General features: G+C 46.1%; 3 protein-coding genes across 6 annotated transcripts; all 3 read right to left on the bottom strand.

Annotated features, from left to right (window-relative positions):
* Window positions 1-22823: 22823 nt before the first annotated feature.
* On the bottom strand, window positions 22824-40217 carry LOC119394621 (acid-sensing ion channel 4-B-like). Its single transcript, XM_049415921.1, has 14 exons — window positions 40024-40217; window positions 39032-39089; window positions 37989-38125; window positions 36552-36664; window positions 34734-34894; window positions 32620-32718; window positions 31027-31141; window positions 30014-30083; window positions 28478-28523; window positions 27513-27526; window positions 26237-26309; window positions 24067-24209; window positions 23444-23497; window positions 22824-22905 (listed from the first exon to the last, which is right to left on the bottom strand). Exons 1-14 carry the CDS (start codon window positions 40203-40205, stop codon window positions 22824-22826), a joined length of 1347 nt encoding a protein of 448 aa, XP_049271878.1. The 5' UTR covers window positions 40206-40217.
* Window positions 40218-43636: 3419 nt separating this feature from the next.
* Window positions 43637-58127, bottom strand: LOC119394620 (degenerin-like protein asic-2). Its single transcript, XM_037661938.2, has 13 exons — window positions 57946-58127; window positions 56660-56717; window positions 55862-55998; window positions 54970-55082; window positions 53836-53996; window positions 52827-52925; window positions 51987-52101; window positions 51188-51260; window positions 50043-50088; window positions 49485-49507; window positions 49318-49393; window positions 48073-48215; window positions 43637-43917 (listed from the first exon to the last, which is right to left on the bottom strand). Exons 1-13 carry the CDS (start codon window positions 58125-58127, stop codon window positions 43836-43838), a joined length of 1308 nt encoding a protein of 435 aa, XP_037517866.1. The 3' UTR covers window positions 43637-43835.
* A 19635-nt stretch (window positions 58128-77762) lies between these two features.
* Window positions 77763-143901, bottom strand: LOC119393505 (guanine nucleotide-binding protein G(q) subunit alpha). Of its 4 annotated transcripts, XM_049416264.1 has the most exons (9): window positions 143813-143831; window positions 143319-143546; window positions 137923-138107; window positions 132108-132262; window positions 128776-128904; window positions 119261-119390; window positions 116069-116222; window positions 101698-101805; window positions 77763-82285 (listed from the first exon to the last, which is right to left on the bottom strand). In XM_049416264.1, exons 2-9 carry the CDS (start codon window positions 143437-143439, stop codon window positions 82203-82205), a joined length of 1065 nt encoding a protein of 354 aa, XP_049272221.1. In that variant the 5' UTR covers window positions 143440-143546; window positions 143813-143831; the 3' UTR covers window positions 77763-82202. The 4 variants fall into 4 exon arrangements, with proteins under 4 accessions (XP_049272221.1, XP_037516493.1, XP_049272222.1 ...); XM_037660565.2 differs by having other exon boundaries at window positions 143319-143901; XM_049416263.1 differs by lacking the exons at window positions 77763-82285; window positions 101698-101805 and adding exons at window positions 101147-101275; window positions 107228-107335 and having other exon boundaries at window positions 143319-143897.
* Window positions 143902-144179: the final 278 nt, after the last annotated feature.

Below are 144179 nucleotides of genomic sequence, written 5' to 3'. Positions count from 1 at the left end.
GCTTCGGTGTATACACGTTAGAAGGGAAATAAAGGCCTTTTAAAAAAATCCGGCAGATACCACGCACTCTGGGAATCAATGTAATGCGAAGCAGCCAGCAAAGAGCTGCATACATCGCATTGTTTGTCCTTGGTGCAAATGAAATCAGTAGTGTCATGGCATGTAGTCCACCATATATCGCATGTTTGTCATGTATGCATGCGGACATTTACAATACGGTATAAACCATGCTCATGAAACTTATATTCTGGTGCATATAATGCATAACCTGTCAGTTATATTCGTCACACAATTATGTCATGCCATACTAATTTTGGTATATATTGTCACGTGGTCGTGACGTCGACGAAGACAGCAGTCGGCGTTTGCAGAATGAAACTGTTTATTTGGCCGAATTTGTGGCCGGGAAAATGAGAACTAGAACGCTGTACAATGATAGCGGCGAACAGGGCGTCGGCCGTCGATCAAGTGACAAGCAGTCAAGCGCGTCGGCTTTTATACAGGCGCTATCGAACTTTCCAGCGATATCGCTGGTGGCGGCGTTATCTCTCGACAAAGCTGGAACATTCTCGTGCGGCGCGCAATCTTAACAGATTGTTCCAAAACAATCGCGAAGCTTCCTACACATCACGGCGAGGCCTGCGCAGCGCGTTGCCCACAGTCTTTGTGGGTGAAGCTTACACTCCTGAAATATAAGACTCGCGGCAATATCCAGTTGATAAAACAGCCAAAAGCGCACCAAGACAGTGTCATGTAAATCATGTCTTACATGATATGCATGCCATGACTTTTAAGTTACCACCTGTCATTTGTGTTCGTCATACAGTCACGTCACGCAATACCAGTTTTGGTGTATGTCAAGCTAGCGAACCGGCCGCGAGCGCATCACAAGTGTGGCATGTAAATCATGTCCTACATGACATGCACGTCATGATCGTCATGTTACCACCTGTCATTTATGTTCGTCATACAGTTACGTCACGCAATACCACTTTTGGTGTATGTCAAGCTAATGAACCGGCCGCGAGCACACCATGAGTCTGGAATGTAAATCATGCCGTACATGACATGCATTTCATGATTGTCATGTTACCACCTGTCATTTACGTTCGTCAGTCACGACACGTAATACCAGTTTTGGTGTCTGTCAAGCGAGCGAACCGGCCGCGAGCACACTATGTGTGGCATGTAAATCATGCCGAACATGACATGCATGTCAAGATTGTCATGCTACTGCCTGTCATTTATCTTCGCCATACAGTCACACAACGTAATACCAGCTTTGGTGTATGTCAAGCTCGCGAGCCGACCGCGAGCGCATCATGAGTGCGGAATGTAAATCTCGCCCTACATGACATACATGGCATGATTGCCATGTTACCGCCTATCATTTATGTTCGTCACACAGTCACGTTACGCTATACCAGTTTTGGTGTATGTCAAGCTAGCGAACCGGCCGCGAGCGCACCATGAGTGAGGGATGTAAATAATGTCCTACATGACATGCATATCATGATTTTCATGTTACCACCTGTCATTTATGTTCGTCATAGTCACATCACGCAATAGCCGTTTTCGTGTATTTCAAGCTAGCGAACAGGCGAGCGCATCATGAGTGTGGCATGTAAATCATGGCCTACATGACACGCATGTCATGATGGCCGTGTTGCCACCTGTCATTTATGTTCGTCATGCAGTCACGTCACGCAATACCAAACTTTGGTACATGTGAAGCTAACGAAACGACCGCAAACGAACCATGAGCATCGCAGGTTTGTCATGGCGTACATGACATGCATGTCATAATTTTTATGTTACCACCCCTCCTGTATGTTCGTCATACAAAAATCTTCTGTCATACTAGTTTTGGTATATATCTATTTAACTAACAGCAGGGAGCTCCCCGAGACAATGCTATGAAAATCATGCTGAACATGACATACATGTCACGATTTTAATGCTGTGACCAGTCATTTATGTTCACCATACAGTCACGTTGTGCCATACCAATTTTGGTATACATCCCATTAATGAAACGGCCAGGAGAGCACAAAGTCATAGATAGATAGATAGATAGATAGATAGATAGATAGATAGATAGATAGATAGATAGATAGATAGATAGATAGATAGATAGATAGATAGATAGATAGATAGATAGATAGATAGATAGATAGATAGATAGATAGATAGATAGATAGATAGATAGATAGATAGATAGATAGATAGATAGATAGATAGATAGATAGATAGATAGATAGATAGATAGATAGATAGATAGATAGATAGATAGATAGATAGATAGATAGATAGATAGATAGATAGATAGATAGATAGATAGATAGATAGATAGATAGATAGATAGATAGATAGATAGATAGATAGATAGATACTCTCAAAATCGCAGAAGTTCGCTAAGAAATGCTTCGCATTTAAGCTTAAGCATAAACATCGCAGAATCTTGGTAAGATTCCGCGATGGGGCAGTACAATTCTGACAACGATTTGGGGAAATGTTAATATACTATAAGCAGACGCGACAACGAGAACGAGATCTCTTGTGTCCTTGCGATGAGCGCGTGCTTCTGGATTCGCAGAAAAGCAGGTAAAATGTCCCTTTTCTCAGCGTAAAATCCGCGTAATGCTTTCTCAAGTACTACGTGACAAATCCTCAGATGTACATCTCACAAATCTTATCCGATTTATGTGCTCTAAAGCCCTCGTACAATTAAGACACTCAAACTTAAACTTTTTAAGTGATTTAAAGCCGCTTCGATAGAAATCAAACAAAATGCATTCGTACAAAGAGTCCAAGCTTCGTGTTTACGCAGACGAGTCGGCTATGCAGCGACCGCTTCACATATCCGTTCTATAGAACAGGACAAAGAAATTGTGGCATATAACGTAGGGTGTGAATGTGCTCACTACTTTACAAGCATGCTTTCCAAGCAGCTGAGATTTGCGTAAAGATGATCCGAACAGACTTCTCAGGTAAAACTTGGACGCGTAAACTTCTCGGCTGCCGTGATGTGGTGCTGCATGAAATACAACTATGTTCCCTGTTGCTCCTAGTATTCTGTGTACTCAGATGCCTTCTGCAAGGAGACAAACGGGCGCCTAATTTGGGGCATGTTGCTCCAAGCAGAGATCAAATGCGCAACGCTATATTGAACCTAACAAGGGTAGCGAAGGAAATGCCAGGACGTGTACTTCTTAACTATACCACAGACCACGACTAGTATAAGTTTGCACAAGTTATTTTATTGTAGCAGACAGGTGCCCAACGACAACGATAGGACGGCAGTACCCGACGCGAACGAAGGGCTGGAGTTACAACAGTCGTTTGTGTTAGACGGTACACATAGTCGTTCAAATAAACCCCTTTTATTCGCTCTCCTCTTATTCGCTCTTACCCCTCTTATTCGTCTTCACAACAAAACGATGACACTAGAAACAATTCTCCAATGTCATCCTGAAAAGTCATCGAGAATTCAAGCAACCAAGGCATTGCTCAAATGCCTAAGGACAACAGACTTGCAGGAGCGGCTGTATAGCCTACTCTTAATGATCCCGCATACCACACAACATGGAGTTAATACACTGACTCTAGAGGAAAAGCTGGGCCGCGCGACCGCTAACCACAAGACCACTGACATCTTGGAACGTTGTCATTCTCGCCATCATATATCAATCCTAAAGAAGCCTTTGCACAATTAAAAACGCGCGGATATTATTTTGTGTTTATTTTGAACACTTTTACGAAAGAATACGACGGCTATTTATGCAATTTATTGTGCGCGGAAAGGAGCGTTTGCAGGCTGGTTTACTAGATGGCGCCACCATATCAACACCAACACTCAAGAGTACGCTCGCGGCCGATCGCGCCGGTTTCTACGTCGTGTTAAAGCCCCTGAAACTTCGTTTACGTCGTGTATCTCGTAGCTGTCATAGTGTCCCATTGTGTGCGTTTTCTGTTGTGACAGCCCCTTTTACAGCGAAAGCTGTTATGAGATCATTTCACCGGCCGTTTTTGGCGCCGTAGTTGTCCGCCGCCGCCGCCGCTGCCGCCGCCGCCGCCGCCGGTGTCCGTAACCAGTATCGCTCGAAATAAGAAAAAAAAACGAAATAAGAAAAAAATTCCAGGATGGAACGAGGTTCGAACCTGGGCCCTCTGCGTGGGAGCCCAGTATTCAACCGCTGAGCCATGCCGGTGCTTGAAACTGCTTTGCAAAAAGGTCCTATACAGGCTTCATGTCGGGAAGGAACCACATTAGCATATGCAATATAGCGTGGTAGAAGAGTAAAATAAGCACCAAGTGTCGCACAACGCGAATTCTGTAACCAGGTGTCACACAATGCGAATTGCGCAACGAGTAGGTTGTTGAATGCTTCCAACCCATTACAAAGGACTCTGCCATAATTCTTCATCGTCATCAGGCACAGCATCAACAAAGTGCGCATAATGCCTTACATGGGTTTAGCAGGTGCCAACGCTCTCCGTAGAATGACGAAAAATGGCACAGTGCCTGCTGCCCTACTTCTCAAAAATTACAATGATTTATAGCGTAGTGGGTTCCTCGCAAGTACACTTGTATTGGTTGTCAAGGAAGCCCATAAGCGCATGATCCACTTCCTCGGGGTCTCAGTAAAGTTACAATGATTTATAGCGTACCCCCCCCCCCCCGTCTTATTATTCCCCCCCCCCCCGCCGTCTCTTTCCCACGTCAACGTATGTTATACAGCACGACGGGAGAGGGAAATAGCGACCGGGCGTCACCCAATGCAAATTACATAACTGGTAGGCCGTTTAAAGATTCCAACCCATTACAAAGGGCTGAGCCATAATTCTTCATCGTCATCAGTCGTCGCGTCAACAAAGTGCACATAATGCCTTACAGACGTGTAGCTGGTGCCTCGCTTCTCCGCAGAATGACGAATAATGGCTTAGTAGGTGCTTCCCAACTTCACAAAAGTTGTGATTTATGACGTAGTGGGTACCTTTCTAGTGTACTTGTATTGTAGCCCCAAGAGAGCTTAACGGGCTCTAGAAACGCCGCTTTTCCAGCTTTCGCTGTGACTGTGCTGCGGTTTCAGCGCAGGCCTGGCGTTTTTTCTTTCAAGCTGAAACTTCAATGCGAACCAGGACGGACGGCAAAGAAGAGATGAGACAAGCACTGAAAGTTATGTAACTAGGCGCAACCGAAGTTTTTTTAGCCTTTTTAACGGCGATAATATTTCGTGTGCCGTGTATCTTTAGTTTCGATTGAAGCTTTCGGGTGACGTCTCCCTCACATTCGCCGCTGCATGCTGCAATCGACATTGTTCTGCTTTATGGCACTCTGCGCTGAAGTACGGCAGCAATGAGCTAAAAAAGAACGTGGACACAGGTGTCTCGTCATTGCAAGTCGAAGCACCGCGCGACCGCGGCCTACGCACTTTTCTTCGAGCTGCGAATCTGTCCAGTGACCCTTGGGCCAGCGAACGGAGAAATTTTATTCGTTATGCATCACTGGTAGGGCGTGCCTAGTAAAATCATGCACAAACAGGTGGAAATGTTAACTGTTATCAGTCGGGCCAGCTGCACAGACAATGCTACACTAACACACAGCTTCTCGCATCAAAACACAGCTGATGTTCCCTGAACAGCGCGTAGCTGGCTTAGGTTGGTAGATTAAAACTGATTACTACCGTCAAACATAGCGAGCGTCTCAGGGTCTGGCAACATTCGTTTTGTTCCATCATGGCGGAACCCATGCGGTTATGGGTTTTAATGCATGGGCCCTATGGGGAGCTTTTCCTCTAGAGTCAGTATATTAACTCTACGCCGCACAAGACTGCCGCTCTGCGCTGTGGTTATGTGCGTGCGTGTGTGTTCCCCTCTCTTTCGCTCTTTCTTTACTCTTCTTTCAATCTCCCCCATCCCTTCCCCCACTGCAGGGTAGCATACCGGTTATGCCAAACTGGTTAACATCTCTGTCTTTCTTCTCTCGTTATTTTTTTCCTGGAAGTTCCTATCGTCATCTGTTTGCGCTGCTAACACAGACCCTTTACCGTGTTTGGTCTAGCTGCTCTTTAGAGGTTAAAGTTTCGTCCCTAGAAATAAGCTTTGATACTTTGTTCCATATAGTAATTCCTGACCTGTTATAGTGGCAGTCAGCGAATGTTCAGTGCTTACAACCACCAGCATATGTTGAGCCATATGCCGCCCTACCAGCATGGTTGACCGCATTCAAGAAGGGCACAAAGTAAAAGACAGAGAGAGAAACATGAACAACATTCGCACTATATATGCCATAAGAGAGAGAGAAAGCTCTTTAATGAAAAACAGAGAATTCTGCCGGCGTACCTGAAGGCGCCTACATGCTACTCTGCATAGGAAAGGGGAGTGAGGATATAAGGCTAACGATATTCGTAATGTTTGCACTAAAGAGTAAACACTTCAAACGATTATAGCGCGCATAAACACGTAACATATACAGCTTATTGCGAATTCCACAGCTCCATCCTCTCAATAAGAATTTACTAGTTGTGCGCTTCCTTGAAAAACAATTCGAGTATTTTCTTACAAGGTCCGTATAATTTTTGCCCGTAATTTCTTACAAAGTTTGAGCTTTGCACGACGCTGCTGATACGGTCAAGAACTTTCTTCGTTCAAGCAAGCGTGTTGAGACGCTTACCGCACTTTGCCTTACGCTGAAGGAGTGTCGTCAAGTTGCCGTTTTCTATTCGTATAGTAGCTGTACTTATAACTGCAGGTAATATTATACTCGTGATATTGGCACACGCACAACCTCCCAGGATTCGAGCGAGCTTAGTTTATCACAAATTTCTAAAAATGTGACATCTTTCTCCAGTAAAAAAGCTGCAGAGAAGGTACCGCTACTGCTTCGCTCTCATATGTTACAGATGCTACTTCGCGCTCTTTATGTAGGTCGTTAAGCAAAAGAACGTTGGTGATTCCTTCGCAGAGTGGACAAATGGCATTATTACCGCGTAAGATCTCACCGGAATCAATGATGCCTACCTGATTACGTCATTACCGATGCATGTTGAGTAGTAATTCCCAATATTAGCCATTAACGGGTGCTAAAATATGCAGAAAAGAATACACGCACTGTTAGGCGTCAGGGCTTTTGCAACATCATGCCCGGGTTTCCCTTTCTTTTTTTTTTTGCATCCCGTAACCACTGCCTTGCTTTTTTCTTTTGGTTACTGTCACCGATGTAATGATCCTACCCTTTACGACGTATATCTGCCTACGAAAACATTACAGCTACCGCATATCCTATCGCTTCACAAAATGATGTTCCATTTTGTCGGCTGCTTGTGTCCCGCGTTTTGTCCATTTCCTTCTACTATCATCCGCCCGTCCCTCACTCACCGGCGTCTCGCGTATTATCACGTACCATAGATCGCGTTAGCTCGTTCACTTAATAACATTAGGGTGTGTGCGCTGTTCAGACTGAACCGTTAAGGGCAAAGCAGAACAAGAAATGAACCAAAAGAAATTAAGAAACCACACATATGCGCAGACAAAGGAAGCACGGCTTTTGTTTTGTTTTTGTTTTGCAGTTTGCTTTTTCTTCGTGCTGCAGTCAGGATCTAGACAAAATGTGCGACTTTCCAGGTGCTCTCCATAAAGGAATTCGAACTAACGTTCAGGTAACTGATGACGCTGACGCAATATTACCGTACCCCAGAGATTTTCATGTACCATTATCAGGAGCCCTACAACAGCACTAGGTGGATGTTCGCGCAGAGCCCGTTTCTTTTTTACGGCTATTTTTCTTCATCTCTCGGGTTATGGGAGGTATTTTCTACAAAACTAAACACGCGTGAGTTATAAATTCGCTTTTGTAAAAAGAATATTAAAAAATATTTCTAGAGGCATGTTCTAGTCGCCGCGTTTCGTATAATAACCAGGAGAGCCTCCATGCGATAATTTAAATTGGCGGATGAAGCAATAAGGGACATGGTAATCCACGTATTCCCTCAAACGCTATCCCAACCGAGGCACCACTAACCGCTACCTTACGGCGGTAGTTGGGCAACAAAGATGTTTTATTTTTAAATAAATGATCCGAGAAGTTAGGAAAATAGCGCTTACGTGTAAGAGAAGCAACCCCGTGTGTATATATGTGCAGCTATTTACCACGTGATCATCTTAGACTTCAATTAAATTGTACTCTTATACAAGGTAATGTATACAAGCAAACTGCAATGCACTAAGCGAGCTATGCCAGGCCGATCATTCGCCTGACGATAAACGAACGCTAAATCTCTTCGTGTTCCGCGCAAACCTCGCGCTCTCAGAAGCGAAACGGGGAGCTGAGATGGGCAAGGAATGACCAGTGAAGGTTAGGGAAGTACATCAACGCCATAGATCGATATGATGACAAGGCACGCAAAGTACAGTTCATTTGCGCTGAAGGCTTTTAGGTCACCGGCAACACCAATAGGTACTTTTGATGACTGACATGCGAACGACACGCATAGGCATGGGTTTTGGCACATTGGCATAGCCAAGCAGAAATTTCGGGTGGGGCACGTGCACTGTGTATGAACCCCTGCATGCGCCCCTGGATCGGCAGCAGAATGGTCGTTTCTGATTTGTTGTTAGCTTATTAAAGCTTTTGAGGGAATATTTGACGGAATATTTGCTATGCTTCTAAAGACCTGATTGGACGAGACTGCTCTACCTTTGGCAGTGCTTCCAACAGCTTGTGGGACTGAGTATATAGGCTAAAGCACAATGCAGGCACTTCAAAGTCATACGAGTTAGCTTAGCGGTGTCTGAAAGAAACAAAAAGAAAACAAGTACAATTTTACCAGCAGCAATTTGTACGCATGAAGATCAAAGAAGCTTGATGGCTGATGAAAATGTGATGGTATGGAAAATGATAGGCTTAACATTAAGATTAACGTGTGCATTAGGAAGGGAACGAGTACAACTCGTCGATGGCTTATTAATGCGATAGCCTTATATGCCTCACCAGGCGACAAAAATTCGGCGTATATATATATATATATATATATATATATATATATATATATATATATATATATATATATATATATATATATATAAGCGGCGTTCGCTTCTTTAGGCCTACAGGCAGCTATGGAGTAACGCATTAGGAGGACCTGTACAGAAATGGCCACGAATGCAGGCTTAGACGTTGTCCGAGACGTCAACTTGGCACAGACAAAAGTGCTCTGTCTTAATGAGACGTAGGTGAGCCCTACATATGTAACTCAACAGCGCAACAAGTGCTTTCTGTGTCCGTCTTTAGGAATACTTTCTAAGCACGTCTTTAAAAGGCCATACTCGCTGGCGTCTTCAAGTCTTCTTATGCGCTTAGGGGATCCCTGTAATTTTTTTTCCTTTTGCTCCAATTATATTTTTTTTTCATTAAAAGACAGCACGAATTACACAAAGGAGTGCTTAATTTCACGTGAGAGTAGACAGTAAAAAACAATATATTAATAAAAAAACATCATAAAAAAGGTATGTGGCAGTTAGAATTCTAATATCGATGCCATAACATGCTCTGGACTCGTGCTTTAGTTCCGTTGAGATAAAGGTGAATAAATGAAGTTTAGCAGGTCATGCAGCGCATAAAGATAACCTGTTGTCTATAAACACACACACAAAACGAAAGATCGTCTTGATGGTTGGGAAACGCCGTGGTAGTGGTCAGGCGCCGTGAGATAAGAATATTTGTAGGCACACTTTGCGATGGCCTGACGCAACACACGGGAAATTGGAGACGGTTAGGCGAGAACATCACGCTGCACTAGAAATAAGATAACCCTACAATAAGACTAATCACCAAAGCGAGCGCCGACGAAGTTGCGCAAGCACGTCAGAGATGGAGCAACGCAATTTAGCAATAAGTACCTTGGAATGTGCCATCACTGTAGGTGTACGCAGAGGCTTCGCAGAGGTGACCAATGTGGGCTTGTGGTTGACAGACCAGCGACCCTAACGAGCGAAGCTTCACAAAAAAGATGTTGCTGCGAATAATTAATCACCCGGCTACCGCAAGGTTTCTTAGGGCTCTTGAGTGTGGATTCAATGCATACTTAATTTTTCTAATGAACTGTGTCGTCAAGTACGCATTACGCGATGCATATTTCAAACTCGAGCCTTAATGTCTAGAGCGAATTCGTCTTCGTTTCTGAGTGCACATGTCGTCAGTGTACTCTTCTTCATTAGCCGCTGACCTGTTCATTTCCATTGCCCTCCCTCTTTCTGCGGCCGACTTCCTAAGCTTTGCCTTGGAGCCCCTTTGAAATCTTTGATGCCATATGTATGCGTTGTAAAGCGTGCGTTGTTTACAGCTCCGACGTAAGTCGTCGAAGTTTCATACATAAGACAGAAAACTGTGACTTATTAATCGGAGCGCAGTAATCCGCCACGCACAGCTCACCGCACCAGTCATCCAATTGAGGTTGCCCGCCCATCATAGCGCACCACTACTTCTACTGCCTCGCATTTTTTTCGAGCAGAAACAGCCTGCCCCGGGACCGTCGCTTCATCATCTGCTCTTCGAAACCGTGTTGTTCATCACTTCAATACTAAAACAATATTCACTGCTTATTGTTAAGCGATATAAAACCGCGCCTCTTACGTAATGCCCCCGAAGAAGCCTTTAAGGTAATAAACTGAGCTGAACGCAAGTGCAGTTTCTCCCCGCATGGAAAAAAAAATGTGGAAGTAACAAAAGTCACAGAATTCTCGTAGCAGAAAAATTGCCATTTGCCAGTCTCTCTGACACTACTTTCTTTTTACCTTCATGTTACCTTTTAATTCATTGTTGAGCAAGTCCGCGTCCCTGGTGCCATCCGTTACGTTCCTTTCCATATTTTAAAGGGACTGTCTACCGTCCTTGATCGCTTCTCTGTTTTGTACCGCAATAGAAAGCGTACCGTCTGAAGTGTCCAATCTTGCAACGGTTTCTCTGGAAAGTGAGTAGAAATTTTTAAAACAGAATTTTTCGATCTGTGTTCGGTCTTCCATTGGCGTGCAGCATGCCCACAACACTGGTTGGTGGACGCGATAACGATCGTAGTGACGGTAAAAATTGAAACCGAAAGCACATGTGATTTCTGTAGGATTACTTTATTTTCGCTGAACACTAATGTAATGAATATAGCAGTCGTTTTCAGCGCGCTAGCGGTTAAATGAAGCCTTATTATACGATTGCAGAACACTTGTTTCGCTGTAATCGCAGTCTATCCGCTTATTTTTGCACTGCTGCCGCAATCCAAGCCAAGTTGATTCATTAAAAAGAGACGATAAATGCACGTCTTCCCAGCGCAGCACATGTGAGACATCCTAACAAGAATACAGCGGCACAGTACAACCAGCGTGGAGGGCTGCATGGCATAGCGCATGAGTTGAAGCAGATGAAATCGAAGACGGCGCCGCAAGCAGTATCACCGGGCTCCTTTTTGGATGCGTGAGAAAAAAACAAGCAACAGATTGCTATCTGACGCAACCGAAAGCTGCCTCAAATGCGTAAAATAAAAAATCACGCCCTATCCACGGAATGAATGATGATAAGTGGGCGAAGCTCGAGAGGGGGAGATCATCGGTAAAACCGTAACCCTCCCGTGAAAGTTCGCCCATTATATCATTAAGAAAGACGTGAGACTGTGTGCGTATATACAAATCAACTTTTATTTTGTTCTTTTATTTTGTTCGTCTACTGTCTACAGCCACCTTCTCCATCCGGTGACTCGCTGCGAAAGAGGAAGCGCGTCAAGAGCGATTGCCTTTCATTGCGTCAGTCACGTGCGAGTGACGTCATCATGTGACGTCACTCACATTAGCGCCACCTGCTGAGTGAGTCACTACAACTAGGTGGTTACGAACCGGTCAAAGAGGAAGGACAGACCCACGACGTAGTAAAGAAGAAAGAACACCACACAGGCGAACACGCACGAGAGTGTCACTCGTCAACGTCGTCTTCTTCTTCTACTGCATACTAGAACGCGCGCAGTAAAGAAGAAAGAATGCCACACAGGCGAACACGCACGAGAGTCACTCGTGAACGTCGTCTTCTTCTGCTACTGCATACCAGAACTGCATACTAGCTCGTGAGAAGCGCGCGTTCTGGTATGCAGTAGAAAAAGATGACGTTGACGAGTGGTTACAAACCGGTCACAGAGGTAGGACATACCCACGGCTTAAGGGGCTTCGCCCCTAAAATTTCAAGTTCTACATGTGTGTTTTTAAGCAAAATAAGTCTACCTTCGAGGATTTCTTGTCCTACTAGTAGATTGACCACATCGCTGTTGGGTGACGCTAGCGGTCATTCTTTCACGATTTTCAACATCAAATTAAAAATGTAATTCCTTTTTTTTTTTTTTTATGGGGCAAAAGCATGCTCGTTGCCGCCGACGTTACGAACGACCTTCTCATTTTCACCACAATCAGAAATTTTTTTTTCCGAGCGGTAGACAGTCCATTTAAACTTTGTATTAGACATCTATACTTAATTGCACCCTCAAACATGCTTTAAATGAAGCACTATTATTTCTTTGACCTGACTGCGGAGTGGAAATGGGGGTTACATTCATTATGTCCGAAACGAGAGGTTCCGCTTGCAATCACAGAATTTCGAAACGTCGATACCGACGAATAAAGTTGGGAAAGAAAGGGCAATTTATTTTTGGTTCCGAACGCAGAAACGAAGAAATGGTGCTTCGTTTCGCCAGAAGCTTTCGTTAAAACGTGATGTTATATTTTTTTTTCCTTTTATTTTGATAACATTGTTAAATACTGACTCAAACAAAATTAAATTTGAAAGTACAAACGTGAAAAAAAAAAAAAACCGAACGCATCCAGGTCCCGGAGAAGACAAAGCCTGGCCATTCGAGGTTTAAAAAATTCGCATCGTCTGCGTGTGTGTGTATTTTTTTCTCTCATAGTTCCCCTTGAAAGCTGTTCACCAAAATGGTGTAAAATTGTGCCCGTGCCTCGATAAACGTTCGCTGACGCGCCAGCCGATAAAAAATCCGCAGACGTGCTGCTGGCCTGCCAGTGTATACGGGCGGACGAAGCGGCGCTGCTGAGATTTCACTACAGGACATTGCCGGGGGAAAATAGACAGACACAAAATGAAACCGAGTGAAGAGAACGGACAATGATAGAAAACTCCGTACTTCATTGATTATATGGTGAAAAAGAATAAAAAGGGCTAAAAAGGGAGAGAAAGATGCGAGTGGTGTGATGGAAACCACCATCGTGGGAATAGAAAAAAAACAAAAAAGTGAAAGAAAGCAGGGTAGGTAATCCGGAGGGGGAAACTAAAGCCGCCATCAGGCCACACGGCAGCCGGAGGGCAGTAAGCATCTTTCCCATAAACATACACACAGCTTCTTTTGTTTTTGAATCTTCGAGTCCGTTTTGCAGAGACGTCTCTTCATCGCGACAGCTCTCTTTCTTCCTGGAGTTGCCGCGTCATGCTGTTGGTCGATAGTTCACATAACTGCGGATGGGGCCTTGACAGTGTATATTACTGAAGGACCCTGGGTTAAGGTTGCCATCGGTAAAAGAAAGAAAGAAAGAAAGAAGTGTCGTTCTGTATAATTTGTCGTATAGCAACTGCGCTATTTCTTTTTTTCTTAAATTTTTCCGAGCCAGCCTCAATTAAGTACTAGGTGTGCCACTCCCGCCCTCTTTTATAATAGATATCATACAGTGCATATGCTGCTAAATGGCAAATTCCGATATGCCACGTAGCCTAGGTCCTTCCTTTGTTAGGCATATAAAAGACGAAAAACATGTTATCCTCGTTCTCCTTGCCCAATGGCCAGAACCGAAAACGTACGCAGTAAAATTTATGTGCCCTTGCAAGCAGCGTCAGATGCTGCTGATGATGATGGTGAAACATTATTCGTAATTGGCCGACCTCCTCATTACAGGAAGCCGTGAGCGTAAAACAATGCGTCAGCACGAGGGTCGAACACGGCGACAGCGCTGCTTTCTTAACTGCCATCGCTCATGACATCGCATGACTTCGATGCAGATGGGCATTATCATACGCGACAGACGACAAAAGTGCGACAACCTTTGGCGCCTGCTGTGTCAGAGAGTCTGCTGGGTGCCGTCATGCTTGTCACAGTAGATGTCAGTTGGCACACGCGTTTATGTAGTCGTCCGTAAATGGAAGTGGCTTAAATCTTATCTGCCTCTGTGTGTGTGTCTGCGTATATAGATAAGCGTAGCTCGCGCCCCTCGAGCCACGATTGCGAGGAACGCGGCGGGTATTTGTTTTAGATGCGAAAGCATCTCATGCTCGGGGCAGTGTCCGTTCTGCGGCGTCCGCACCCATACTGCGCATGCGCCAACTCTCCCCCCTCTCGGCGCGTGAGGGAGGAAGTGGGAGGAGGTGGCGTGAGCGCTGCCTCCGCTTTATTTCTCCTCTCCCGTTTCTCTCTCTCCGTCACAGCTCTGCGCTCGTATAATAATGCGGCGCGCGCGCTCCCGTTGCACTCGCCTTCGCAACGGCGCTATGGAAGCTCGCGAAATTGAACGTAAACGGCAACGCCGGCAAGCGTTGCACGCTCCTTCGCAACGGCACTATGGACGCTCGCGAAGCTGAACGTAAACGGCAACGCCGGCAAGTGAATCTCGAAGCTGCGAGGCAACGCGAAGCCGAAGCGTAACGGAAACATCGAGCTGGGGGGGGGGGGGTAACATAAGCGGTACACAACTCCATACACAAATGAAACATACACGGAAACATACAAATGGAACAACAATGGAAACACAAGTGAACACCCAGCGCTGCTTCGCATCCCCACATGGTTCACTTTAGGGGAAGGTGGTGTATTTTTTTATTTATTTTTTTTTGTCACGCGAACGCCGCAAAGACGAAGCGACAGACCGCGCGCCTCAAGCCAGGTATTTTAACGCGATAGCGTTAAAGAGCTCGTATCGCAGAAATTCCGCCGTCGGCGTCGGCACCGTTGGTTGTGAGCGAAAAATCATCATCTTGTCCGTGACCGAAAAATCGAAAAAGCTGCAAATAAAATAAATAATAAAAATGTTGGGTCCGAGTGAGAATCGAACCCAGGCCGTCTGCGTGGCAAGCAGGTGTTCTACCACACAGCCACACCTCTGCTTGGAGCTGCACTGAAAGTAACTTTCATGCTTCCCAAAAATACGCGTCCTGTGTATAGTTGTCACAGTGCGAGATGTAATATCGGAGTAATATTGCGTGGTACAAGCGTACATTGCCATCGGGCGTCACACCACGTGAATATCATAACGACTTGGCCACCCATTACAAAAGGCACACACATTACTGCGCGTGTTCCCTTAAGACCACGTAGTGGGTGCATCGCAGCTTCGAAAAAGGTTCTCGCGCATAATTGCTCCTGGTTTAAAGCATGCTACCCATTATATAAGGCACATACCTTAGTGCGCGCATTCTGTTAAACACTCGTAGTGTTCGAAGTGCGCACTAGGGGCAGGATATTGCTATCGCGTTCAACTCTTAAAGGCTAAGCTTAAGCGTCCCCCAATTTTTTTTGTGCCCTTTCTTGATCACGACACATTTTCGTCTGATGAGGTATATAAGGCTTTCGCCTTATCATAAGGATGGTCGCAATGAAACTACGCGTCCACAGGGAAGCTCAAATAAATGCTTCAAGGGCAGTAGCGACAATGCAAGCGAATAAACTGCAGGGAGGCTCGAATCACCTACGTATCCCCTACTGATGAGCTAACCCTGGCAGTAGCTCAGTGGTGACGACATTCCAGTGTGGCGCAGTGTAAAAATGCTAAGGTACATCGCATACGTTAAAAAAACCCAGGTGGTTAAAATGATACCGGTGCACCCCATCCTGAAAAACCTAATAATGAGATTGCTGTTTTGGCCCTGCTCACAAGCTCAGAAAGTGGCGTGGCGCGCGCCATGGCTCAGTGGCTGTAGCTTTCGTCTGTGTGAATGCTATAGGTCGTGGGTTCCATTACACGGCAAAGCGGACGAACAACACTGACAGTTGAACAAAAAAAATATCACAGCTTCGCCGCAAAGGCGAAACAGTGAATGTGACAGCAACAAATTGTAATGTTATGCGAAGCAAGGCTAGCAGCTAACCCTTTGGATCCGATCTCGCAAACTCTACAAAACGCTGGTGTAAGGGAATACGGCCGCTCCAGGAGGCGAACTGGTTTTCGTGCCGTCTGTCGTGCCAACGCGAAGTAAGCGGTGGGAGCACAGCATGAGCAAGGGTATACGAGCCCTCTACTGATGTCTGCCGAGAAAGCAAGCGCCAGCGATTTCGTGAGAGCGTCCTTATGGTCAAAGTTTACAATTGCTGCTCGAACAACCCAACTCACCCCCCCCCCTCCTCAAGCCAGCGCCCCCTCCTGCTCCTTCGCCCGAAAAAAGACGGACGAAGGCGCACAAGCGGTCCCTCTGCTTGAGGAGTCGCGGGCCGATGTTGCCACATGTGCCCTTAGTGCAACGGAGATGGCCGGCTCGTTTCAACTCTGCTTCAGTAGCGTTCGTTCCCAGCTCTCGCGCACTCTTGCACGCGCTGAGGACATGCGATGGGCGGACGATGTTATCGATTTGGACTTTATACGGAACATGACGGCGACGGCAAAAACCCGTCGAGGCTGTCCATATAATTGCTATCGTAATAAAAAGCAAACACTGTGATGCACCAATCAATGGGTGCATGCGAAATGACCCCATATGAGTAAAACTAATCAGGAGCTTTTGAATGGCGGCTTCCCTAATAATCGTTGTGTCGCTCTAGATGTTCATCTTTAAGGTAAATGGCGCAGAAAAAAATGGCTGTTCAGACTGCGTTCGATGAAATCACCGCTGTCACTCACGTTGCCCCTTTTATGAATCGCTGCTCCCACAGTTACGACCAAAATGCGCCTTTTCATAGAACCATGGCACGCACTCTAAGAAAATATAATTTGCGATGATGCTGGGCGCAGGATTCATAAATAAAAAACGTCGCTTTTTTACCCCCGGAAGCGCGTGGCGAAATGCCAGCCATTGGCATTTGCTGGCAGGCGTCTAGTATCCAGGCAGAAGCCAGCATTTCTTCGCATCCTTACTGGAACGCGTGTGTTACGTGAAAAGTTGCAGCATCCAATTAACACGCGTCAAATGCGTGGAATTAGGGTATACGCTATGAGTTCGGCAGGAACGCACCTTGCAGTCGTTCGCGCGGCACGACAGGTACAGCCTCCAGCATTTTTAACTATATTGGGCGAGCGTCGACCGCACGCAGTATCAGCGCCTAACGCGCGAGACAGGCGGTACGATTTTCCATTGCGATGCGACGGCGGCCGACACGGCAGCCGGAATGGTGGCTGTCCGATACTATGAAAGGTCACCATTCCGGTTTCCCCACCGCCGCGTCGGACGTCGCATCGCATGGAAAATCGTACCGTCTGTCTCGGCCTTTAAGGTACGAACACAATGGCGGCGCGGCACACCCGTGCCGCTCACCGCTCGCTCGACGTCGCTTTTCTCTCTTTCTCCAGCGGAGCGTCAAAGTTTTTCTTCCGCCAACTCAATCGCTCCAGGACCTATTTTCGCCGCTTTCGCCGGCTGCCACGCAAGCAAACCACCAATCAGCGCCTGCTTTTTCTCCTCTTTCTTCTCACACGGGCTGTCACATAACAACCAGACATTGTTCTCCTCACCTGCGTCACCCTCTCCGTCTTTCGGGTAGAAAATCGCGAGCTGGCAGCGCGCCGGCGGGCGCGCGCGGCTGGACATGTCCACTCCTGCGCCGGCAATGTGGACATCGTCCCGCTGCTTGCCGAACGGAGGTGCCGACGGGCGGGATGCCGCCGCGGCACGCTTTCCGCCAGTGTGCACGTACCTTTACGACGGCAATAATCTGCGAGACCGGCAGTAGTAGACGGCGGCGCACAAAGCAGCACTAGCTCAAGCGTCGTCTGCCACGCTGTTCCTTTCAGGACGAAACACTCCCTTTCTTTGTTGAAGGTGCCCGCACCGCGTACAATCGCAGATAGAAAGGTCACGAACATTTTGCTTCTTCTTAGATGCGAAGCATCTTATGGTGGAGTTCAATCCGGTGGTGGTGGTGTGCGGCGTGACCATCCTTACTACGCATACGCACACCCTCTCCCCACATCTCTCTCCCTTCCCCTCTCCACTCCCCTTTCCCTTCCCCTTTCCTCTCTCCTTCCCCTCTCCACTCCCCTTTCACCTCTCCACTGCCGCCTCCCCTGCCCTCTCCACTTTCTCTATCCACTCCCCTTTCCCCTTCCTTCTCTCCAATTTCCTTCTCCACTCCCCTCCCCTCTCGACTTTCCCTTTACCCTCTCCACTTTCCCTCTCCACTCCCCCCTCTGAAACGCGGGCTCGACATGCCGAAACGCTGCTTCGCATCGCCTCATGGTCCCCTTTTAGAAGGAGATGGTGTGAGTTTTTATTTCTACGTTTGCGTTCAACAGCATGCACTGCTGCGAATACAAGCAACTGCTTTAAGTGGAATAAACTCATCGTTCTTGTGTATTACTTTTTTTTATTCAAATTTCCCTGCGCATCAACTTTGAGCAGTTTCTCTGGCTGCAGTAACAGGAAAAATCAAGAGAACATGGGTCGGTAGATCGCGGTTGCAAGTCGCACGCACGGTTTTGTTGACACCGCTTTTGTTTTCCTTCTTTTTTTATCTAAGGAGACTAAAACAGGCATCATGATAAGGCGTGCATCGTCCATAAAGGAACAGCGTGGCAGACGACGCTCGCGCTAGTGCTGCTCTGTGCGCCTGCGCATACTACTGCCGGTATCGCAGATTATCGCCGTTGTAAGGCGCTGCTACTGCGTGCGGTCGACGATCGCGCGATATAATTAAAAATGTTGCAGGCTGTACTTGCAAAAAGCTTCAGTACTGCCATTCTTAAGAACTATACAGAGCTTTAACGCTACTATTCTCGAAAACAGGCAACTGTAGTCATTTTACCGCCCTCGTATATAATAACGGTCAACCGCCATCACCGCCACACTGTTCCATGACAAGTAAAATTTTGTTTTCATCTGTAATTAGCGGATCAATCAGTTGTCTGATACCCGCCGAGCTATATAGCTTACCGTTCTTAGCTGTCACACTGCTTGAGGCCGTGGGTTCGATTCCCGGCCACGACAGTCGCATTTCGAAGAGGACGAAATGTAAAAACACTCGGGTAATTAAATGTTAGGAACCCATTAAAGAATTCCAGGTGGTATAAATTGATCCAGAGTTCGCTCAATTACATCGTGATTGTGACACGTAAAAACTCAGAATCGGAATTAACACTTGCCTGGCGTAGTAGAGTGGCTGGCCGACTTCGGACTACGCGTGCGACGCTTGGGAAAAGTTGCTTGTACCTTCACCAAATGCAAAAAGCGTATTCTCCTAAAAATGCTTGTCGCTACACTTAACAAAGAGAAAGTTAAGTGAGCTGGCTCAGGTAGAAAACCGGCAAGCACGAATCGCCCGACCGTCAGCGTCTTCTTTCACAACAGGTGCCGTGAGTATGCTCGCGAAACGCACGCACTATACCTTATCGGTATACGTTGACGAAGAGTTCATTCTAACTTGGAGGCGCGCAGTTTGCTTGCACCCGCGTTTTCAGCGAGTATAGATAATCTTGGCCCCAGTTACCATCTGTCGGCGTGGCCAGCGTAGGGGCTGAGGGTCGTGCTTACGTCACAAATGACGACGAGCGAACACCGGTGACAAGCATGAGATAAGGACAGGACGGAGGCTGTCTTGCTCATTTCGCTCCACAAGTGTGAAAAGTTTCCATACATTCGGCGCAGCCGGAGCGAAGCGATAGTAACAGTTCTTTGTTGGTGATGCCCCATCACAAAAAATGAATAGGCACGCGTGGAATTATTATGAATGATGAACTAATGAGAAAAATAGCGTCCATTTTCATCACGATTTCCCTGCTTGCCTTTCATTATATGTTGGCCGTGACAGGTTGACTGATTACATGTCAAGGAACATACTCTCGGTCAAAAATTGGTCTTAGAATGGGCAACTGCCACCACCTCCCACAGCCAAACATGCTGAAAACTGCACAGTCAGGGCAACCGGCCCTGCGCGTTGCGTGCCCTCATTCATTACGAGCGAGAAGCACTGGGGCATCCGCTGGACATCGAAAACCTATATATCTGGTTTGGTTTCTGAAGCGGTGTCGTAGCGCCATCTCTCGTGATGAGGCGCAAGTATTAAGGCTGCGCGGTAAACCGCATTTGTCAAACAAGCTCGACGCTGGATAGTTTGCTTCCGTTTAGTAGTTCTCAAGAACATCGCTCTTAATTAATACAGAAAAGGCCGTCATCAAATAAGCTGTAGCATGAGTGCTGAAAAGGTAAGTCGCTGGAAACGAGGAGCTTTTATGGAGCCTATATTGTGAAGGTGAAAGACAAGCCATGCCCGAAGGGACTACGCAAGAGCGACCTACGTAGTACGTAGAATTGCGCCTTCGTCATTCATCAGTTACACCAGTGGGTACATGAAAAAAGGTTACTGGCAGGATTTTTTATTAAAACCTAATTCGCGCGAAGGAAGAACGTTTCGAAGGAACATTCGTAAGAATGTTTTGCTGTGCACAGGTTAGGCGCTATATAGACCTTATGCAAAATTGCTGCCATCTGTTCGAGGTTTGACGAAGCTACCGATTCGGCGCCATGTTGGAGGCTTGTGTCCGAATCGTATTGCTGTCGCTGCTATTACCTCTTGCATGTATCTGCTTTGATAGTGGCAGTCGGGGCATAAAAACGTCAGACGAGTGCGTAAGGGCTTGTACACGTTTCGGGCATTTTCTATTTACTACATTGACAATTATTACGTGTAAAAAACTGCCTCACAACGAGAAAAAGATACAAGTTTGTGACCGAGTCACATGTAAGCCTGTCGTCGTTGAGAATGAAGCTTAGCGCTAGGTAATAAATGTTGTTTGTTTTCAGTGTAGCGAATATAGCGTTGTTAGCTCTCTGAACATCATGCGTGTAATGTAGGATGGTCAGGAGGAGGCTTTAGCGCACGACACGGCTAGTTACAGCGATGACGGTGAGAACGTGCTGTTGGCCCATTTCAAAGCGTATTTCACGAGGGTCAGCCTACGTCGACCAGATGTATTGCGCATTTAATTTTAAATAAAATGTTTTCCGCTTTAAAAAAAACTATTTCGCTGCTGTAGTCACCGTCGTATCGTTTCATAAAATTACGCGCAATTAAAATGTAAAAGAAATTCCAACTCTCACGCACGTGAAAAGTGAACATGAAAAGTGTTAGTTGCTCCCAGAAGTAGGTGCAGATTAGCTGTTATTTTAATAAATATCTTTAAGACATGTGCTCGTAAAGAACACGATACGTCAAGAATATTCGCGTTCACGTCGTCACTTTAGGGGCCTACTGGCGCCTTACAAATTCAACCCGTTTCAGCAAGGCAATTCTGCGTCGCCGACTGAACGCTTGCGGAACCACTTCAGCGCATAACCAACCATATCGCACCCACGGTCGAATGTAATACATTTACTGGAACAGCATTTTTTCAGTTTCATATGAAAAGTGCCACACACAAGTACCTATAATCATTTCGTAGCACACGGGGGTGGATACAGAATTTTTCCGAAGGAGGATCCGGTTCTGGGAGAAGCTAATATGTGCTCTTCTTTTGGTATATATTTTTAAAAAGTAAGAAGGGGGGAGGGGGTTAGGCTATCCGGGCCGCCCATCTGAGTTTGCCAGTGATAGCACATGAAATGCTTGAAAAATACGCATAGTGAAGCAATACGCGCGCAAAGCATCTCGCCATACATTACCTTGTTAAACTCTACAATCGAAAACAAACTACAAAGAACACGCACCAGCACAATCGGTCCGTTCGCTGAGAATCTATGACGTACACGAGTTACTTGTCTAACATGTCAATTATTGCAATGTAATAAACAGACTAATGGTGTGAGCATCAGCGCAGGCATGCGCGAGTTACCTCGATGCAGCTTTGAACCTCCTACACCAGTCCGGTTTGTCTGTGCCTGCAAGCACACGACGCGAAAACTGTCGTTCGGGCATGACACGAAAGAATGTTCTCTGATGAGTGCCGCTGCTGTCACATACCGCATCTACTACGAACGGCGAACGTAAACACGGCGTTAATCGTAAGCAGTATCCGGAGGAACGGAGCGATGTGCTGCTTCTCGTAGGCCGCGAGGAAATCTAACAACATGGGAGTTAGTTTCCTACAAACCTTGTTTCAGCATCCCAATTTTAACAATCTGAGCAACACGGCACACGAAAATATGTCGGCATTGCCGTTCCTATCAGCGCCACACGTCGGTACGTACGCTCCGTGCGTGCACATGCGAAGCGCGCTTTGCCTTCAACATGCCGGAAATGCGCACGGCGGCCGCTAGATGGCAGCAGATTTTGCATAAGGTCTCTATAAATAATGTATGTAAGTATTATGCCCATGATGTTTTTCATGAGCCATTACCACATTACGCCAATAATTGCTATGTCCGACAGCTACAATCCATGATGAATTTTTCAATTGAGAATCTGCTATATTAGCCGCGGAGTGAAATTCTTGATGTAATAGAATTGATAATTTAATATTTCTGCCAATTCAGGAGTAACTAATTTGTCTGGAAACACTCCTGTAACAAAATACTCCACTCCCATCGAAGTCCTGGTGCAGAAAGGGCTGTCAGTTTCACAAACACTGTCGATGTATAGAACGGTGCAAGAAACCTGCTTAAACAGATAAGAGGTTATGTTTAGGAATATATCGTGGTTTTCTCTAACATCCTGCTAGTATGAAGGTTGTAACAAAGCCTTCGAGCTACTGGCCACATTCCTACTGCTAGCCAGGTCACCAGGGCGTGGGTTTGTCCTGCGAGAGAATTCAAAATATGCGAAAGTCAAACAAGCACCGACGCCTTTGTCTTCAAGTTCAACGAGCAGGTGCCAAGCTATTTCATGCCAATTGTATATAGCACATAAACGTAAACTACATGAAGCAGCCGCGTGCGTGGCCATCTGCCAATCCTACCTTCTATGTTAGTTGGCAATGCATAATTGTACAACAGATATCGCGAAAGTGTTTTCCCCTTTTAATACGAAACATATTCCTTCCTTTGAGTGATGCTAAGTTCAGCGCCATTCGCAACTGCAGACAGTCGCGCTTTGATGTTCAACTAGGCTACGATCTTCGTCAGTTCTTAGCTCACGGCGATCGTTCATATAGCAACTTTTGCCACATTCAAAGGTCTTGCTGTATCAATAAAAGAAATACGCATAGCGTCCGCTGCGCTTTGAATGGTTTCGAGTTTTAAGAAGACAATGTCCGAGGCGTAGATGCGAGAATTCAATGTTGGCCATGACGCCGTGACGTTTCATAGCTTGCACCTTTCCGTAAGGTGTGTACTCACCTCCAAGCAGGGTAGTCACTTGTGGTGAAAATTCGCGGCTGCTGTGCGCTGCTCCTGGAGCAAAAAGAAAAATGGAGAAGCGAAAACAAATAATTACACAAGCGTAGATAGATAGATAGATAGATAGATAGATAGATAGATAGATAGATAGATAGATAGATAGATAGATAGATAGATAGATAGATAGATAGATAGATAGATAGATAGATAGATAGATAGATAGATAGATAGATAGATAGATAGATAGATAGATAGATAGATAGATAGATAGATAGATAGATAGATAGATAGATAGATAGATAGATAGATAGATAGATAGATAGATAGATAGATAGATAGATAGATAGATAGATAGATAGATAGATAGATAGATAGATAGATAGATAGATAGATAGATAGATAGATAGGTGTGTGTGTGTGTGTGTGTGTGTGTGTGTGTGTGTGTGTGTGTGTGTGTGTGTGTGTGTGTGTGTGTGTGTGTGTGTGTGTGTGTGTGTGTGTGTGTGTGTGTGTGTGTGTGTGTGTGTGTGTGTGTGTGTGTGTGTGTGTGTGTGTGTGTGTGTGTGTGTGTGTGTGCCAGCATGACGTAAGGAAGTCTTCGTAGCAAACAAGATGCTACTAACATTTCGAAGGTCGCCTTTCTTTTCAGAGCTTTCCGCAGGAAAAAGTCTCTCAGCCATTTTTCTGCATCGGTGATGAGAGAGTACAAGGAGAGTCCCAGCCACATGCCGATGTAGCCTCCCATGTAACCAAACGCTTCAATGAGCTGCGAGACAAAGATGGCACAGTGAAAGCAAGAGTCACTAAAAGGCAATTCCTAAAGGCCTTGGAAAAACACAGTCTCATGCAATATGTACAGATGATCTCTACGGTGAAGAATCTTCACAGAAGCATGTCTGCGCCCACACCCGAAAGCAGGCTGGGTGCGTAAATAAGCCACGAAAGGCGATGACGCAATCAGCTTACCAGAAAATAATGGTGAGGAGGCTGGTTGACAAATTTAATTAACAAAATAAAACCACAATTTGTAAGTCGAGGTGGATGAAAAAATCACAGCATATCCACGGAGTGAATGATGATGAGTGGGCGAAGCTGCGGAGGTTCATCGGTAAACCGTGAATCTTCCATGAATTCTGCCCAGTACATCATCACCGACGTGAGATCGGGCGCGTTTATACTAAAGGTTCGATGAGTTATGACGACTTGCAGCTCACTTTAGTTTTACATCTACGCTGTGAATTTTCATTGTTTAGAAAACCATTGCTTTAGAAAACATCTGGCGTCTTTCATTAAGCAGCTGGCGTCTTTTCGTTTTGCTTTAGAAACATCTGGCGTTCTTTCGTTTTGCTTTTACAAAACATCTGGCGTCTTTCGTTGGTTTATTTCATCAATCAACGGCGTTTTGAACAAAATTTTTATTGTTTAATCACGCACAGGAGAAATCTCACCAGGCACTACAAAGGAGGTTAAAAAAAATTGCTGGAGTGGCAATTTTTGCGCAACAGTGAAGCCGTGCCCACCAAAAGATGGCGGCTGCGTTCGCCATCTTACTAGGGGCACGATAAACCATCGGCGTTTGGCGAAGGAAAGCGAGCGTTTTCCACGCATGCCAGAGGAGTTTAATATGGCAATTTTTATGGGTCAGATACTGCTGCAAGTGTGTCTTTGTGCTACTAGTTTTCGTAAGTAAGCCTCAAAGTCATGGCAAATTTTCTTGGACATCAATCGTCAATACTCCTCTCGGCGGGTTACTTTTGTGGGCAACAACGATCTTTTATTTTATTATTAACGTAGCATTTACACTAACAGATCAAAGCCATTTGATCTCTAAGTAGGCAACACCAGAAAAGAGCATGTTTCCGAGCTCTTTGGTGGGCAAAAGCTGGCTTCACTTTCGCTGGCAAGGCATTTCGAGAGCTTCCACTCCAGAATTTCTTTTAAACCTCCTTGAGCACTACCTTGGAGGTAAACAATGGCTGCTAATGGGAATGAGAGACAGAAGAAGTCGGCTTTTAGCTAACACTTACACTTCTACTTCTACTAACGTTTCCTACTGGAACATGCCGATGGCTGCTAATGGGGAATGAGAGACAGAAGAATTCGGCTTTTAGTTAACGCACACGCTGCGAATTTTTTATTGTTCAACAACGCACAGGAAAAATCTCCCACCGGCACCACCTTGGAGGTCAAAGCGTAAGACTGGTTACGCACTACGACTACAACTACGAGGGACGAACGGGTGCCGCCTTAAGGAGCTTCGGCCCTAAAATCATAAGTGAACCCCTAATATAACTCAACTATACGCCAACTATAATGCATGTAGCACGCAGGCAAGATAACTGCTGGTCACGCAGTGTTACAGACCGGATTCCAGGGGGACGCAATAATAATAATAATATCTGGGGTTTAACGTCCCAAAACCACGATATGATTATGAGAGACGCCGTAGTGGAGGGTTCCGGAAATTTCGACCACCTGGGGTTCTTTAACGTGCACCTAAATCTAAGTACACGGGCCTCGAACATTTTCGCCTCCATCGAAAATGCAGCCGCCGCGGCCGGGATTTGATCCCGCGACCTTCGGGTCAGCAGTCGAGCGCCGTAACCACTAGACCACCGTGGCGGGGCCCAGGGGGACGCAGAAAGTCAGGTGGGTGATTAAGTGGATTAGGTGATTAGGCAGAATGGTAACCCGCAGCTGTCTAATTAACATGCACAAGATAAAACTAGAATTTGACGTAAAAAAATGACCTAGAGAAGTGAGGATTACGTCGTTCTGTTGTCGAGATCTTACCGTCAGCTTTGGTTGGTACTCGAAAATCTTCTGAGAGTCGGAGGAAAACTTCACGTACACCGAGAACGAATTCCTGCAATACACGCCGCAAGGGCTCGTCGCATAAAGCCAAGTTAAGTACAGTACGCTAAATAAAGCCCAGTGCAGTAATCTCGCGAAGTTCATATTCTTGCGAGAACATTTTGCATACAAGAAAAGATTAGCTCGCTAAAGGAAGCGCAAGGCTTTCCGACGTCTCTCGTTTAAAGGGCCCCTAAACAACCCCTGAAAATACAAAGAAAGAGCGCGTTATTCTCTTCTGGCGTTTCCCACTTTTTCGGCGCTGTTCGTGACGATAGCAGTCTGTTCACGTGACGTCATGAGGAAAGAAGCTCTCAGTACGAGGAATATCAGTTGTGAATTTCTCCTAGCCTGCTTTGCAATGCAGTCGCAATCCCGCATTGCTTTGTGTCGCGTGAATATCGTGCGCGATCAACTCATTTCACTTCGTTTTGTGCGTTTTCGACTGCGCAAGCGGAGGTAACGATCTGTAGCCGAAAAGCGCGAAATCCCGATAGGCTCAACGATTAGTGCTGACATTGTCCACGTGTTTTATGATGAAATGAGTGGCGAGGAGAAAGCGCCAGTAGGGTGGGTGTTGAAGGCAAGAAAGAAACCACGCTCTCGTCTTTGATGTCGGAGTGATTTAGGGGCCCTTTAATTTACATTTGGCGCACAGACCTTGCGTTTCCTATAAGGCGCTGACTTGCTCGACCCCGCAGGGTCATGCGCATGCATATGCACAAGGTTAGCTTCACGTTACGTTACCAAAGCGCCTCGTAAGGAGACAAAAAGAAAAGAAAGAAAACTAGCTCGTTCACTATTCAGCGGACAGCAGGCCGGTTTGTCATCTGGAGGGCCTTGAAAAAGAAACTGTTCCCATTGCAGTTGCAGATGATCGCGGCACTGTGCCTTAACATTACGACATCAAAGGTCCTACCCACACATCTCACTCCCACTTTTCGCACTGATGAGAACCACACAGCTTCGCAAATCGATAATGTAGGCTACCTAAAATATGACTTGCGTATTAGTAGAATAAGTCCCAACGGGATTCGGCTTTCTCGACCCGATATCTGTCTAGGCTAGGCCTTTATCACTTAGTCATATCTATAGAAAAGACGTTAGCGCGTCTCGTTGAGTGAATCGGCTGACAAGAGCAACCCGGGGGAATAGAAATGGATCAAGTGTACACCAGAAAAAAGACTGCGGCGAGGATTCACAAGTGTACACGTACCTTTCTTTCTCTTTCTGAAAGAAATAGACACAGAAAGATCGTTAGCCACTGCACACAAGTTTTATCTATTTCCCTTTTTTTTCCTCATTGGAAGATCCGCGAAACAGAGACCTATATGCTCAAAAGTGTCCTTTGTTCTAAAAATAGCTCCAGCGGAGGCTACGTTATTATTTTTCTTATTAAAACATTTCGAGTGAGTGAGTCAAGCCGCAGAGGCGAATGCTGAGTGTATACTTACTTCAACATGCAGCCAGATTAGGTGTAGTTATTGTGCACTCGCTAATTCGCAAAATACACGTCCTAACACACTGTACAAGCCTTTTTATTAACAACCTGATCGCATAGTTGGTATATACTTGCATTGGAGCTGATTCATTTTTCGATATTCAGAAATATATTGTCACGTAGAGCTTTTCGCGCTTTCTATACGCCTCGTCGGTGTCTCAATTCTAAGTCCTTGTCAGTCTTATGGACTATTTCTTTAATCAACTATAGCTGCACAATAGCCTCATGAAAGCCCGCAACACTATCGTAGACGGTTTAGAGATCATTTAGTACTGCGAAACTGTATTTTATACTAAAGGTTCTGGATTATTGTGATCAAGCACAGCGCCCGATAGAGTGATTTTTCAAACAATGCTTTTGAATAAGCACGCATAATGAAACACACTTCAGCTGAGTGATACACTCAGATCAGTCGAAAACACAGCTGTCGAAACTATGGATCAAATATTATTTTACACCATTTTGTGTCAAGTGCAATTCGATGCAATAGGAGAGTAATCAGGTGTACGCGGGCTAACCGTGGAATATACATTGTGGTGCCTTATGGTGACGATGCAATTTTTTTTAACTTACTGGAAACCAGAACACGCTAACTAAAAAACTAAAAAACAACATGAACGTCAGCTTCGTGAAACCGAGTCAAAGCCTGCTAAATCGCAAAGCATGTTCGCCCGACTTACCCGATCCTCTCCCAGGCTTGTAAGACGCACATCATACGACGTTTCTCTGAAAGACATGACTTCCTCAATTCATCACGATGTGCTTAAAGTGGGTGACGAAAAAATGGAACGCATCTCCACGAAGTGAATAACGGCGAGTGGGCGAAGCTAGGTCCTAAGGTCCATAATATCTACGTTGTAGTCGCCGACTAGTATAAAGGGTTTGTGCTTGTAGGAGTTTTATATCGTTCTGTTACAATTATGATTGATATTAGTGTACTGTTCAACCCTTTTTTGTGTGTGTCTCACATATCTTACCCAGGTGTTGTCCCATATAATGCAAATTGAGTGACGTAAAGTGACATAAAGAGTCGACGACAAAGCTCAATCCTAAGGTCCATAATGTGTACGTTGAAGTCGCCGACTAATATAAAGGGTTTGTGCTTGTAGGTGTTTTATATTGTTTCGTCACAATTATTATTGTTGTTCTCCTACTGTAAACCTTTTTTTTTTTATTGACATACACACATATGTTTCGACTATAGCATCGGTTTTCTAACCACCATGACAGCGGACAGTGAGCGTCGACGACAAAGCTAGGTCCTAAGGTTCATAGTGTCTACGTTGAAATCGCCGACTAGTGTAAAGTATTTGTTCTTCTAGGTGTTTTATATTGTCCTGTCACAATTATGATTGATATTAGTCAATTGATTTTACACGGTGCTGTGCCGTGAGCACGGACACCACACAGCGGACAAGCCTAAACCCTTAAGGTGCTTCGCCCCTAAAAAATGTACCGTGATAACATTTCTAGTTTTTATTCGCAATGTCCACAACCCGGAGATGAAAGTATGCTTAAGAGGAAGGCACACTAATGCACCATCAACAAACTACAAAAATAAAAATAAAAAAAAACATCGCTATACTACCACAAAGAGGCCCTCCGGGGCAGCTTAGCGGCTGGTGCGTTATGTTGCTACGCTGACCACGTAGCTTCGAATTACGCGTAATTCGATGGTTGTGGATTCGGGCCCCATCGACGGAAAGGGCGTCTCTTTTAGATGCGAAGCATCTTATGGCGGAGTTCAATCCGGTGGTGGTGGCGTGCGGCGTGACCACCCCTACCGCGCATGCGCAAACCCTCTCCCCACACCTCCTCTTCCCTTTTCCCCTCTCCACTTCTCCACTCCCCTTTCCCCTCTCCACTCCTCCTCTCCATTTCCACTCTCCACTTTCCCCCTCCATTCCCCCTCCCCCTCTGAAACACGGGCTCGACATGCCGAAACGCTGCTTCGCATCGCCTCATGGTCCCCTTTAGCGGGAGATGGTGTGATTTTTTCGCCCACTTTAATTAATCTCAACTTGTCATAATTACTATATATACACTATAATAAAAAACAACAAATAATTTCTCCTGTGCTTTCCTCGCCTTAATTGTCCGTTAGATTCACTTGGTTGTGTCTAACGGAGAAACGAGCCCCTCGAACGATTCCACTTGCTTCGGTCCTTCATTGCAGTAACATATATGCATTACTATTAAACGAATGTTATGCTTACTCGCATGGAGCTCCACACTTCTTCATGCACTTCGTTACTGTCTTGTTCGTAATGTGCTTGTCGCAGATGGCTAGAAAAGAATAAATACAGAGTTACAGAATAAGTACTCTGCATCAAACCTTGTGCGGCTGAACAATGTATGTAGTGGCATTCTTTACTCGGTTAATATTTATCGCTTCAGCGTCTATTTTCCTTAAACCTAAGTCTCTTCGTTCTCGCAGTCGATATTGTGCCACAAGAGCCCCGTGTAACCTACAAGTGACAAAAGGTGGCTGCGCTCTGCCGACTATTGTGGCGTTCACATCGACCACATCAATACAGCTACCTGTATTGTTAAACGTAAAGCAGCTCTCGTTAAAGCTGAAAACACCTAGCTAAGCTTGAGGGATATATTTCTAGAATGGCAATTAAGTGAGGTTGGTGTGCCAGTGAGCGTGAAAAAGACAGGTGGTACGCCCATACTAGGTATTTCCCGCGCAAGCTTCCCGCGTAATTGAAGACAAACACCTACAGCGTCTAGTTGAAGCTAGTTATTCGTTAATACAAAATTGGGAACTATGAAGCTCAAAAGTAAACACTAACTAAAATTCCTTGCCTCTCTATATATAGGCAAACAGGTTATTACGTGAAGTCAAACCTGTGTTGCTACCAAGATGTCCAAGGTGCCGCCGAGAGCGCGCTTAATACTTAACAAAGGTAATAATAATAATAACCATCATCATCATCATTTATTAACCCTTAAGGGCCCTGGGTGGGCGCTATTAAACCTCTCCGCTATGTAGGTACTCTATAGCGGAGAGGTTTTCGCGCAGTAATCTACACTTTTCAATGTGATCGACTGTTACTCATTTGCGTTGCTTTAGGCTCTTGCGTAATGCGCCAAACATTGAAGCAATCATTAAATAAAGGGCTGCCAGCCAGCGTGTTCGATATGACGGCGGTACAACAAACAGGCAGAGAGAAATAGGCTGAGCTAAGTCCCACCGAGTTCCCCCGTGATGACGAAAACTCACCCGTGTTTTGGTAGCTGCATGTCGGTACATTAAAGTTGAAGCCATACTCGTGCAGAGGCCTGATGCAGTTACAAATTTTAATTTCTTGTTTTATAAGGCATTCTTGAATGCACAGCTGTCAAGGGAAAAAAAGCAAAGGAAAAACATTAAAATAAAAATTAAGCAGTCACGCCACACTTCCGAATTAACACACTTTTCATTGGCAAGAAGATAACTTTTAAGGGCTCGTTTTTCTTTGTTAGAAACAATATTAATGAAAACTAACAGACAATAATGCCAAGGAAGGTATAGGGGGTGTTATTTGTAGTAATTAGGATATAAATGTGAAGAAAGTAAAGTGGACAAAAAGATAACTTTCCGACGGCAGGGACCGAACCTGCGACCTTCGAATAACGCGTCCGATGCTCTACCACTGAGCTACGGCGGCGGTCATCCTCCCGTCCACTTTATGGGGTATATAAGTGCATTTAAACCTAGAAGTGTTAGTCAGGCGCCAATCGCAGCCATGGCGGCGAGTGCGGAGCACTCTTTTTCTGCCTGTTGGCGTCACGCAGCACGTGATCTTTTTACGAGCCGGCAGCTGACCAATAATCCCTCGCATACCACCTGAAGGCATCAAGTCTGCCAGAACGAGACCCTCGCTACGAATGAAGGAAGGAAGATAACTTTTAAGGGTTAGTTTTTCTTTGTTAGACACAATATTAATGAAAACTATAACAGACAATAATTCCAAGGAAGATATAGCGGGTGTTATTTGTAGCAATTAGGATATAAATGTGAAGAAAGTAAAGTGGACGAAAAGATAACTTGCCGCCGGCAGGGACCCATTGGCAAGATGTAAAAGCTCTCATAACTCGGCTGGCTCTTTTTTGTTTCCTTTTCTGTTTACTTCCCTTTTTTTTATTGCGTGCGTTTTCTTTATTCGATTTTCTTTCATCACTTTATGTTCATTCTGGTCGAACTGCGCAGTGGGACGAGACAAGAAGAGAAGGGCAAGACAAATAAACGAGAACTGCCACTCGTTTGTGTCGCCTTTCTCTTCGTGTCTCGTCCCACTGTGCAATTCGACCAGAATGAACTCGTACCAACTCGCCCAACTCTCCACGCTGCTTAATCACTTGATGTGTTCGGTGAATTTTTTTTCTAGCACCCACTCTCCGCTAAACTTAGCGTTAATTGCTGTCGACGCACCAGCCCACTCTGGGGGATTGGCCAAGAAGTCATCTTATGAAAAAAAAAATTTTTAAGTATCTTGAGTATTGAATGCTGATGCCAATAAAAAGAACAAATAACGTCCGAGCTTCTCTGTCTCTTCATCCTTTTATTATTTTTTTTTTTGCCGACCGAAGCTCACTGTCCACTACAACGCTATCGCATGTCCGATGCCCACTACACCTTCATTTCACTTCTCTATCGTCCCGTCCTAGGAACCGTATCACACACACCTGCATCGGGAACTTTTTTTATTATTGTTATTATATGTTGTTTAGGATATGTTAGCGCTTTTGTATAGCGCCGGCTACTCCTTTAGTCCCGGAAAAAATAAAGGCACTAAGTACGTAATAAACCCAATGACACGGGTAAATCACTTACGTCTTGAGTTAGGTAACCCAGGAACTCGTCCTTCTTTCCTGCTGCTTTGTAATCCGAACATCTCGATGCGAACGGAGGTGGTAGACGGCGAACCGTTTGCTGGAAGAATACAGAATGCGAAACAGTAGTCAAGTACGAAGACAGCCTAATGAGCGAAACGCCAAAATAGTTTCACACCACGCTGGACTAAGAATAAAGTGCAAATTACATAGAGCTAGCACATCCGTGCGACCATGCGCACTTCACGATGATTTAATTTAGTGGTCCATACTCCTAGTAATTGCGTTGCAGTGGGCCAGGAAACGAAACGGGTTGCCTTTTCTGAGTTTCGGCGAGTCGGTTACACTAGGAAGGTTCGCAAGCGGTATCGCTGACGTCAAATACAAAGCAGGAGCAAGGAATGAATCGCCAATGCAATATGGGTCGTCGTCCACTATTTAATAATCAGTCGGTCGATCGATCAATCAATCAATCAATCAATCAATCAATCAATCAATCAATGGAACTTTATTTTCATGAACAAAAAATTGCACATTTGGATCGATATCCTAAAATGGCTAGTGGCCGGTCCAATACAATATGCAACAAAAAAGAAAACAAAAAAAGAGAACATATATACATGCAAGCATACGCGTACACATTCAAGCCATACAAACTTCATTCATTCACTAGAAATGGTTCAAAATAGCTCTACGCGTTTCACTCTTTCCAACTACAACAGAACAGCAAGCATACCTTCCATGAAATCAAACCTCGGTCTGTCACCTCTTGCATCTCGGCATACAATATTTCGTACAAGCATCTTTCACGCCATATTTCATCATCCTCAGTTCCGTGACGAATTCATATTGTCACCCTCTGTATGATTCATCTCGCCTAGATCACGTGCTCCTTTTAGTACGTGTTCCTTTTTGCAGAACCGAAGACTTTATTCAGCCTTTTCTACCAAGGACATTAGAAGAGTGGAATCACCTTCCTCCGCATTGAACCTCCATCACAAATCACCAACTGTTCAAGAATGCCTCAGTTAACGTTCTATAACTAGAATTTTATGTGTTTGCTCATTTTTTGTTGTGTATATTCTGTTTTCTCCGTAAGCACTCCCCTCTCTAATGCAAATATAAAATTTACCCTTGTGATAGATACATAGCTACGCTTTAAAAAGGAAAGCAGTGAACGACAATTTCTTCCGACATATACACAAGGTTAGATGTTTTTAATTGACAGAAACAATGAATTGCACTCCACGCTGAAATTACGTCCAGTTGCAATCACAAGGGGGCTCATGATCCACATTTTAGTTAAGTTTACATAGTTCCATATCTTAACTCCCACACTCCGGTCTAGGCAGGAGCAGTCCTTCGCAAGAGGAGAAATCCTGACGAATCCAAGGCGGATCCTTCGCAACGGCTTACCCCGCGGCGAGAAAGTCGAAGCGCGCAATATTGCTTCGAGGCAACGGATGAGAGCGTCGCACGGAACAAGTAAAAGGCGATGGAGCTCGCCGCGGTGGTATAGCGGTTACGGCGCTCGGCTGCTGACACGAAGGTCGCGGGTTCGATCCCGGCCGCGGCGGTCACATTTCGATGGAGGCGAAATGGTAGAGGCCCGTGTACTTAGATTTAGGTGCACGTTAAAGAACACCAGATGGTCGAAATTTCCGGAGCCCTCCACCACGGCGTCTCTCATAATTATATCGTGGTTTTGGGACGTAAAAACCCCAGATATTAATATTATTTATCGTCAGAGGAAACGAGAGCACTGGACGGACGAGATATAGACAAAATAATTGCTGGTTCGTGGGGTGGAGGAGCAGGTGGTCTGAGCGTGGTTATAGAGCGACGAAAGCAACTGCGTTCAGCTGCTTTTCGTCGACTTTCTTCGCTCACACTTGCGCACGCAAGAGTCATCGGTGTTTTCGCCGTTTCCTAGATTTTCGCTATACTATTGTCATTTAAATCGCGAAACAGTGGTTTTGAAGGCGCGCCCTTGCCCAGTGGCACTAAAAAGAAGGGCGAACCACCGCGCCGACTATTCCACTTTGCTTTTTCGATTATTATTGTACACTCATGTCGGCAGATGAGTGAAGGCAATCTTCTTAGCGAGAAACGTACCTGTGCCACGGAGACAGTGTATGTGAGTCCTGGCTTGACTGTGATGGACGACAGCCGGTCTGGTGGACACGTCTCCGACCTGTGGATGACTAGCGGCAGCTTGTCTGTGCTCTGCAGCTGTAGAACTCTACTCGGAGACCACGCAGCACGAAGAGAGAGCTCTGCAAATGCACTGCTGCATTGTTAAACGGACGCTAAAAAGAAAAATGATCTTTCTTGTATTAGTAAAGTACTCTTTAACGATACCAAAAACAACGCGCTTGCTGCGAGAAGACGCTTAGTAAGCCAGAAAACGCGCAAAAAGAAAATGCGGGAGGCGATGCCAGTTCTCTCACCAGTCGCCGTGACGTCGTAGATTTTGACGGCGTCTACCAGAGCCTACGTAGTTCCTAATTGGTAAAAATTAAGTACATTGTCTTCTGAGGGAACCAGAGACTTAACATACCAAGTTTCAGGAAATTTCGTTGAGCCAATGTGGCCAAAATACGAAAAAGCCCTTTGAAATCCGTGACGTCACCATGGGAGATTTCGGCGAGAAATTTAAAGGTGAGATTTTTAGACTGATTTTTTAATCTATCAATGAACCTGTGGTGGTGAAATTGACGACACTAGTGCCTTCAGAGTACATTTTATCAGTCTAAACTAATTTATTGTTTAATGCTAGTATTCCCTTACCACATGATTGCACAACCAGCTACAGCATGGTCGGTCGCATTATCATGTATAATGTATCAACCGAGTATGCCACGACGTTGTGAACTTCTGATTGACAGCTTCGTCGTGATGACATTGTCGAGGTCACTATCCTTAACACTCTGCAATTCACACAATACAAGAAAATGCACTTCTTTTTACACAATAATAGCTCATCAGCGACATTTCTGACGTCAGGAAAGCCATGGTCTCTCACTGGTTGATTCTTTTGTGGTTGCAGGTAGTCAGGTTGAGAAACTGTCGGTATAATGTACGGTAAAAAAAACATGGAATTCAGTCGACATTCGTGCAAATGATGGCCCACAAAAGTCATCACTTATCTACACCGCTAGCTTCTTCTATGATGAGTCAAAATGCACATGTCCAAGGTAGCTACTATAATTTCGTATTTACAGGTTCTATATTTGTTGGTCTTGTCTAGCACTCTCATTTACACAACACTTACGAGAACGGAAATCTGGGCGAGTTTGTAAGAATTCATTAGAGAGCAGGTAGCGCAAAAAAAAACAAAGAAAACGTATACATAAGCCAGTCTCGTGTTTGTGTTCCTGGCTTGTGTCTACGTATTTTTTTTTTTTTGTGCTACCTGCTCTACGAAACACAACACTGATAATAATGAACCATAACCGACTTATCGTTTCCGTCCAGTTCTACCACAGCCTTTGCGCTAGAATTAACATGAGCAGCAAATTTTTACGCATATTGCCCTGCTGTATTTTCCTTTATGGTCTCTACACTTAGCCTGACCTTCTTTCGTTACTGTCTTTTCTACTCTCGCTATTTATGTCTATTTTATTTCTACCATCACCTGTAAAACTTGTGTACAACACTCGCAATATCTTGAATTTCACGTTCAAAAAGTCTGTAATAAACTTTCCGCGCGCTTTATTGTTCGTGACGCTTCCTGAGGCCATTGTTAATATATTATCACGTCGCTTCTCTTATTATATTACAAAAAAGGTCTTTCGCGTCTCTCTAATCATCTCTTCGCCATTGTACCACCCGCATCATCATCGGCGATAATGAAAGCAGGGAGGATGACGAGAAAAAACTTTTAAAAAATGCTACAAGGTTAGAGCGAAGTACAGAAAAGGCAGCACGAACCCCACGTCCAAGGAACCTTGCATTTATGGAATCGGTGATTCTGGTCCGCCCACTGGTTGGCGTCAACAGTGTAGCACATGGAAGCGGGAGACCGGAAATACGTCATCCTCATCCTGCAATTTAATCGATGAGAAGTTGTGTTTTCCGTGAGTGTTTCTTTGTTTCTTTATAAAATTTGCGTTTCCCGGTGTGATTCCCTTACGGAAAACCAACGTGGATATTGTATAACCAGACAATGCTTAATAATAGGCAGCCAGGTCGTCTCCCGATTAGAACATTAAAAAACTAAACATACACGTTCCCGTTACGTACTTTCTTTTCAAGCTAATTAAGTTCCTGTCTCTATAGCGACTAAAGACACCAACAATCATCACGATAGTGGCGCTAATAATGTTGACAAAATAACCACGCAAGCGAGCGAAATGCGACTCTGCCCACCTCCTGGCATGCACTGCCCTCGACTGAGAAGAAAAAAGTCACAGTTTCGCCGCAAGGTCGAAGCAATGAATGCGATAGCAAGAAACTAATGCTATATGAAGTGAGGCTCGCCAATGTATGCTCTCAGTTTGAACAGCGCTCCTGTTGCAAAGGCGGCCGAAGCAGCGAAGGAAACTATATCGTGCTTCAAGTGCCGAGCTGTGACACTTGATAGTTCGCGCTCATCTTCTGTTTGTTCGTTTAGCGGCGTCCCTTGAGCTCGAGTGACTTTCGTACGCTCCGTAACATGAGCGCGGACATCACGGTGAAAGCTCGAAACATCCCTCTTCCCCTCACCACGAGAAAACCGCGCGAGCAGATAGCGGAAGGGCAAGGTTCTCCCTGCGCAAATATGACAAGAAGCGAGCGAGCTCGCCGACGACTTTTAAATCCGCCCGTCGCGCTCCTCGCGCCATCTCGCTGGTAATGAAGAAACGCTTATAAGCGCCTGCCGTCTCTGAGTCCTGCCAGCGGTAAAGGGTGTGTAACGCTCGCCGTTAGCTACCTGAAGGGTCTGCGCTTTCTGGCGTAGTGGTTAGCGCCACGCGCTGCGGAATGAGAGGCCGCTGGTTCGAGTCCGCGCTTCCGAAGCTTTTTTCTGAATCATTTTTCTTTGGAACATTGATATATATATATATATATATATATATATATATATATATATATATATATATATATACATATATATATATATATATATATATATATATATATATATATATATATATATATATATATATATATATATATATATATATATATATATATATATACGGTGCATGACGGCGGCGACGGCAAAATCCAGCCGAGACTGTCCATATAATTGCTATCGCAATAAAAGAAGAAGATGGCGTTCGCCTAGAAATCGTCTTAGACGAATGCGAAATGGACCGTGTGACTCTTTTTTACCATTGCAGAAAGGCCTGAATGCGTTAATAGTGAAGCCATGAAGCTGCTTACACTTCTAGGCAGTTGAAGGAGAAACAAGAGCTGACAGTGGAGCGCATGCTGCAACGGAACAGGTCCCGCTGCTCCAAGGCGATGCGCTGCCGCATCTCCGGCTCGAACTGGATCTGGTAGACATCCTCGGCCAGCGTCTGTGTGCAGCAACGGGGCTGTCAACACTTAAGCCAACGTAATGAGGGAATCCGAGGCGCGGAACTTGCATACGAACAGGATTGTCGACTATCGAATCATATCCGCGTTGGCTCATTTATCTACTATATCTCCCCGAGTGCTTACATTCAGATGCACGTTAAAGAACCCCAGGCGGTCGAAATTGATCCGGAGTCCGCCACTACAGGGTTCTGAAATCATATCGCGGTTTGGCACGTACATCCCGGCATTTATTGTTAAAGTACGCCTCAATGAATGTCGATAAAAGGCACCTCCGTTTTCCAGCATTCCAAAGAATGATGAAATAGCACCACACCGCAGCATATATAACTACACTGCAGAAATTAAACTATACATATAACAACAAACATATGAGAAACCACTGAAAAATAACTGCAGCGCATTCTTACTTCAAAGAACAAGCCATATACGGCTCCGACGTACTCTCGGTGTTACGCGGAGCGATAATTTCGCCGGTCTTGTTTAGCTTATGAAGCGGTATTGGAAGTGCGCGTTTCACAGCAATGGTTGAGACTACAAGGTAAGGCTGCAGGAGCGCAGCTCAATTAGCCACGGATCATCAAGCCCACTACTCATTCCTAGGTCATCGCGCCGGTGAAGGTAAAAATGCACTACTGTTCGCATTTTAACAACCGTTAACGATAGTACGCTTCTTCGTTAACTGTCATTGCTGGCTATGGCCGATTCTGTCAGAGGACACGCCAGACACTGCTCAATTCTCATGTTATGAGTGCGCAGTAGACTACGTCTAGCCTCAGTAATTCCGTTCCCTGCCAAAGAGACACGTTTTGGTAACAAAGGAAAATTATCATCGCATAGAAGAACTTTCCGGTCACAAATAACTATATTGAGGCATCAGCACTTACCTGAGCTTCAACAGTGCACGCTTTCGGGTACAGCTCGCACAGCCGTGATGCATTGATCCTGCAGGGAAAGTCGTGAATACTGCAGTATAACTGCTAGCTGGAAAATGGGTAAATCATTGCAAGAAACGTAAACAGCGCCAATGACAAGTTACTGTGGAATAATACAAGATAGGATGGTTTCTTGTCCCTTTGGTAGCCTGTGTAACCCAGGCCCGTAGCCAGGAATTTTTTTTTTTTTCGGGGAGGGGGGGAGGGGGGGACTTGTTGAAAACCTTGACTATTTGAGAAAAACAACTATTTTCGTTATTTTTGGTAAACACACCTACACCAAAATGTCGAGGAGGGGGGGGACTTTATGACAAAGGTTACACCAGGCCCGTGGCCAGGTGGGGGGGGGGGGGTGGCCGGGACCGTAGCCCCCGCCCCCCTGGCTACGGGCCTAGTGTAACCTTTGTCATAAAGCTTTCCACTAATATTACAGATTTCTACAGAACGACGCCTGGCTACAGTTGATTAGGATTCATAACTTAGACGGAGCAGCGCAACACGACATGTATACCGAGTATAAGAAGACACACACAGTGATGACACGTGCGATCGCAAATAAACGTTTAGTTGAATGTTAGCGGCGTGTATGTGCCTTCTTATATCGGTCCCTGTCACGTGGTGCTGCCACGTGTAAGTAATGACTATTATTGAGGAATCCGCACTGTAATATATAAGACACCGCGGTATTATATACGTTCTTCCAATGTACAAGTGTTTCATTAAGAAAGCATATCGTGGCCTTTGTGCTGTTGAACCCCATCCTATTGTGTTACCTGTTACCTCGCAACGTTTATCTTGCACGGGTGACTGCTCTATTCTAGTAAAGTTGACTGCTTCACACGTCTCATGACTAAGTGAGGTTATTACGTAATTGGCAGTGCATAAATCAAAGCTTCTAGTGACGTCACGTCAAGTAACAAGTCGTTACGAGCGAGCATACTCACCAGCTTTCGACGCACACGGTCAGTCCAGGAAAAAGTATGTTCTGGCGCACTTCCTCGATGATGGTCACCGTGAACGGGTATCGCCGGTACATCTCAATGATCTCCGACGTTTGGTACAAGAAGCCGCACATGCAGAACAGCCATACCAGCACCCGCACGACGGTCGACGAATGCAAGTTCATCCTGGAGCTCAAATACAACCAAATGGTGGCTGTACGGCGCTTCGTTCGCATGACTGCATGCAACGTGATCTCCGGAAAGTTTTCTTTTAACACGAAAAGTGTTTTATGCCGGGGTCCACCAAGACTTTCTGACGCATTTCCATCACGGAAATACGTCAGCAAAATGAACGTCATCAGATGGCAAAGAAAAAAAACTATAAGAAAAAGTTCCGTTCGCAGGAGTCAAACCCGTTACCTCTCTCGGGCCGCTACGATGGTTGGCGGGCGTTTATTTCAATTTTCTGTGACTCGTCGTTGCATTTTGACACATTTACATTTACGTTACTCTGCATATTACGTTACATTTAGAAATGGAAAGTCAGCATATTGAGCTACACCCGCCGTGGTAGCTTAGCACGTATATGGTGTCGCGTTACGAAGCTCGAGGACACGGGTTCGATTCCCGGCCACGGCGGCCGCATTTTTATGGGGTCGAAATGCAAAAAACACCCGTGTGCTTATATTTAAGTGCCCGTTAAAGAACCCCAGGCGGTCGAAATCAATCCGGAGTCCCACACTACGGCGCGCCCCATAATCGTATCGTGGTTTTGGCTCGTAAAACCCGAGCAGTTATATTATTATATTGCGCTACGTAGAACACTTACACTTTAGGATGCAAATTTGGGCGTGATTTTGCACGTTTGGATACGTATGTTCTTTTTGTCTTACATTTTATTTTTATCCTAACAACCAAGTGGAAAGGGGTAGCCTTCGCCTAGAAATGGCGACAACAACCTTCACTGCATTGTTTTACTTTGCGCTTTCATTGTTGGAAAATTGTCTGTTTAAAGTTGTATTTTGCGGTTTTACAGTTGGATGCTTAGACCAGCATCGTTTAACTTACAGCATTGTTTTACTTTTTTTAACTACTGCTGTATTTTATCCAACCTCCATGCACTTATGTCGCTCAAACACATACGTAGCCAGAGTTTCGGGGAACCGCATTTTGTGCCGGTGCGTTAAGTGCGTATATCGAAAAATAACTGAAGTTGCAACCGTAAATTTTCATAAACTAACGTAACTATAAGCATGTGTACAACTAGGTGGTACATAAACGTGACCCGGAAACAAACACAGTTCAGTAACGTTGCACATAACTTAGCATAATCCAGCACAATGCACCACTGGCACGATGAGCAATGGTAGCCATTACTAATTTACCCCGACTGCAACCGTAAAGCTCTACAGCTACTAAGCATCTCCCTAAAAGGTAAGTTAGTAACTGCCTGCCAAACGTAGTAACAGCTGCCGTTACTGGCATTTCGCTTGCAGTTTCAAGCTTTTTATAAATTTTTTTAATGGTGTGGCCCGCCGCGGTGGTCGAGTGATTTATGATGCTCGAGTGCTAACCCGAAGGTCGCTGGATCAAATCTCGGTCGCAGAGGCCGCATTTCGATGGAGGCAGAATGCTAGAGGTCCGTGAGCTGAGATTTAGGTGCACATTAAAGAACCTCAGGTGGTCAAAATGTCCGGGGCCCTCTACTATACGGCGTCTCTCATAATCATATCGCAGTTTTGGGACGCAAAATACCAAAAATTCTTATTATATTATCTTAATGGTACATGCATTCGACGACCTGCCCAACTCTATCCAATCTTATTCATTTCAGCTATGATATCTGATGATACACCTGTTTTCTCTGTATTTCATACTGACCTCTGCATAACTGTTAACTTTACGTCTCCGCTATATTTTTCATTCTATCACTCGTTGCGCAACTCTTAGCTTCCTCGCAAGAGTCAGCACTTTTCTCAAAGTTTCATACCCGCCGGTCTTTATTATAATCGATGCTAATAGGAAAAGAAAGAGACACGAGGTTATCACTAAAAAGCAGTCCGACAATACTTACGTTTCTGAGCGGCTCTTCTTTGCACCTTGCTGTGTGTGTGACGATGTTCGCTTTGCAGGAGACTAACTAGCCGGCGCGCTGAGCACTTGAAGCGGCGCACCGTCCTCACAAATGTCGGCGATCGATGGCCGTCCAGTCCCTGTTTGCGCCTTGTGCTGTCGCAAAGAGGGACACGGCTCGGCGCATGTCGGACCCACAATTGAGCGCGGCACACGTTAATGGAACCCTGGCTGCGGACGCAACTCTCATATTAATGAAATGGCACGGGAACGAACTGTACTTTTCTTTCAGCGCGCATTTCGCAGCCTTCACAGTGCTGCCTCTATACAGTGCGCGACGTAAGTGCGCAGTGCGCTTTTTCTTGAACTTGTGTTTCCCAGCGGTTCTTCCCCGGAATGGGCTTTAAGCGTAGGACGGCAGAATTGTCGGCCTGTCATGTACAATGTCGCTGAGTGTACGCTGCTTGTTCACTGAAGGCCCACAAACGGCATTCGCGGGTCTTGTTTGCTTAATTTTTGGAGTGAATAAACACTTCCTGTTTTTAGTTAGTTAGTTAGTTAGTTAGTTAGTTAGTTAGTTAGTTAGTTAGTTAGTTAGTTAGTTAGTTAGTTAGTTAGTTAGTTAGTTAGTTAGTTAGTTAGTTAGTCAGTCAGTTAGTTAGTTAGTTAGTTAGTTAGTTAGTTAGTTAGTTAGTTAGTTAGTTAGTTAGTTAGTTAGTTAGTTAGTTAGTTAGTTAGTTAGTTAGTTAGTTAGTTAGTTAGTTAGTTAGTTAGTTAGTTAGTTAGTTAGTTAGTTAGTTAGTTAGTTAGTTAGTTAGTTAGTTAGTTAGTTAGTTAGTTAGTTAGTTAGTTAGTTAGTTAGTTAGTTAGTTAGTTAGTTACTTAGTTATCCCGATCCCATTAGGTGCGGTTAATCCTGTAAATCATGGTTACGCGTAACCGAGGTTAACACTATCTGTCTGTCAAAGAGTATTAGTTCGCTGGTAACCGCTGAAAGTTAGCACAGTGTGCCAGTTACAGCTTAGAATAATAACACAAGAAACACATCAATATAGCATTTATTTTTAGATACGAACAATTTTCGACAAGTACGCGCGCACAAGTCAGAATTGTTACGCTCGCATAAAGCTATATCTAAAACACAAGGCGCAGTGCAACGAAGACGCTGTTTACATGTGTGGATTTAGATGTACGCTACGAAAGCCGAATGATGGAAGTCAATCCGCAGTACCCAGTACGCCGTGCTTCGTAATCAGATCATATAACTTTGGGCTAACAGTCGGATGGACGTCAACATTTCCTATCACATACCTCCCTAGAGTGCTAAAATATCTCGCTCTATAGCTCTATAGTGTAAGCTCAGTATAGTGAAAGCCTCTTAGGAAAGGTCAGGAGGTGAAAATTGACAAAGGTTGTGTAATATCACCCGGCATATATATTATGCATGGGCTCCGGAAACTGTTTTTTAGCTCTCTCTCTCTCTCTCTCTCTCTCTCTCTCTCTCTCTCTCTCTCTCTCTCTCTCTCTCTCTCTCTCTCTCTCTCTCTCTCTCTCTCTCTCTCTCTCTCTCTCTCCTCTTTCCGACACATATATTTATTTTCCTCAACCCTGTGCAGGGTAGCAAACTGTTACTAGCACCAGGTTAAACTCCCTGCGTTTTCTTCTCATCTCACTCTCACTCTCTCTCCCACACGCTGTGTTCTTGCAAAATTGTTTGGCATATATAAGAAAAGAAAGTCATTCTAATACGGCCCCATCCCCAGCGCTCGAACACGGTGGTTAAGCAGGCGCGACGTGTGGATGGCGTCTTGTTTCGTGGCGTTCCTGCGAAAAAAGAAAGACGCTTTGTTTGTCGCTCTGTTAATTCGGGAATCAAGCTTAACTGAAGACCGCTTTTACTGGAAGCGTGCAACGTTAAAGGCACACTAAAATGAATATTTTTCTGTTATTAGAAAAATTACTATTTCCACAATTCCAAAATCACCGCGCTTGGCGCGAGAAGACGCTTGGTAAGCGAGAAAACGCGCAAAGAGGAAATGCGCGTGCACGGCGACGCACCATGAAATTCTCGCGCCAAACGCCATGACGTCACAGATTTTGGCGGCGTTTACTAGGGCCTACGTAGCTCCTGATAAATAAAAAATGAAGTGCATTGACCTCTAAGGATGGGGGGAGGGGAGGAAGGGGCATATACTTAACATACTAAGTTTCAGGAAATTTCGTTGAACCAATCAGGGTGTCGGAACGAAATGTTTTTCGTTTCGGTTTTAGTTTCGTTCCACCGCAAAAAGTTCCGTTCCGTTTCTGTTCCGGAACGAAAAAATAATGTTCCGTAACGGTTCGTAACGTTTTTTTATGGAAAAATTTGAAGCTAAAGTAATCATTAAAAAAAACATTTGATTTGTGATGTAGTTACTTGCCTTCCTCCTAAGAAAGTGGGACAAGGGTAAAACACGTTCTTCAGAGAAGCGGAAGTAACTGTACATATGAATTCCTATCAACTAGCACAAACCAGTATACCCTTCAAGGTCATTTTATTTATTTTTTCCAAATTCAATCACAATTTTAGTGGGCTCAGTGCTTTGTGTCATGGGAGTGAGCACGATCTCAGAAGCAGCACGTCACTGAGTGCACTCTGTGATGTGCGAGACCGCTGTTTTGATAAAAAGATTGCCAGGCCTGCGCGGAGTGTGCAGCACAGTCACAGCGAAAGTTGGAAGAGCGGACTTTGTAGAGCCCGTTGTAGAGTCTCTTGGGGCAGCTGATACAAGTACACATGCAGGGTACCCACTACTCCATAAATCATCGTAATTTTTCTGAAGTACCGAAGTTCCCACTATGTCATTTTTCGTGATTCTTCGGAGAATCGTGGTAGCCGCTACACATCTGTAAGGCATTATGTGCGCTTTGTGCTGTGGCTGATGACGATGAACTATGGCTGAGCACCTTGCAGTGGGTGGGAAGCATTAAACCACACACTCTTTGTGGAATTAGCATTGTGTGATGGCTGGTTGTCGTTTTACTCTTCTGCCACGCTGTATTACCTATGTTAACACGATTCCTTGCCCGACATGACGCCTGTATAGAGTATTTTTGCGAAGGAGTTATAAGCACCAGCGTGGCACTGTGGTGGAAGACTCGAATGCCACGCAGGGGACGCGGGTTAAAATCCCATCCGATCCTAGAAATTTGTTTCTCATTTTATTTTTTCTTACTTCACGCGATAGTGGTCACGGACACGGGCGGCGGCGGGCAACTATGGTGCCAAAATCAGCTGTTCTTATCTCATAAGAGCCTTCGCTGTAACAAACTTCAGCGCCGACAATGCCCTCTCCACTTTGGCCTGCGTGACAGGCCCGCAAAAGTCCACTTGCGCTAATATCAACATCTCTGGTTGCCACTATTTTCGTTTTTCGCACAATTTCAACATATCTTTGCTTTGGAATTGCTGCCTGAGGTACGCGTTAATACTGTACCCTGAGATATGCTCACATTGCATGAGCTCAGTTGTTCCGGACTGCGAAGTTTTCTCGTGAATAGAAAAACGATTGAACAAATTTCGGTTTCACTCCGGAACGAAATAATAGATAAAGTCTCGGTTACGTTTTCGTTCCGGTGAAAAATATCGTTTTTTTTTCGTTTTTCGTTTTCGGTTTTCGTTCCGTTCCGACACCCTGGAGCCAATGTTACCAAAATACGACTAATGCACTTTGAAATCCGTAACGTCACGAACGGAGATTTCGGCGAGACATTTAAAAATGGTACTTTCATGTTGATTTCCTCCTGTAATAAACTTATTATGGTGAAATTAACGAGAACACTTTATCAATCTGAACCGATTCGTTGTTTCACTTTATTGTCAATTCGACGAAAGAATCGTTCCAATCCCCGTTAGTTCCAGGCTTCGTCTCTAGCTGGCACTTATACCCATTTTTTGTTAAAGTCCCTTAATAATAGAAAGTAGCGACACTCTCCTCCATATCGTTTCCCTAGTGTCCAACCCTCCTCTCCCAAGTGTTGCGCCACTTTCCTATCAAGAATGCTATGTCACGCTGATAACGCGTGCGTTTCCCGGGCGACGGCCCGTGAAGCGGGTACGTGGAAGGCGGGAGAGGAGGGTGTTCGGCGTGGCGGCTCGGTTAAAAGAAAGACGGTACTTTCCCAAAAATATCCAGGGACTTTATTTTTTCTACGCGTGTGGTACTGCTGTATTATCACGGGGTCGTGACGTCGACGAAAGGTAGCAGTCGGCGTGTCCAAGACGAAACTTTTTATTTGGCCGAACTTGTGGCCGGGAAACGAAAAGTCAAACTACAGCAATACACACTGTATCCTGATAGCGGCGAACAAAGCGTTGGCCGTCGGTAAAACTGCTCATGGCTTGGACGGGCCGTCTTTTATACATCACGCACCGAACTTTCCAGTCTTATCACTGGTAGTCGCGCAAGCTCTGGAATAATCTAGATCGCGCATCCTGCGCGCAATCTTAACAAAGTGATCTACTACAATCGCGAAGCTTCTCGAACACTGCGGCGCGGTCGGCGTCGAGCGTTGCTAACCGTCCTTGCGGGTCAAGCCGGAATAAATCAAAATAAAACAACAAGCGGCCGTGGCAATATAACCGACCCTTCGTACACCCGATGTATCACCAGAAGTCATCAGTGGCACTACATGCTACCTAACAACAACGTTAGGAGGAGCATTTTTTCTCAACGGCCTGCTTTAATTTCGGTTTTGATGGCGTTCTTGCTCACATAAGGTTATTTCTGCGTTCTCATGCAACTTAGCTATCCTTGTGAAATAAACGAACAAAAATTCTGAGCAACCCTTCTCCCGATAAGAACCGAAAATCCTCAGAGGCACCCCTGAGACCGGCTGTTTTTGTTTCTGCCTCTTTGTAGTTGTTGTTATGCCTCAATAATCTTTTTTAACGACCGAGTGACACTCGTTTCTTTTACGATCGCTACCTGTCGAGCACTTACTTCCAGTTTTCCGAATATTCAAAAAAAAATCTTCTAAAAAAATTACAGCATATCCACGAGTGAATGTTGAAGAGCTTGGGCGCAGCTCCTGAAGCAATCATGGTCTCGGGATTCGCTTCTCGTTGAGCCCGTTTCGCAGCGGCGTCCTTGGCGCGCACCGTCAAGCGAGCGCTGCGAAACACTGCCGCCAAGCGAGCGCCCGCCGCTGCACATCGTCCATGCTCCGCCAACGATCCGACATGTACGGCGACGATCCAGGAGAATGAGAGAGGCGCTCGCTCCCCGCGCTAGCCACCCTACCCGCGCATCCCCGCACAGCCCGCGCAGCAGCCAATCGGAGAGCAGCGGCACTTCCAGCGCCATCTAGTGTCGATTCACACAAGCGCCATATTGCACACAATTCTATTGGACCAACGCCATCTAGGAAATGAGACGAGAAATGGTGATGACGACACAGATTGTGTACAGCGCCATCTAGAATATCGTCCCTGAACTGCAGTTTGTATGTACTTCTATGAGACAGCGCCATCTATTGCATCATACGGGAGATCCGTTTACGCCGGACAACGGAGACGTGACAAGGTTAGACTAAGAGGAGCTACGCCCCTAAAAGATTACACTGTTACGAAATTGATGGTAGTGGTTCGAGTGGATACATACGATATCCAAACGTAAGGTACTTAGGATAAGGGTCAATTAACTTTCAGTATAGTTAACTGAATCAGTTCATTGAAAGAGCAGACGGTTCTCTCGTGAACAGCTGGGGTCTTTGCGGCCCCTGGCGGAGCGGATCTGAACCACGCGCTCTTTTCTACGTGGCATCCGAGATCCGCTTCGGCAGCGCTACGAAAAACAGTGAACATAAGGAATATACCGGGGCACACGAACGCCGACGTGCGAGCGCAAGTGCCAGACACCTAAGTCAAGAATTAGGGTCGCCTCCCGTTTGTAAAATCTTATCATCTGCTGGTGCACTGACGTGTCCGTGCTTATATACCTTGGAATCTTTATGGACGTCACTCTGTCGCTTCCGAAGAAGAAATCCAGGATATTTTCCTCCAAACCCTTGAGAATTGAGAGCAGTGAGAATCCGAGCCACATTCCTAGGTAACCGCCCATGTAGCCGAATGCTTCCACAATCTGGCAAAGATTGAAGATTAAAATGTGACGCAAACGATGCTGCGATGTGAATGGAAAATAATTATAATAGTAACACTAAGTCGTACGAAACAGTAATTTCAGGTCATACGCCATAAGTTAACATACAAGGTCACGCGCGTCTCACCCTGTCTTTAAAATCGCAGTAATGATTTTCGAGCCCTTAAATTACCACCACGCGCATATCATAATGTTCCGTATGGTGCTCTCACGTTTATATTTTGTCTGTTGTATTCTGGCGGTGCCGCTGCCCGCATTTATGCACACGTTCAAAAACAATGTTCACGGCTTCTAGGTTGCTGCAACTTTGTGCGTGTGTGCGTGCGTGTATGTGTATATATGTGTGTGTGCGTGTGTGTGTTGTGTTGAGAGAGAGGGAGAGAGCTCCAGGATCTCCTGTGCTCTAGCAAGTCCACAACGAATGATACCTGTACGTGTTCTACGCCATTGTCCAACAAGACACACACGAATAGAGCGCAATACATTTTCAGTTTACTATAAAATAATTAGCACATCGCACGTAGGTAAATGGACATAACAATGAAGTACGTTCAAGAGACTGCAGTGATCACTTTTTGCTCTCTCGTATCACCATCGATGTAGGGCACGGGTACTGCAAATAGCCGGCGTTGTAGAGGGGTACCCGTGTCAAAGATCAACATTGCAGCAGTTCGCCCAGCGCTTTGCCATTTGCTACTGAGTACCGAGCAGCAACTGCGAAGGTGTCCCTTAAGGAATGCACTAAAGAACAGTACGGGTGATTTGGTGCATTTCCCGAAGAAGTCGCCTGCCCAAAAAGTCGCGCGTTTCGTCTATTTCTTCTACGGTGCTTCGACGTGACGTCGTAAAGTAGGTAGGCAGTGTACGTCAGGATTTAGCGATTTCCTTTGTTCCTTGCTTCGGAAGGGCTCCGCAAATCGGACTTGTTGCGGGATCACGTCTTAGCTTCCCTTGGCGCCCACTTAGGGTGCGAGAGGCACGCCGACGTAAAGCGAGAAAGTTTAATAACGAGGAAGGAGAAAAGAGAGATCAGGACGTGAGGCAGATAGCCGGCAACTCACCGTAAACGACCAAAGTCACTCACCGTAAGATTAGGCTCGTAGACGAAGATCTTCTGCGTGTCCGAGGAGAACTTTACGGTCAGACCGAAAAGCTTGGCCCTTACAATGAAAACAACAATACGGTCACTCCACTGTCGAGAAACGTGTTGTTGTTTTTTTTTTAGTGTACACAGAACTTTGTTTTCCTTACTCGTCGCTCGTTAACAACTTGAACTGGAAAATAAGAGAAGAGAAAAAAACGAGAACATCTGTCAGAAGGGCGCGAACTGCCAGACCCTAAACGTGACTCGTTTTTTTTTTTTTACTTCTTTTGTCTGTGTAAGACATACTCAAATTTCAAGGCGCAACAAAAAGAAGTCGAGAAAAACATTTTTAGATACTTCTTTTAATGGACTGTAGTCTTGAAACCAGACCAAGAATGCGAACACAAATATATATTTCCGCTAACACTGCAAATAGAGCTTTAAAACACCTAGCGCTCCAACATGAGCTATCTGGGTGCTAAGCTTAGTCGCCAACAAAAAAACTCATCAGATTCTGCAAATTCAGAAGCTTACTTTCAAGCTATACGTTTTCTGTTAGTGGATCAAGCTTTATCCAGATGGACCTATGCGGGCGAATGGGAGAGATGCTGTGCTGCTCATACGTCTCGTGCATCATTGTCCATATTTTGTGGATTTGTTGCGCTATTCAGTTTCATGAAATCCGAACTCTGCTAACATTAATTAGAACTCAGCCTTCTACTTACCGATGCGACACCCATACCCGTGAGTCGAACGTCGTACGCAGTGTCCCTATTGAAGAGGGCGAGAATCAGAACGAAGACTACGTGGTGTATACGTTCGTACAGCTGGATGTTTGGAGCAAGTTTCGCTCAAATTGCTGAATGCACCACGATGTGAGTTGCTCACGACTGCTCAGTGCGGACGCTAGTTTCTGTTCACTCATTTTTTATTTATTTATTATTAGCCCTTTGAGACGCTTTGTACACAATTGTGTACAACACATGTTTTTGCTAGTTGTGTCGACTAGTGGCGAAGAAAGCATTACATGCATCGACCTTTTGATAAATTGAACATCCGGCGTAATAAACGCGTGTCTTCATCTAACTTCATTTTGCAGCGTACTGTTGAATATAGTCACTCGGCTGAAGGCGTTACCATGTTCGACGAGCAGTTCGACGAGCCCCTACCCGCGAGCCACGACAAAAGTATAATTTTTCTTCGCTCAAAATGAGCATGACCGAAAACAAATTCGCACTGTATTTCTAGCCTGTGATTTGATTCTATTTACGCAAAAACAGAGCATGACTGACTTGAGAATAAATAGGATAAATAGCTTTAATAAGGATTAATTACTATGACACGCATAAATCAGCGTATTATGACATTATTTTTGTTAAAATAGAATATCTAGTGCCTTGAAATAATCTTGTGTCAACTTGACGCATTTGCAGACAACTCTTCATAGGTGGCGTCTGAAAGGAATAGTACCCTCAAGGTACCTGCACTACATTATCGAAGGGTGCCCGCAACGCTCACTGGTGTTGGACGAGTTAAATTATCATAGCTGGGTTGACTAGAAGTCCGGGAAGCACCTTTCAATAAGTTTTATTCAGTTGCTTTCCCTGTCCTGTTCTTCCCTGTTTTCCTGTGAAGGCAGAATTCTGACCTGGCTTCCAATTGAGCGAAGTGTCAGGATGCGTCCGTACGTCCTGGTCCGTTTTGCAGCTATACACAATCCAAACACTGGGCTTAGTTAACCCTTCACAAACGGGCCTTACACGCACCGCGGATGCTGCGACAGCACCACGAAGGCGACGGCAGAGACGCGCCTGGATTGGCCGTATAACTAACTTATACCGCAATAGAAGCAGAAATCAGCAGTACTCACATACACGGTGCGCGGCACTTCTTGTGGCACGGTTTGAAAGTGTTGTTCTTACTGAGGGACGCCACACAAACCTCTGAAGAAGAAAAACGAGCTATTAAACTGGTTCGTTATTCATCCACGCTTCTTCTTTTTTTTTTTTTTTTGGGGGGGGGGGGGGGTCTACGCTTTTCAGTGTCTATGCAAGCGAGAGATAATGCATCAGTGTGGACTTTTTCCGAAAGACGACACCATTCGCTGAGGCGAAACAAAGTATTTCTTGCAGCACACGCGTAGAAACCGTTGCAATAGCCCTGTGGTGGCGCATGTGTTCTTTGTGTGAGGTGGTCTTTCATAATTCGACTCATATGCCTGTGTGTATACATGATATGACTTGTGCACTTATTCTACATAGTCTCCCATGCAGTGCAGCAGTAGCAAGAATTCTTTAAATTTACACAAGAAAGTCTGTGTGCTGCGGGGGGGGGGGGGGGGGGGGGGGGTAGTGCCTTGCATTGTTTCAGGCCCCTGCTTCCATGTGGTTGTGTACATTTCGAGCTACTTCTCGTTGTAAGTAGGTCTTTGGTTGTAGCTTCTTGCTACAAACGGGTGGCTGTCCATTATCCCTTTCATAACAGTTCCTAACAACACTATAGTCTATGAAGGAACTGTTGCACAGCATCGAGGTTTGGCCGCGATATTTGTTCCCTAATGATCAATCTCCTACCACGAACTTGAAGAAAATAGTGTTTATAAAGAATATTTTATCAGTTTTAGCCTATTTTGTGCTTGAGATTCCTTTACAGAAAATTTTGCTCCTTACCGGCGGCGCCCGGTTCACATGCCCTAGCTCCAAAAGCACCAGCGAAAGCAAGCGCAGGGTCCACGCAGCCGCAGTGTTTTGCTTGGAGCCTCATTTCACAATCCTGAAAACAAGTCTGGAAACAACCAACAATCTCGGACTATAGACATGGCAGTGAAACAGAACTCTGTAGATGCTGAGCTGGCAGTTAATACCTCGAAGCATTCCGTTTCATGTCACCTATAGTAGAAACTGATTACGCAGCGAGAGGAGTCTAGAAATGATTTTTTAGAAAGAATAAAAAAATAAGGAAAACGAAATTAAACATTGCTTGTCACGGATTAAATGCCCTTTTTTTTTTATTGGGAGCCTGAAGTGGGAATTTGGAAAGAATGCAACTTAATTCAATTTGACGTTTCTTTTTTTGGAGAATTTTTTAAATGAATATTGCCTGAAAGCTCGTTAAATGTCTTGACTGTATCCACGATCCTTGTAGGAGGGCAGTAACGAAATGAAATATTAGAGCGCGAACAAGTATTTATTTATTTATTTATTTATTTATTTATTTATTTATTTATTTATTTATTTACCTCGAAGGCTCCAGAAGGAATATTGCGTGATGGAAGGAGACTAAGCAAATAGCAAATAAAATGAGTAAAAAGAAGTTATACAATGCTAGCTGGTAACGACGGTCGAAAAACAGATTTAGTATTTGTGTCAGTTAATGTGAAACGATGTATAAGTGACAAGAATCGGGCACAAAATTATTTTCATAATATCTGCGTATGCATCTCTCCGATAAAAAAAAAAAAAGGAAGTGAAGAAATCACATGCCGTGCGTTTACGATGTTTGACACTCACGTCTTGATTTAAGTATCCACCATACGCCCTGCTCTTTCCATGCCTTGCGTAGTCAGTGCACTTGGACGCATAAGGTGGTGGCAAGCGCTTCACCGTTTGCTGTTCGCGAGTTGAAGAATATCAATGTATTGAAGAAGGTGTCGTGTACACGGGTGAGAATTTGGCTGTTTTGACGTAATGGGTGTACAATATGACAGAGCAGCCACAAAGCTTTTTTTTTTCTTGCTGTTATTTAGGCCATGTTATTCGTCTGCCTCGTTAAAGTGGTTATTGCACAGTCGTTACACGTCAGAGCTACTAATTAACAAAACCTGCACTATATCTGCGGCTGTATATTTCGACTCATGTTTAACGGATATATATACATGACTTTAAAAAACGTTATAACAGGCATACTCTGCAGGAGTAAAAGGCAACAATATGTTTCCAGAGGTTGTGCAGGCAACTCATTAGAATATTTTCCATTGTACTCGGTAGAATAGAACTGATTAAATTTGTCAAATGTACTTATTTTTATTGAGAACGTTACATACCACTAGCATGTTTTTTATTTAGTTTAAGAAGAATCAACATGTTACAAATAAAAGTGGCCCTTCCGCATGTGTTACTCATTGTAACACATGTTGTTTTTGTTGTTGTTTAGTAATTTCACACAGAGGGGAGGACAGGCGTAGATTGTATGAGTAGACAGCTATCCCAATGTGTATTTAAGAAATTGAACACACACAGACACGCATGTGTGCGTGTGTGTGTGTGTGTGTGTGTGTGTGTGTGTGTGTGTGTGTGTGTGTGTGTGTGTGTGTGCGCGTGCGTGTGCGTGCGCGTGCGCGTGTGCGTGCGTGCGTGCGTGCGTGCGTGTGTGTGTGTGTGTGTGTGTGTGTGTGTGTGTGTGTGTGTGTGTGTGTGTTGTGTGTGTGTGTGTGTGTGTGTGTGTGTGTGTGTGTGTGTGTGTGTGTGTGTGTGTGTTCTACAGCCCACATTCCTTCAGTGACGACAAAATTGCACGCACCTGCGTCACAGAGAGAACGTATTCGACACCGGTCTCTCCCACGATAGCCGACAGCTTGTCTGGGGGGCATGTCTCAGGTCTGTGCACAATCACAGGAAACCTGTTCGAGTCTTCGATGGCCGCCGACGTTCGTGTGCTCCAGTGCGCATTCAGTTCGAGCTCTAAATGAATGAATGAATGAATGAATGAATGAATGAATGAATGAATGAATGAATGAATGAATGAATGAATGAATGAATGAATGAAGTACCTGTCGTAACTAAGCAGCAAGCATAAGAGCGTCAGCAAGCATCGAGCGTCATCGACGCAGATAGGAAATCACAGCATCTCAATTCCACGAGTCTAAAAGGCAGGCTTGAAAGTATGGACGAAAAGAGAAAACCAGGTAGCACAAACGCTGGTTTGCGTTGTCCTGCTCGATTGCTTTTTGCCTGCGTTTGTGCGCTCGTCATTGCATAACATGTATACCTTTACTAATTTGCTCGACTTTTCGGCTTGTTCCAGATCTATGTTCCGTTTTGCCTCTGGCTGATGTGTTTTACCGTACCTTTTTTTTCTGTGCTGCTCACTTCTGTTTCGTTAAATCACGACATACTCATGTCACGTTGCTTTCTTTTTTGTAGTACACTGTAGTGAAGTAATGCCGAGTGGTTAATGCCTACGTATGATTGACGGCTTTATTCCTAGAAGTCTGAGCGAGATTGGACACTATAAAAGTAGATAGGAGACTAAAGGGGCAAAATGAAAATAGAAATGTTCTCTGTAAAAAAAAGGAAAGAAAAAAACTAAAACTACACACATTGTGTTGATGCTGCCACATGAACCTCAATGTAGTACATTAAACAATGTTCCAACGTATGCATTTAACAGGCACGAAAAGCTTGATACTTCAGTCATATGTCAGCTTAGCTTCGGAAAGATTCTGTACAAGAATCACTGAAAGGCTGAATAAAAAAGAAAAGAAATCTGCCTACAACCATCGCTATAATACGTCATTCTTCTTTATGTACGACGATCGTTCGTTCGGATAAGATCATCTGATCGTCTAGTGAGAGAATTTTCCTTTTTATGTTACACACCATTCACATGACAACGCGAGCTTCGTTGTTCGAGCGTGGTACATCACCGACTCACCCCACGTCCAAGGCGCCTTGCACTGGAGAAATGTGCTCCCATGTTCTGCGTATTCTATCAGGTCCAGGGTGTAACACATGTGGTTCGGGCGGCGGAAGTACGTGCGCATTATGCTGCGTTCAGAGAGGTATACAGGTATAGTCAAGATTTAGATATACAGAGGTATACAACTTTACAGACTTGAAGTAATCAGCTGGGGCCCATCGAAGAACGTCCCCGCAGCAACAGTGCCGGAAAGGAAACTTGAACTCCTTAGGGCAAGTTCCCTTTCCTTTTAGGGCAAGCTCTATAGGGTCACAAATCGGGAAGACAAGCTTTCTTGCCAAGCATCGCCGCAAGAGACATCCCTTGTTCAACTACTTTTGATTACATGACCTGGCGCTCTTTGGTCGCCACTGTCCCTTGCGCCATAAAATACAATATATCATCATCATACTTTTGATTACTACAGAGACACAGCGCTCAGTTTCTTCGCTTTTATATTTTTTTTTCTTAAAGTCAGCAAGTTCTCATACTGAAGAAATACAAGGAGCATTTTTGACGTTGTGTCCGGTCTCAGAAGCTCAAAAGTTTATGGTCGGCTGATATTATATCCGTTCGATAGCATTGACGGTGACAGTTTCTTTTCTTGTTTTAATGAAGTGCTGGCATCAACTTTCTGCGTGTGAAAGTCCCTTTACCTTGTTTTTCTCTTTCCGTTTTCTGGCAACCACAATCGCTAACTTCACAGAGTAGGATTGTGCGAATGCTCAAAATTTAGAACACGCATCGAATAATCTTTAAAGAGGCGTGCAACACCTTTTCAAGTAATCGCCGATGAGCTCACTATCGATGCTTGTAACAAACTCATGTCTTACTCACTGTGACACCAGCATGAATGCATCTAACGTACTTCTCTTTGCAGGGGATGGCTGAGCACGTTGGATCGGTGGAGCGCAGGTAACATTCAAACATGTCGCCCGCGGACATGGACACCTTGTCCTGTGCCTCCAGGTCGTGCACCAGCACCGACAGTCGGCCGGGGCGAGGCTTGGGATTATGTCAGGAGGGAAAAAAAACCACAAGCGATATGGTACAATGCGTGCAGTCTCGCGATGCTATCGCGAAATGCCAGGCGTGCGACATTCACCAAAATCGCAGGGCTAAATAATTTAACGCTAGTAGATTTTGCCACCGGTGTCATGACATGGTCCAGCAATCGTAGGCGCGCGCTAATTTACTAGAAAATATCTCATTATTTACACGCCCGGAAAATGCTTTGAAGAGCTTCACGCGGCTCGAACAGCAATATCGCTGCTCATCTAAGAGCTTGCTCAGAAAATTTTAACAGCACAGCCGTGTAAGCCGACCGTTCGTCCGTGATGAGCGAACAGGAGCTAGACTATCATCACCATCATAAACGGACACGCGCTCTCTTCGCTCCCACAGCATCTTCGCTCCCACATCAACTCCCACACATCTTCGCTCCCACAACACGTGCGCCGAAGAGAAAGAGAAAGGGAAGAAATACACAGAGAGAGAAAGATATAGAACAAAACAGAGACATAAAAGAGATAGAAAGAGAAAGAGAGGAAGAAAGAAAGAAAGAAATGAAGAGAAACAAGGCAGGGTGCCCAGCTCCGCACTTAATTCAGGCTTGGAACCACTAGTGCGACGATGCCTTAATTTCTCTTTTTTCCTGCTTGCCTACCTGATAGTTATCGTCGCAGTTGTTCTTTAACAGGGTGCAGTAGGCAGACTTGTTAATCCTAAAAGAAAGCAACAGACTGATTGGTTAAGGTTAGCGATTGAGATTTTGACCCATGGATACCTAAAGGCCTACCTTAGAAGATTAATTACTATGCAAGAAGCCGAAAGTAAAGGTCAACAGTTTCGCAAGAGTTTATAATTCACAGCAGCCTCTCACAGCAGTGAGGAGTTTGCATACGAATAGATGGCTAACTATTACCAGCGAAAGTGAAAAAAATGCATAAGAAATATTGGCTGAATGGCATGTGGAAAGAAAGTCCCGATTCGAGAACAGCGACCTAGTGATGAGATTAAAACGAAAAGCGTATAATTAATGTAATGTATCCCAACTAACTTTCCGAGGGGTATCAAGGATAACAAAGAACTTCAAAGCAAGCTAAGGTCTCTGCTAAGGGTATTGGGATGCAAAGTAGCTGACGTAACGTTTTGATGCAGGAATGTGGCAGATAAAACGTGGCCACTTTGAACTGAGTTTAAGAGAGAGTAAATGAGAAACGAATAGATTGCGCACGTCGTCTAGAGCAGGTAGTCAGTGGGCTATTCACTTCGCTATAATAATAGTGAAGGGGAACGCGCACTAGAAGTGCGAAATAGAGGGCGAAAAAAAAAAGATTGAAGTTTCGTGATAAGAAAATCCACAAGTCGAGCGCCTGCCCTCTCTGCCCCGCATTTCTACCCCGTCTTTCGCACTTCACTTGACCAAAATTAACCAGGTAAACAGCTTCGAGAGGCATTCGTCCCGTGGAGTACCTCAGTATGAAAATAATGGAGATCATGGGAAAGAAATCATTCAGAGTAAAAACCCAACACTTCGCAAACGGTATGCCCGTACCCGACCGTATACACCTAATAAAAACGACGCCTACGCCCTTTGACAAAAGATAGAGATATTGAACCAATAATATAGTTAAACTACGTACCTCAAAATTTCATTGATATTTCGCTCGCGCGCGTTTAATGAAAGAAACCGATGCCTTTTCCGATGTATTCACTATATGACTATAGTTTGCACAGTTATGACTATTTAATGTTGCTTTGCTGCCATTTTTTGTACTTATCGACATGTGATTTTCCAACAGGCCCCTTTCAGCCATGTGCTATGGGACCTCCTGCTGTATATGTACCCCCATGTATATATATATATTACATTGCGAATAAAGATTTCATTGATTTGGATAATCCACACCTAACGACCACAAAAGGAAAGGGCTGCGTAGGTCGACTTGCCAGTTTTCCGTGCAGACGGTGAGGGCTGGGAACATGATTCCCTTCTGCAGTTCTTCGACGACTGTGACGGAGAACGGGTACTGGAAATACATCTTCAGGATGATACCCGTCTGCCAAAGGAAACCGGTGAGCGAAACGAGCCATATGGCTGCGCGCACCACGCCACGTTCTGTTACGTGCATCTGCGAAAAGACGATTAAGCGACGCTTTTAACAGTACACTGAAGAGCACGAAACTTCAAGTAGCGTGCACTTCAGATAGACCCAGTTGAAGCAAGGCCCAATCTTGATGCAATGTTTTTCATTTTGCCGTCGTTACAAAAGAAGAGTTACGCATATCTCTCGGAGTTAGCCTATCACAGATAGGCGTAACTCGACGTAGTTGTAACGACGGTGACATCGAAACTGGGACTTTCTTCCGCTTGGTCGTGAATCTAAGAGGTAGGAAGACAGCAGAGTGAATCAAGAGGACAAACAGGTATAGCCTAAATGGACCTGGGCAGGTCACGTCATTAGAAGGGCAGTTAGAACGTCGGAATGGATACCAAAAGATAGGAAGTGACGCCAAGGAGGGCAAAGGGTTAGGTGGAGCGACAAAATTAAGAAATGTGGAAGCATAAAATGGAATCAGCTCCCGCAGGATAGGGTGGGTTGGAAACCATTGGGACAGGCCCTTGTCCTGGGCAGTGGACATGAAAGACCGATGAAGACGACGATGATAACAACGTAAAGTTCTAACAAGCCAACCTTCCAAGCGCACAATGTGTAGCGGTTTCGCAACACTACAAGTCCTTTCACCGAAGGTTCACTAAGCCGTGCGGTCATCATGAAGTCATGCATCGAGTGCTCGCCGCACTCCGTCCTAAGTTAAATTTGTGTGTTCGGGTATTGACGCGCAGTCGTTTTATGCGCCCGTGCGACCCTTGCCAATGTGTGTTGGGTGTAAGTAAGGGGTTGAGACACCAGAAACCATCGGTGTGGCATCAAAAATGGTAATGAAGAACATAAAAACTTTAGCGTCGTATATACTATGTGGATGCCAGTCGCCGAGTACCGCCGATTGCAGAGACTAGCAAAGGACATCCTTCAAGAACTCATTTCGTGATATGCTGTATCTTCTAGTAAAAAAAACTGAAGCGGCAAGCACAGGTGCTTGTCTCACTGCAGCTGCAGTCAGAAAATCTTATCCCTACTTGACTTCTAGAGGTGCTCCGGCCTGCCACAAAGGTACATAGGAGAATACAAATAATCAGCGTGACACTGACGGTACGAGAACAGTCAACGCGTATAAAGCTGTGCAGTCGCAATGAAAAGATACATTAACTGTATTCCGACGTTTTAAAAGGCCTACAAAAAGCGGTGACGCAGTGCCAGCATTGGTAATCAGCTTACGTTGAGCAGACCCTGATCGGTATGGTAAGCGAGTGCGCCGAGACCAGACTTTCCAGCAAATGCCGCAGCCGCTTAACTTGCCTGCTTCTTTCAGTCCTTTAAAGCAGTTCTGAAAACTGTCAATAAATAAATTAGGCGCACTTACATAAAAATACACAAATCATGAAAGCAGCAAACACAGTTCCATCGATGCCAGGCGCGCTAGCAGGCAGAAAGGCAAATACTCTGACGAGGAGTCAAAAATCAAGATTAACATACAGAACACGCAAGGGACCATGTATACAGCCCAGAGAACACGGCAAAATCGACTTCAGTAAAAACTAAGACCTGCTAGGGGATGTTCAAATAAAAAAATGAAAGAAAAAAAGGCCACATACATGACGACGACATGCACTGCCACAAAAACAACCGCGGTGTGCGTGCTTTAGCGGTAAGGGATGCCTCTATAGTTACTCTTCAGAACACACGGTCAATCTGAGCTCGGCGACGTTCAGAAAATATTCTTGCGAAGCACAAGGAACGATAGCTTTCGAGTTTTGGTCATTAGGCCAGGGGACGATGTAGCAGAAATTGGTCAGCCCGCGAGCAAGGTGAATGGAAGGTGATGCAGGACGATCAATCCTTCGCTTCCATTCACCTTGGAAGAAAGAAAGAAAGAAAGAAAGAAAGAAAGAAAGAAAGAAAGAAAGAAAGAAAGAAAGAAAGAAAGAAAGAAAGAAAGAAAGAAAGAAAGAAAGAAAGAAAGAAAGAAAGAAAGACGGCAGCTCCCACGCCTTGTGGAAAGAAAGAAAGAAAGAAAAAAATGCCCCCACCTCCACGAAGGGAATCGTGATGAAATGCGAATGCATTTCTTGCGCCGAGAGTACACGGCGTAGTAATCACTTCACTCCATTTATATATACGTGCGAGCGAGCGGACGGGAGAGTGGGGCGCAGGGAGGAGAGAGAGGGACCGGCGAGAGAAGGAGCGGCGAAGCACTGCACCTACCCTCTCCTACGCTCTCTCCACACACGCGGGAGCTCCGCCGAGCTCCCGCGATGCGAGCGCCCTCACACGCCAGAGCGCGCTCCTCCTCTCCACTCACTCTCCGCTACTCCGCCCGCACCACCTGCTCCGGTTGCTAGGGGCGAGGATAAGCGCGCGCGCCCCCAGCTGTTGCTATGGAAGAGGGAGTGAAAGCAGAGAGATAACGTCTGCCGGCGCGCGGACACCGACAGACACCTGACATGCCCCGACTAAGAAATACATTCGCATTTTAAAAAGAAAGAAAGAAAGTCGGCAGATCCCACGCCTTGTGGGAATCGGTATCATGCGAAGCAGTCCTCGAGTAGTTCTAGGCTGCATTTTTTGGCTTTGAGGCAAGCGTTACGACATGGATCGACGTGTTTCTGTAAGTGTAGTAGTTGTGCGCACATCGTGGGCGTACCAGGCACGTCGACAACACTGCTTAAATGGTAACTTATGGTCTGACGTGACGTCAGCACTCATGTTAAAGCACATGCGTCAGTATTATCAAAACGAAGTGCATGTGTCACTAATCCCGTTAATCGGGTTGGCAATCGCCGGGCGGATTTCAAGGGCGGACGTATCGGCCTCCCGAAACGCACTACGAAAGCGCGGACAATTTAGAGTTGGCCCTTTTAGTGCGCCAGCGAACGCCGGTTGTTGTCCAAAGACCAGGGGCGTAGCCAGAAATTTTTTTCTTGGGGGGTTCAACCATACTTTATGTATGTTCGTGCGTGCGTTTGTATGTGTGCGTGCCTATATACGCAAGCAAAATTGAAAAATTTCGGGGGGGGGGTCCCCAATCCCCCCCCCCCCTTGGCTACGCCCCTGCCAAAGACCGAGTCAGAGCCGAGAGTCGATAACACGAACGAAATGCATTCTCAGTTAAGGCAGTACAAACATCACGAACACAAGCACACTCTGCTGGTATCAGTTACAACTTCGCAATATAACTCAGATGGTGTTAACACAACAGGAACTAAACAAACAGATCACGTGCTACAAATGCAATCTAATGCATTACAGCCTAGTCAAGAACAATTGAAGTCCTGAATATTCAACAGCGTATCCAGTAAACAATTCTTAGACGGAACTTGACTGCATTCTCTTCCAGGAAACACTCACGTAACTTGCCAATGCTCATACGGCGTCGTCATCCGATTCTTCCAGATCGATAATCGACTGACCGCAAACACGTCTTCTTTGGCTGGCGGGGCCACACTCAGCATACTTCACCATCTCCGGGCCGACTGAATGACTGACTGGTCGCCGGTGCACGCTCTTATCTCCTCTCCCCTGGGTTCCAGAAGCGTCGGGAGTGTTCTTCGGCGTACAGCACAGCCAAAGCTAGGGAAAGGGCGAGAATTTTCTCGTCGATTCCGCTCGCGGTGGCGTCATTCGGCGTCGCGTCATGCTTTCCTTCAATATGGTTCCAGGCTTTGCCGGGCGTTTGATCCGAGGCGGCTGGTTGTCTACGGCTGTTTCGAGTGGGCGAGGAGTAGTGTCGGCGCGCCGGCGTCTTTTGATACTCGTTTTTCGTTGCGCGCGCTTGCTGAGCGAGCGCCTGGCGCAGTGTGTTTCCTGTACCGCCTGAAAGTGGCCGCGCGCGCGTCTTTATTAACGTGCTCTTTTGTGACAGCATGTTACGGTGCGATGATGCGAATATGATGCGTAACATTTGTTAGCGTATTCCTCCGGGGTCGAGAAACGTTTGAATATAGCTTGCGGAATCATAGGAATGCGAATGCGCTGGAACCACACACATTAACTTGACATGATGCCTGTATCGTAGGAGTACATACGTAGCGTTTATTGCTTTGTTACAAAATTAGATAGCTAGCACCACAACCACAGTTGACGTTGCACCGACATTACGCTTGCATAGGATGTTTTTCCAAAGCAGTTTCCAGACCTGGCGTGGCTCTGTGCTAGAACACCTGACTGCCACGCAGAATGCTTGGGTTCTAGTGCTGTTGGGATCATAATTTTTAATCTTTGCGTTCATCGGGTTAGCGCTGCCGATGTCGGTTTTTCTTAGTGCTCTTGCAATTAAGTCACCATTGTCTGTCCTTGCTGTTCTTGGGTAGATATAAACTGTCAATCACCTGTGGCGCATACCCGTACACCACGGCCCGTGGTAATCAGGTATGTGCCACACGTGTCTGGAGGAAAGGGTTTGACGACGTACGCGACGGTATCTTCAGGTTATTCATGTCATGACCAGACAGTCATATTCGACTAATTATCTTACCCTCCCATGACAATTTTGGTTAACACGAAGTTAAGGAGGTGATCGTGAGAGCACCAAGACGTAGGTGGCTAGGTAGATAGATAGACAGATAGATAGAAATGCTCAAATTGCCTAGAGTTCGCTGAGAAACGCTTTGCAATTGAAAGAAAGAAAGAAAGAAAGAAAGAAAGAAAGAAAGAAAGAAAGAAAGAAAGAAAGAAAGAAAGAAAGAAAGAAAGAAAGAAAGAAAGAAAGAAAGAAAGAAAGAAAGAAAGAAAGAAAGAAAGAAAGAAAGAAAGAAAGAAAGAAAGAAGAAAGGAAGAAAGACGATGCCCGCGTGCCAGATTGTGAAAATACGGAGAGGGGGACCGTCCAGAAAGTAGGGCAGGCAGATGGATGGATGAATGGTTGAGCATGTGTGGTTGAACACGCCCTTTGGAATCGGGCAGTGGTTTGATCAGTCGTTTGTTGAAGCAGATTGCGTTCTAAACCTCCGAGCACATCGAAGTAAAGAAGGGCTTGAAGCCGTACTTGCCGTCATGGAGGAAAGAAAAAAAATATAGGAGGGAGCACGCCTAGCGTTCACAAGCCAACCTGCTCTGAAGCCGCGCAATCCTCCTCTGAAACCGCGCCAACCTCCTCTGAAGCCGCTTGCTGCTCGCAATCGAGGCTCATTTCCCATGATGCTCCTGTTTCATTTCCTTTTTTGGTGGGCTCATGAACAAAAACAAAAATTGACGAGCGCGCGCGTCTAGCGTCCACAAGCCAACCTCCTCGGACGCCGCTCCCCCACTCTCACCGCTTGCCTATCACGTGAGGGTGCTCATTTCCCAGCATGCCCCTGTTTTATTTGTTTTGGCTGGGCTTCAAAAATGTCACGTGACGCTCCCTCCTGTTTTTTTTTTTTTTTCCTCCATGCTTGCCGTTAACAGTTCTCCCACATTCACCACAGAAAGCCCTTGTCTGTTTAATGTTTAGTGTATTTTCACATCCGATTCAAAGTGCACCCTTACGTTGGATGTTTGCGAAACATGAGTCACTTCCACGCGTCTTGCATTAAACTGCGTTTAGTGCATAACGCGAGACTCCCTTATTGATCGACGCTTCGCGATGGCGGCGTTTCTCTTCCCTTAAGCTTTTAGTGCTTGTTCATGTTTTCCGCAGTTATTTTCTTCCTAAAGGGGTACTGACACCTTTTCTAGAAGGCGAGTTTACTCTGCCATACAAATCTTCAGTATGCAGAGACCGCTCTGAGCAAGTGTGAAGCTCAGCAAACGCTGACAAGATATTTTAATTTGATATTAAAGTCAATTTTTCCTTGGTGCACCTACTCATATCGACACTAGCTTGACGTCAGGCTACAGTACAAATTCTGGTGACTTCACGCAGCAGTCTGGCTAGTTGTGATGACGTTAGTACCAAAACTTCCAAGATGGCCGCTTGTGCGTCATCAAAACTTCCAAAATGGCCGCTTGTGCGTCACCAACAAAGCCACGGTCCGGGGCGGAAACGTCACTATATATTGTGCGAGTACATGACGAGAAGCTCATACCGTGTTGTGACGTCAGGGTATAGTAGGAACCGAAACTAGCTTTTAAAAACATACTGTAATTACTTTTTCAGGGCGCACTCGTGCTTAGCACTGCCTTTTCTAGGCTCCTGAGGGCTTGACCTTTCATTTGACGCAAAAAAAACGATAACTGAAAATATTCGTGTCAGTACCCCTTTAAAGTACCCCTGACACCAAAAGTGAAACCTCGAGATGTTTGTGTTGTTTGACTTTCCTGTATACGGGGGGGAGGGGGGGGGGGCACTTTTGACCGATTATCATTTGTGACGAACGTTGCCTTTAAGATATCTTAAGAGTTGGCTGCACCTCGCGACATCCTGGTATGACGTAGATCGAGGCCCCACGTGACGTTCCACGAGTAAAGCAAGTATTGTGGACGTCACAGAAGGTTTGCGGGGCGCCCACAATACCACGAATGGCACCCGGCGAGGCCTATTGTTCGTCACCCCTCTCGCTCTGTTGTCGGGCTGCTCTCGAGGTAGTTTTCGTGAGGGGACACGCGCTTAATTAACAGGTTTAACCCATACCGAGGCACCCACATACTTTCAATCTCTACCGCGCGCGGAGCCCCGATTTGAAAACTGCGCTTTAACGTCACCACAGCTTGTGTGCACGTGATCTTTGGCGCTCTCCCGCATGGGACGCTAGTTTCTTATGGTTTTTAGGCAGGCGTTTTGAAGTGACGCTAAAATTGTCACAAATAACTACGCTAGAATTAGTTATACGATACTTTAGAGCCAGACCCGTAGCCAGGAATTTTTAGGGGCGAAGCTCCTTAAGGCGGCACCCGTTCGTCCCTCGTAGTCGTAGTAGTGCGTAACCAGTCGTAACGCTAGTACCAGATCTTGACCTCCAAGGTGGTGCCGGTGGGAGATTTTTCCTGTGCGTTGTTGAACAATAAAAAATTCGCAGCGTGCGCGTTAACTAAAAGCCGAATTCTTCTGTCTCTCATTCCCCATTAGCAGCCATTGGCATGTTCCAGTAGGAAACGTTAGTAGAAGTAGAAGTGTAAGTGTTAGCTAAAAGCCGACTTCTTCTGTCTCTCATTCCCATTAGCAGCCATTGTTTACCTCCAAGGTAGTGCCTGGTGAGATTTCTCCTGTGCGTGATTAAACAATAAAATTTTGTTCAAAACGCCGTTGATTGATGAAATAAACCAACGAAAGACGCCAGATGTTTTCTAAAGCAATGGTTTTCTAAACAATGAAAATTCACAGCGTACATGTAAAATTGAAGTGAGCTGCAAGTCGTCATAACTCATCGAACCTTTAGTATAAACGCGCCCGATCTCACGTCGGTGATGATGTACTGGGCAGAATTCACGGAAGATTCACGGTTTACCGATGAACCTCCGCAGCTTCGCCCACTCATCATCATTCACTCCGTGGATATGCTGTGATTTTTTCGGTGGGAGCCCACTTGCTGAAAGCCTTGACTATTGGAGAAAAACGCCTATTTTCAATATTTATTTTTGGTAAAACACCATATATCATAAAAATTTCGGGGGGGGGGGGGGGGGGGGGCTGGCTACAGGCCTGCTTAGAGCATTTACGATTCAACTTGGCGATTACCGAACACAAAGCTACTAATAACAGTAAAAAAGTCACAAACAAAAATTTTGCTGTCAGAGGTCCTTTAAATCCATGCCCATATTAGCATTCTTAAACCATCATTATATCATTTTCATTTAGTGTAACCATCTGGTCACAGTCATGATTGCTTACCACTAAGGCCGAATTTCTTTATAATGAAAAGAAATCTTGGAGCAAAATGCACCATAGGCGTGCGCAAGGTGGGGTTCTTGCATTCCAAGCACTGTTTACTTCCCATCTTTTCTCCCGGAGAGACCAAAGGCAAGCCACTGTGAGAAGCACGTCATCGCTTCATTTATTTGGAACCCTGCGCACGTCTGTGAGTGAGAACATAGGTGTGCGCAGGGTTCCCGGGGGGCAAAGGTTCATCGCAGCGCCCCCACCCTACTAAGTCAATGTATGGGGCACATTTTGCGCCCCCCCCCCCCTCTTAGGTGACTAGAAGGGTCAATGTACGGGGCAGATTTTGCGCCCCCCGCCCCTCTTAGGTGATTAGGGGTGCCCCCCCCCCCTGTCCCCCCTGTGCGCACGCCGATGAGTGAGAACCACCATACTATCCGCAACATGTCAGAAATTGAATATTTTCAACAGCGGAGTTGTTTAAGATTTTTGTTGCGCCTGGTAGTGTGGATAGAAATTATCCTCATCATGAACTGGTAAGCACTCGCTTCTGCTTCGCTCCCAAAACACATGCGCCAATTTGTCCGGCGTGGAATGCAACAACTTTGATGGTCATGTCTGTTACGTGACTAAAAATCGCGCAGCATCACGAAACAACTTGTCACGTGACTGAAAATTACGTAGCTAGTCACATGATTAAACTTGCGTAACAGCGCGTAACTAGCCACGTGAATAAAAAAGTCACAGTTTCGCCGCAAGGGCGAAGCAATGAATGAGATAGCAAGGAACTAATGCTACACGAAGTGAGGCTCGCCAATGGATACTCTCAGTTTGAACAGCGCTACTGTTGCAAAGGCGGCCGAAGCAGCGAAGGAAACTAGCGTGCTTCAAGTGTCGAGCTGTGACACTTGATAGTTCGCGCTCATCTTCTGTTTGTTCGTTTAGCGGCGTCCCTTGACCTCGAGTGACTTTCTTACGCTCCGTAACATGAGCGCGGACATCACGGTGAAAACTCGAAACATCCCTCTTCCCCTCACCATAGGCGTGCGCACAGGGGGGGGCGGCCGCCCCCCTAATCACATAAGAGGGGGGGCGCAAAATCTGCCCCGTACATTGACCCTTCTAGTCACCTAAGGGGGGGGGCGCAAAATCTGCCCCATACATTGACTTACTAGGGTGGGAGGGGCGCTGCGATGAACCTTTGACCCCCCTGATGGGGAAGTCTGCGCACGCCTATGCTCCTCACCACGAGAAAACCGCGCGAGCAGAGAGCGGAAGGGCAAGGTTCTCCCTGCGCAAATAGAAAAAGAAGCCAGCGAGCTCGCCGACGACTTTTAAATGCGCCCGTCGCACTCCTAGCGCCATCTCGCTGGTAATGAAGAAACGCTTATAAGCGCCTGCCGTCTCCAAGTCCGTCCAGCGGTAAAGGGTGTGTATATAACGCTCGCCGTTAGCTACGTGGAGGATCTGCGTTTCGTGGCGTAGTGGATAGCGCCACTCGCTGCGGAGCAAGAGGTCCCTTGTTCGATTCCGCGCTTCGGAAGCATTTTTCTGGATTATTTGTCTTTGGGTCTTTTATATATATATATATATATATATATATATATATATATATATATATATATATATATATATATACATACGGTGCATGACGGCGACGGAAAAATCCAGCCGAGACTGTCCATATAATTGCTATCGCAATAAAATCACATCATCATCATCATCAGCCTGTCTACGCCCACTGCAGGGCAAAGGCCTCTCCCATGTTCCGCCAATCAACCCGGTCCTGTGCTTTCTGCTGCCACGTTATACCTGCAAACTTCTTAATCTCATCTACCCACCTAATTTTCTGTCTCCCCCTCACGCGTTTGCCATCTCTTGGAATCCAGTCAGTTACCCTTAATGACCACCGGTTATCCTGCCGACGTGCTACGTGCCCGGCCCATATCCATTTCTTCTTCTTGATTTCAACTATGATGTCCTTAACCCCCGTTTGTTCCCTGACCCACTCTGCTCTCTTCCTGTCTCTTAAGGTTACACCTATCATTTTCCTTTCCATCGCTCGCTGCGTCGTCCTCAATTTAAGTTGAACCCTCTTTGTAAGTCTCCAGGTTTCTGCTCCGTAGGTAAGTACCGGTAAGATGCAGCTGTTATATACCTTCCTCTTGAGGGATAGTGGTAGATTACCATTCATGATTTGATAATGCTTGCCGAATGAGCCCCAACCCATCCTTATTCTTCTAGTTATTTCACTCTCATGGTTCGGCTCCGCGGTTACTACCTGTCCTAAGTAGACGTACTGCTTTACAACTTCCAGTGTCTCACCACCTATCGCAAAGCGCTGTTCTCTGCCAACATCCCGTAACACTAGCCGTAATAACATCCTGTAATAACTAGCTGCGTGACTAAAGTCATGTAACAACCAGTCACGTGACTAAAAATCACGTAACAACCAGTCACGTGACTGAAATCACGTAACAACTAGTCACGTGGCATGTTCCCGACAAAAACCACGCAACAGCTAGTCCCGTGACTAAAATCACATCACGAACAGCTAGTCACGTGATATATCCCTGCCAAAACCACGCAACAGCTAGTCACGTGGCATGTTCTCGCCAAAACCACGTACCACATGCATAATTTGGGGAACCACGAACAGCTAGTCACGTGACATATCCCTGCCAAAACCACGTAACAGCTAGTCACGTGGCATGTTCCCGCCAAAATCACGTACCACATGCATAATTTGGGGAACCACGAACAGCTAGTCACGTGACATATCCCTGCCAAAACCACGCAACAGCTAGTCACGTGGCATGTTCCCGCCAAAACCACGTACCACATGCATAATTTGGGGAACCACGAACAGCTAGTCACGTGACATATCCCTGCCAAAACCACGTAACAGCTAGTCACGTGGCATGTTCCCGCCAAAACCACGTACCACATGCATAATTTGGGGAACCGACCGAAACCGAAGAAAAATAGACAAGCCTATAGCCATAGTTAGCACTACTAGCAAAAACTTTGCATCTCTAGCAAAAGCTTGGCATTATTAGCAAAAACTTAGAAGAAGCTATGTCAAACACTACCTCCACTGTTGGTTCTAGCCTTGAGCCACTAGTGCAAGCTGCGCCTATTTTTATAAATAGGTGCAAAAACAAAAAACAAACACCGGGCACATCTAGAGTTACTGTATGTGCTACCTAAAGGTAGCATATACAGGAGCTCTAGGCACACCTAAAGTCCATTTAGGCACACCTAGAGTCACTGTATATCCATAATTTAAACTTTTTTAGCGCGCACAAAAGACAAGGACAAGCAAGAGACACACGAGCGCTAACTCTCAACTGTTTATTTTTTCAAAGGAACGATACATATAAATACCCAAAAACCAGCATAGAGCATGTGCGGCGCAAGTCATGTGACACACTGTCAGAAGGGCTAAACGGAGTTTAAAAAAACCAACTCTTTATCTGTTAGAGCCACCGAAGTTTAAAAAAGTTTAAATTATGGATCCATACCAACTTGCCCAGTTATCTGTCTTACTGCATCACTGTATATGCTACCTTTAGGTAGCAGAGTAGCGCATCTGTCTTCCAAACGCCGCGAGCAACCATGCGTTGCGGAGAAGCTGACGCTCGGGCCAATTTTTGTATTTTTTGACGCCGACGCCGCAGTGAATTGGATTGACCCTTGTCATCGACAGTCAAGTTAATCACCGGTCTTCGACACGCCAAACATGTCAGTCGGCGACACGGTAGGCATGTCGCCTGCAAAAAAGAGAGTGAAGCTTCGCCGCATAGCTGCGGTTGCCAGCCAGACCTATTCGCAACTCTGCTACCTAAAGGTAGCATATACAGTGACTCTAGGCACACCTTGCGTAAAACGCCCCCGTGTGGCAGGAGACGTAGACGGGTCACTCCACGGGCTGCAGTTTAAAAGAAAAAGAAATATCTAAGAGCGTGTGATTCTTCATTGTAGACACTTACAGCGCGTTGCTCAAGAACAAAGACGTAACAACGGTGACAGTTGTTAGTTTACGCTTGTCCTGTCACCTGTGCGTCCTTTTCGGGCGTCCTTCTTTGTGCTTCAGCGGCGCGCTGCAAGTATCGAGCTGCTTCTCGTTCTTCGTGTGACATTCCAAGTTCTTGCTATCGCATTTATTGCTTCGCCCCTGCAGCGAAACTGTGACTTTTTGTCTATCAGCAAACAAAAAACGAACAGGTACACATAAGACGAGCGCGAACTAATTGTCACAGTTGTTACTTATTTCTGTTTGAACAGCGCGCTCCTTTCGCAAACGCGGTCGCTGCAGCGAGCGAAGCGAAGCACCCCACCGGCCACCCCTTCTTTCCTCGAGATAAGCGCACGAAAGCGACCACGCCCTGTAGAGCGAAGAGCAACGGCGATCGCAGGAGTGGCGCGCGCACGACGCGCCATCTATGTAGCCACTAAGAAAGCATGCTGAATTACGTGGTGTATATAAATAGCGCGCCGTTAGACGTTAGGCCACGACGGTGCTGTCGTGGCCTAACGTCTAATGCGGCGGGCTGCAAATCGAGAGGTCACCCGTTCGATTCCGCGCGTCAGAAAGAATTTCTGAATTATTTTTTTGCGATAGCAATTATATGGACAGTCTCGGCTGGAAAATGTCCGTCCCCGTCGCCGTCATTCACCGTATATGTATAAGTATGTATATATATAGAAAGGCCACAAAGAAAAATAATTAAGAAATTTTTTTCCGACGCGCGGAATCGAACGGGCGACCTCTCGCTTTGCAGCCCGCCGCGTTAGACGTTAGGCCACGACAGCACCGTCTCTCAGCCTGCTAACGGCGAGCTATTTATATACACCATGTAATTCAGCATGCTTCCTCAGTGGCCACATAGATGGCGCGACGTGCGCGCGTGTTGCGCGCTTTAAAGATCGTCGCCCCGCCTCTGCGAACGCCGTTGCTGTTCGCTCTACAGGGCGTCGTCGCTTTCGTGCGCTTATCTCAAGGAAAGAAGGGGCGGCCGGTGGGGTGCTTCGCTTCGCTTCGCTCGCTGCATTGGCCGCGTTTGCGAAAGGAGCGCGCTGTTCAAACAGAAATAAGTAACAACTGTGACAATTAGTTCTCGCTCGTCTTGTGTGTACCTGTTCGTTTGTTTCGTGCGTCCTGCTTTATGTTTGAGCAGTGCGCTTCAAGTGTCGAGCTGTGACGCATTAGTTCGCGCTCGTCCTGTGTGCGTTCCTTTCGTGCGTCCTTTGGGCTCGAGCGATGCGCTGGCAATTTCGAGCTGCTTTTTCTTTATGGCTTTTCTATATATATACATACTTATACATATACGGTGAATGACGGCGACGGGGACGGACATTTTCCAGCCGAGACTGTCCATATAATTGCTATCGCAATAATAATGTCACCTGCGTGTATACAGCGAACCCGGTCGTCGTTGTCTCACCTCCGCATGTCTAGTTTGCAAGAGGCTGTAACCCGACTTGAATGTGATCTTCCTTTCATGTGTATGATGTCCAAGGGAACAGAAGTTGAGATCTTGGCATATCAAAAATAAAAAATATATTCTACGCAGCCGTTTGTTGTGGAAATGTGTGTGTGTGTGTGTGTGTGTGTGTGTGTGTGTGTGTGTGTGTGTGTGTGTGTGTGTGTGTGTGTGTGTGTGTGTGTGTGTGTGTGTGTGTGTGGAAATGTGACGGTGTATCACAGTCAAAGAGGTGTGCGTAAGAGCGCGGCAGCCTCCCCCCCCCCCCCAATCATTTGAAAGGGGGCCCCAATTCTGCCCCATACCTTACTCAGTCAGACCTTACACGCCATTTTTTAATGCGCAGGGTTATGGCTACGCATGCGTTGTGACAATAATGACGACCGCGAGGACCACTGGTGGTGAATTAAAAGAACAGAATTACTTCCTACTTTATGCTCGGAAAGGCAGGGCCTATGGCAGGCCGTTGGGAGTGAGAAGCACGCCATCACTTCACTTTAACCTTTGCATTTATAAAGGAGCTTGTTTTTTTTTTCGGACTCGACAAACGGTGGGGGGGGGGGGGGGTGCAGCGGTAAGACTAGCCCCCCTCCCCCCCTCGCCGCCTCCCTGATGGAGAACCCTGCGCACGCCCACGATCACAGTGCTGGGAAATACAGTACACTCGGGAGATTAAAGGGGTCATGAACCACTTTTCCAAGTAATGATGTAATGACCTCAGTATCGGAGTTTACTGCCTCCCGAATCGATTGCCGCAAAAATTTCTCGAATCCGTCAAGAATCAGCGGAGTTACGGGGGTTTGGCGCACGCTCCCAGCGCTTTCTCTCTTTTCTCGTGCCGACGAGCGCACTGGAAGCTAGACAGGGAGGGATGGCATGGGGGAAAGAAGTTACGTCAGCGCGCGTCATGAAACGCGATCGCTCTCCCGCTGTGAAGCGCTCGCGCGAGTGCGGCTACCGTGTACTGAGGAGTGCGGCGCCGGAAAGTGGCGGCACCCCGCGGCAAGAAGCGCATCTGATCCGAACGCCGCTCTCGATTTACGTCGGCTATCGGCCAATAAGCATGCTATGTCTCTTGCGACGTAAACTGCCAGACGCCCCGCCCACCGACGAGAGTGAGAACCGGCTTCTGTTTGAAAAGAGGGCGCCTGGGGAAACGGCAACTTCGCGCTCCGCTTGTGGCCTTTACGCGGCGCGCACGACTGTAGTATTTGGCAGAGCAGTTCATAGCCGTGTCAGCTTTCCGCAGGATGTGTTTTTTCAACAAGCCCAAGGGGTGCTTCATGACCCCTTTAACCATTTGACGTACCTAAAGGTTGCAATAAATGCTTTCACGGCATCTCCGTTCTCCAAACTATTGCTCGCGACTGTATACATATTACACAGTCGAAGCAAGTCAAGGGCATCGCACTAGCATTTCTGAAGGTAGTGTTCCCGAATACCAGTGATGCTACCGAGGACTTCTGACTTGGAGCAATTTTTGGAGCAGCAAAATTTCCGTTTTGGAGCACTTTGGAGCAGCCAAATTTTCATCTTGGAGCACTTTGGAGCAGATAGTTTTGCATCTGGGAGCACTTTGGAGCAGCGAATTTTACATCCTGGAGTGCAATACAGAAGCATATTGCATTAACATTCAAGCACCTGAGTATTATTATGGGGCTCTTATGAAGGCTAGAAATATTTCGATTCATTGCAAATCTCATGGAAAAAATCACCTCAGGAGCATAGGCGTGCGCACAGGGGGGGGGGGCCGCCCCCCCCTAATCACCTAAAAGGGGGGGGCGCAAAATCTGCCTCGTACATTGACCCTTGCGTTAGCAATTATATGGATACTCTCGGCGGATTTTTGCCGTCGCCATTGCCGTAATTTTCCGTATAAAGTCCAAATTATTAACGTCACCACGTGCATTCTAGCCGCGGGTAAAAGCTTGCGAGCGCTGGCGACGAACGCGGCTGAAGCGGAGATTAAACTAGCCGGCCGTCTGTCTCCGCCGCACGGACAGCGCATGAGATAACATCTTCCCGCGTGCGGGCCTGCCGTCGATTGCTTATCAAACAGAGAGGAAACGCCCCGCCCGTCTTTCGTAAAGAGCATGAAGGGACGCCAGGGGAGCGGAAGGGGGGGGGGGGGCGCATCTTTCGAAGGGCGCAGTCGCTCGCTTGCGCGCGCGCTATCTCGAGGCATTAGGAGACGGCTCGCAAACTTGCTGTGCTCTCAACGCTTACTTCGCGTTTAGAGAACTCAGAGCAGGAAAACGCTTCGGTTCCTGGAGGGGCCATATTCCCTTAAAATAGCGTTTTGTTGAGTTACGCGAGATCGGATCCAAAAGAGTTAGCTGCTAGTCTTACTTCGTTTCACAATACAATTTTTTGGTATCGAATTCATTGCTTCGCTCTTAAGCGAAACTGAGTTTTTTTAACAGTTAGCTATTGACCCCCGAAAGCGAGGGGCGGACGTGTAAGATGGCGTAGCCGCTTCACTGTGGGCCGTCAGCGACGGGCCCGCTACTGACAGCTGCGCATTTGCGGCTGCTCCGACCAGGAGATATGATTTTACTAATAAGATGACATTTTTAAAAAAGCAAGCAAAAAAATTCGAATTGGAACCCTAGCACGTGAGCTCGAAAGGGCAGGGCCTTTTAGGGGGTATGTACCGCAGAGTGATTACAAACTCGGACGTGCTGGCGGAAGGAATTACGAAAAAGCTGTACGAGCCTCTGCGGAGAGCGCGTTTTGCTGTCGAGCCGACTCGCAGAACAGAAGCTGCGTCGGCACCGTGCATGGCATCGTGGCTTACTCGGAACCTACGCGCGAGCGCTATTTATTCAGCGGAATAATTCTTGGTCCATGATTGCGACTTTATTGGCAGCCCCAAGATCGAGCTGCACATGTTCTGACGCGCCGGGGGTGCGATTGCCGGTGATAGACGCCCCCAAACCCGAGACTTTGGCGCAGTTTGGCGCAAATTTCGTCGATATTATCAGGATGGCGCAGTAAATACAATTTGGCGCACTTTGGCGCAGGAGTGGAATCACTGCGAATACTATCTGTCCCGATGTCCATTCGTGGTGGAGACCAGTACCTTACAGCAGGGCTTAAAGCCAGGGGTGGGGGGGGGGGGGGGAAGGCGGCCCCCCCCTCCATTTCTTAAGGAGGGGCTCGCCCTCCCCTACCCCCATCGGCAGTCCAACTGTGGCACTGTGGCAGCCATTTGACAAGTGCTGTAGTCTATTTTTTAGGAGTAGTGTTTTGTGCGGGGAAATTATACTCTGCGATTTTCCGAATAATATGATTTAATCGCGATTATTTGGTTGATGGGGCGTCAACAAAACAGAAGAAAACAAAGAAAACAGGTATCGTTGTACTGCCGAATGCAATTAACCGAGACACTGAACACCACGGGCAACTCCCCCAGAAACCTCGGGTCACATCACCCTCTGCGACAAAGCTTCTTGGCACAGTATACGGTTTCACAAGGCACTTGATCGTGAAGCTACCTGCTCGTGAATCAGTATTGGTTCACCTTGGTCTCTTTAGTTTAGCACTCCATTTTCCTTCTTTTAGTTGTGCATTACAAGTCTGCTGTAATGCCAAAGTCGCATTTATTTTGCCTACCTTTTTTGAGCAAGTAGTACGGAAAATAAAATATAGCATAGCCGCGCCTGATGTTCTCAACCCAGTGAGTCAATTAAATTTATTTATACTTCGAGCTGACATATCTTTAAGCCTTCACATCCCTAGCTATTTCTGAAAAATCGTTCCCAAAACAACTTCATTTAATGCTTGATTGGATTGCCACGTTGAATAAATTCGGGACATACATTCGGAATAATGTATGTACTTGCATAGCATTCATAAGCATTTGCTCAGTTCTACAGACAGTTGGCTTCTCTGCACTGCGATCATTTCAAAATCCCCCCCCCCCCCCTCCACCGAAATTTCTTCGTACTGTCACGTACCGCCGACCAAAACAGCCACCTGCGCCGGAAATTATAGTATCTGGATTTTTTCTAGAATTCCTTTCCACAGTCGAAGAGACACTTCGGTGCGAACATTGCTGATTTGGGCTGGATCTCCTTGCTACGCCCATGGCGGCGCTGTAGCTGGCTGCCATGCTGGCTGCGCAGCGCATGACCGTAAAGGCCCGAACACACGTACGCATTGCAGCGCGTGACCTACGCGCTGCAACGCGTACGTGTGTTCGGGCCTTAAGAAATACCCTGCAAACAGAGGCGTAGTGCCATGTATTGCCATTCTGCGACGCAGCGACACGCTCATTAACGGGCTCCGTTTCCACACTGAGCCGTGCTACCGCGAATGAGTAACTATTGTTGACTAGCTGGACGCTCGGGAATAATATTGTGAATACACCGTTACGGCGAGGACGTCTTGAACTGAAAGGATTATATTATGCTAGCGGAGGGCCCATAAAGGGGGTGGTCATCTTTGACAGCTGTCCAGCGCGTTTTGTTCTCTTGCCCCTGTACGGAGAGCAGGAAGTCATTTTCGACAGTCTTCGTCTTTTTAACTACTTCCCCTCAAACGCGGGCGACAAGTACAGTACTTCACAGTAAGCCCATTTCGTTGCTCTGAAGGACCCTTTGCAGAAGTCTTCTACCTCTTCTTCTTCGAGCGCCTTGATGATGATATTAACGCAGGCAAAACCACAAATAGCATAGCCAACTGTAGCATGCGCACGCTCGCGCGAAAGAGAAGTCTTCTTCCTCTTGTTCTTCGAGCGCCTTGATGATGACATTAACGAAGGGAAAACCACATTTCCTCGACCACACGTTCGGCCACAGCTGCAAGGTCTGCGACCGCTTGTGGTTCGACAACCTGACCACAATCCTACTATAAAAACGTGTGACGTCTTTATATGACAGTAGAGGAATTGTATGCAGCATTCACGGTTTACCCGATTATCTCCGAGCCAGCTCCTCAATCATCATTCACTTCGTGGATATGGCGTGATTTTTTTTTAAACATGGGTTTATTGCCTACGAAATGCATGCGACGCCTTAGATGTTTTTCGTCCACAGACTCGCAAACATCAGCGTTTAAATATGTATTTTACTTCAGCATTTACAGTACCATGCTTGCCATAATCGGTGCAACGACTATGTTATAGCAATGCAACGTAAGTTAACATGGCTTTCATATTAAATTTCGTGACGTCGCTAAACCCAGAGGACCAGCTCCGGCTGGCGGGCGCGGCCAGGGCGACAGCTGCAAGCCATGGCTACCTGTAATAGGGAAGCCAACCACCTCTAGTCGAAGAGAACGCGCGCCTGGTTCTAAAATAGTGCGAGTCTCTCTCACGAGATAACCGAATAAAGCCCCGGGAAGAAAAGATACTCGTAGCTTAGACCAGAAAAGGCCCAGGTGTAATGATTTTACGATGTACACAAGAACGTGTGCCAATGTTCTACATAAATGTACAGGGTCAACCACATCTAAGGTGAACACCTCATTAGTATTGAAGCCGGTAAAACTAGAACATTAATTATACTCGAGGGAAATGTCTGTTATATGAAGTCTAATAATGGTGTCCATACAAACAATAACAATTTTTCGAATTATGTATTCAACATGTTTCTACGAGTCCTTGAATACTAAAGAGGTGTTTGCCTTACATGTGGACAAACCTGTACATCTTACATTTTCAAATTACTTTTATTATGGCTCCATCGCTTACATGTAATTTCTAACGCATCTGTATGTGTTCATCTACCCATTACGTAATACTGCTCTTCTTATTATGGAGTATTTGCAAATAAAATTTATTAAATTCATTTGAGGTTACCTGGTGGCAGTTAACAAGAGGCCATCCATTTCTCAAGCCAAAGTGACGCACTCAAGAAGTCTTAGAATTTTGAAGCAAAAACATACCTGTAAATGATTTATCATGTCAATCTTCCGACTTGAGACACTGGAACGCAAACTATACCTCTCAGATAAATTTGTGATTTACTCGATATTTAGGACAGTTGACCACAACAAAATCAAGTGTGTCAGGCACGAAGACACCAGTGTTCATCTGTGCAACGAATGGGTAACCACCAGTAATGTGCTTTTGAACGACCGTTCTTGTGCAGCAGCCTCTTCTTTGGACATGGCCACCTTCCTATGCTAAGGCCAACAAATCGGCCAAGCGAATGGCACAACCAATTGAACAAAAACACAGAGCCTCGTGAAGGCAATGTCACCACCCGCATGATGCTCTTTTAACCGCACAAATTTAGGCCACACATGTTCATTCAAACCTGTGCAGCTCATGCAACAAAAGTATGAGTTTATTCTAATATGCAACATGTAAAGAGTCCTTGCATCCACTGCACTCTTCAGCAAAACACGTGGAAGAGGCCACCCAAAGATTGAAGCTTCATCTTATGTGACAGAACAAATAAGGCAACACACCGCTCGTTTTCAAACGAGAATTTAAGAGAATTTATTCAATACTTTACCCAACGGTTGCATTAATTTGAATATTACAAATTTACACATCCATATAAAGGTAAAGTCCTCAAAGTGTGTGTGTGTCTCAGAGCTCATTCTGAGCAACCTGACAAAGCATTTTGTTTTCCTCAAGAGCTCGTATCATTTTATATATATTTATATATATGTATGTATAATATATACATGCACACACACAATACACGCACACCTTGTCCCGTACTAGGTGGGAGTCCGTTCCTGTTCTGTCTGGTGCTGCTACCTTCTGCACAATGGTCATGCGCACTGCAGTTTTCCCGGGGAGGGGGTGCAGCGCATCTCATCACTGAGGAAGCGCCATATACATTGTAATGAAAGTCCGTACAGCCACGCAGCGCGTCACAGAATCAACAAAAGAAACTCTTCATGTGTGTGCAGCACGAAAAAAAAAAGAAATAAAGAAGAGCCAACAATCAACATGACGAAAAACAAAAAAAAAGATGCATGACAAGAAACAAACAAGTCTCCTCTTCCAGCCTTCACACAACAAGCCGGAAACACATACTTTGCAACAAGCGTAAAGCAGCTGAAGAAACACCAGCATGACTTCCGCATTCAGCAGAACCCCCAAAATAAGTTTGGCAAGGCATCAGACAGGGGGGAAAAAATGCTCTGTTAAAACACAACAGGCAAGTATCCTACGAAACTAATATATATATATATATATGTTCCTCTCAACTATAAACGATGCTCCGAACAATACTGTACAAAACACAGGAGCAATAGTAATAATAATAATAGAGAAGAAATAATTAGGTTTTGTTCTAGATTGCGAAGAAAAGGAGACAGTAAGCTGCAAGCAGCAAATGCTCCAATGTGCCCCCCCCCCCCCCAACCCACATCTTTTTTGTGCGTAAGCTTATTAAAAAAAAATAAGATAAAGGGCTGAAAAGCAGAGTAAAGTGATGAGAGAATGTCAAGCGAAGTGCGGAAAGGAAGAAATTGCAGAGACGATTGGCCGAGCACGCGCACGCTATTCTCCTCCCAGCCTAGCCCCCCCACCCAGAAGTCCTCGGAACGTCACTGGTGTGCCCTCGAGAAAAAGTACAACTACCAAGTTCAACTCCTGCACCATGCACGTATGAAAGCGAAGTCCAGTGCTTTGAAAAAAACTCTGTCCTCCTGCCTTGAGTGACAAGAATCAGGTACCAAGTATGTTTTTTTTTTCTTGTTTCATCGAATAGGTCACCGAAAAGGGATTGTGGAGGTGTTTAAGGGTGGAGGGATGAGCCAAAGCGGGGACCACACATCAGGGGGGGAGGAAGTCCACCGTTAACTGCAACGAGACAACACAACACAGGGAAAGTGGAGGAGAAAAGTTGGGAGGTAGAGAGATTAAACGGACGTAAAAGGAAGGTGGGGGCAGGCTGTGAAGAGAATGGAGGACCAAGGATGAAAAAAAGCACTTTGGGAATGACAGTGGAAAGGGGGCTTAAGAAGGGGACCATATGCATCGCTCTATAAAACACTAATCATACTCTTTACATACTGTCCTCTTTTAAATAACTAGCGGTTTTTCCCCCTTATATATATATATATATATATATATATATGTAAAAAAAAAGATAGGCCTGACATACACATCATACTGAGATACACATTTTTTTGTCCTCTCGCATGCATTCAAGACTTCAAAAAGCTCACTTGCACGTTTTTTTTTTTGTTGTTGTCTCTTCCTGTCAAACAACACACACATACACGACAGTCGCACGATGCGCGCATGCGCAAGCTTATAAAAAACATCAGCATACACCCCCATTTTCATGTTTTTGCTTCTTCTGCTGCTGTTGTCTTTTTCACAGTCCTACACACATACTTCCAGCAACAGCAGCGGCAACAGCAGCAGCAAGGCATTGTGAAGAAAAGTAGAGAAGGGGGCCGGGTTCCAAGAGGGAGGGCAAAGTGACCAGGGGAGAGCATGTTGCCCTCTTGATGAGGGGCGCACTACACCTGTTGTAGCTGAAGACTACACACCCATTCACACACTCGGAAGGAAGTCTGCGTGAGTAAGTGAGACACCATGGTTTGGTTTGTTGCCCCCGTGAGGATGTAACGTCGCACCATAAACACTCTGGGATTGCGACGGTAAACGGAGCTTCTTGAGGAAAGCCTCTCGACCCACGTGGCAAGCAGACCTGCGCCGACACCGACACACGTCCAACCAAACAGGAGGACTAGCGTTTTCCCCACACTCACTCATGTCCCGGCGTTATCTTCTTCAACGTGGCAGTATAGTTATGTCCCAGCCCCTGCCTTGGAGTATGAAACATCCGCGAGAAAGGGTCTGTACCCTGAAGACTCCTAGGCTGCTCTCGAAATGTGCGTTGCCAGAAAAAAAAAAAAGATTAGAGAGATACATATAAAATACAGTGGACAGTTGTGTCTTGGTCATCCGCATGAAGCCTTTTCAAAGAATGAAAGGCATCCATGGGGAAAAGACCAAGTAACGCAGCAATACTCAATGTTCAATACATTATTGTAAATGTCAGGGGGCTGCCAGCTGGTACAATCGCTAAAACAAGAAAAATCAATAGCAACTCTGACAAAATCGTAAAACCAATACTGTGCGTTACACAGCGGATTTTGACAAGGCCCATCTGCAGAATGGTCAAAACTTCCGCTCTTATGAACACAGCAATTGATTGAAAATTGATTTTAAATAGGTGCACATATAGTTTGAAAAAAAAAAAAAAAAATAGAAGAGGGGGGGGGGGCAGAGAGAAAGAAAGCATGGTCATACTTTAGCAGCCTAAAAGAGGGTAGTCCTGCAACTGCACCTTCATCTGAAAAACTGCACTTATTTGTTTGCCCAATATCTAAAACATGCACGCACACATTCAAGACGCTGAGAATAGCAGGCGTAACACACTCATTCTAAGGAGACGCACAATGGCCAAAAAAGGAAACAAAGCCAGAGCTGCGTGTCCACAATACTGCTGCCAGGTGGTGGCTATGAGGCCTACTGTGGCACTGCAGGCGCCTTCTCGCAGAGCCCGTCTTGTTGTTTCCCCTCTCCCCCCTAAGCACTTGCACAACACACATTCCCACTGGTTGCGTTTAGTCACTGACAGAATGGTGTGCTTGCCAAGGAGCGCAGAATTGGACCCACAGCTGTTCCAGAACTCGCAATGACACACACTGCCACCTGCCATGTTGCCTATGTACAAAACGCTGACTAGGTAAGAGTTCAAAATAAAAACCTGCTGGAATTAAAAGAAAAATAAACTCATAAACTGGCAGATGGGTGGGAACTAGCGAACAACACGAGGAGAAAGCAAAAGTACGAAAAAAAAGAGAGAAGGAACTCGCATACAGATGTGCACCAACCACAAGCTTTTGTGAAGCATGGCAACTGGCTTCAAATGGACTGCCACAAAGTCCAAAGGCATGGACTTGTTTGCCCCAGTCATGACTTGAGCTTGTGAAGGGCAGGCAGGTTAACCAACCAGCAGTGAGTGTACTGTACTCACATACAACCATAGGCTCTGGCATTAATGTGCACCATCAATGCCTCACTAATGCAGTGTGGCAATACTTTTTTGTGATGCTTCCACCTACGCTGACCATGTGGCTAAAGTCCTTGCAGCTGGCAGGCAGCACACATCTAGACTCCTTTCCATTTGGCACTCCTTTAAAAAGCAGACTTAAAAAACAAAACACAGGCAGCATGTGCAGGGACAACACACATGGAGGAGCACAAATGTTCTTAAGTGGCTTTGGGGCCGCAACCCTTGAGAAGGTTGTCCCAAGCATGTAACACTGTTACACCTGCCAGACATGAACAGCAGCTGCTCACACAAAGTATACACTTTCTTAAAAAATGCAAAAGTGTTGCTGTAACAAATTTTCAGTGGGGCAAACTGACAGCAACAGTGTGGTGGGCATGGCATAATAAAGACAAAACTTGTAGGGCAGCGAGGCTAAAACAAGTGTACAGGCTGTGTGTGCGAGTCCAAGAAAAAAGGAGAAGCATCTGCCCAGGAGTGTGCGGCAACAAGGCATCTCTTCCATCCTCCCCAGAAATGGCACCACACAGAGAGAGTCGCAACCCCCCTGTCATGGGAAGGAGAGAAGGACTGTCATCTCTCCTGCTTCGTGGAAAAGCAAGCATGTGTGTTGTCCATATGTGCGCCAGCAAACTATCCACAGCGGCGTCGTCTTGGCATTGTGTCGCCTCCATCGGAGGAAGCAGGGGGGAACGTCGCCTCCGTCAGTTTGTCGCGGCAAGCGGTTGTCACCGAGCTTGTGATGTTCTCTCCCTCTTGCAAGCTGGTCGAGAGGGAGCAAGATGCGAGAAGGGGCAGAGAGAGAGAAGACAACCTGCCTCCTGGGGTGGGCTGGGGAAAACCTGTGGTCAGCTTCAGGCAGTTCCTACACTAGGTTGTACTCCTTCAAGTTCAGCTGCAGGATGGTGTCCTTTACGGCGGCGAACACAAACCGGATGTTCTCTGTGTCTGCACGCCAGAGAGGAGAACGGGGAAGGGAGAGGAGAGATGGCTTTCAGAAGAGCACGGCAATCGAAAGAGAAAGATAACTTCAGTGGTAAAAATGCACATCGTAACAGTCTTCCAACCTCGAGAAGCTCATTCGCACGAAAAGTTTTAGGGCTGGCAGTGTGATGATTACCTCGGCGAATATGCTGCATAACACTGGCTAGTAAGAGAGTCCTTCAATCCTTTTCTGGTCACGGAACTCCGCCGTCACGCTATAGGTGAGCTTTCTATGCTGCCCAAATCTGCCACAACGCGGCGCCACTGTGCCACAGAGGGCACCATTTGTGCGCTAAAATGCCTGCGCGGTGCAACACCTGCTGATAGTTGTGGTGCTTTCTGTGCACTACTTTTCGAGGCAGCTGAAGTGTTGGCGTGGGACGACGATGCCAAAGACGTGTTGCATGTGGGCGGGTGGTTCTGTTCACAAGAAGGCGCCGTTTGGTTTACAAAATAACAAGGAGCAACACGCAAAATGGAAGTGGGCCCTGCTAGACAGTGGTGATTACAACGTATTATTCACGTGTTGAACGGCGTTTGCTGCGTGTCGTGCATAGCTGTTGTGCGAGTGTGCAACTGCATGTAAGGTGAAGCATTTTAAAAGAAATAAACAGTTGGAAGTTAGCACTGTGTGTTCTCTCTTCTGTCCCCTCTTGGTGGTTGCGCTGCTAAGAATTTGTAATCATGGTGATTGCAACTTTGAATCAAAGTGCACACGCGTGTGCACAAAATACTTTGATGCCCCGGACATTGCCGCTGCCTGAGATTCCAATTTCACCTGCGTCGTTGTGTCCCTTGAACGTGAGAATTTGATGAGGAAGCCTGTTCATTACAGTTGCCGACCGTTTATTCGGACACCTTCGCGGCACTGTCACTTGTCCCACTGAAGTAATTGTCGCGTGCTCGAGGAGCACGAAAGAAAGCGACTCTCCACACGGCTTGCTGGTAACAAAAAGCGTTTATTTCAGAGGCGCCCGGAAGCGCCTGCTCTCGGGGTGTAATCCGATCCGCGCACCGGGAGGGCGCGCTGGGCTGTCCGTCGTTTACACTACGCGGCGCGTGCGTTACAGTAGGCGAGGCTCCATGCCACATCTCCCTCTCTTAAGTGACTACACCGTAACGTTCCAGCACAAACACTCTGCGGCCGGAACGGGTGGTGGTTGCTGGAACCCTCGATGTCTCTGCTGCAGCATCGTTGACTGGCTTGGGCAGTGAATTATTGCTGTCGGCTCGCAGCGGGTCACCTCGCTGGGACGAAGCTCCATTGTAGAGGGCAGCTAGCGGTCCCGCGACTGTCGACGGCTCGAAATCTTCGTCGTCAGTGTCGAAGACTAAAGAGGAGGGAAGCGATTGCGCTTTCTTCTGTGAGGCCGGCAATGGGACGAGCATCTTTCTGTTGCGACGCACGTGTCCGCGCTCTGTTTGGACCCAGTAGGAGCGGGGAGTGTCTGCTTGTTGAGTTATCTCCCCCTCGCATTTGAGGTCTCGCACCCAGACACGGGTGTTTGGAGAGAGAGAGCTGGTAGGTCCTTAGCCACATGACGACGGTTGAAGTTTCGCCTCTGGCGTTGTTTTGCTTCGAGGTCCCTTTTTGTCACTTGTTTGTTGTCGACGTTTCCGGGAACAAGGAGGGCAGGAAATGCAGGAACTCGAGAGCGTAGCTGGCGTCCCATGAGCAGTTTAGCCGGGCTGAAGCCTGTCGGCCCCGGCGTGTCTCTGTAGGCCAGTAGGGCGAGGTACGGATCGTCTGCTTTCTCGAGCAGATGTTTCACTGTTTGAACGGCGCGATCTGCTTCCCCGTTGGCCTGCGGATGAAGAGGGCTGCTCGTGGTGTGGTTGAAGCCGTATGCTTTAGCGAATTCTGCGAATGCCGAGCTCGAGAACTGCGGGCCGTTGTCGGATACCACTGTCACAGGGATGCCATGACGAGCGAAAATGCTTTTGAGGTGGTTAATGACGGCGTCTGCGGAGGTGGAAGCAAGGAGTGCAATCTCGGGGTACCGTGAGCGATAGTCCGCACATATCAGGTAGTTTTTTCCCCAAAGTTGGAATAAGTCGATCCCCACCATCTGCCATGGAAGCTCTGGTGTAGCTGTCGGCAGAAGTGGCTCGGCTCTTTGCGGTCGGTTTATAGCACAAGTTTCACAGTTAGAAACCATTCGACAGTTAGAAACCATTCGCTGGAGTTCCGATGAGATTCCTGGCCACCACACAGACTGCTTTGCCCTTGCTCTGCAGCGTCCGATGCCTTGGTGCCCCTCATGTAGGCGAGTGAGAATTTCGCTTCTCAGAGAATGAGGAATCGCCAGGCGCGTTTCGTACAGCAGGTAGTCATTGTTTTCAGACAGACTTGTTCGGCACTGCCAAAACGGAGAGAGGGGGGCTGGGACGCTGCGTTTTTCCGGCCATCCGTTGAGGCAAAAGCACAGAAGACGCTGGCAGACCTCGTCTTCCTTTTGAGCTTTCTTCACTGGATCGAAGGAGGAAGTTTGCAGATCCATGAGTGCGCCCTCTACGTAGGCGCTCACTTCATCACAAGTGAGAGTTCCCGCTGTCGAACTGCTTGCAGTTGGTGCTCTCGAGAGAGTGTCAGCAGTAGCAATACTTTTTCCTGGGACGTACTGCATGACGTAGCTGAAGCGCATGAGGCGCATGCAGAAGTGTTGAATTCGTGGTGGCGGCAGATCGAGAGACTCTTATCCCAGGAGGGTGATTAAAGGTTGATGATCTGTTTGAAAGGTTGCCGTGAGACCACGCAGGTATTCTTCGAACCGTTCGGCTCCCCAGGTTAGAGCCAATGCTTCCTTTTCTATCTGAGCATACCGCGTTTCGGCGGGCGTTAGGGACCTTGAGGCGAATGCGACTGGGCGGTTGTTACCATCCGGTTGCACTTGTAGCAGTCCTGCGCCCAATCCGTAGGCTGATGCGTCTGCTGAGAGTGTAGTAAGATATTCCGGATGGTATTTTGCCAAGCACTGGTCCGAACAGATGAGGTCCTTGATGTTTTGGAAGTCTTTCCTGAGCGGGGCCCCATGTCCACTCAGACGTTTTCTTGAGGAGAACGCGGAGAGCGGCTGTCCTTTCGGCCAAATTTGGCAGGAACCTTGCCAGATGGTTCACCATCCCTAAGATCCGGCGGACTCTGGCGACGTCTGTAGGCGGCGGGAGACACTTGATAGCCTCGACTTTTTTAGGGTCGGGACGTATGCATTGACTACTGATGACACAGCCTAGGAAGGTCACCTCCTTCACGCTGAAAGCACATTTAGAACGGTTGAGGGTGATTCCAGAGGAAGCAAGCTTCTTGAGAGTCGTGTCAAGGTTTCCATCGTGCTCGGCTTGATCGCGGCCAAAGACAAGAATGTCGTCCATGAGGTTGACGACTCCTGTTAGTCCGCTCAGGATTTCGGATATGCGTTTTTGGAAATACTCCGGTGCTGACGTTATACCGAATGGAAGTCTCGTGAAACAAAAGCGTCCAACTGGCGTAATGAATGTTGTCAGATCTTGGCATGCCGGAGAAAGAGGGATTTGGTGAAAGCCCGAATTTGCATCTAGTCTTGAGAAAACGGTTGCCTCACCTAATAAAGCGAGCGTCTGTTCAACTGACGGGAGGGGAAATCTTTCCCTGAGGACTGAAGAGTTGAGGCGGGTGAAGTCCACGCATATTCGGACACCTCCTGAGGGTTTCACTACCAGAACAATTCCGGCGCACCAGTCCGTAGGGCCTTCTACAGGGCGGATCACTCCTTGTTGTTGCATGCTGATGATCTCCTGCTCGACTGCTTTCCGTAGGGGCACAGGAATGTGCCTTGCCACGGTAACGGAATATGGCACAGCCGCGGGATTGAGGCGAATTGTGTACGCACCCGGCAGCAGACCTAGACCGTTGAAAAGTTCGGGATATCGTTCCTCAACGCGTTCCGTGGCACACAGAAACTTGACTAATCCCAAGCTTTCGATGGCAGGTAATCCAAGAAGTGGATGCTTCAGCTGCTGCACAACGTAGGCGACTTGGTTCGACCTTCGCGACCTCCACTTGATCGTTGCGTCAAACTTCCCGACGACCCGAAGTGCCCTGCCGCTCGGTCCTGAGAGGGTTTCGCTTGCTGGCTGGAGATGTTCAGGAATTCCAGCAAACGTAGCCGGGACAACAGAAACTTGAGCACCGGTGTCGATCTTTGCGATCAGTGAATAGCCGTTCAGGTCAACTTCGACAAGCCTTGAGTCGTGCTGAGCGTCGGCTGGTTGGTTTACCGCCCCAAGAAACATCGCTGAGGTTCCTTGCTCGAGCGTTGAGATGTCTCTTGACGGAACTTTTCTGCAAACACGAGCAAAATGTCCCCTTGTGTTGCACTTTGAGCACTTCTCAGTCTTTGCTGGGCACAGAGAACGAGAATGAGGCGCTCCACCGCAGTAGCCGCACGATTGACTATTTGATTTCGTGGCGTTGTTATGCGGTCGCGGTAGGTTCTTGCCTTTGCCGCGGTGATTGTGGGAGACGGCGTCGAGACCGGTGTACTCTAACTTGAAAGAGGACGGTTCCCCGGAGGCCTGAAGGAGCTGCTGCTGCTGCTTGTGCACGGACTCCTTTTGGCGTGCCTTAGCGAGCGCCATGGCGAGTGTGAGGTTAGCGTCCATCTGTAGGGCTTCGCAGAGCTTCTTGTCGCAGAGTCCAAGTACGAAGCAGTTGCGGATGAGGCGATCCCGCAAGTCACCGTAGTCGCACCTGTCTGCCATGTTGTATAGGGCGGTGACGTATTGGTCGACGGTCTCAGAGGGCTCTTGCTCCCGCCGATTGAAGCACGCTGACTCGTACACAACGTTTCTCGTTTGGACGAAGTGCGAGTCAAACTTCGCCTTGACAAGGTCAAAGTTTTTGCTGTCTTCTGTGGAGAGCGAGAACGTGTTGAAAATTTGTCTTGCTTGGCGACCCATTACGTAGAGCAGAGTTCGCACCTGCATTTCACTCTCTTGGTGGACGAGACCCGATGCAAAGTGGTAGTCGTCGAACTCGAGGATCCATGCAGGCCACTCGGAGGCTTGATCAAACGTAAATGGCTCAGGAGGCTTTAAAGAGAAGCCTGTCGCGGCGTTCGTAGCTGCCGTAGCGGAGTCCGTCATCGTGGTCGTTGGAGACCGTTGAGGACGACGAGAGCAGAGGCTAGAAGAGACGGCAGCAGGATCCCACTTCTGACACCATGTCGTGTGCTCGAGGAGCACGAAAGAAAGCGACTCTCCACACGGCTTGCTGGTAACAAAAAGCGTTTATTTCAGAGGCGCCCGGACGCGCCTGCTCTCAGGGTGTAATCCGATCCGCGCACCGGGAGGGCGCGCTGGGCTGTACGTCGTTTACACTACGCGGCGCGTGCGTGTTACAGTAGGCGAGGCGCTATGCCACAGTAATGTAAGCTCACGACCGAAAATTCAGATGCCTCACAGCGCACCGTTCGATTTCTTTGGACTCCGGCTGCCTCATCGTGAGCGACTTCGAATGCCATGATACACTGTAAGCGATGTTTACAATATTTTGCTAAGTTGCCAGCACTGAAAGGTTGCACTGGCTAATGTTAAAGGTCATGCCAGTGTCAAAATCCATACAGAAATTACAAGTGATGATCTCGAAGGCTATGCTTTTCAGCTACACCTAATGGTTGCCTTTTGGCTTTAGCCAGTCAGGTATCCATTGAATACCAAGCCAAGCCACGCTCGAAGTCTGCTCGGTACGACGTTTGAGGGTGATCGCTGATACACTTCTTGTGCTTTGTGTTTTGCTCTCTTGTTTGTTGCTTGGCGTGCGAGGCCCGATTCTGCTGAAAGGGCTCCGATGGCACCCGTTCCATCTGCGCTGTAGGTACTAATGAAGAAACGCGGCAACTACAGGACACTGACGATGGCGAAAAAGCAGTGATTATTCACCAAGTAAGGCGGCGGACGTCAATCCAAAGTTGTTCAGGAGTTTTCGCTGAGTTGGATAATGATGAGGTCCGGTCCTCGAACCAGCGCCGATAGACAGTGACCCCAATGATGACGCACGTCCCCCCCCCCCCCCACCGCCTTCAAATGCTGATTTAGCGAGGCCGCAACAGCGCTATTGTCAATCTACAGCAATGGCCAAACACTGGCTGAAGTGCATGCCGACTTGGTCGAGCGTAAGCGTGTGTGTGTGTGTGCAGATGCATGTCAATAAATTTTCCCGGCCACTGGGACAATAAAGGTGCTTCTTTTCTCGTGAATTCTTTTTTTTATCTGAATTATTTGGACTTTCCGGTGGTTCCCGCAGAGTCCGAATAAACGGTCGGCAACTCCATTTGTGTTTCTTGTATCTGTACCATGCCTTTAACAAAGCTATTCATTACCTGAGGCCGTCTGCTGTCTCTCTGCCTCTTATTTTACAAAATAAACAAAACATACTATTTGCACGTTGTTTTTGCTCCAACATGTTATATTTTTTTCTAACTGAATCATAGGATTATCATGTTTTCATTCTAATTTTGTCCATGATAAGAACATAAGTATACAATATTTTGCCCCTTTGTAACCCATTAACAATATAACTTATTGGGCATTAAAAACCAAAATATCTAGACTTGTCATTTCTGCGTCGGATGCACGAGCAGCATGAGTAAGTGCTGGGCTTACTGACACTTCTATAGAACACTGCTTGCTCATAAAAATGTCTGGGGTTTCAGGGCTAAAACTATTACATGATTACGACGCATGCCATAGTGGAGGCTCCGGAGCATTTTGGACAGCTGGGGTTGTGTAGCGTGCCCACGGGCCTCTAGTATTTCACCTCTATTGAAATGCGACCACTGGCGCTGTGTTTTCTAGGTCAGCAGCCGAGGAGCGTATACGCATCGCATGGTGACAGACCACTTTATCAGATAATTGCCTAATTGCAATACAGTTTCAACTGTGCATGTTGGAGGCCGTTTAAACGGCCGCCTTTCGCTTGGGGTGAAAAAAAAAAAGTTTGTGTACTTAAAGTTGGTCTAAGGCCTTATGATGATCAAAAATGTATCCATAGTCTCCCACTCCACCGTGACTCATAGTCAAGGTGATTATGGCGCATCAAACCCCCGAATTTTTGTTTCATTTAGACTGAAACCGCCGTAAGCTGCATGTCTTGAGCGGCGATTCTTTTCACCCAGGTGCTGATTTCAAGACTTACGATGCACTCAGGCACTCATTTAAGCGCGTTGCGTGTTAAATGTAGCTTCGTGCAAGTAAAGAAACTGTCGTGGATGTTTGAAAACTAGAATATCAAACTGCCCCATGGACAACCACAGTGGCCGCAGCACTCACATGCCCTTTCATGCACAGTTGGCGGGCGCTGGCTCCATATGAAACTGCGGCGGAAGTTTTGTGACCGGAAGAGCATAGAAGGACTCTGCTAGTAATAAAGAATTTTCTCCCATTGCCTTCAGTGCACATTCACTCATAAACAAAAATGTGACGAGTGCAGTGCCATGTAAACAGCTGGCTAAGGGGCACTGCTCGTAACAGAGCACACATTCTGTAAGATTGCTTTTTAAAAAGATTGCTTCGAAGCCAATAGGCACGACGCCAGCAGCTCCAATAAGGTCTCATGCAAGACATGACATAACACAAGGAAATATAATTAAACGTAGTAAAACTACCTGTAAGTCCAATGATGGTCTTTAAACTGAACGATGGTTAGCTAGTGATCTACTAATTTAAATTATATATTAGAAACAAAGGTTAAAGAGGTCAGAGACTGTGGCCTCCACATGCCACTTGATAATCTGAAATGGCTACAGTTATAGCAATATGAAGACACATGACAAGACCGATAACACGTGTGCTTATACACTAGGGTCAATATGACAACCAATAAAAATGCTAATTCCTGCACATGAAGCCCATTACATGATTCTCATTCACTGCCATGAAGCTAATGAGCTCATATAGCAATTATCTGCACTGCACTGTCAAAGATTTTGCTGTACCAAGCACCACCAGCAAAACGTATACACATTAAAATTTTAAATGTGCTTTTCCACCAGAACTTTGGTTACAATGGGCAGCTGCTTCAAAATGTGTAGGCACCAATATACCAATGTAATAGTAACTGGAGCATGTGGCCAGCATGTCATGACAATCCGAAGGAATGACCAGTGTGTTCTTAAGCCATTAGCACAACAGGAATAAACATAAACACAAGACAAGCAGCACACGAACAGAACAGTGCCATATTCTGCAACTCCCCATTTCTTGTTCACTTTTGCCGTCATGCGCAGCAAACCAAGGATCTAAACAACTTGCCACAGCCAAATTTCTCCCAAACAGGAATTGCAGCACCCACTAAACATTTTGAGTACTACCATATTTACTCGAATCTAGGCCGGCCCCAATTCTAAGCAGACCCCCGACATTCGCAAGGCCAGAAAAAAAAAAACTTGATCATTGTACTCGAATCTAAGCCGAGCTCCCCCCCCCCCCCCATTTTTGCACATCGTTTTTCCGAAAAAAAAAAAAAAATCGGCTTAGATTCGAGTAAATACGGTATATGGCCAGCATCTGGTTAGGACAAGAAAATAATTCCTTCCATTTTGAAATCTCAGTTGCTCAAATACAGAAGGGCCAAATAAATTTCATGAACACTATCACAGAGGAGCTGAGCTGATCTCAATCACACCCAGGAGCTTGATGCATATGTAGTGACATGATAAAGCTTTACTGTGAACAGAAAGGGTAGTATGGTTTTATCTCTTGCTGATACTTGAAACAGTCCAGCGTCCTTTGGTTTTCAATGATAAGGGAAGGAAAGCTGCGTGTTACAGACAGTTTACTCTAACAAGGCTGTTTGTTATCAGGCATGCATGATAACACGGCAATCGACTGCTTTACAAGCAGCAAAAAAGAAAAAGAAATCCGATCACTATAAGGTGAGCTTCAGCAGAGCAACAACAAAACTTTTGCCATTATGTTTGTACAGCCGAAATGTGCATTTCTGTGCCGGTACTGCGCCATTTCCTGTAACAATGACACGCCTATGAAAGCGTATCCACTTTCCAACATTTCACTGTGACAGAGTTCTGTGAAATGGTGAATCAATAGCAGAGATTTGTCCGATTGTTATCTTGCAAGCCTATGACGCTACCATCACCAGGATCGATCCCATACCATAATAAAAGACAAAAATGCAATGGAACTGAGAAGCGAACCAATGGACACGTACCACCCAGCCAAGATCCTCATGCAGTTTAACCCTTTGAGACGCTATGTACAGTGGAACCTCGTTAATGCGTACCTGCCGGGAACGCTGCATAACTACGCACTAAACGGTAGTACGCATTAACCACGAAGTAAAAAATTTGCATCTCCTCGTGTACGCCATCGCCTCCAGCAAAGAAATAAATACAGTGCCACAGCAAATGTTGCCTAAAGTACCCACTGCAAAGCCTTTTCTTTCTTTTTGCCAAAGTGGAGAAAAGATTCTGGTACTCTCGCACGACCGTCCGATAGTGCCGATCGCGCGCGGTGGCGACGCCAATGAGCATTTCCAGAATGGACAGTATTGGCTTTCCGCGATATATGTGCGAAGGCCGCCGCCTCACCTTCGTTCTTTTTCGATGCTTACCCGCAAAGGCGTCGTCGCAATCGCGCAGAAGTCAGAATCAGTGATCGACGGATCTACGCACTTCTCGAAAAGACAGAAAACCTTTGGCAGCTCATTGTGGCGTTGGGAAGTTCAGCGGCGCAGTAAAATTTTATGGCACAAAACGTTATTGCGGTACGCAGGGTACGCACTAACCGGTAGGCATACAGCAAAGCACTACGGCTTAAGTGGTGAGCGAATGCATTAGGCTCTATGAGACTCGGTCGTGGATTCGTCGCAACTACGTTTTAACCGTTAGTACGCTTAAAGCGGGTACATATTAACGAGGTTTGACTGTACACAATTGTGTACACCGCTTGTTTTTGCTATTTGTATTGACTAGGGGCTAAGAAAGGGCAAGATACGTTGAGCTTTGAATGAATTGAACCTCCAGCATAATAAATTTGTCTTCATTTAGCTTCATTCTGCAGTGTACTGTTGCATATCATCACTTTGGTGAAGGCACTACCATATTCGACGAGTAGTTCGACGTGCCGCTTCCCGTTACCCACGTAAAAAGTAATTTTTTTTCTTGCTCAACATGCACATAACCAAAAATGAATTTGCACTATATTTCTAGCCTGAGATTTCAGCCTATTTATGCAAAAATGGAGCTTGAATGACTTCAGAGTAAATAGTTATTTAATTACAAAGTAATTAGCAGGGGTGCAACAGCTGAAATAGGATTAGGAGCAATTTGTGGAGCAGAAAAATGTTTTTGGAGCACAAAAATTCAAATTTGGAGCAGGTTATGAGGAAAAAGAACTATGGATCTTTTTTTTTGCGTGAAATCCCAAATTAGGAGCAGTTAACAAGGAAGGCTTACTTTTAGAAAACGAAAATATGTACACACCTTTTAACATCAGCTAACTCGTGCACGTGGACATGAGCACTGCTATTTTAAGTGTGCTGAACCACCCCACAGTGCAAACAATGACGGGTTAGGGTAAAGGTTAAGGTCCGATGATGATGCCCAAACTGCAAAACAATGACGAAGTCCACATTATCATTTGCAGCGCCTGTCAAATATTTGACAGGCGCTACGAATACTAATGTGGACCTGCCAACCTGGCGACCTCAAAATTCGGGAGTTCGTAAAGCAGGAGTGAGTGGGGGTGACCAAAGGAGAAAACTGCCGTACGTTTTTGTTTATTATTTCTCAGGGCTGCAGGAATGACATACACAGCTCTGAAAGATCGCCTGTAACTTTTTTAAATGTCAGCAATTATACTAGTACTTGTAATTATACAGTGCGTGCACGAATGAGTAATTAAGGAACAAAATTTGCTGTATCCCGTGACAGCTAGTACTAACAGCCCCTTCTGAGAACATCTGAGAACGCTTTTTCTCAAGAAAACAGTGTACTGCAACAAAAGTGGCTTAAAAAAGCGTTCTGCACATGATAGAACAAGGCAAAGAAATTTTAGAACCACTGTCCTTTTTTATTTTCTTTCGCAGTGAAGTTAGCAGGGGTGCAACAGCCGAATTAGGATTTGGAGCAATTTTTGGAGCAGCAAAATGATGCTTCTGGAGCACGAAAATCCACATTCAGCAGTTGGAGTCAGTTACGGGAAAAAGAAACGAGCAGTTTTTTAGCCTAAAATCCCAAATTTGTGGCAATACAACAAATAAGACTTACTTTTAGAAAACAAAAATATGTACAAACTATTTAACACCAGCTAACTCATGCACCGTGCACGTGAGCACTGCTATTTCAATAAAAGCAGTCTGCTGAATCACCCCCAAAGTGCTACTAACGTCAAAGTCCACATTAGCCCGTGTAGAGCTTGTCAAACCATTTGACAGGTGCTGCATATGCTATTGTGAATCTGCCGACCTGGTGACCTCGGAATTCTGGAGATTTTCAAAGCAGGAGCGAAAGGGGGTGGCGAATAAAGAAAATTGGTGTACATCTTTGTTTACTGTTTCTCAAGGCAGCAATCATACTAGTAGTGGTGTGTGCGCGCATGAGTAATTAAGCAACAAAATGTGCTGTGTTCTGTGACAGCAAGTACTAGTAGACCCTTCTAAATCAGAGCATGCTTTTCCACACAGCAAAGGTGTACTGCGGCAAAAGTGGTCTAAAAAGCGTTCTGCACATGATAGAACAAGGCCAGGAAATTTTAGAACCACTGTCCTTTTTTTCTTTCTTTCGCGGTGATGTTAGGGTGTAGTGAACTAGTAGTTAGCGTTATGGTCTGCGCATCTGGATTAGACTGGATGATGATGCGCAAACTGCAGGTGATTAAGGGGGGACGCGCCTTTCGTATCGCGCAAAATGGCAAAAAAAAATCGATTTTTTGAAAATCATATTTTCAGTTTCTGTAGCCCTTTTCCTATCAGATTCCAGAATATCTTCACTGAAAACCACCTAGAAGTGCTTTAAAAATTTGTTGCACTTGCTGAGGTTGCGAAAATTATTGTGGAGATCGCAAAAAAACAGTGCTTTTCAAAAAACTTGCTCCGCAACGGTACAACCGGGCGCCGCCATTTTGAGCTTGTCGTAAAGAGCATTTCTTCGTTTTCAAATTCCCCGCCTCAGCTGGCTCCTCCCTTCGAAAACAAGCGCACAAAAAGCAAATCTCTGAAGGTCGTTTGGAGGCCTGCGATTGGCCGCGTCCGCCATGTTACTCTAGCACGCCTCGCCACTGGTCCGATGCTCGCTCCGAGAGGACAGTCGTCTGCTGCTTACGCGTCGCGATATTACCTGATGTTACGATTGTCGAAAATCGCGCGACTTAAGCTGTATTCCCACGACGGACGTGATCGCGGACGGATCAGTCACGTGACAGGTGACGTGATTCGGATCTGTCCGCAGCCAGCATTCACACGACAGGGGAGAATTCACGCTACAAGCAAGGATTTCGGCATTGCTCCCCGAGGATCCCAACTGTGATTTGGGCCTCCGTCGTTTCACGAATCGCTCTGCGCGGACCGAAGCAGGGACGCGTGAACGGCTGACGTATGGTGACATAGTATGCAATCCGCAGGCTCGAATCGCGATTCCATCCGTCGTGTGAATACAGCTTTAGTGACGCGTTCGCTCTCGCTCTGTGTGCATGGGTCGACGATAATTTAGAATATGATTAACCTGTAGTTCGACAGCTGCAAGTGGAAGCGCAGTCATCAGTGTGCGATAGACGATAGCGTGCCGCGCTCGTCGCGAATATCACAGATGCGCGTCTCGGGTAGTTCAGCTTGTCAGCACTTCGTCCTCCGTGACGAAGAACTTCGCGAGACTACGCTTTGTACTCGCGATCGAACAAGACGTGCTTTGAAACATCGGGCACCGCGGCTACGCACACCGCGACCGAGCTTACTGCTCGGAGTCGTGGATAGGCCTAACTCCGCTCATGGCGCTGGTTTACGAGACGAATCCAAACTTTGCGGGCAAGGACACCGCGCTAGCGGACACGCCGCACTGTGCTTTGTTGCAAGCAACAAATCACATCGTCCGCTGGCTACTCGAAAGTGCGGATGGGCATTTTACGCATCGGTAGCGAACGTCCCGGCCAAGCTCGTCGCGCATTGACCGCTCGGAGCAGTGGCTAGCAAATGCGAGACCAAGCACATTACGCGCGCCGATTTTTCGTCGCCGCGGCTACGAGCACTGCGCATTGTCACCGAATGCCGCCAGCCAGCATATCGTGCGCCGACTTCCCGGACCCCGCGGCCGAGTACATCAGCATATGAAAGCGCTGGTGACGCTATTTAGGCACGCTTGGATTCGTGCTTAGTATCACCGCTAACTCTGATGAATCTTCTAAAATAACCAAAGCCTCGCAAATTACAGTTTCCGCAAACGAGTGGATGATGAAACGCATCACAGGCGAGGTTTGCAAATGAGCGTGGCGTGTGTGAAGCAGGGAGTTGAATTTATATCTGACCAACTCGCGTTATTGAATAAACTGCTCATGTATTTGATCCCAGAAATGTTTGCAATAAGTGTGCCAATTTTCATCAAAACCTATGAAGGAATAAGAAAGTTGGTACTGAATGCTACGTCCCCCACCTTAATTTTATTCAGAAGGTCACTGGAAAAAATTACCTCCGGCACACATCCATTATTTGTGATGGAGACAGTGATACTTCCCTCACTCTTTCTGAAGAAAAAAACATACGGATTTATTTCATTGGCTAAAGAAGACTGTATAAATCATGTCAAAAAGAGGATGGGTACAGCTCTGCCAACACCTGTATCAAGAAGTAAAAAAGACCAACCACTCGGAAAATGGGGCGGCCTGACTCAAGACCTGATTAAAAGACTGACTAGTTATTATGGTATGGCTATCCGTGTCAACGTTGACGTTAATGACATGACAAAGGCCATAATGGCAACGTACGTTCTATCATGTCACCGAGATGAAGAGCGGAACCATGAATTCTGCCCAATTGTGTTTCTAAGCTGGTGCAAGTACCGTGCTTGCAGAAGCTGAAGGCAAGGCTCCACCACCACACACGTATAAATTGGCAGCACTGCATTGCTGCCAGTCTACTAAAACCTGACCACCCTCAGCTGCTCTGCTGTTGCCAAAACAAACAAAAAAAACTTCAAAATGCGGCCGAGAGTCTTCATTCAGTAGTTTGGTCAATTCCACCAGAAGAGCTAAACGCTTCACTGATTTCCGCCGGAACAGCTGTCAATGAGGCAGTCTGCAAGTATAATACTGGCACTCTCTATGCTTATAGAGAGTTCTGGGCATCACTTGGCCCGAAGCCTGGAAAACATTCCATTCAGAGCTGCAGAGAAGGATACCATACGGGCAAAAAAGGCACCAAAAGTGCACCAAAGCAAGCACCAAATGCCCAAGAGACCTCGCATCACTAAGGACACCAAAAACTATGATCCTGGTGCATTCTAGATCACTGGATGCAAGGTGAAACTTCGAGAGCCGTTTTCTCAAAAGTGTCTTTTTGCCCGTCTGCCAAGTTTGCGCAGCCATTTTCTTCGTAACCGTTTGGCCTATTTTGGCTCCGTTTCTTTTGTCATGTTTCTTAGACTGCAATGCATGTCGTGACATTCTTGCTTTCTCACTTTGACGCTTTGTAATTTTCAGTGATGCTACCGAGGACTTCTGATTTGGAGCACTTTTTGGAGCAGCAAAATTTCCGTTTTGGAGCACTTTGGAGCAGCAAAATTTTCATCTTGGACCACTTTGGAGCAGATAATTTTGCATCTGGGAGCACTTTGGAGCAGCGAATTTTATATCCTGGAGTGCAATACAGAAGCATATTGCATTAACATTCAAGCACCTGAGTATTATTATGGGGCTCTTATGAAGGCTAGAAATGTTTCGATTCATTGCAAATCTCATGGAAAAGATGATCTCAGGAGCATAGGCGTGCGCACAGGGGGGGGGGGGCAGGGGGGCGGCGGCCGCCCTGCCCCCCCCCCTAATCACCTAAGAGGGGGGGCGCAAAATCTGACCCGTACATTGACCCTTGCGATAGCAATTATATGGACACTCTCGGCGGATTTTTGCCGTCGCCGTTGCCGTAATTTTCCGTATAATGTCCAAATTAATAACATCACCACGCGCATTCTAGCCGCGGGTAAAAGCTCGCAAGCGCTGGCGACGAACGCGGCTGAAGCGGAGATTAAACTAGCCGGCCGTCTGTCTCCGCCGCACGGACAGCGCATAACATCTTCCCGCGTGCGGGCCTGTCGTCGATTGCTCATCAAACAGAGAGGAAACGCCCCGCCTGTCTTTCGTAAGGAGCATGAAGGGATGCCAGGGGAGCGGAAGGGGGGGGGCGCATCGTTCCAAGGGCGCAGTCGCTTGCGCGCGCGCTATCTCGAGGCATCAGGAGACGGCTCGTAATCTTGCTGTGCTCTCAACGCTTACTTCGCGTTTAGAGAACTCAGAGCAAGAAAACGCTTCGGTTCCTGGAGGGGCCATATTCCCTTAAACCAGCGTTTGTTGAGTTACGCGAGATCGGATCCAAAGAGTTAGCTGCTAGTCTTACTTCGTTTCACAATACATTTTTTTGGTATCGCATTCATTGCTTCGCTCTTAAGCGAAACTTAGTTTTTTAAATGCGAATGCATTTCTTAGTCGGGCTATGTGAGGCATCCGGCGTTGTCCGCGCGCCGGCAGGTCTTATCTCTCCGCTCTCACTCCCTCTCCCATAGCAACAGATGCGGGCGCACGCGCTTATCCTCGCCCCTAGCAACCGGAGCATGTGGTGCGAGAGAGTGTAGGAGAGGGTAGGTGCAGTGCTTCGCCGCTCCTTCTCTCGCCGTTCGCTCTCTCTCCTCCCTGCGCCACTGCCTCAATGCAGTGCGTTTGAAACGCGATTGTAGCGTTTGTGCTGCCTTGGCACAGCCTGAAAACAGCGCGTTCTAAACGCGTTTGTGCTGCATTGAAGGCGGTGGCAACATCTCTGAGGTGATTACGAATGCACGTAGGAAGCGTTCGTTGAAAGAGGCGCCCTAAAGGGAGACACTTGAGCGCGTCGATGTGTCCAGCTTCACGCCATTAAAATTACTACGCCATGTACTCTCGGCGCAAGAAATGCATTCGCATTTCCTCACGATTCCCTTCGGGGAGGTGGGGGCATTTTTTTAACCGTTAGCTATTGACCCCCGAAAGCGAGGGGCGGACGTGTAACATGGCGTAGCCGCTTCACTGTGGGCCGTCAGCGACGGGCCCGCTACTGACAGCTGCGCATTTGCGGCTGCTCGACCAGGAGATATGATTTTACTAATGAGATGACATTTTTAAAAAAGCAAGCAAAAAATTCGAATTGGAACCCTAGCACGTGAGCTCGAAAGGGCAGGGCCTTTTAGGGGGTATTTACCGCAGAGTGATTACAAACTCGGACATGCTGGCGGAAGGAATTACGAAAAAGCGGTTCTGGATGAAGATCCATGGATAAAGTATATCTGAGGAAAAGTGTCAACGCGTTTCCACCGTTCGTGTGCTCTTTCCATAAACGCGAAGCAAGGAACATTCGATATTGTCCCATATATCTACTGCGAGCGATCCCAGATTTCATTCCGCGATGTCCGGAAACAGAAGTGAAAGACATTTTAGCGGCACTCATGTAGTTATTAATGAACATTGCTTTCCTTACGTGCCGTGCGACGCTTGAAACGAGCTATCAGCAGCGTTTCTGGAACAGACGACGTCCGCCGATCAATCGCCGTCGCACTTTCTCGCTACCGATAGGCCTAGACGTCACGAGCCTCTGCGGAGAGCGCGTTTTGCTGTCGAGCCGACTTGCAGAACAGAAGCAGCATCGGCACCGTGCATGGCATCGTGGCTTACTCGGAACGCACGCGCGAGCGCCATTTATTCAGCGTAATAATTCTTGGTCCATGATTGCGACTTTATTGGCAGCCCCAAGATCGAGCTGCACATGTTCTGACGCGCCGGCGGTGCGATTGCCGGTAATAGACGCCCCCATACCCGAGACTTTGGCGCAGTTTGGCGCAAATTTCGTCGATATTATCAGGTTGGCGCAGTAAATACAATTTGGCGCACTTTGGCGCAGTTGGCGCAGGAGTGGAACCACTGAATTTTACGATGTGACTACTCGTTCACCCCAAGAGTGTGCCTGATTTGAAGGTATGAATTGCAATGCAAGAATATCATGTTGCAAAAAAATAAAGCAAGAATGTCACAACACTCAGCGTGCATTTAGCTATGCAACAAATATTCACCTAGCCTTCTAGTCCTTTTTTTAAACTCTCCAGGCATTGCGCAAAGTGCAAAGGAATGCGAGAAGTAAGAATTTAATTGAATAAAAAGTTCTGAAGGTATCACTGAAACTTTTTTGGAAGCATCAGGGAAACATGCTGAATATTTGTGCCAATTTCCATCAACATCATTTAAGTTATAAGAAAGTTGGTTTTCCAAAGCCCCGTCCCCCCTTAACACATTCCCCATTTCTTGCTAAAATTAGCAGTACTGAGAAATTTTTTAGTCTGGTCGGGTATTTTGGCACAGCATGGAGCAATTTCAACAAATTTCATGGTTTTGGCTCAGCATGGTGCAAAAGAGAGGAATTGTATCACACTGGCCCACTTGGCGCAGCTGTTGCACCCCGGGTTAGGGTTAGGGTCGGTGAATCTGCATTGTATTGGATGATGATGCCCAAACTGCAGGCAGCCAACGCGGCTTCCCTTTCTTGCCAAAATATGCGACAGTGAGAAAAGTTTGAGGCTAGCTGGGCATTTTGGAGCAGCGTGGCGCAATTTCAACAAATTTTACGGTTTTGGCGCAGCTCGGTGCAAAAATAAGGAATTGTATCAAATTGGCACAACTGGCAAAGCTGGTGCTCCCCTGAATTAGGAACGCTTACTAAAACACACATAAATTAACTTATTACGGCATTATTTTTGTTGCCATATAGTACTGAGTGCCCTGGCATAACACTGTATCGATTTGACGCATTTACAGACAGTTCTTCATAGGTGGCGTCTGAAAGGGTTAATCAGTATAGGCATACTTTAGCATAGACTTCACTACATTAGTTCCAATGGACATCTTTAAAAATGGGGCATTTCACACTGTAAGTAATAAACATGACATGCTGGCCAGAAAGAAAAAAAATTCTGCGCGAACCACGAGGTACCCACCAAGGACACTGCACAGCAACCTCACTAGAAAACATAAAACAATAGCACCAATGTAGTGTGTGACTTGCACCAACATAATTAGTGACAGATGGTGAGAAACATGGCATACAATGCAGGCAGCACAACACAATGTCACCACAGAGTGCACTGCTTACTCAGTTCGAATACGAAATTCTACACGCAAGTATATTTTTGTTTAGATGTAATGAAGAAAATTACTTATTCCAAATGAACCATTTAAGTGCACAACAAATTAGTCTGCTCACTTTAGTTAAAACCATTCGCAGCTGACAACAGACCTCATTCAGCATTCCAGCAAAAAACAAGCTTGTGCCTGAGATATTGCTAGCCTTTACACCCATTTAAAAGATAAATGCATGATTGACACTTTACTGTTAGTACTAAAGCACTCTCGTAATCCATAACAGCAAGGCCCACTGCCAGGACACAAAATTTATTTTCTAACACTGTTGACTAAGCTGCAGGCACAAGGGCAGAAGCAATACCTTGCAGGAATGCTGAATGTGAAGCAAAATGAATTAGAGTAACTAGGAGAGAACTCTCCAGAATGTAAAAACAAGAAGAAAAGTGGCAAGTCGCACAAACCCATCCAAACGAAAGGCATGCGGCTCAAAAGGAATGCAGGGCAGAGAAAGAAAGCATCAGGCAAAGTTGAACTCTTTAAGGTTGTTCTGCATAATGGTGTCCTTGACAGCACAGAACACCATCCGAATGTTCTCCGTGTCTTACGCCCGCAAGGCATGCAAGAAGGAAGAAAGGAAAGGAGAAAGAAAAAAGATTAACACATCAGGCACAGGTGATACGAGATGGGACCAACAAAGTGGGGAGACATGTAGAACACTCACTGCACAGTACAAACCAGAAACAGGATGCAGTCAAAGGGCACAACAGTCAAGAATAGGGCATATCAAGGAAGTGAGGAACTGAATCAAGACACACGTAAAAGGTTCCAGGCAATGCAAGCTTAGCAACAGCACTGCAGCAAGTCGCGAATCTCCAGGTGAACAAAAGCATTCCGGGAGTGATGGTGAAGGCCAGTGAGCCACCCATGCGGACTTCCACCAAAAAAAAATTTTTAAAGCAAGAGTAACAGCGCCAGACAGCCGCAGCAACGCGCCGGCCAACGAGGCTGCCACACGCTCCTACCTGTTGCACATGTGAAATGAGAATAGATGATTTTTTCACTGTCCGGGTTGAGGTCCACAAACATTTTAAGGATGAACTCCCTAGCATGAATGGCATCTTTCTTTGGTCCTACAAAAGCGAACAAATAAAGCAGTGTCTACATGAAGATCAGCAGGTAAATGAATTACAGGGAAGCAGGGTGGCTGCAAGGAGCAACTACGTGTCTGCAATGGTATTGCAAACAATCAGCACAAGGCAGCTGCACAAAGTGAGCACTACTGGCTCAATATTGACCAAAGCAACCAACTGCTACATGCCTTCAGCAAACTCACTGGAGGCTCGTAATATAAAAGAAAAAAAAAAGAAAAAGAAAAATACCGTATCACAATGAAACCCCGTAATGATTTGAAAACTGCTGAGAGCCAAGCTTAGGGCCTACTAGTACACAGAACTTAATTTGCACATGAAGCACCCATCAGCTGTGATAACGATGTGCAGCAACAATATGTCACAATAGTGCCAACTAATCAAGTGAAAAGAAAGGTATGTTTGCTTGTTCTTTGTCAAAACAGTTTCTGCGCACAAGAATGGCCTCAGAGTGGCCGTTATTGCCACCAAAAGCATAATAAAAGCAAAAGAAAAAGCTATCGCAACTGTAAAAACTCTGGGCACTTCGACGGCCTAACAGCCGTCTCACAATATGCACAACACACTGCACCAAGTTTGTAGCAAATACACAGCCACTTGTACAGCCCCTTTAAGGGAAAATTCACAGGCCATAGGGCAATGTCTTAGCTAAAGAAGTTCCTGCAAGGGCCATGTCATGGTAGAACCCCTGTGGCTTTTAATAAGTGTGGAAAAAAAGGGAGTACTACATGCCACTGGAACCCTGCAAAAGGATATGACTTCAATACACCTTCACAGTCTAAGCGTTTTGCAGTGAGGTCTTCTAGAGCACTACCATAACACGTGCTGAGATGTTACCAATTTGGACAGCTGCTAGAAACCACTAGGAGGCATTTCTCCACCTTCTTGCAACTGTACAAACTGAATGTCAATGTTTGGTTCAACCCCTTGATGTAAGCAGTGTCAGTATATGAAAACACATGCTTAGTCGCCTGCGTGCTTCCAACCTGCACAAACTCAAGAAATTTCCCTACATACCCAGAACTAAATGGCCTGCTATGCCATTGTGCTTGCCATTTCATGCTTATGATGATGTGTGCATACAGTACAGCAGGGGTTCTCAAGATGAAAGCAAGCGAGGGCCACTTTTCAGTGGGAACAGAAAAAGAAACCACTAATTCAAATGCAGTATCGGCAGCTGTGCAGAAAAATTCTACACACTGTCGGTAACATCCAGCATACTCGCTCCTGGCTTGTATGCTAGAATGTAAGTGGTGTTAGGAGATTTATTTACGTGTATTTATTTATTTTTTTTACTTAAAGGGACCGACAACTGATTTTTCTCGACGCAGTTTTTTACGGCGCGACAGGAAGCTTACCCTTCGTAGCGTTTGTAGCTGCAGTGGTTTATCCTAAAAGCACGTAGTTATTTTAAAGGAGTACTTTTTGATCTGAAAGGCTCCAAACACGCATGAAGGCTTGCTCCAGCAACGCTGAGAATTGATAGCAATGCCGCTAGCCCTTGTGAAAGCTGTCGTTCTGCTTTCGCAGGAGTTACTGTAGCTATGCTTAACCACCGTTATTTTGAGCTTTCCAGCCATTTTTGAAAATAGCAAGCTGTTACAATGAGATGATGTGGCTTTATACACCTTCTCGGTATTTGTACAGCGTTGTGCGCGCCTGCGACCAAGGTTGCCTGCGCCTGTGTCATGGATGGCTTTTCGCGGCATGGGATCATTACGCCAAGCGAAGGCAGCGCCACTTTGTTGCATACAACTAACGCAGGCCTATATGTACATTTTTATGGAGTAATATCTTTTAATATAAAGAAATGAACAATATTTCAGTACTAACAGAAAAGTCATCGAATGCATACACCAATCAATGGTCACGTGACCGGCTTCATCGGACCGTGTATGATTTTGCCGCCAGAGGCGCCAAAGGTCATTTTTCGCGACTTTCAATGAAGAAATAAAAATATAAATCCGCGTCTCACGAGATAAACAGGGTTGGTTTGAGTCAATGCGACAGACAATCTTTCTATCAGTGCAGTCATCTCATTTCATGTTCTGGGCAGTTGTCGGTCCCTTTAAAGCATAAAGCTTTTACTGATGTCCTTATTGTCACTGTTGCTAGATTAACAGACACACCAGAGACAAATATACTGTTTAAATTATTTTTCACAAGAATAATGGTAAGTCTGAGAAACGTCAGCATAATTCAGCAAGCTGCTATAAAGTATCATACATCTATTCTTGAACAGATTTTAAGTCCTGAAGCACAGTGAACAGCAACAAGGTAGGTCAGACTTTCACACACACACAAGCACTCAAGCACACATAACTAATTTAATGAAATGAATAAATAGGCACACTTGGACAAGAAATCCATAGAGCTACTGATGCTCCCACAGTTTCTGGCTATTGGCACGCTAATGCAGTACAGTAATGCTTAAAAGCATCTGCGTGTGCTACAATTACAATGACCTTAATAGCGTACATACTCGTGTAAGGGCCGCACCCCTACTTTGAAGGAGAAACTTCGAAAAAAAAAAAAAAACGAAAAGTCCCGCCAGAAAGCTGTAGTTAGTTCAATTATAGCTAGATGGCGCTGCCAGATTTTCAGCTTCCTCCGCCCCTGACCGCCATTATTGCTTTGTGTGGCGCATCGTTGGCATCATGTGGGTAGCGTGGCAGTATTTCTTCAGATCGGTGTTGTCGGTGTCACTTTGTCTGTAGTAGTGAGCCCTGTTTGAGCCAGAGCAGGTGAGGGACGATGTGCCGGCATTTGAGATCGTTCACTGCAGCATTTAAACTGCAAGTGATTGAATATGCCGAGGAGCACGGCAAGTGGGAAGCTGGACACAAATATTACGCCGATGAGAAGCGCATGCGTTACTGGATCAAACAGAAAAATGCCCTCGCCGCTACCAACAGGAGCCGAAAGGCGTTTCGTGGAAAGAAGTGCAAACACCCGGAACTCGAAGGCGTATTTGTCAAATATGTCATCGACACTCGAAGGGACAGCTAAGCCGTCTCAAATGACATGATATGCGTGAGAGCCCTGGCCATCGCTTGCCACATGGAAATACCCCAGGCACAATTCAAGGCAAGTCGGGGGTGGGCTATGCGGTTTATGAACCGTAACCAGCTCTCCATTCGCCGCCGAACGACGCTTTGTCAAAAGCTTCCAAGCGAGCACGAAAGCCACGTGATTATTTTGAGTGCCTGTCATGCCGTGTAATTTGAAACAGTCATGAAAAGCTTCAAGGTGACTGGAATTTCAAACTGCATGAACGGCATTGAGGATGATTGTCGCTGGGAGGACGCCGACGCTGAGGCGAGCTCTTCCGAGAACGAGGACAGTGATAGTGAAACGGAATTGTAATAAAAACATTTCTGGCATCTCATTTGCGATTCTCTTGCACTCTGCTACTGTTGCGGAAACAGTACAGACCTTTGGTGAGCTGTCATCGGCCTGATTAGTGTAAGGGGCGCACCAAGCAAAAATTTTGAAAAAAAAGTGTGGCCCTTTCACGAGTATATACGGTAATACTGTTATGGACAGTACGGCGAACACAACACAATTAACTGGGGAGCGTGTTTTCATTTGCAAGTTTGACCAAGTCTGTGACATTGATGTGATTTATCAACAGATACTTTTTGAGAAAGAGGCTATTTGTAGCACCTTGCTGCAAATCGCCATTTGAATATAATTAACAGCTGTGCCACTTTGTCGCATCTTATTTGCATTTAACTCAAGCCCAACAGCACATGTAATCAAGGTCAAGGTGCACTGATGTCACTGTTAGCAGCACTGTACTGAGCTGCCAAGTACAAACAAGAAAATTATGTCTATTACTTGGTGCACAATACTAAGGACACGCTAGCAGCAACAGCAAAACTATCATGTCCTCCAGATGCTCACATCTTTTTTTTCCGCCTGCCAATGGCCCACCTGCTCACCTATGAGCATCAATATTGATGAAAATCTCGAGAATGCTATACTGGAAACGGGGGACATAGCGTAACTTTTGTGGGATAAACGTATGCACTCTCATTGCAATTATTAACCTTCAAATGCATCATGCAGGCACCATCAGACTTGGAAAAGCCCCTAACTGAAAATACAAATCAGTTCGGAAGAATTTTTGTACACCAATTTGTAGGGCAAAGCTCCAGGGAAATTCATACGGGTGGATGGCAATGTTTCCCTTTCAAGCACATAACAGACAAGCAATATGCCGATTCTTATATTATTACAGTGATTTTTCTGCGTCTATGCTGTTACCAATTTTGTCTGCTTCAGAAACTTCTCCGAATAAACTTGCCCAAAGAAGGTGTCCCTCTGCTACCTCAATATTTCCAAAGATATGGCAGGATCCCAATATATGACACCCCCCACTTCTCCAAGGTCAATATTCACCTTTTGTAAAACTTGAAAAACCATACCCGAAATAGCAGAACCAGCCTAAATTTGTAACTTTGCAAATAAAAACTACGCACTGTGGCAGAACAGAAAAAAAAAAAAAAAACGGGACAGTGAACACACAGGACACAGTGCAGTATCCTGTGTGTTCAACCAACTAGCCTATGTAAGAACCCTAGTGCAAAAATTATGCAATTTCGGCACGAATGCAAAAAAGAAGACTTTCTGCAATGTCACCTGACAATCATGCAGCAGCCTCATATTTATATACATAAAAAGACATGAGAAAAGCATCCCAACACATGACGACGACGACGACGAGTAGTCATTTCTAAGCTAGGCCGAGTGAAGCTGTAATGCATGGACAACCATGCAAAACACTAAGGAACAAGTGTTGTCATCGCAATGGTAAAGACGTTCCCAGACACCAGAAAAAATTTTGAAGAGCCTCAAATGCGGGAAACAGAAAGTGAGTAACACATGCTGGGGAAAGCTTCAGCAACTCTGGCAACCTACTCGTACTACCACAAGGCAAACGATGTGTGGCATGGTGTTCACAAAATTCAAAAGCACTATGTTACTGTTCAGCAAGTTAAAGTAGGGAGGGAGGCTGCCCGATGTCATGATTCCTCTCATGAGTAGATATGTTGAGTCTTTCAGGTCAGTTTTTTGCACCCACATCCCTTTCTCAATGCTTAGTGTACAGGAGCCTGGTACGAACTACAAGTGAAGCACTCTTGTCGCCGAAACTTGGCATTGTTTGCTACTATCTTGCAACTTCGTATGATTTCTGGAGGAACACTGCCAACACACAATATTTGAAAAGCACAAGAAGATGCGCATTATCTTCTATATGTTGCTGCTTCTAGATGGCAATGCTTTCTTCCAGCTAAGCAGAGGCTACAAAGCTGCGGATCAGCTCTCAACTAAAAGCATAAGCACTGTGTGCCTGCTGTCCAAGCCGTGCTGTCACACTGCCACATGGAACCTAACTGACCTGTGGCACATGTGAAGTGGGAGTAAACCATACGTTTTTTATCAGGATTCTGATCCAAATAAGTCTTGAGAATGAAGTTCCTTGCAGCCACATGATCCTGTTTCGGACCTGTCACAGTCACCGGGTTAATAAAGCAATTCTTGAGAAAAACAGATCAGCAATTACATACATGGCCAGATGTATTGAACCAACGGAGACTTCGTCTACACACCAGACTACTGCACTAGGAGAGGTACACTCGACTGAATGCAAGTGCTTTGCTTCATAACAGCAAAAACCAATAGACGTGCTACAAACACTTCGCATACAGACAAAGGGCTTCAAGTTATCTAGGTCACTTTGCAGCTTCGGTGCAGGACAGCAGAGTGTTGAGAGACATTATCGCCGATGCCAAGAAAATATTTCAGCAATAAGCACTACCCAAATAAGACTTATTTCAGCCTCTCAATCACCTGAGCAAACAGTGAAGCCATTTCAGCCAGCCCTCTAAAAAATTTGACCAATGTATATTGTTTATAGCGACGATAACACTAAAATGAAGGATTCTAAAGACATTACCACACTTGCTGCAGATGGCCACAAGGCAAGTTTGTGGTCATACGACTCTTCTGTCCAACAGTAGGAACTGGTCATGTCCCAACTGCAAAAGTAGCTATAAAACCTTAGCTGGCAAAATGATGGTGTAATAAGCAGTTATGAGTTTAAAGAAAAAGACACGCCTCCATCTAACAGCATTGCCAGTGCAATGCTTGTACTGTTGGTCACTGGTCACTGCCTCACCATGCCCACTCGCAACATCCTTGTCGGGTAACACGGCACTAAACCTCTCACTGATTGGTGGAGGTTGCTGGAGTACTCCGTTACTTGCACCATGAAGCTTCCAGCCCATACACCTCTACAAATTATGACACCCGCTAATGCATTTGCCCCAGTCTGTCATCTGCACTGAAGTTCCTTAGGAAGGTGATGTGAAGGTCTTCAGCAGTACAGACAACACCATGAAATACTGGTTTTTAACTAACAGGTGAGCACGCCTGACAGGTGGAGTGTAGCCGCTAAGTCAACGAACATCATATTTTATCTTTCTTGTGCTGCCTACTTCTGGTACTAGGGTCACAAAAGCGACATCGCGACATGGTACTCTCAAGACGTCCTTCACCGAAGTGGTTGGTTGACCTACCGCCCACAAACTATTTACTACAATGTGCTTGCACACCCGAGCACTGCAGATGGCAAAAAGTTTTACAAGCTACTACACTGAAGGCTTTGTCAACCTTTGCAAATGTGTCAACTCTTCCTCATGTGGACCTGACGAAATGCAGCACATTCTTAAAGGCATCAATGATGTCGCATTCCAGATGCTCTTTGCCAGAAATGTGCTCACCGTTGCCAAAGTAATTTCCTTATGTCAGAGCTATGATAAGCTGAACAAACAAGATGGCCTGATTAGCCACCCTCCGTAAAGCGACAAGTTGTCCAGTTTTGATACTATTCCCAATCACTCCACATTGCTTCAAGAGTCAAAATGATGGGATATGACTGTTAGACAACTTTTCTTGGTTCCCTTCACTCAAAAGCCCACTTCTCACCTGCCCAATACAGTGCAGACCACTTATAACGTAACCGCATATAGTGCAGGACCGGTTATAATGCGGTCTTTTTCGACTCCCGTTTACCCTCCCATAGAACCGCATGTATACGCATACCGCTTATTGTGCAGTCCCCCAAGATGAAATACCGTTTATAATGCGGTTGCGGGAATATATTTCTGACAAACACGGTAGCGAGTGCGGTTCTCAAAGGAGGTACGCCGCTGGGGAGTGAGCGACGAGGTCGACGAGGTCATTACGAAGGGCGAGGGCACGCACAGTGAACGAACGAGGGGCGGAGGGAGGAAAAAGACCGCGGCAGCGCTGTGCGGGTTCGCTGAGTGGGGAAGGATGGTGGTTACCTAGGCGACGGAGTAGCCTTTGCACCGGCGGCGGCAAGGCTCCGCGGCCGCTTGCCGGCAGCGCGTTCCGCGTGGAACGTACGATCGCGTCCTCAAGTTTCCTGTCGGGAAAAGCGTCGTCGTTATCACACTTGCTACAGTTATCGCGTTTGCTACCTCGTCCGCAAATTGAAATGTTTTGCGGCTTCATGATGCGAGCTTTCGCCTTTTCTGCCAGTGCGCGGACTTAAACGAGCTTGGCGGGCTTTGTCACCGTTGATCTCCCGGCCGCGAACACAAACTTCGTATCACGCGCGCTGTTCTAGGGTTAGTGCTTGAGTGCGATCTTTTCGACGTCCGATCTTCATGTTGTCTTGGACAAACTTCCCGCGACAACATGCTGAACCGCAGGCTAGGCCTAATCAGCGTTGGTTGCTTTTCGGTAGCGGTCGCGGGCGATAAAAGTTGCGGTTTGGTGCGGAATCAACGAAACTTTTTGCGATGGCTGCACTTGAAGGGATGGGAATCATATCGTTAATGAAAACGAGGGCGTGGTTGGCACATGCAACTCTCGAATGGTGGTTCCGGATTCGACTGCAATGTCTTGGACATCGCTTGCGCGCCCGTGAAATCGAACGATCGGTACCGCTCAGCACGTGAAATTTCGGTCGCGATTCGACATGGTTTCTGTGTAATGAGCATACCTCGAGGTGGCCTGAAACGTAGTCGGCGAATTTCCGCGATGGCGCTTTGTTTTGTTCGCTTTTTTCCCCCGTGTTCATTTCGTTGGCAATGCGGGTCTTTGGCGGTTAATTTTTGAACATTCGGAGATTGAAGTGGTTGTAAGCGCCCCAAATCGCATATGTCGATTATCGGACACGCGAGGCTACATGCTCAACACGTTTTGCGCAAGTGCAGCCTTTGAAGAAGGTTGTTTTGGTTATAGTGCGGTACCGCTTATAGTGCGGATATTCGCGACTCCGGCGACTTACGTTATAAGCGGTCTATACTGTACTCCCTGCAACTCTGCACTCTCATTGCTGATGAGGTCATCCAAGCTATTCCCATCCCTCTGGTTGCCGCACATCTTGCACATATATATGCGCAGGCGACCCCAGCCGCCTTTCTTGACCCTTCAACAACTTGTTTCAACCACCACTCCCGAGCGCATTGTGGGCGAGGATGAGAGTCGATCATTCCTTGGTGGATGCCCACTATTGCCGCCACTGCCATCATTGCAGACTTCACCAATATTCTCATCTATAATCTCCTTCCTGAGTCTGTTACATTGCTTGTTGGTGAATGTCTCAACCATGTGGAATACCTGGACTCTGCTTGTTTGGCTGACATACCAGACAGCTCTTTTCATAAAGGCTCAAACCAATTATATGCTTTTTTAGCACTCTAGGAGTTGTCCAGTTATGTGTCCTCCAGTTCCATCGCAGATACGCTCACCTCTACCAAACACTCCTGAACTTCTTGGTAGCAAGCACCAATTTAGAAATTCATTCAATGTTTCACAGCTACAATTAGGCCAAACATCAGAAGTGGAGCACAACACTGATGCAGGTTTGCACCAGCCATTCATAATGGACCATACCACAATTTTTAATGAACAAAGATGATGTCTAAATCCCTGGCACAATGTCGAAACATTTCGAAAGTTCTAAAACGTAATTTCTTTATCATACAACCTACACCCGAACGCCCACAGCCATCATAATTCGTGCAATTTTTTTATACATCTTGAACAGTATGTTTCTGCATTCCTTAAATGTACACATGCAAAATAAATTCCCAGCCCATCCCGCAGTGAAACACTAATGAACCAGCAAGAAACCACTGCCAAAACATGAAGGCAACTCTTTCGTCGTTTTCTGAAGTAAACAATTATCAGGTTCTAAAAGTATTCAACAAGGAAACTACCACAGAATGGCTTCATGAGCACTAATGCTCTGCTATGTGCTTCAGGGCTCATCAAATGCAGGAAGGTAAAAATTACTAGAAAAGTGAGGAGATCAAATCTTACACACACACACACACACACACACACACACACACACACACACACACACACACACACACACACACACACACACACACAGAGAGAGAGAGAGAGAGAGAGAGAGAGAGAGAGAGAGAGAGAGACATTCACAACCTATAAGTTCTTGCCAATTAGCTTAAACGGACTTTCAATCTCGTATTTCTTTACCCAATGACCTTCCTGTGCTACCTGAACAACGCTGAATGTAAATAACGTGAGAAATGCAGGCACCAATGAGGAGAGGTGGTGCAATGGGCAGAGCCCTCTGCAAATGCAAACACACAACGAAAGCATCACAGCCCAAGAAGCCACAAAAACATACGCGACTATAGTCAGATACAACTTTAGAAGTTGGTGGCATTTCCTCCTCAAAGGCGGATGAACACAAGCCTGCACCAATGGGCGCGCACTTGGGACTGACATCATGAGCGGGACGGCCAGTGGCTCCGCCTTCCGAGAGCATCGGCGCGTGCATGATGAGCGTGACTATGTTTTTAGTCGCGGAGGCGATCGGCTGCCACGCTTCGGTCGTCTGGGCGGGTCCTCTCCCGACTTTTTAAGTTGTATCCGACTATAGCTTACCTGACCTGAAATTTTACTGTAACAACCATAAAAGTTTGTTTGGATGCTTACCAATAATTTAGTTCTTAGCAAGAGACTCCCGGTTGCATATTTGAGTGACGCTGTCATGTGCACATTTTCGCATCAGAGAAACAAGCTAGCGGAGATATGTTGGCTGCTTTTCAGCAACAAAGCACAATGAAAACCAGAAATAGCACTAAGTGCAAGCAAAGCATCAGTAAGTGTTAAATCATTGATTAAACAATCTTAAGCTGAAAATGTGGGTCGGTGCACATAAATTGATTTGGTGCCACGCAGAAGCAGGTGGCATGTTTCTCGCAAGCGATATCCCAAAACAACTGGCGACATCTTTTTAACGCCTATCGAAATCACCTCCAAGGTACTAGCCTTAATAATAATAATTGTAGGTTTTTTTTAAAGTCCCAAAACCATGACATGGTTATGACAGACGCCGTAGTGGAGGGCTCCGGAAATTTCAACCACATAGGTATCTTAACTTGGACCTAAATCTAAGTACACAGGCCTTTAGCATTTCGCCTCTATTTGAAATGCGGAGGCCACCACCGGGATTCGAATTCAGGTCAGCAGTCGAGCACCACAACTATACCACCACGACTAGCATTGCCAGAAAGATCAAATGATCGAGATTGCTTGCAAGTTAAATGATAGGTTGCTCCACATAAAAACTGCTGCTTGTAGGGCTTTTGCCACTTGCTACACACAAACAACAAACACGAAACCAAGCACCAACACATCATACGCATGGCACAGAATACAGAATTAAGCTGTGCGCAATGTGATGCACTATTGTGACCACTCGCTCTCCCTCTTCGCTGCTCCAGAGGCAAGGAGGGGAGCATTTGGGTAACCCAGCCCCTTCTGCAGAAAATGCCACTCCACTTTATGGCAGCTCTGTAGCAGACTCTAGCACAACGCGTGACATTAAAAACGTGATTGCAGAAACTGCAGACAATTGACCACTGGCACCAGCAGAAGCCTCAATTTAATTGTCTCGGCCTTTTGTAGTGGTAGCAGTGAAACTTGGTTACATTAAACTACTGGTAAACATTAGGCTTGTGCGAATATTCGAGCACTTCGAATATTCGAACGAATAATACAGTATTCGAATTCGCTTCGATTCGAATTTAAATTATTGAAAATTTCGAAGTATTCGAAATGAACGAATACGTGTATATTTGTCCGCTTGTAACCCCCTGTAAAGGTGGTTTTACTGCAGTGTAGCGGTGCTGTACCGTGAATACACCTTTCGAGGAAAAATCCGCACTCTTCGTTTGTAATCTCCTGCAAAGGTGGTTTCACTGCAGTGGAGGGGTGCTATACCGTGAATACACCTTTCCAGGAAAGTTCCGCACTGCCGCGAAGCCCCACTTCAAGGTTAAATGAACATATTACCCTCACATCGATTCATCATTTTTTAAGTCTAAAAACTTGTTATACCGGCTTATACGCTCCAAGTGTAGTAAATTTTAAAATGTAACATATTTTACAGGTTATCACTTGCATTCTACCGAAAGACAAATCCTGCTACTATTCAAAGTTGCTTCCACTTCCTTTGAACCAAAAAGAATGACATTTGCACATGCCTTGTTACATTATTAAAAAAAATCGCTGTACAGGTTGGTTGGGTCATGACAAATACCGTATAAACGCGTGTAAGGGCCACACCCCGTCTTTTTGAAGTGCATATTCTAAAAAAAAAAAAAAAATCCGCATAAGGGCCGCACCCACGCTCTCCTCAACCAATACGTATTCAAAATGCGCGCGCGCGCGTAAGCTTTTAGGCGTAGTCGATAGATGGCGCAAGGAAATGCAATCATCATCGTCACCAGAGTATGTATATACCGTATTTACTCGCATAATTTGCGCACTTTTTTTCGCGAATTTGAAGCTCCGAAAAGGGGGTGCGCAAATTACGCGGAGATTTAGCGAGCACATCTGAAATAACGCACAATATACAGTCCTAACACGCGTGATATAATACATTAAAGAAAAAAATAAATTATAGCGCAAGCGAAGGGTTTTTAACAGAATTAGCACGTACTTTAACTAGCCAGATTCGGTCATGCACGGTCTAGTCAGAATCACTGGTTGAGAAGTCCGACTGAGAATCATCGCCGCGGCCGCTGTCACCGCCCTCCCAAAAGCGCGTCGTCCTTGGTTCCGTCGAGTGCGTTGAGGCGTCTTCTTGAAGCTCTTCGCGACAATGCTGGGAGTAACGAGGTGCCACGGCACGGCGATATTGGTGGGCCTAAGCTCTCGCACATACTTGAAAAGGTATTCTTCAACGGCAGGAAACTTTCCATGCTTCGGTCCTCGGAACGGTCTCCTTCCCGGTCTTGTATTAAAAAGCGAACTCTTCTGCGGCACGGTTCCCATTTCCTTAGGCAAATCCTATAACAGTGAGCTTGAATTTTGCCGAATAGTTATTGTAGCCCAGCGCAAGAGAACAGTGAAAACGCAACTGGCTGATCGCGAAATTTAAACTTCCGAAATCAACGAAGGCTGCGTCGCAGCGGGGACGCAGAGGAGGAGGGTCAGCGAGGGGAAAAATGTTGGCGTGACTGGCCCTCGCACGCCTCCGATGCAGAAAGTAGTCCGTGCCGTGTCGCGTGCATGCATTCTCACGGCAGGAGAACGCTCGAACAGTTCCGACAACCCGTGAACAGGTTTGGGTGTTCGGGTATGGTTGGTACGGTCTCGGCGGTTTCCGGAGAATAGAACGAAGTAATCGAAAGAAGGGACTTCGCACTCGCAGCCTGTCTTGTGTATGACTGCGCTCGCCTGCTCGGTGAGGGCCGCGGGGGCGCGGCCGTCCAAAGTTTCCCCGTGCGCGCGCGCCGGCGAGCTGGCTCGAGCGGGGCGGGGAGCGCAAAATATGCGAGTAAATATTTTTTTTTAGCAAAGCTGGCTAAATATTAGGGGTGCGCAAATTATGCGGGTAAATACAATATATATTTTGGATTTTATTCGTGTTAAGGTGTTCGTGAAGCGGGCTAAAAATTTTAACTTTTTTATTAGCATTCATAGACTCGCCAACTAAGGGTTAAAGCAGGATTATATCTTTAGCTTCTCACATCTCTATACAAACGCGCTATCGGCGCTATCCATATCGGCATTAGCATCACCAACTTTGGCATGGCGTTCGCGTTGTTCGGTTTGTGCAGTTCAGCCAGCCATTTGCTGTAGTTTTCTGCACTGTTCGATGACCTTCGTGCTAGCTTGTTTTCTACACGGCGTTCACGTTTTGGCAAGATGGGCAAGTACCTGAATAGCTACACTGCTGGCTATAAGTTGAAGGTGATCGAGTATGCTCTCGAGCATGGGAAACGTGCCGCCGGCAGAAAATTCGACGTTGACGAGAAGTGTGTTCGACGTTGGTGTGCTCAAAAAGAAGCCTTGCGAAACACCAACAGCACTAAGCGCGTTTTCCGAGGAGAGCAGTGCAAGTTTCCCGATTTGGAAGACTTGCTCCGCTATGTGACTGAAGTGCGGAATGATGGTCTTGCACTCACAACGGACATGCTGCGTGTGAAGGGACTAGCCTTGGCGACTGTACTTGGGTGGATCCTATCTGCGTGGAGCTCGGTGTCGACGGACATTGTGTCCCGAAGTTTTAAAGTCGCCGGGATATCTAACAGCTTGGATGGCACGGAAGATGACTGTTTGTGGGGTGACGGCGCTTCGCAGCACACCATCTCATCTCGGACTTCAAGTCTGAGGACTCGCCAAGTGACGACGATTGAGCACGTATGTCGCAAGAAATGTCGTATACTGCAATAAACGCTCTTCGTTCGCCAACTGGTGCGTTTTTACTTAAAAAAAAAAAAATGTCGCGTGTATGGGCCGCACCCTGAAAATTGGCCCTCATTTCTTGAAAAAAAAAAGTGCGGCCCTTACATGCGTTTATACGGTATGCTCGCTTTTCTTTATAATATGTGATATATACTATTCGAATTCGATTCGAAATTATTCGACCAAAATCACTATTCGCTTCGAACCTAAAATTTACTATTCGCACAAGCCTAGTAAACATGTTTCGATGAAGTGATATAAGTAAAATACTTCATTACACTGAGAATTTCTTAACATCAAGGTTTAACTAAACTGCCCACCATTGCCACGCAGCAGACTAAAATGGCCAGATTCCTTCTCCCAAAGGCACTACGAGCAAAACTTCCCCTGGGTGCTTTTTTTTTTCACTCATTGCACTGAGTAGAGACCAAGATGCTTTATCAACAGAGAAGAGATGAGACCATAAACTCACCATCATATTCCGGAAAATAGTCCACTAAATGAGAATACATAATTTTTTCTTCTAGTAAGTCCTTCTTGTTTAGAAATAGAATAACAGACGAGTTTTGAAACCAGGGATATGTGATGATGGTCTTGAACAAAGCTTTGCTCTCCTCCATTCGGTTCTGGAAGAAAGCATTCAGTGAGGAAGGCTTTATTACAGGAAAAACTGAGTTATTACAGAGAGTTATTACAGAGAAAAACTGAATTAGTACACTACAAAGCAGCAATACATCTTTAGATAAAAATGTTTTTAACCACTGTTCTACTATAAAAAGCACAAGAACAGAGCTGGCTGCGAAGGAAAACAGTAAATGAAGCTGCAATTGTTTAATAAGGTCACTGAACCTTTCTTTATTTAACAGTAAGGGGGGGGGGGGGCTTTGCATGGAGCAGTAGTCAAATGTAGAAATGGAATTAAGCAAAGAAAATGGCCAAAACTTGCAGAGTGCCCAATGAGGCATTGAACAAAGTAAAGCAAAGGCCCTGGGAAATATGACAGCATAAGAGTGCAGGAGAGGAAATCCATTAAAGAAACAGGTCTCAAAGGGGTACTGACACGAAAATTTTCAGTTTTTTAATGTCAAATGAAAGGCCAATACCTCAAAACCTTTAAAATGTACCGGTGAACGTGAGTGCACCCTGAAAAATCAACTACATGTTTTTAAAAGCTAGCTTCGGTTCCTACTGTACCCTGATGTCACGGCTCAATATATCCTCATACCAAGATTGTGACATTTCCACACCCACATCGCAGCGTGGCTCTGGTGACACATAAGCGGCCATTTTGAATGTTTTTGGTGACACTCTAGTGGCCATATTGTACGTTGTGGTACCTGATGTCATCACAACTAGCCATACTAGAGTAAAACCTCGATGCTACGAATCTTGCGGGGTCACTGAAAATATTCGTTATCGTCTGATATTCCCAGAAAACATGGAAAATTAGTATGTGACAAAAGAAAGCTGGTGTACATTTTCATTTATTGTTTCTCAGGTCCACAGCAACATCATGAACAGCTCTGAATGAAATGTCAGTAAAGTTTTTAGATGTCACCGATCATACTTGTACTCGTAAATATACGGCATGTGTGCACGTGTAGTCAATGAACCAGATTTGTTGTGACCCGTGACAACTAGTAGCCCCTTCTAATCAAGTTCTCTTATCCCATGCTCGTGCAAGATATAGTAGTGACGTTTCCATAACCACTCCACACTGTGGATCCGTTGGTGATGCACAAGTGGCAATTTTGAATGTTTTGGTACCTGACGTCATCACAACTAGCCATACTGGTGTGTGAGATCTCACCAGAATTGATACTGTAGCCCAACGTCACGGTAGTGTCAATGTCAACAGATGCTCCATGAGAAAATAGACTTCAATGTCAACATAAAACATCTCAGCATTGAGTGAGCTTCACACGTGCTCAGAGTCATCTCTGTATTCAGGAGATTTGTATGGCGGAGTAAACTCAGCTTCAAAAATATGTGCCAGTACCCCTTTAAAGGGGCCCTGCAACACTTTTTGAGCAGGGTCAAAAAGCGCTGCCAATCGGTAGTCGAGGCTCCCGAGAACATGCGAGACAAATATTATAGCGAAGCGAGCGGCCTGGAACTTACAATAAATACTCAAAGTCAGCTGAAAATCGCTCCCTCTTCTCTCAACATGATGTATTAGTCCGCAATATATGACGCGATTGTCGGCAGTTCCACCATTGGCTGATGTTATAATCACGATAACATCCTCATTATTACCTTCGTTGTTGATTTTGAGTTCAATAAGTAGATAATATGTATGTTTATATTGTGTTATGCCGTTAAAACACCAAACAAACATTAATATTAGCACTTCCGGTCTCACTGACAGCTCATCTGCTCGTAGTTGCGTGGTTGCGTTTTCTTCACCGTACGCAGTGCTGAAATCGTGAATATTTCTGTGCTTTTGACCATCGCCGGCTGCCGTTGAGAGTGGCAGCCGTTCGAGTGTTGCCTCGTCAGCTGGAAACTGCATCGTTGGCACGTTCTCACGACCGACCGAGGCAGCGGTGCAGCATTTCTCCGATAACAATGCTGGCGCCGGCTAGTTTAGGATACCTGTGTTCGCCGTATCGCGAGAGTCCCGTTCGCTGTCTGTTCAGTATGTCATCGAGCCGTACCTCGGCGTATCTTCCCCGTAGTGTCACGTTCCCGAGAAACCGCGACATAGCAACCAATTAGACTCGCATTTTCACAGTAGCTGCAGACAGCCGGGGGATGGGTCCGCGCCGGCCCGATGCCCCACGATCCTTTCTTCTAGTCTTTAGTTCTTTGTTGTCAGCCCGCACTCGCTGTGCGCCCGCATTCGAAGAGCAAACAGCATCAAAGTACCGCCATTGGGAGAAGGGTGCACGCAGCTTTGCCGTGTTGAATACGATTCAAGCGCGAGCAGCGCGACGAGGCAGTGTATCGGATTGTGGGTCGAAACCCATCTCAGCTGTCATTCGTTCCAAACGCGCACGCAGGTTTGCGTCCATGGTTGGCAGAGCGATGAAAACACTACGGCAGTTCAAGGTGCACACCCAACATTACCAAACCGACTCGCAGTTTTCAAGCACGCGCAATACACGGTGCGATGGGCTTCGCTCGATGACGGCCACGCAAGCCGACCGGAAGTGGCGCCACAGACCACGTGGTTACGCTGAGACCCCAGAGAGAAAAAAATGAAGAAAAAAAAAATGCCGCCGGCGCTGATGTAACTCTTCGGCGCCTCCTCGCACCTCCGCCCTCCCTCCCTTCACGCCCCGCACAGCTTTCCGCGCGCTCACGGCGTTGAGTTGAGGGAGAAAGCTGAGGAACGTGATCTCTATAATTTGTTAACACCACTTAGAGTTGACGGATTCGAAAATTTTGTGCGGCATATGACTCGTGAAGAGTCATACGTCAATAATGAGACTATTCCAATATAACTAAGAAAGGTGTTGCAGGGCCCCTTTAAAACATGCGGCCATCCTCGAAGCAAAACACCCGTCAACCAACTAAAAGTTATTTGCCACAGCAGTCCATCCAAGGAATGCAGACAAAAACAACCAAGTTCAACATGACTGCGCCAAAATTATTGACAGTAGCAGGCTAAACACATTTATAAGGGCCAATAAATTTGAAAGAATGCAGATCGAATGCTTACCTCATTGTCAGACTCGAATAGGATCTGGTCGTATTCACTTAAGGCTACTAGGAATATAATAGACGTCACATTCTCAAAACAGTGTATCCATTTCCTCCGCTCAGACCGCTGGCCACCAACATCCACCATTCTACAAGCAGAGTAAAGAAGAAAAATGAGAAAATGTCAGATAACAGCAGTGAAAAAGCAAATCAAATAACAGCAGATGGATCCCTCAACTACAGTTGATCGACCATGTCTAGGGCTCAGCTTTACTTCATCAAAAAAAAATGGACATGCCTGCTGTAATCCTTTACGTGAGGCTTTTAAATGCATTACATGCAAACATCTCAACTTATTTACCTATCCTTAACATTTTGTAGTCATGTGATAGGTTTCTTCTGACAGCCCATCAATTTTGTCAGCTATTAGGAACCATGCAGCATGCAAACGCTAGCCTCTTTCTTTTGTTTTTCTTTGTGTGGGCGCCAACCAATTTTCGGACGTGGCGGGGACTGCAAAATAGTCCGAAAAAGTGAAGACATGAAAATGAAATTTATTTGGATCAGAGTAACCTTAAAAATATTCCCTAATATTGCCCTGTTTCGTGCTACGCTTGCAGACGAGTAGATTTGGTTGTATTTGGGCTACACTGACATCAGCGCATTGGCAATCACTGCCACCGACTGTTGCGAGCGGCACAGAAGGTGGCCCCATCACACCAAGCACGCAAATTTTTAACCCGGACACAGAAAGGTGCACACAACGTCTTGGTTGGTTGGCGATTTAGCGACACGGTAGTGGAGGAATGGGGTTTGTTAACCTACACTGACATCACGCAGCACGCAAGCCTACCGAGCTTCAATAGAAGCGAAACGCGAGCGTGATCCAGCCTGCATGTTTCAGGTCAGCAGCTGAGCACCGTAACCACTGAGCAACCGCAACGGCAGAGAACACGCGTCGCGCGCGTCTCAAAAGAACACTTGACACACCACCAGCACAACCACATGCGGAATAACAACCGGAATAACAAACACAGAGAAAGAAAGAAATCTATTCACGTAGTGCAATGATGACAATAAGCTGACTGAAAAAGAAAAAGTTGTATCCCCTATAGCATTTTGTCAGCCAAGGAAGAACGGGCATGGCCTCCAAAACCGGAAGATTGTGCATGCTCCCAATCTCATGGGCTACACAACTGGCCACCGAAAGCCAGACTTTACCAAGCCAGTGGAAAATCCAACATGGTGGCTTTCGAAATCAAGCGGCGTGGCTTGAAAAGAGTAATTTAGTATAAAAAATCAACCTTTTAGGCATAAATTCGTCCGAAAACTGGTCACAAATATCTATTAGTTCTATGGGAAGCTTGACTTTGCATTAATGAATTCCAAAATATCCATGAAGTTCGAATTTTTGGAGTCCGTAAAATCCGTCGGCGACTGTAATTGTTCCAGCACTATTCGGACGGTTTTCAACTACAAGGGGTGTTCAAATGAAAAAGTACGAAACGTCGTAACTACATGACCGTTGTCATAGATGCCTATGTCGCTATGGGAGAATGTAGTGAAACATGTAGGGAGTCTCCGCAGTAGAGAGCAGAGGCTCTTATAAAGAGCGCCATCCAACTGACACAGCAGTGCGTGTGAGGACAGGATGGCGTTCACATTGCTAAATTCAACAACTGAGGCGGGGTGTTATCCGATTTCCGACAGTGGAAGGTGTTAAACCAGCCACCATTCATCGCCTGCAATTTTAATGTGTTTGGTCCTCTGAAAAAAACATCTCAAAGGGAAACGCTTCAACTCTGACGGCAAACTCAAGGACGCTGTGAAGGACTGGATCTCGTCACGGCCACAGGAATTTTGGGAACGAGGAATCCTCTGGCTCGTTCATCAATGGGATCTTTGTGATCAGACACATAGTGTGTACTTTGAATGAAGTATTCATTTATACCAAAGGTGTCATGTCGTACCTTTCCTTTGAACACCCTTTGTATATTAACAAATCACCTGGACGAGGAGGCTATCGCATTCAGAGCAAAGAAGCAGAAGACAATAAAAAATAAGAGGTAGTTCCAAGATGTACCCCCTTACATTAAATCAATTTCGAATTCACAACCTTTTACTTTATCTTGGCATTCTCGGCAGAAAGAGAAGCAGCAGTGGTGAAATTCAGACTAGCTCATGCATTTCTTTGTGCTTATGCAGGATACTGGCAATCCTACGGCATCAACCTCACATCACATTCAGCAGGGCACCTTGTCAAGCAAAAACTGTCGTAAACGACAACTAGGTGGCAATGGCAAGCCCTAAAATTTAAACTCCCTGAAAAATATATATAAAGTAGCGCCACCTATGTCTCTTCGCCTCAGCCTCCTTTTCTAGCAGCTGCAGCAGCACCTCAAGGGTGTCCACCAGGAGACTACAGATTTTTCCCACTGTAGTGAAAACAGCTTATTTCTGCTGTTGTACCAATTTTTGCAACCACCGGCACAGCAAGTTGGCATACCGAAGCATGCAGAACCTCCGCACCAACAGACTCAAGTGTGGTTGAGCACACGCCGTGAGCCGATCAAGTAAACAAACCCAGAAGCGGACAAACACGATGGCGCTTCTTCTGAAAAGATAGTGTGTAATGCTCGAAAAACTAGTGATTTTTTAGCGACACCGAGTTTGCCGTGGCGCCGTCATCAGGAGCAAGTACTTTTGCTAATCAGTAATTACTCACCGTACATTTTGACACTGTCAGACACCACGAAAATATGCCACCTGCTTCTGTAGACATTACACTGTCGTATTTATCATATTTTTTCACATTCTTTATTTCGCAGACCTTTCCCACTGTGCCACTTAGAACTGCAGCGTCCTCAGGCGCACTAGCAGAAGAATTGCCCAGGCCCCTCTTTCTGGCCAGGAGCCACATTCCACGAGCTTCGCAGCTCAACTAACTTCATTTTATGGGGCCCTCCAACACTTTTTTAAGTCGTCATGGAGTGGCTTCACCGAAGAAACTTTTTGCTTCACGAATCGAAAGGCTCAAAACTTTTTGGAATCCGTCCAATACATACGGAGTTCCAGTATGAGCAGAGCTGTAATTGATTTCTCTCTTCTCTCGCCCTGACGAAAGCGCTGGAAGCTAAGCAGGGAAGGATGGCAAGGGGGAAGAAGGTACGTCGCGCGCCTCCTCACCTTGAGCACATTTCTTGTTTTTTTCTTCGAATGCGTGACATATTTTAGAGTGATCGCATGCACGCAGTCGAGTGGCGGCCTCCCGTGGCGGCCGCAGTAACTACCGAGTGCGCCATGTCAAATCAGCCAACGGAGTGGAAACTGCCTGTGACGCCGTAAGCATCATTTTTTGTCGAGAGAAGAGGAAGCGTTTTTAGCTGACTTTGCAAATGTATTGTAAATCCCAAGCCGCGTGCTGCACTATAATGTTTGGCTCGCGTGTTATCGAAAGCCTCGACTACTGATTGGCAGCATTTTCTGACCATGCTGAAAAAGTGTTGCAGGGCCCCTTGAAGTGCCGATTAAATTACGAAAAATTGTTTCAAAATTGCCAAGTTTTTTTTATGAGATGAAATGCTTCACTAACATATCCAAAACAGAAAAAACTTGCGAAAATGTTTTACGGCTACTAAAAAAACTCTATTCATAATATTTCGCACCGTCATGTAATACCCAGCCTCATAGCCAGGAAATTTTTCGGAATGGGGGGGGGGGGGGGCACTTGCTGAAAGCCTTAAAAGACAGATTTTCGTTATTTGCAGTCGACGTCCGATTTCCCAGACGCCTGAAATTCCGGAGATGCCTGATTTCCCGGACTCATCTGTGGCACCGTCAAGTTCCCCATAGAGTCAATAAATTAAAAAGTCCGAAATTCCGGACGCGTATAGCCTTCGCCATCCGATTTCCCGGACTTTTTACTGTTAACCGCCGACCCAAAGTCACCACTGACGCCGCCATTTTGGCTGTTTTCATATCCTCGAACCCACCATACTCGCATCGCAGGTGTGGCCAGCAGCACCGCCGCACCGCGCCGCGGCTGCCGTAACCTCGAAACCGCACGTGTCAATCCGTTGCCAGCCGTAGCTTACCCAAGCCAAACCTCATTGTGTTCGTTCACGTGTTGTTTTGTCAGCTCTCCCAGCTCTGCGGTCATGTCTGCGGTTGATCGTTTGCTGCTGCGTGCTATCTTCAGTGATCATGTTTCCCGACCTTCAGCATCCACCAAGTTCCTAGCTGTTTCGCGCTGCGCTTTTCGTCGAGCGTCGAGCTGTTGACCTCAGGTCTGCCGTCGGCATGCTAGCGGAATCGTTGGAAGGCGGTTACGCAAGAGACTCAGCGGAACTGTTTTCACCACGCGGGCTTCACACTCGACGCCGAGACAGCCGTCTCGCCCTAAGTGGCCAGAGTGTGTGACGAACTGCCATCCGCGGACGTTGCCTTCGACGATCTGCGCGCTGCCGGCGTGTCGATTCCAGCCGGGATAACCTTTGAGGGCTTCGCCGACGCTGACATAGACCTCGAGCTATGTGCGGAGTTGGCCGATGACGAAATCATTTGTCAAGTTACGGAAGATTTCGACGACTCCGACACCGAGAACGAAGAGCCAGCTCCTACACAGCCAACGAGCTCGGAGTTGACGCGAGCACTGATGACATTGTCATCGGTGTACAGCGGCAACATGACGTTGACTGAAATTGAGGCAAACATGATCGCGGGCAAGCGGAACGCTGTGCAAAAGAAAATAAGCAACTTCTTTGCGCCCGAGTGCTGACCTATGAGATAGCGCTGGCCACGTCGTCTTTTCTTTTTTTTTTTATAAACGGCTCTTTTCAGAGCCACCTAAACGATGCATTGGCTGAACTACAATGGGAATCTTGTACTCCGACCGTGACCCTCTCCGTCAGCAAAAAATACCTACCAAAAAAGTGAGTTTTCACGTGCATTCGTTTTTCCGGATGTTTTCGCGGTCCCTTGAGGGTCCGGGAAATTGGACGTCGACTGTATTTTCAGTAAACCCCCCCCCCGGTCAGAATTTTGGGAGGGGCGGGGCCCTAGACCTTAGGGTAGCTGTTTGGGCTTGTTGGTTCGGCATGACACAGGTTGTCACACAAGTCAGCGCTCGTGCGTGTCAAGCCTCTTCTCTGTCTTCGTCTTTTGCGCTTTCAACCTGTGTCATGCCCTAGACCGGCCCCCCTCGGCTGGGGGCCTGGTACAGTATAACCTCATTACAACAGACCTTCATAGTGAAGAGGATCTTGCTCTGTTGTAAAGGAAGTATGTAAAATCCAAGTACTGTTACAACAGACTTCCATGCAAACACTGAATGGGTCTGTTATAACCAGAGAGACGAGTCACAAACATGGTCTTATTTTCAACGGGGGACCAAAAAAAAATGCAATTTTTGGAAAATCGCATTTTCAGTTTCTGTAGCCCATTTTCTATCTGATTCCTAAATATCTTCAATGAAAACTAGTAGAAGTGCTATAAAAATTTTTCTTGCGTCTGCCGACTGGGCGAAAATTGCAGAAATAGTAAAAAAAAAAAGCGTTTTTTCAAAATTATAGCTCTGCAACGGCGCAACCGGGTGCCACCATTTTGGGCTCGTCGTAAAGAGCATTTCTCCGTGTTCAAGTTCTCCGTTTCAGCTGACTCCTCCATTCAGTAACAAGCGTACAAACAGCACATGTTTTGGCTGCTTCTGCCCTGATGCTCGCTTCGGGATCGTCGTCTGCTGCTTGTGCGGCGAGGTCGTGGCTGTTGAAAATTGCGCTACTTAGTGATGCGTTCGCACTCGTTCTGTGTTCACGGGTCGACGATAATTTAGAACACTTTGAGCTTCTGCTTGCAGCTGCCAAACTCGCAGACGTGCGACTAATAACGTTGACTCGTTGGACCCGCTGTTCGGGGTTCTTCTTATCAGCACTTCGGAGCTTATGACAAAGACCATCGCGGGACATCGCGGGACAACTCTTTGTACTCGCAATCGAGCACAACGTACTTCGAAACATCGGGCACCGCGGCCACGCACATCGCAACCAAGCTTTCTATTCGATGTCGTGGCTAGGCCTAACTCCGTTCATGGTGCCGATGTATGAGACAAATCTGAACTTTGCGGGCAAGAACATCGCGCTAGTGGACATGCGAAAGCGAAGAAGCTGCAATGTCCTTCGTCGCAAGCAACAAATCTCGTCGCCCGCTGGCTCCTCAGAACCGTGGATGGGCATTTTGCACATCGGCAGCGAACCCCTCGGCCAAGCTCGCCGCGCAGCGGCCACTTGAAGCGGTGGAAGCTGCTCGCAATTTCGCGTGTCAGCGTCCCAAAATGCACAAAAGCGTCGCAAGCACGGTGCGCGCCGATTTTTTGTCGCTACAGCTAAGCATAGCTGATCGTTGACAGACCGGAGATCCGCGGCCTTCGTTCTTACATTGGTATGTCGATATCCGCGGCGCACTGCTCCCGTCCCGAAAGTATGCTAAGCAATGTTTGACGTCGGAAGTTAATGACCGTGGTAGAAAAGTCCGCTCTAAAGGAGTCCTGACCACCTTGCTGGCCTGACATTTTAGTCAATTATATCCGAATGTCCGTTGTACCAGAATCCGTTGTAAACGAAGCTCAATCAATGGAACAAATACGGAGGTCAGCATAACGCCGCAAATTGGTATGTAATATCCGCATGTCTGTTGTAAACAGATCCGTTGTAAGGAGGTTATACTGTAGTGACCCAAACCTGGGGCATTTGATGGGTATTCCAAAAGAAATTTCTTCAACTCCAGAAAGTATGGGTTCCATCTGACTTCCCGTGGACAAAATGCACTATTCCTCAATAGTTCGATACAAACTAGATGAGGCTACCGTATTTACTCGAATCTAACGCGCACCTTTTTTTCAGCAAAATGAGTCGAAAAATCGCATGCGCGTTAGAATCGAATACCAAAAAAAAAAAAGAACTTGGTTATCGTATTGCCATCAGCATTTCAAAATGGCCGCCTCCTATGCGCTTTGGCCATTTCTGTCATTGTTTCAGTTCGTACGTGTGTTGAGGAGTTTGTCATCCCGTTCTGCATTCGCATCGGCGGCATGGAAGTGTCCACTCCAAATACTCGACGAGTGCACCACGATGTCGCATTTAAAAGAAAAGTTATTACATGTGCAGAGACGGACGAGAATCGGGCCACATCGCGGTCGTTCGGAGTTGCCGAAACATGCGTGCGAGACTGGCACAAACAGAAACAGAAGATTGTTTTACAGCAAAGCTTCACAAAGTTTCTGTGGACAAAAGCAGGGCCGATTTGCCGAAATCGAAGAGCGTTGACAGCGACAAGGAGTTGTCAGACAGCGACGAAGACTGATCCATTACGCGACTCGTATCGCCGCCGTAGTGGTGAGAGTTTCAGCAGCAAGGCCCGCCGTTTGACTGTGTTTTCTTTTTTTGAAACTTTAGTTCCTTAAACCCAAATACTTGTTGTTCTGAATGTGCGAAGGTGGACTCCTACGGACTTCTTTTGTTAATTTCTCTCACGAAAAATGGGTGCGCGTTAGAATCGATGTTGTACTTTTTTTTTTGTCGCGGAAAACGGGTGCGCGTTACAATCGAGGGTGCGGTAGAATCGAGTAAATACGGTACCATCCTTGTGGCAGCATTCAAAGCACGGCACTGCACCATGTTCATTTATGACACACTGGAGATGCAAGGCACGCATTTCGCCGTTTAGCGTGCAGACTCCTTCAATAAAAGTGCCAATCACAGAAGGAAAACACGATTTGACGAGCTGGGCTCGTCAGAAGCCTCTTGAAACATTGCTGAAGAACCATGACGAGCACAACTCGTCATAAGGGAAAAAAAAAAAGACAATTTCTCATGACGAGCTCAGCTCCTCATGAGGGGTTAAGTCTACAAAGCGCATGAGAGGGGAGGTGCCTGTACAATGACATGAACAGAGTTACCGTATAAACGCATGTAAGGGCCGCACCCGTGTAAGGGCCGCACCCCGTTTTTTTTTGAAGTGCATATTCTAAAAAAAAAAAAAATCCGCGTAAGAGCCGCACCCACACTTTCCTCAACCAATACGTATTCAAAATGCGCGCGCGCGTAAGCTTCTAGGCGTAGTCAATAGATGGCGCAAGGAAACGCAACCATCATCATCGTCACTAGAGTATATGGATATATATTTTTGGATTTTATTCGTGTTAAGATGTTCGTGAAGTGGGCTAAAAATTTTAACTTTTTATTAGTATTCATAGACCTGCCAACTAAAGGTTAAAGCAGGATTTTATCTTTAGCTTCTCACATCTCTATACAAACGCGCTATCGGCGCTATCCATATCGGCATTAGCATCACCAACTTTTGCATGGCGTTCGCGTTGTTCGGTTTTTGCAGTTCAGCCAGCCGTTTGCTGTAGTTTTCTGCACTGTTCGGTGACCTTCGTGCTAGCTTGTTTTCTACTCGGCGTTCACGTTTTGGCAAGATGGGCAAGTACCTGAATAGCTACACTGCTGGCTATAAGTTGAAGGTGATCGAGTATGCTCTCGAGCATGGGAAACGTGCCGCCGGCAGAAAATTCGACGTTGACGAGAAATGTGTTCGACGTTGGTGTGCTCAAAAAGAAGCCTTGTGAAACACCAACAGCACTAAGCGCGCTTTCCGAGGAGAGCAGTGCAAGTTTCCCGATTTGGAAGAAGACTTGCTCCGCTATGTGACTGAAGTGCGGAATGATGGTCTTGCACTCACAACGGACATGCTGCGTGTGAAGGGACTAGCCTTGGCGACTGTACTTGGGTGGATCCCATCTGCGTGGAGCTCGGTGTCGACGGACATTGTGTCCCGAAGTTTTAAAGTCGCCGGGATATCTAACAGCTTGGATGGCACGGAAGATGACTGCATGTGGGGTGACGGCGCTTCTCATCTCGGACTCCAGGTCTGAGGACTCGCCGAGTGACGATGATTGAGCACGTATGTCGCAAGAAATGTCGTATACTGCAATAAACGCTCTTCGTTCGCTAACTGGTGCGTTTTTACTTAAAAAAAAAAAAATGTCGCGTGTATGGGCCGCACCCTGAAAATTGGCCCTCATTTCTTTAAAAAAAAGTGCGGCCCTTACACGCGTTTATACGGTACTTTAGTTATTTTCCTGGGACTTTACTAGAATCTAGGTTGCCTTTCCCACAAATAGCGCAAGCAGGCTGGTGCCATCCCTGTCATATTAGGCCTCCTTTTTTTTTACATTTTAAGACCATAGCAATGAAAGGGAAGAAAAAAGTAATGTAGAAACTTGGGTTGAGGCTAGCGCATGGTACTAAAGCCGGTTAGAGAGTGACATGGCAAGCCTTCCGTTTTCAGTGCCTGTCTGAAATTTGTAGCACCTCAAAGCAACCTCTGCACAAGCTACAATTTCGCATGTATTCCTTTGCACAGCTTGCATGTCCCCATGAGAAGCACACACTGAAACCAATGCACACAAAATAAACACTACCCCACAAGAAAGAACAAGAGGAACAAATGGCTAGCAAATGCTGAATTTTGGCTTACCTGAAAATGATGGAGTCCAAGTCAAATGGGTACTCGATAATGCCTGTTGTGGGCACTCGTACCCGAAGGATGTCTTGTTGCGTAGGAAGGTAGTTTGGGGCAGCTATTCTGTCCACATCTGTAAGGTAGCTGCAGGGCAGTAACAAATGCAAAGCACTCGTAAGCGAAGGAACTTTCGGCTGCGACAGAAAACTAGAACCAAACGAAAAGAAGAACGAGAGGAACTAGTGCAGCATTTTCTGGACTACAACAGCTTTTACCCAGTTGCCAATTCAAAGAGATCAACACAAGCAGCTATATGCATAGGTTGGCAAACTCACTCATCAGTCGACTCGCTCAGACTCTGATTGAGCCGTGAATCTGAGTCTGAGTGAGTCTGGGTGAATAATATTTTCACAAGTTTTAGTCCAAGTGAGTATGGTACCGAGAAATTTCAGTGAGTCTGGATGAGGAATATTTTGGTGGGTCTGAGTCGGAGCGAGCCCAAAGCGCGAGATTTATTTCTTGAGTCAGTCTGAGTGAGCTCATTTTTTTGCCGACCTATGGTCCCATTACCTCAACTTCAGCATTACTGTTAGCCTTATGTCGATGCACGTTTATACTCACGGCTACTCACACATACTTCAAAACACTAGCCTTCATACGCCACCTCAATATCTATTGAACAGAGGCATGAGTTATGTACGGAGGGGGGGGAGGGGTTTGACCTCCCCCCAGCAAAATATTTCACGGGAAGTTATTGATAAAAATATCTCGTGCAAGTCATCTTCAATAACAGTGTCCTTACTGGATTACAACCATTGCTAATGGACTCATGATTCGACTCACTCAGACTCAGATCAAGCCACCAGTACGAGTCCGAGTGAGTAAAGTTTTGGTGAGTCTGAGTGAGCCCTAAGGGCAAAATATATTTCATGAGCGAGTATGAGTTAGCTCCACATTTTTTGTCGACCTATGGCTATACGTAATCCAGGCTTGGTGGGGCTGCCTAAAAGTTGGCCAATTGGGAGTATGAAATCATTGATTGACTGAAGGATGAGCAACCCTACAAGACAAGTTCAAAAATCTCATTAATTTGTTCTATGCACATATGTTTGCATATGGTCCGTTCACTAGGCATTATGCCCAGCGTTATGCCACAGCTACAAATAGACACAAGTACACTCAAACCTCGATATAACGAACATGGATATAACGAATTATTGGTTATAATGAAGTAAATGAAGAGTAGTCTTGTCATAGATACAGTGTTACAAATAAATGTTTATAACGAGTTTTCGGATATAACACAGTTATTATTGTGACAGATGTGACTTCGTTATAATGAGGTTTGAGTGTACATTCACTGCTTGCCTGAAATCGCCTTACCTTGTGCAGAGGTCAACCCCACTTTAGTAGCCACAATGATCGCAGGTTTTGTCTTAACAATCACCGCCCGGTAATTACCTCACTTCATTGTTGGTTTTGTTGGCATAAATATTGGCAATGAGGTTGGCATTATAGTCGCTTAATCCAGTTAAAACTCTATTTAAAAACCAAGTAAAATAGGCAATTTTACTGTGTTACATTGAAAACTGACCTTCCTTGCAAAGCACATTTGCTAACGAATTCTTTTTTACACGTGGGGTGCTGCAAAAAAAAATGTCAGAATAATGGGGCAGTACAAAAGCACTAAATTAACAAAAATATCGATATTGCAGAACACAAGGGAAGCTGCCAACCGCATTAACAGTTTGATGCGATGCTGGGGCGTTTGCACAGTGTTTGTACAGCTCGCAGAAAGCAGAAAGAAATGCAGATTTGTTGCATTGTAATCTGCGCAAGCAAAGCTATCCTACCAAGCTATTGCACCCATTCCACTACTGTGGCTTTCTATGAAAACCTCAGGCACTGTCCAGAGCAGTACAACACACATGGAAGCAGTAACGAATCACTGTGCCAGTTTTACCTTTCTTAGCTTGCTTCTTTTGGATTTAGTTTTGTGACGTCAAATACTGCCAATGTGGTGCCTTTGGGTCAGCGGAGACTTGCGCAATCCCAATTTCCCAAAGGACCTCCCACAAGTGATTATCTATCCGCTTTTTGTTGGCAGCGCACAAAAAATGTGACATTTCTTTTTTCAACTCCTACCTCAAATTCTATATTTCCCCATACAACAATAACCGAAGTAATGTGGGGGTACTATCACCCCATGTAAAGTTGTTTTCGCCGCATGGCACACGACGTCCGGGGGGAATTAGTCTTAGTTAGCATGTTTGGTTTCGTCATTGAGTGAGAGATAGCGCTGTGGGCACATGGTGGCACAGGAGCGCGACTTGGTGGCCGTGAGGTTAGGCTGGCGCGCAGGGAATGGCAGCGAGGCTCTTTGGGGTTTGGCAGCGGCTGTGGACAGTCGTCTCCCGTGGGGACAATTCCGTGGCTTAGCCCCAAGGGCTCTTCGCGGCGAGTCGCAGACATCTACGACGCTACATTCGCGGTACGTTGTATGTGTTATGTTGTTCAGTGTGCATTAAAGGGGTCATGAAGCACCCCTTGGGCTGATTGAAAAAACACATCCTGCGGAAAGCTGACACGGCTATGATCTGCCCTGCCAAGTATTACAGTCGTGCGCGCCGCGTAATGGCCACAAGCGGAGCGCGAAGTTGCCGTTTCCCCAGGCACCCTCTTTTCAAACAGAGGCCGGTTCTCACTCTCGTCGGTGGGCGGGGCGTCTGTCCGCTGTACGTCGCAAGAGACATAGCATGCTTATTGGCCGATAGCCGACGTAAATCGAGAGCGGCGTTCGGATCAGATGCGCTTCTTGCCGCGGGGTGCCGCCACTTGCCGGCGCCGCACTCCTCAGTACACGGTAGCCGCACTCGCGCAAGCGAATCACAGCGGGAGAGCGATCGCGTTTCATGACGCGCGCTGGTGTAACTTCTTTCCCCCATGCCATCCCTCCCTGTCTAGCTTCCAGTGCGCTCGTCGGCACGAGAAAAGAGAGGAAGCGCTGGGAGCGTGCGCCAAACCCCCGTAACTCCGCTGATTCTTGACGGATTCGAGAAATTTTTGCGGCAATCGATTCGGGAGGCAGTACACTCCGATACTGAGGCCATTAGATCATTACTTGGAAAAGTGGTTCATGACCCCTTTAAGTTGTCTGTGCGTTGTATTGGCATCATGTATCTGGTTATTTAGCATATTACTAGTTATGCATTAGACTCTGCTACCGAGCTCGCCGTTGTAAAAATAGATAATAAATGTCCACGTGTTTGCTGCTCGACGACGTGACTGTGTCCATGTGTTTTGGAGCGGCAATCTTCAACCCCACAGTAAACAAATTACAAACTCACTATTTGGCAGAATCTGTCAGCTGGTACTCGCGACGCCTATCGTAGCACTCCTGGATGCCATCATCTCCCCAAAGCTGCTTGATCGCATCCACGTAGGGCTTCTCAAAGGTCGTGACTGTTTCGTAGTCTACAGACATCACCAGATTTGCATTCTCCTGCGAAAGAAGGCAATAGTTAAAACGCGAGTTAAAAGAAGCAGTAAGCAAAAGAGCAATACATATTTTACATGAATCGCCGAACCCCTCAAACGGTTGCAGGTACCTGGTTACAAAACATCGGCTATCACTACACTAATACCCCGGTCACACTGGCAAGTTTAGTGTCATTTTGAGCGAGTGCACTTACGCCCCCAGAATGGCACTTTGGCAGCGCGCTGCTACACGAGAAAAGGAAGTGCACTTTGGAAATGATTGTAATGGCGATGGGTACTGAAGTAGCACAACACGTATTTGTTATTTCAGGCAATGTTTCTTAAGTAATACTGTGTTACAGCTATAACCAGCCCTTAAAATAAAATTTACGTACAAACGCGGCGGCTGCAGCCATTGCACGGATTGCGCTGGGCATGCGAGCCGAGACAAGACAGTGTCATATCAAAGACGAATTGAAAACAAAAATGGCGGACTCTGGTGCAGAAGGGAAGCGTAGTGGTGACGGGCGTTTGGAGCGTGTTTTGGCAGCTCTCATTTGCTCCTCCCAAAGGCGTATGAGCACCAGCGTCTCTGCGTCGGACCACGTTGTCTTCGTGGAAGTGGCACCCGTGGCACACACCGTCGCAACTGACTAAAGAATGACTGACCTACACATGTGCAAGAAAGTAAACAACGCGATGAACGCGGCCATTGCACGGCATGTGCTCCCGCATCCCCCTAGCGGACGTGACCGCAAACTGCCCGAGGGCGAGTGTAGCGAGGTTTTTTGTTGTAGTATGGTTTGTTTGAATACATGGCAGTATTCCTAATAACAAGAACTTATGTTTAAAAATACCATGATCGCCGCGTTTTGCATTAGCGTATTCATTTGCAATTCGCTGCTACCGAGGCTACACACTCCGTCGCAGCGAAGTGAGTTTGGCGAACGCACTTGCCGGCAAGTGTACTTTGCAGTGAGTGTCACTAAGCGTTCCTGTGTGACAGTGGGCAAATGGCACTAGCGGCTAAGTGTACTCCCTCAAAGTGCGCTTAACTTGCCCTGTGTGACAGGGGTATAAAAATGCATCACTTTAAGGGGGGTTGCGGGGATCGTTTGTAACTTTTTAGTTTCTTGGCCTAGGTGGATGAAATCTGGTACACGTAATTCAAATTATCCTAAAAAGACAAATTTAAATTTTCATGAAAATATCTTTACTAGATTTTATTTTATAAAAATTCACAAGTTTCTTGCTTGTGGAAAGCCTGGCACACTTATGAATTATGCTAGGAGGCTGAAACTACTTTGTATATTTTCTCACACACTGCTTGTACTTAATGACACCTTTTTCCAGCCCTAATATTGATTTACAGCCTTAATACGATATTTTTTACAGCCCTAATAATTTTCTGCTGAACAATACGTGCAAATGCCTGTGTCTCAGCTAATCGTGCCATGCAGTAATTATAAAACAAGAAATTAATGAGTCTAAACAAAAATTCCAAGACTGTGTTGAAGTACAGCACAGTCTATGGATTACAGTAATACAAACAACATAAAAATCGGCCATGCCATAGTCATGCAATTTTTTCCACAAGCGAAGTGGCAGGCACAAAACACTCTTTTGAGAAAATGGACAACAAAGTTTTGGTTGCAGTTGACCCTATACTAAAGTGTGTCAGGACAGTAATAATTGGTGTCCTTGCCAGGAGGCAATCTTTTGGGCCTCTACTTCTTAACTTGGCCTGATTCAGGAAGTTTATCACCCTCTATCATTTACCGCAGACGCTTTTGCGCAGCCCTCTGGAACGCAAGTGCAAAAAGCTGCATGTAAAGATTGGGCATGTTGGACTGTATCGCTACTTTTGCAGCCGCGAAACGTGTCGTCAGGCGGTCTAAAGAGCGGTGTATTAGTTTGATGAAGCTTTGCGATCACCCCTATCAACTAGTAACGCCGAAAGATTCATTTTCTTGCACAATAAACCCCACCCGCGCCGCAGAGCCGACACCTTGTCGGCGGTCCGAGCGCCACGTACATTGCAAGGTTCGTAAAAATGCCCTCCGATTTTTCTGTCTGCTCATTTTCTATGTGGTGATTGCAAGCAAGAATGGCGGGAATGGAAAGGCGTAACTTTGAGCTTTGAAACGATGGCAAAATGGCGGCGCTCGGTGCTAGAAAAGACGAGATACGACGCCGTGAATTACGCTGTTTTAGCGCGATTTTGGGCTTCTTTGTGTGTTTTCAGCGCAATCGTTTAGATATTGCTTAAATAAGAGTGCACAGGTGTTAAACGAGTGTTTTCCAAAAATTGATTTTTTTGGCAATTCTGGCGATTTGATCACCGCGTCCCCCCTTAAAATTCTTCTTTAGAAGGCATAAGTAATTTTTATGGGGCACATCTCAATACTGCATGCAGTTGACGGTACCACTGGCAGTGAATGCCTCTACCTTAATTTAAATAAGCCTCTTTTACAGTCAAAACATTGAGGCGCCTGACTACCACGTTTATTCAATAAGTAACTTATCAGAAATGAAGTTCAATGGCATTACAGTATCAAGGTAACCTTGTAAACCACGGTAGCACCTACATGGTTGTTAATGCAACACCACCGCATCACCCAAAGTGGAAAAATTGTCGAAAAGAATGTGATTACGCATCACTTGTGTACCGGTAGTTCAGTAGGTTGCTCCTAGATGATACTAAATGCTGTCCTATTGACGATTGCATCAGCTTCACTACTGTATAACACCAGATCATTAAGCACAGTTCCAAAGTGCTTCAGTGTCACGTTACAGGGGAAAGCCATTGTCCTGGACAGCTTTTGCCATCACTAATCACAGCACGTCAAGTCCCTCATTGATCAAGACCATCACAATTGAGCATTTCCAGTCACGACCAAGTGATCAGCATTCTGCAATTACATTACGTCCCAATCGACCAGATTTCCAAAGCAGACTCTTGGAACTGGAATTCCGAATCCGTGGCTAAGAATGATGCTCTTTTGTAGCGACATGCAAGAGGACTTCTAAGTGGTGACTGGGGTAAACAGCACAGCAATTACATTTTTTTAAAACAATGAATTCCAAACATAGTATTGTGTTTTCAACAACTGTGCCACTGCACAATCCTGGCACCTCAGCCCAAACATGAAGTGTTCTTTAGTACTTTCTAAGCAGGCTGCACCACATGCCAGAGGAATGCAATAAGAATAGCTCAAAAATAATTTTCACCAATCAAAGTTTCTTGATATAAAGCAAGATCAGCACAAGTTCTGCAGTTTGTAAACACTGAGACGTGGCTAAAGAGACAATCCAGCAATGTTGCCCTCTATAATCACAAACCAGGCTTTCTGCATTGCCATACCTGCCAATTGACTAGCTTAAAGGTGTACCAACACAAAAATTTTGGTGTGGCGTTTTTTTGCTGCAATATGTTGCTGGATGTCTGTTAGCCATAACACGGCACATCGCTTGCTGCAGCGCGCAACAGACTTAATTACAGTCTGTTTATTACCGACCAGGCTCACTTTCGGTTTTGGAGAGCTCCAAGAACGACAAGCTGCTGTGTGCAACTAATGCCATCAAGCATGTGAAACGGCACACAGAACTGTGATGCACTTCTGCACTGCCTGCATGGACTTTGGCATGTGGCATGTGCAGCGCGATGTTGTTGCAGTCATTGTCATCGTCACCTGGTGGCAAAGCCTTTCTTGAGGCTTCCTTACAATCCTCGTGGGCACGGACTCGCAAGCAGCCACTGAATAGTATGCTGGCGCAAGCGCAATGGTGACTATGAAATCATAATTTAGCTGGGCTTTTCAGAGCTCGGGGTCCCAGGGGGTCCCCGAGCTTTTAGGGTCCCAGGGGTTCCCCTTGAGGTCGCATTGTATGATGTCAATGTCGCAAGGTGCAGCATATACCGTATTTGCTCGCGTAATGAACACACTCGCATATAAACAACGCTCTCCTAACTTTAGTTGTCAAAATATGCTTTTTTTTTTCTCCTGCATAATAAACGCAACCCCTACTTTCATCCGCTGCAGTCCCGCGAACAGACCCATGGTGCCTCCTCGACCGTTGATCTTTCTTTTATTTTTTATTATGCCGACCACCCTTAGTTTGCTCCCCCCCTCCCCTTCGCCCGCTACCATGCTCCGTTCTTTTGTTTTGCTTTCTGTGTGTTGCACATCTCTCTTCTTGTACTACTTGTTTTTTAAGCATCCGTGCGATAAAGACATCACAGCGAGCGAAGGTCACGAAACTGCAAACGCCAGCCAATGGTCGCTTTCTGCATATACGAAACATTAAGGAGCCGGCAACAACCGGGGGCGGGAGTACGCGGAGACAGCTTGCAGAAGATAGTGCCATCTACCATCGAGGCGGCGGAGTTTCCGAGGCCGGGTGGGACAGCCAATCTAAACGATGCCAGATAGCGACGGGTGTTCTAGCGTTCTAGCCATTCTAGCCCAACTTTTTTTTGGTCCCGCCAGCCCTTCCCACTCCACTGTGAGTTTGTTTTTAGCCTGTCTTGCGTTTTGCCGTGGACAATGGGCTGAAATGCTAGCTACACGGCTGGTTTCAAACTACAGGTGGTAGAGTACGCTCTTGAGCACAGGAATAGTGCTGCCGGTAGGTATTTCGGAATTGACGAAGTCCGTGTGTGTTAGTGGCGGAAGCAGCATGACAAGCTGCGCGTTGCGAATAGGGAGCGGCGTGCCTTTAGGGGACCGAAGACCGGAATGTTTCCTGCTGTGGAAGAAGAGGTCTTAAATATGTCTGGGACCTGCGGAAGGAAGGCTGTGTCGTTTCGCACAAAATGATCAGGATGCATGCACGAGCCACAGCCACGAAGCATGGCCTCGTGACTACCGCTTTCAAAGCGAGTAATGAGTGGACGACATGCTTGATGCGGCGCAACGGACTGTGCTTGAGGAGGTGCACATCACTTTGTCAGCGACTGCCTCGTTGCTACGAAGAAAAGGTAGTGGACGTTCACAAGTTTGTGATACGCCTGTGGTGGGACCGAGAGTTTCTTCTCTCGTAAATCGGGAACACGGACCAGACGCGTATCAATTTCGACATGTCGATGAGCAGGACCATCAATAAGAGAGGAAAACACAGCGCACTCGCTAAAATGACAGGCGTCAAGAAGCAGCGTTTTAATGCTGGCTATCACGGCAGACGGCAGGAAGTTGTCAACGTACGTTATCTTCAAAAGGAAAACCATGTCTACAATTCAGTCAAAGGCTCCATTTGAAATGAAATGTGAAAAGCAAATGCGTAGCTCAAGCTGTTAGCTCAACTACGAACGAACACGCACAGCATTCCATGTTTGCTTCATTCCTCATGCGTTATGAAGGAATGTAGAGAGCATGAGTAGGTCATATGTACTGTGTACTTTTCATTACTATTTTAATGCAAAGTGAGAAGTGATCCAAGGTGCACTATACATCATGTGACTGATTCGTCAGCAGTCATACACATGCACACACACAGGGTGAATTCAAAAGCCCATATAAAAAGGCTGACAAGAACAAGAAAGAGTGACAAGTACCAAAATTTTTTACATGTAACAAGTGCCCATAATGGACTACACCATTACTAGAAATGTAAGGTGATCCCTTTCTCCTTGCACAAGTAGTGTACAAACCACACCCACATATTTTATCAGTCTCATTATCTCACCTGGTTCTCTGGAGAACGGAAAGGGATCTTCAGCATTTCCCTTGCCTTGATCATGCTTTGCATGGCCATAAAAATGTTTTGATAGACAAGCTTGATGAAGCCTTTCTTGTCTTCATCATTATAGCCATGGCCATGGATAATTCGCATCTGCTTGATGAAGGTGCTTTTTCCAGACTCGCCTGTGCCTGCACATGATACAGGGATGTCAACACAACAGAAAATTACGCAGGCATGCTAAACAGCAACGACTGCTATGGAACAAAAACAAAGAAACCAAACACTTAATTGCATGAAAGAAATTATGCTATACTGAAATTACCATCAAGCGTACACTGCTGCAGAAGCTATACAAGTAGTGTGGTTATGCAAGTCTATCAATCCAGGCATTTGATGACCAAGTGGTTTAGATTAGCGACCCCTATTTAAAAGATTTTACTGGGCTTCAGTACTTCCGCACATCATGTTTTCATTCCGTTTGGTTGCAATATGTCACATACCATGTTCTGGTTGCAAATGTGGGCAGCACACGGCTGATCTGCGCATAATGTAACATCATGCACACATGCTATTTAAAGGGACACTAAAGGCAAATATAAAGTCGAAGTTGATTGTTGAAATAGCGGTGCAGAAACCTCGTAGTGCTACTTTTGTGCCAAGGAAGTGCTTATTTTGAAATGAAATCACGTTTTAGTGGTCCGCATCGCGTTAGCGCACTTCAAATCACCCGCCTGAAAGTGGTCTTTCTGACGTCACTGTTGCAGTGCCCAACATTGCCCGCCTTTACTGCAGGGCGGCGTGCACCATCCGGGCATCCAGCAACATGCGGCATTTTGTCGAACTTTCTGTCAGAGCAACTTTCACGATCGTGCAAAACACACGTGGCAGTACACGATACTGAAACTACCACTGAAACGCGACCGCGTAACCGAGCGCCGGGCAAAGCGCAGTTTTGCGAAAACGGAACCTTTGAACCACGCACGCCGTTCCCCATGGCAATGCCAAAGAGGTTCTTTTTTTCCACAAATCAAACAGAAACAAACAAATACAATATTTTATTACGTCTCTTGATGCACGGAAGGTTCTTTTTTTATTGCAGCTAGCTTGATTACTAGTGATTAATTATAGTCGGAGGCTCTCACGTCATCAGGATCATTTCCAAAATGTCCCACTCGTGGCGCACGTCGTGCGATTCATTTACCTTAATTTCTCAGTAAGTAGGGCACTGCTGTTGATAATATTGTCGTTTTAGATATCATACATGGGGTTTCGCTCAAACACAAATTGTTATTTGCCTTTAGTGTCCCTCAAATGCTTGCCAATCTGCTGTCTATGAAGGGGCGCTAAAGATAAAAATCGTCTCGCTTTCATAAGCAGCCTCTCACAATACCAAGAACACCACTGTCACCATAAGATCCCTCTAATGGTAAAAACTGGTTACATTGTGTTACAAACTAGATACTTTACATAGCAAGTTTTATGAACTTCTATTATGCCAAGGCATCCAAAATGTGCTAAAACGCATTGGCAGACAGGCGTTGAAGCTTCGTTGTGAAATACAAGATATGGAACTCTTTTTAAAAACATTTTTTCTTGTAATAATAAACCTATGATTACGAATTTACGACAGCTCTTTTGATGCGTTTTCCTTCACTGTGTGTTCATTGGTCTCGAAATTTTTTCATCCGTATCTAGCGCAGCAGAGTACTAAAGGAATAACTGAATGGTCTAAACAAGTCTAATATTTCATTTTGGCGTCCCCTTAATACACAGCCGACTCCTGTGAGCACATACCTGGATAAGCCACATTTTGCGATTAGGTGACAGTACTTCGACTTTTAGTTTGTTTCCTGTTCAACTAATGAAAAAATAAAAGCCTGCTCACAACGCAAGGCTAGAGGCTCCAAACGGCAAGACCTTGAAGTATGTGATTGATCTAGTACTATACATATAGCCTGCATTTCAGGTGCCACAACTATATGATTACGAGGCACACCGTAAAGGTAGACTGAGTTAATTTTGACTACGCGAGTTTCTTTAACGTGCGACAAATCCTAAGTACACGGGTGTTCTTGCATTCCCCCATCAAGATGCAGCCACCATGGCCAGAAATCAGACCATTATCCTTGAGCACAACGTTTAAGCTGCTGGCTAGTTACATTAGAAAGCATGCGTCGTTTCCTTAGGCATTCAAAGTTTTGTAACAATGGCAATGACATTTTGCAGGGTCGGCAACAAATATCATTGAGGAGTTTAGGCTAAGTCTCTGGCTATATCCTTTGGCAACTACAAAAAAAGCACACAGCTGTAAAAGCATCATCATGACATCGTCAGCTGTGAACTCAGTTTGCAGGTTGGCAGTCAGGCAAAGGATAATTCATAGAAGACTTGTTAACAGGCATTGCACAACACAGCTGTCAATGCCCAGAATAATTATGGCATAATTTTCAACAACTTTGAAAAAAACCATTTTTTCTGCGAGCTTGGTGAAATTGTGAGCTTTTCTGAAAGTGTAGATGTGCATGGTGGGACAAGTATACATTACATAAGCGCATAACACAGCATTTTGTATCAAGCAAATCTAACCTTTTATAACCTGTGTTTAGGTTTAAATTCTTCCTTTATTGCATCATGGTTATTTCAGAGTGCGAGTTCCTAGTGCTGTAGATCATACCTGCTAAAAAGAAATGTCCAATGAATAAACTAACTTTAAGCGTCCCTTTGTTTTAACGAGCGTATGCTGTATTCATGAACTACAGCTGTAATGCATCGGGTTAGTGTCAAGTCATATCTGCGTGCTCTGCCAACCGTATTGACCGATGCACTTTATTTTTAGGCTGCGAGTGCTAACAGTGAAATTTCGTTCTAGCTTTGACAGCACCGCGTGCCAACTGTGAAATATTGTACACGGTGTGTTGAGCCACAGCCTTTCGTATGTAGTTGAGATGCAATGCAATAAGTGGAAGCCAATGGCACCACATTGCCAGTCATATTATAACTGTTGTTCCTACAGCACGGAGAACCACTGTTCACTGTGGCCACTCTATGCCTGCTCCTCAGCTTCTGTATGCCATCCAGTGAAAGATAGCTGATGTGACACCGTGCTCAAACTACTGAGAAAGTGGCACTCTCGGTGAACCCAAGTTCTGGTATACAGCTGAACCCTGAGTAAACTAATGTAAGCAAGTTTCAAGTGCTGTTCACTGTACAACAGACAGCCCAAACTGCACTTCAAGAGTCTGTAAAGGCATAAGCAAGCCAGATATGCACAATGGTTCCAAGCTGGGCATCTGGCTCTCATTCATTATGACCAAAGAGTGCAGATGACAGGCCTAGAGAAACAGACAAGGTAATATGCATGGCAGATATGCCCCAATGAATGATGATAAAGCGAACAGAACTTGGGATTTCCGTATCCCAACCTTATGTGAAACCTGGAGCTTGCTAGAAAAAGAAAAAAGCACTATTTGTGTGATGCTCAGCATTAGCATACTTTCGAGGTGCAGCAGACGTTCTTGTTACAAAAACTTTAAAGCAAACAAACAGTGGCAGCCAAATGGTTGACACCTCAGAGCATTGTGTGGCTCTTCGCAATGCTTCACAATTTCCTGCCCACTTGCGAACTCCTATTGTTCACAACCACAGCACTGTACAAACAAGTTTCCCAGCCCTCCCTGGATTGCCTGTGAAATGGGAACATGAGCAGCAACACATGAGCACAAAGAACAGTGTACTGCAGCTTTAGCACAATGCTGCTGTGCTTCAGGATATGTGACCTATGCAGCATATTAAAAACAGCATCTGAAACCGAAACCACAAAACAAAAGATAGTTCAATCTCATTTCTTTTACGTGCAGTATACAGATGTGTCCTTTTTTTAATGTGCATTTCAGATGTCTAAAGTTCAACGCATGCAAAAAATGATAAATCTGGCTGATCCAAGGTGTGCTGCACTTGTGAAAAGCCTAGTACATTAATTGCTAAACAGAGTAATGCCTTATGTATTCCAACTGGCTAACTTTTTTTCGAAGAGCACTGGCTGCCATCGCTTGACAAGATCACAGTAGCAAACAGGATATGACTAATCGGCAAAACAAATAAGCACGGCCACCTTCCGCCACAAATATGCGAGATAATGCCTAGTGCGGACACAAAACGAAATGCCAGCACACGTAGCCACGCAATCAAATGTCTATGGACGCATATGGACTTTTGCATCGTTTTTAGTTTATACTCGAACGTGCCTTATGGCTATGCGCTTCCTAACGGCGACGATCACAGCGCCGCTACCACAGAGTATGGTCAAGTCTCTACGCTTTGACAGCCTGTACTACGCCCCTACAATCACGAGGAAAGTACAGGCCAAGAAGCGATCAAAAGAAAAACGTTCTCGCAGAAGCTTTTCAGGTCGCGTATTCGCCGTCTTGTGTACACCTTCTGATCTCACGGATCAACGCTGCGTCTTTTACGCCTTGTTTTCTTTTTTGACTAACGTCCGGCTCGCGCTGTGCGAACGGCGCTGTTTACGAGATCGTGCCTTGCCAAGACGCCGCCTGCCCCCACCACGCCTACTTCAGTGGCCGGCTCGTGCGCTTTTTCTCGAAACGTACACACACACAAAAAGAAAAGAATATCATCGCTCCCACGTGCGCTGCCCGGCGCAAGGAAGGGATTTCGGCCCAAAAATAGCGACGCCCCGTCGAAATGCACGTAAACCGATTTCGCTGGTTGCACTGCTTCGTAATTGGGCAACCGGCGCATAGTCCAATACACGCCGACGTTCGCGGAAATGAGGCAGATCGCACGCTAGCGAGTGTATTTCTAGGTGCAACCGGCGCGTCAGCCTTCTTCGGGACAGTGGTGCCATACAATCGCGCAATGCGCAAGCGGAAAAAAGATCAGTGCCAAACTGAAATGAGCTGTGAACGAATCGCATCGGAGGTGTGACCGCTGCGCGTAGTTTACAGGACGTGTTCTCGTATACGCCAAGGCGATCGGAGTCAAAGCACTGCTATTCAGCCTCTGTGCCCCTCAATAGATCTAAGAAGCGCCGTAATAGAACAAAAATACTCATTCTCGCGAGCGCTGCAGCCGGCGCAGCGTTTCTGGCTGTCGGCTGTACTACAAGGCGCTAGCGTACCGGTACAGTACAGTGCTTCACTTAGTAGGGCTCCGCTACGCTTCACACGTGTGCGGTGCTGCTTCAAACGGCTCCATTCGAAACGCGCTGGGATCAGTCGCAAAGTTTAAGGAGATTTTTAGTGCTTGAGGCACCGTAATAGGCTTAGTACCGGCCAGCGTTTAGGCCTAAACCAACATGGCCGCCCCATACACAGAGCCTGTCATGTAATTTCCGAGTGTAGTTTATCCGTGCGCAGCATGCAATTCGTGCTACTTACCGAGCAGCAGGAGCTTGAGCTCCCGCCGGGCATCACGCTTATCCTTTCGTAGTTGTCGCTCGATCTCTTGATTGATTCTTCTCTGTTCTTTCGCTTCTTCACTAATGCAACACGCCATCATGATCGCGGACTCCTCTGAACACCCGCCGTCCAGTTTGTCACTCCGACGACTCCGTGGTGCCACAGTCACAACAGGCGTTCGCCGGACAATCCACAAAGTGCTCCAGCCTTTCGGAGAAATGAGGAAAACAGAAAAAAAAAACAAACCCTAGTTCTGAACACCTCGTCACAGATACCCAATCAACCCTCACCGCCGTACTCTCAAGCTTCCTTTACTCCTCTGGGTGTGGTGATAGCCGAGAAATTTGCGCGAGTCCCCCCGTTGTCCGTCACGCAACTAACTTCTTTGCGGCATCCTGATCACTTCGGCCAACACAAGAAGTGGCCGCATAAATCAATTAGCCGACGATGCAGGCTTATGCAAGGAGTACTACCTGCTTAAAGGCTTCCTAATCCAATTTCTACGGAAAGAAAGCACATCATCACAGGGAGTTCGCGCAACTGTGCGAACAGCCACCACCAGAATGCGGCGCAAAGCATTATGGGACAGAGGTCGTGCCTTAAGGTCACGTGACCTTACCACGTGAGTTCTCATGTGTGTTCGTCGGCTGGCTGAAAAAATGTGTAATCCATTTAAATAGTGCGAAACCCGCTTTTTCCTTTTTCGTGATTGGTTGCTCAGAACTATCCTGTTATCGTTGCGAGAGCGTAACCGATCCTCTACATTGTCTCAGAGATCATGTGTTTCCACAAAAACAATTCCAAACCGGCTTTCGTTGACCCCTTGGCGCGGAATTTGAA

The sequence above is a fragment of the Rhipicephalus sanguineus genome, chromosome 5 (assembly GCF_013339695.2).
Source record: "Rhipicephalus sanguineus isolate Rsan-2018 chromosome 5, BIME_Rsan_1.4, whole genome shotgun sequence".
NCBI lineage: Eukaryota > Metazoa > Arthropoda > Arachnida > Ixodida > Ixodidae > Rhipicephalus > Rhipicephalus sanguineus.
The sequence above is the reverse complement of the archived record's forward strand: the minus strand, read 5'-3'. Positions and strand labels throughout refer to the sequence as shown.

What these genes read in the sequence shown, in the direction of transcription:
- LOC119394621 (XM_049415921.1), bottom strand. Translation starts at nt 40,205, where the DNA reads ATGAACTTGCATTCGTCGACCGTCGTGCGGGTGCTGGTATGGCTGTTC. An exon ending in AGTACCAACCAAAGCTGACG is followed by an intron (nt 24,210 to 26,236) that starts GTAAGATCTCGA and finishes TTTGTCTCGCAG; the next exon opens with CTCATTGAAGCGTTTGGTTA. An exon ending in AGAAAGGCGACCTTCGAAAT is followed by an intron (nt 23,498 to 24,066) that starts GTTAGTAGCATC and finishes TTTTTGCTCCAG; the next exon opens with GAGCAGCGCACAGCAGCCGC.
- LOC119394620 (XM_037661938.2), bottom strand. Translation starts at nt 58,127, where the DNA reads ATGCACGTAACAGAACGTGGCGTGGTGCGCGCAGCCATATGGCTCGTT. An exon ending in CAAGGCGCCTTGGACGTGGG is followed by an intron (nt 53,997 to 54,969) that starts GTGAGTCGGTGA and finishes TCATTCATTTAG; the next exon opens with AGCTCGAACTGAATGCGCAC. An exon ending in AAGTTGTTAACGAGCGACGA is followed by an intron (nt 49,394 to 49,484) that starts GTAAGGAAAACA and finishes TTTCATTGTAAG; the next exon opens with GGCCAAGCTTTTCGGTCTGA.
- LOC119393505 (XM_037660565.2), bottom strand. Translation starts at nt 143,439, where the DNA reads ATGATGGCGTGTTGCATTAGTGAAGAAGCGAAAGAACAGAGAAGAATC. An exon ending in GCTCAAGCTCCTGCTGCTCG is followed by an intron (nt 138,108 to 143,318) that starts GTAAGTAGCACG and finishes TATCATGTGCAG; the next exon opens with GCACAGGCGAGTCTGGAAAA. An exon ending in TCATTTCACATGTGCAACAG is followed by an intron (nt 82,286 to 101,697) that starts GTAGGAGCGTGT and finishes TCTGGCGTGCAG; the next exon opens with ACACAGAGAACATCCGGTTT.